At 38.3% G+C, this 144,179-nt stretch overlaps 2 protein-coding genes and 1 non-coding gene across 3 annotated transcripts; 2 read left to right on the forward strand and 1 right to left on the reverse strand.

Annotated features, from left to right (window-relative positions):
- Positions 1-4,482: 4,482 nt before the first annotated feature.
- Positions 4,483-42,373, reverse strand: GPALPP1 (GPALPP motifs containing 1). Its single transcript, XM_045839054.1, has 9 exons — positions 42,196-42,373; positions 39,871-40,003; positions 38,991-39,089; positions 36,047-36,155; positions 22,439-22,570; positions 21,742-21,906; positions 18,423-18,521; positions 8,507-8,725; positions 4,483-7,868 (listed from the first exon to the last, which is right to left on the reverse strand). The coding sequence occupies exons 1-8, from the start codon at positions 42,281-42,283 to the stop codon at positions 8,507-8,509; spliced, it is 1,044 nt and encodes a 347-aa protein (XP_045695010.1). The 5' UTR covers positions 42,284-42,373; the 3' UTR covers positions 4,483-7,868.
- A 98-nt stretch (positions 42,374-42,471) lies between these two features.
- On the forward strand, positions 42,472-92,541 carry NUFIP1 (nuclear FMR1 interacting protein 1). The gene is made up of 10 exons (XM_045839091.1): positions 42,472-42,911; positions 44,913-44,995; positions 46,087-46,185; positions 47,099-47,161; positions 47,793-47,869; positions 55,336-55,428; positions 66,961-67,154; positions 75,789-75,905; positions 90,493-90,725; positions 92,246-92,541. The coding sequence occupies exons 1-10, from the start codon at positions 42,500-42,502 to the stop codon at positions 92,360-92,362; spliced, it is 1,488 nt and encodes a 495-aa protein (XP_045695047.1). The 5' UTR covers positions 42,472-42,499; the 3' UTR covers positions 92,363-92,541.
- Positions 92,542-113,755: 21,214 nt separating this feature from the next.
- On the forward strand, positions 113,756-113,827 carry TRNAE-UUC. Its single transcript has one exon. It is a non-coding gene; the product is annotated as a tRNA-Glu (tRNA).
- The last annotated feature ends 30,352 nt before the right edge of the window (positions 113,828-144,179 follow it).

A 144,179-nucleotide genomic window follows, 5' to 3' on the forward strand; every position in this document is an offset into this window, starting at 1 on the left:
TGATGCGAAGTGGTGAATCTAATTTGGCTGCTGCTAGGGCTCACTGAAGCCAGCTGTTGCTTTAATAGGATTTAAGAGCCAAGATCAGCCATTCTTATGGAAAAGCAACTTAGGTGGGCCCATAAGCTGGGTGGGGCAGAGCCTCTGGGGATCTCCAAGGCAGGTCAGAGTTAGCCAGGTTGATGGAGTCTCAGATATGACACCAGTTTACTGGCTCTGTGGGGGGAGACTTTAGCAAAGGGACAATGGCTTCTGCTTGCCTTGATTTCAGACACCTCAGTTCATCCGTCTACCACTGGTGCCTTTCAAGTTGCAACCCTCGTGCTGGAACTCACAGGGAGTGTCTGAGTATGTGAGTCTGTGTGTGGGTTCTTTAAGAACTGCTTGGGGCTCCAGCAGTTTCTTCAACCAACTCAATCCCCTTTGGTTTTTGCAGCCAGCAGTTGTGGGGATTTATCACAGGGTACTAAAATCCTGGGCTGGGGGTTCGGTTGTGGGCCTGGAACTCCTCACTCCCAAGATATCCCTCCTAAAGTTTTATCCACATGGGTGTTGGACCAGTCCATTCTGCATTTGCACCTCTCCTACCATCCTGGATGGATATGGTTTTGTTACAGAACAGACCCGGGAGTGGTGGTGAACAAATATACTATTACCGAAGGAACCCCCCCCCCGCCCTTTTTCTCCAGGGGTCCTCCCCACCTACCAGGTTCATCTTGCCCGCTGCCAGGGAGACGTCCCTCAATGCCCGAGATTGGTGAAAAGGAATTATTTAAAAGTTATACAGACTTAAGAGTAATGACTTAATGTCTTCATTAAAATACTGAAGTCCTTTAAAATACCCACAGATGCACATAGTCCTTTCTTCTCCCTCTGCCCAGTCTGGGGTACCGTATCTCAGGAAAAGAAGTACAAGTCCATGATTCAGGTTCCCAGCACTATCAGCCGTGTTGCTGCTACGATCTCCAGTTAATACAAAACCATGTGGTACCTTTTTTGTGGCCCACCAGCAAGTCTTTTCACCCCTTTTCTTCCAGGCAGTCACTCCTGCTTCCTAAGCCACATGGTCCCCCCAGGCATGGCTGTTGCACCTGGATTTAAATTTCAGCGTCAGTCTTCCTCTGCAGCCCCATTTCCAACCCCTCCCATAATCAGTTATATGTGCCAGCATTCCCGTATTCTTCCAGGTTTACTGGGCTGCCATAGTAAGTCCAGGTGGGCATGGCCCTGTGGCGTGGAGCTAATCAGCTCCAAGATCTCACGCAGGCACTGTAACCAAGGGGAGTTGTCTCCCAGTTACATCTTGGGTGGAAGTCAGTTCCATCCCTCTGGCTCAAAGCGTGGCCACAGCTATTTAACATATCTATGAACCCAGTTAAAGGTCATAGATATGTTAAATGACCATGGCAGAGGTTAGCTGCAAAGCTGTTGCTATACAAAATGGTTCTCAATGGCCCTGCTCCATGTGTCCCATCCCCCAGCTCGGACTTGTGGGGGTGAGGACATCCTATATATGTATTTTTCTAATATTTCCCAGACACCCTGAGTTCTGGACCCCATTACAAATCCCTATTTGGGCCCCCCTCTTGGCTGCACCCTGTTACAGTTTCCTTAATTCTGTAATTGTCAGACTTCCATTCAACTTGATTTCATAGTTGTCAGACTTCCATTCACCTCGATGTTTCTGAGCGTTGGTTGTTCTATATTTTAGTTGTAATTTTGATGTGGTTGTGTGAAGAGCCAAGCTATGTCTGCTTACACTGACATTTTGACCTGGAGTTCATCACCACTGTGTTCTTAGAAACTAGCACACACCTGGCCATTTACTAAATGTTTGCTGAATGAACCACCAAACACATTATTTCCTTAAGAAATACTTATTATAGGGAAATGATCTAAACACTCAAGGATTCTCTTTCTTTGATCCAAAAGTTCAGATTCCTGTCATTTAATTCATAGCTTTTGTATTGCAAAGTATCCCTTTTTGTCACTTCATCAGTAGTCTCCCTAGTGGTTCAGTTTCTAGTTCTGACCCTATACAATAAAAAATTAGGATTTAAAATAGGGTTAACTCTCACCCCCCAAATTATAGAAAAATACGTGCTTTCTGAAAGAATTTGGGAAGTATGGGGGTGGGGGTAGAGAGAACAAATAAAACCAATTGAGTAAAATCCTACCAATTGTTGCATAACATGCAGAACCATGGACAATTTTTTAAAGTATATTTTATTGAGTATGCTATTACAGTTTTCCAAATTTCTCCCTCCCTTTATTCCCCTCTGCCCTGAACCCCCCAATCCTCCAGCATCTCCCCTCTTAGTTCATGTCCATGGGTTGTACATATAAGTTCTTTGGATTCTGTTTCCTATACTATTTTTGACCTCTCCCCATCTATTTTATGCCTACCAATTATGCTTCTTATTCCCTGTACCTTTCCCCCACTATTCCTCCCCTTAGTTTGTGTTTGCTTTTTAGGTTGTGTTTGCTTTTTGCTTGTCATGTTACTGTTCATAGTTTTGATCTTCTTTTTCTCAGATATCTAAGTCCCTTTAACATTTTGCATAATAAGAGCTTGGTGATGATGAACTCCTTTAACTTCACCTTATCTGGGAAGCATTTTATCTGCCCTTCCATTCTAAAGGAAAACTTTGCTGGTTAAGAGTAATCTTGGATGTTGGTCCTTGCCTTTCATGACTTGGAATACTTCTTTCTAGTCCATTCTTGCCTTTAAGGTCTCTTTTGAGAAATCAGCTGACAGTCTGATGGGAACTCTTTTGTAGGTAACTATCTCCTTTTCTCTTGCTTTTAAGATTCTCTCCTTATCTTTAATCTTGGGTAATGTAATTATGATGTTCCTTGGTGTGTTCTTCGGATCCAACTTCTTTGGGACTCTCTGGGTTTTCTGGAAGCCTATTTCCTTTGCCAGATTGGGGAAGTTTTCCTTCATTATTTGTTCAAGTAAGTTTTCAGTTTCTTGCTCTTGTTCTCCTTCTGGCACCCATATAATTTGGATATTGGAATGTTTCAAGTTGTCCTAGAGGTTCCTAAGCTTCTCTTTGCCATGACCAGTACGGGGAGGAGGTCCCTGGGGGTGGTGACAAGAGATTAAGACACAGTCTCAACAGTCTCAGACAGTTTAAGAAAAAGCATTGTCTCTCCTCTGATGGAGGAGGTCCTGACCCTGAACAGGATCTCCACATTTATTTTATAAGGGTTAAATAAAGCTCAAGGATGTTTTGCAGACTTGGGGAAAAACTGCAAGCATAATTGCTCCATTTCCAGGTTATCTAAATGATAAATATTTCTTCTACAAAAGTTACAGTTGCATTCAGCTGAAGCTTGTGGTTAACCAGCTCCTTCTTAACCCCTGCAGGTTGCTGCTGGCTCGACCTGCCTTGCAAATGCAAGCAGTCAAGTGTGGCCTTGCCAAGCACTCAACCTTAGCTTTGATGCCAGCCTTCACCGTCCTCCACATCTCATTTTTTTTGAATTCTGTTTCTTCATTCTGTTCCAGTTGGATGATTATTTCTTCCTTTTGTTAGAAATCATTGATTTGAGTCTGTTTCCTTCCTGTCACTGTTGGTTCCCTGAGTATTTTGATTTCACTTTGGGTATCTTTCATTTTGCGACCAAGCTCAATCAGTTCTGTGGGCATTTTGATTACCAGGGCTTTGACCCCTCCATCAGATAGGCTGGTTATCGCCTCATTGCTTAGCTCTCTTTCTGGATTTTTGCTGTTCTTTCATTTGGGCCATATTTCTTTGTCTTGGCACACCTGTTAAGTTGTAAGGGGGCAGGGCAACCCTCCTTGCTGTGCTGCAATGCTGCCTGTGGGGAAGGGGCCAGAGAGGGAACAATGCAGCTCGCCTGCTCAGCTCTAGCCCACTTTCCAACAAACCCTTGTGTGAGACTGGAAGTTTCTCCCACGGTGGCAGCCCCCGCCATAGTCCACAGTCAGCTCTGAGTCTCAGTTTCCTGTTAAGCTAGCCCCACCTGCGTGGTCCACTGCCTAGCCACGGGTCTCTCTGTCCACCCATCTTACTGGTCTGGTTGACTGTTTAATTCCTTTGTTGTTGGAGTTCTATGCAGTTTGATCTTCTGGCACTTCTGGTTGTTTACTGATTTTAGATTGGTTGTTATTCTCCTTTTGGTTGTGCAAGGAAGTGAAGGGTCTTTACCTACGCCTCCATCTTGGCCAGAACCAGAACCATGGAAATCTTGCTAAGAACCCAGTACAGCCCCTTTTGTGCCTTGGTGCTCTTAATAGCATTTGTCTATCTTCCATTTTTAAATAAACAGTTACACAGTTATATTGGGATAATGAAAACCTGACAAGTAAGTTGAGGTGAAAGATTTCACAATAGCCCACAGTGATCTGGTTGGACAGAGGAATCTTTACAGGATATTCTCTTTACCAATATTGCCTGTCTCAGATGAGCTAATAATATTAAGACAAATGAAACAAAAATAAAAGACCACAACTTACATATAGATGAAATTTTACTTATACATACAGGTGAAATTTTTCACCTCAGAAATTCTTCTTTTCTAAAAAGTCTTTTAATTTTAAACTTCAAAATGAAAAGACTGAAAAGGACAGTGTACAGCTGTTTAGTTTTTTATATACTATAGTCACAGTTAATTTTTTCAGCTGCAAAATACAATACATACCTCTCTTACGATAAGAAATGCACAACCTTTTTTAACTGCAGACTTCAATGATATGATGGCATCATAAATCAAAGAAAATAAGTTAATATTCTGAAACAGAAGACTTGGCTTTGATGTTACATAGGTACAATCTCTAACCACTTTTCTCCATGTTAATTTTTCCTCTTAGGCATCTAACTCAATAGAGAATTTTCCCCCCTGACATTATCATGAAAAAACTGAAAAGAGAAGTGATAAAGGCTACTGTAAAGAGTCTTAAAAACTATCTCCCATGACCCTACATATCTCAGTAATTATACATTATCCACTGTGTATAAGAAACAAAAAGTATGTTTTTGGATCAATAATTTATATATAACACTTTATCTGAAGCACATAAGCCTCAGTACCATGTAAATCTCAATCTCACTTATAAAACAAACTATTAATTCAAAAAACCATTAAATGTTCAAGTGATTAAATGTCAAGTGGTTCCTATGTCCAAGCAAGATTAAGTTGGTTCTCCCTCCCTGCTTGAGCCTGCAAAGACCATCCCCAAATACACATGGTCCTTCCGGGGTGGTAAGGTAATCAGTTCCTGGATCCCTGTCCCACAAAAACTGTGAAATGACAGATGTTTCTTGCTTTGAGTTCCTAAGCTTTGTAGCAACTTGTTACATTGTGGTACATAATTAATATAAAAAGTGTGCATCATTTTATATTCTCACTGACTATAAGATTAAAAATTTACTCAGGAAGATGTGCTTTTTTGTTTTTTGAGTAGGGCTTAATTTACAACATTTTGCCCAATATAAAAAGGATTTGATTTATCTGATAAACCATTCTTATGGATTTAGCCACCAACTCCCCCATTTATTTACCAGTAATATGGTTACTCTTTGAAGCCTCTACATTTATTTCAGATGACAATTTAGAGAACAAAATATATAACAGCGGGCACAATAAACTTAAATGTCTGTTACCTTTAACAGTAAAGAATGTAAAGTAGCTGCTTTACTTTTTAAACTTAGTGTTGCTCTTTGTCTTCATTATTTTTCTTAAATTCTTGCCCAAGGATGTGTTTACTGATTTTAGAGAGAGAGGGGGGTATTGGGGCAGGGGGAGGGAGATTGAGAATGAGAATGAACATCCAGCAGTTGGTTGCCTCCCGTGCATGCCCACTGGGGGATCAAACCTGCAACCTTTTGCTGTGGGATAGTGCTCCAATTAACCAAGACACCTGGCCAGGTCTTGTTTTTCATTTTTAAATTGCAGAAGTTCTATAAAATTTGGCTAAGGTGAAGTATATTAAAAAGTTCTTATTAGAAAATGTCAGCAATCTCAATTTTCTACCTGATTGATAGGAGACTTGATTTAATGAGGGCTTTTGCAGCCTGGAAGAGAAGAGGAGATGAAATGAATACCTTTCCATTCTATGCAACAGTTACTCTGCTCTTTTATTGCCATTGTTGTCATATTGGGTTTAGACTCTCCATGGGGGCAAAGGCACTCTGGTCTGTTCTTACATTTTATTAAAACTGTACTCAGGGTGGCATGAAAGAACATTAGATCCAAGGTGGCAATAAGGTTGTATGTAGCTCATGGAAAGAAGAGGCTTTTCCTACTTTTGCGAAGGTCATGGACACTCCATGTATGAGTGAAGAAATAGTTAAGTACGTAATATAGAAATATCCCTATCCCTTTAGAATAAAAACAAAGCAAAAATAAGTAACCACAGATGACATTTTTACTTTAAAAATACCAAAATTCCCAAAAATATATGTTAGGAATCTATAGAGGGATGAGGAAATAGAAAACATTTCTTCCTTTTATTGAGGAAAAAAATTATAATAAAATTAAATGGAAGCAATGGATACTCTTGCAACAAAGTTTTGTGTTTATACAATACTGCCGACTAAAAATGACACCTTTGGTCAAAAGGTAGCTCTGTTCAACTCTAACAAGAAGCCTTTACATGAATTTACTTAGGAGAATAATTCATCTTTTTAATAACAACACTCCTTGAGTAGGCTACTATTTACATAGATGTAATGGAAAATATCACTATACTGCTATGATTAAAAGAAGAATAATTTTTACTATTCTCTGAACAGTTTACTCAATTTTTCATAGAGCCTAAATAACTAGGAATCAGAATCTTTTCCCATTAAAACCTTGTGCTTTATCAAAACTAGAACACAGAACTAATAGAAGGGCTAAGATTAATCTGTAAGAAAATATAACTTTACAGAATTTGAATTTAGGCTTTAACCATTTAGAATTTTCTATTTAACATCTAAAGAGGCAGTACTTATTATAGCATTACAAACTTATAATGCTCCATTAGTGTGGTTATGATTACCGAGTTTCATTTTTTTCAAAAAAGGTTATTCATGACTGATATAAAAGATCTGTCCCCAATAAATTAGCTAAACTTTGTTAAATATAAATGGATAAAGTAAGATCATCTCAAAGCAGAGTTTAAAGACTTAGAAAGCTTTGGGTGAGGTCACAGAGCTGTGTCTTAGACTCCACACTGCTCGTGGGCACTGATGTGTCTTGTTCCTCAGATTGCCTCCCCTATAAATACTTATTAAAGTTGAAAAAAAATCAAATACTTTTTCCTTAGAACATGAAATAACAGAGATTCCTTTCTGACTTAAACACACCAGAAAACACAAACCACAAATAAAAAGCCCTGAGTGCCCAAATAAACAAACTGTTAATGAAACAGTCAAATTCTCCATATGTACTTTTTTCATGTAAATATGTATTCACTCCTTGCAGTTGAAAGGGAATAGCCAAACAATTTCAAATTCTTGGATTTACTCTAAGTACTGGACACACTTGCTCTAGGGTAGGTTAATAACATCCAACGAGGAGGTCCAGTCTTCAGATAGTCCTGACCAGATCTAAGAGGATACTTGGGACACATCACAAAAATTAGGGCATGGTCGGGGGAATCCTCAGAATAATTATTTGAAGAAAAGCCAATACTTTCTTGGAAGCCAAACACATAAAATTCTGTTCTACATAAGAAACACTGATATTATGTTATGCTTCCACATGATTTTAAGGATGCAGAGAACAAGATGAGTTTGTATGGTTTTTAAGACTAAAGTAATCTCTAATAGTAAGTAACTTACAAAAAAGTAATAACAGTGGACCAACAGATAAGAGTGTTCTTCAACTTTTCTTCATTGCACAGAGAAGTCCCCCTGAAGTAAGAATAAGAAAATTCAGTAAGTTGGAAAATATTTCCAATTTTAACTGTGTTTTCCCGTAAAGCCACATTTTAATATTGATGTAGGTTTCATATAATTGAAAAAAAATCTTAAAAAATTTTAAGAAGGAGCATTAGTTTTTATGTAATTCCTTCATCACTATTATGAACCCTTGCCAGTTCTGGCTATAAATGAATGATGTAATGGTTTTGAACCTAATCTTATTGAGAACCTTTAAAGGCAGTGAACTTTTTCTAATTGTGATCTTATTTAACATAAAAAGACTACTAGCAAACCTTTCTTCATCCTTTAATAAACCATGAATATTTACCCAATCTTTAAACCACACTTTCCATTTCTCATAAACTAAACTTTTATTTTAGCATTTTTAATAGCAATGCCCTGTTAGCTTATTATGAGAACAAGACTCCTTTTCTATAAACCACATTTTTAAGCCCACGAAGGCTGAATTTTCAAAAATCAGTTTTCTTATAAAAAAGATGTACAGGTTTATAATCTACTTTATTATAAAAAGAAATAGGTTTTGCACTTAACTATTTATAGACAAAGTTTATTTTTAGAGAAGTTCAAATTTATCAGTATAAAAATATACCTCACTGAAATATACTTACTTATAAAAACATACTGCCTTTGCCATGTGAAAATTTGGTATTTAGTTCTCTAGATTTTTTAATTAGGGCTTTTTTCTGAGCTTCATCAAACCGATTAACCTTAAGATCCTTATCACGGTCAAATGGTATTCTTTCTTGGGGCTTAGTTTTATCTTCAGCAGATTTATTCTTTATTTTTTTTTGATGAATGTCCATAAGAGATTCTGATCTTTTTGATTCCTGGGGAAAGCAGGAGAAAATAAAAATCTTAGTTTGTGTGGATTATTGACAGAATACGATAGTGAAACAAAACAGTTAAGTAGTAATGGTGAACATTAAGGAGGGCTATTTATAAACCCCAACAGGTTTTTCAAATTCCAAGACAGCATCTATGAAGAAAATATGTAGCAGAGGCTAATTCAACTCAATGAAAGCATCAAGTAATTGCATGCCACACACAGGAAAAGAGCAAGACAGAGAGGAGACAAATGTTTAAATAATCATAACGAAAAGCACTGTGTGATGTACCAAAATTAGAGTCCAAACCAAGAACCTGGGGGAAAAAGAAAGAGCAATTATATTCTCACTTGCCAGCCTGGTTAAAGCTTTATGGACGTTGTGGTCCGTGAAGCTTACACAAGTGACCAGGAAGGGAATGGCACTGCCAGGCTGAAGTAAAAACAAGGGGAAACCAGAAAAATAACAGCACGGAGGTGACACAGTTCAAGGCCTCTGCAGGACATGCTGGCATGTTCCCTACACAAGAGAACTTTTGTTCTGTTCAGTTTTGTGTTCTTTTTCTTACCTTTCTCATTTTCTTCCTTTTTTAGTTGGGGGAAGTGTTTACATTTTAACATCTATATAGTAAGATGAGCGTGAGCAAAGGCAATTGGTTTCATAACTTAAGAGATTCATTATGAATCTTTTAGTATTGAAGTAAAAGACAGAATGTCCCTGGATGAAAGCAGCAGGGAGTGGGATGCAGGACAAGATACAGGTAGTACTGACTAGCAGCCTTCAAACTGGGATATTTGTATCCCTGGGTTACACAGACTGGATGCCATGGTGTATGAAGGCATGGATAATTTTAAGGTTATCCACTCATGATTCTCAACTTCTTCATGTAGTCTTACTTAAAATAGACTTGCCCAATAATGCATCTTATGAGAATGGCTCCTGTTTTGTTACAGCCTCTTCCCATTTAACAAAGGTGAGGTCTTTCAGTGTCTTCTTACAGAACACCACCTGGGAGACCAAGTGTCCAGGGCATCAAACAAAAAACCCTGAAATACTAGTATAAGTGAACATCCTCTCATCAAGGAAGGACTTAGTGTCTTTTCTGTTTAAAACATATTTCTCTTAAAAGTGTAAGGTATTTTTAAAATGGGCGTTTCTGCTGTTGTTGGAATGTTCTGAGTTCAGGTATACTGAAGAGTGGGGCAATGGAAGAAAGGGTGATTTTTGCTTAATATAACCTCTTCCAGGCCCTGCCCGGTTAAAAAATATATTTGACAGCAAAGAGTCATCTGAAGACAGCTCAGTGAAAGCAAAGTAACAAGGCATTTGTAAGAAATGTTGAAGGTGGAAGCATCCTATTTCACATAGAAGACAAATAAATTCATGGTTTACCTACTTTAGAATTCAGAATAGTTACAGGAATGATGATTAACACATCTATTTGAATGGAAAAATGGAGTCAGGTTTTCTGACAGAAAGTTAAGTCTGCCTTGGCTGATTTGACAACCAGAACTGACTTTGTCAGGTTATGTGGTAGTCATTCCCTATAAATGAATGAGCACAATCTGAAACTATACGGTTTTAGCGGAAAGTACAAATGACGTTGTATAAGTAAACATTTAAGTTAGCATTGTTTCCATTTTCCCAATCCTCCATAAGTCATTTCATAAGTAAATCCTGATAAAGTTTTTAGAAAAAAATTGATTTGCAACTCAAGTACTTTCTGGTTCTTTATTTTAATAAAATACTAGGTCAAAATTCAAATCATGCTAAGGAAAAATAGGTTATCAATATATACAGCATGGAGAAGTAGCTAATAACTTAAGTTCCGAACTCAGGAAAATCTGGGTTTCAATGATGGTCCTGCTGTTTTCAACTCTGGTGACTTAGACATGTAATTTAAGCCCTCAATTTCTCATGTATGAAATGATAATAATAATTTTAAAATATTTTGGGTGAGGGAGGAGCTAAATAATCTAATGAATACAAAGGTTTTAACAGTGTTAGGCACATAAGAATCTCCCAATAAATGTTAGCAAGATTCACTGAGAATTTACTGTATTGTAATCCTCACCATATCTCTGTAAATTAAGAGTTATTATTCCCATTACCCAGATTTGGAAAGAGAGAAAGAGATAATAAACTAATAGGATCAAAGTGAAAAAGACTGAAGTGTATAGCTGACAATCAAGAGAGAGATCATTAATATTTAACAAGTTGCTATGAGGTTTAAGTAAATAACTCAGAAATTGTTTAAAGAACTGAATGATGTTGTAATTAACTGTTTTCCATCTCATCCACTTCTTTATTTCTACAAAGATTTTATTTATTTATTTATTTATTTATTTATTTATTTATTTATTAGAGGGGGGGAACAGAGAGAAAGGGAGGGACAGCAATTTCAATATGCAAGAGAAACATTGATCAGTCACCTCTTGCATGCCCTCAACCAGGGACTTGGCTGGCAACCCAGGCATATGCCCTGACCAGGAATTGAACCTAAGACTTTTTAGTTCACAGGCCAGTGCTCAATCTACCAACACACCAGGCCAGGGTGCCCTACATCTTTATGTAAAAATGGTATCTTAACTCTTAAATATAAAACTCACTTACCTACAAAAACAAACAATAGAACACATTTGATGCTGAAACCTGTCTTATTCTAGCATTAAGTAACACTCATCCACATATCAGGAACTAAGTAGAAAAAAAGTCTTTCATTAAGAGATTAAATGAGGACTTCTGATCAAAATGGAGCTGCAGGTACATAAACTTTGCCTCCTTGCTCAATCAAACGAAAGACAACAACAAATTTAAAAACAAACAACCAAGGAATTAAAGAAGAAACATTCATTCAGAATGGTAGCAACAGTGGAGATGGGCAGCTGGGGCAGAGAGGACACATGGCAAAGCTGTGGCTAGAGGACCACAAGGGCAAGACAGCAGTTGGCAGTACCACATTTGTGTGCAGATAAACTGGGAGGAACAACTGGGGATCGAGACAGACCACACAAACCAGGGTTCCAGCATGGGAAAATAAAGCCACAAAACCTCCAGCTGCGAAAATCCTCGGGGGTTAAGGCTGCAGGAGAAACTCCCAGCCTCACAGGAGAGTTCGTTGGAGAGACCCACAGGGTCCTAGAACATACATAAAACCATCCACACGAAATCAGCACCAATTTGCTTATGGGTAGCAGAGGAAGTGACTGAAAGCCAGCCAAGAGCCGAGCAAGTGGCACTGTTCCCTCTCTGAACTCCCCCTACAGATAGCACTACAACCCAGCAAAGTGGGTTGTCCCACCCTTGTGAATACCTAAGGCTCCACCTCTTACCAAGAAACAGATGCGCTGAGATGAAGAAATATGAACCAAACGACAGAACAGATCAAAACTCCAAAACAGAACTAAGTGATGATGAGATAGCCAAACTATCAGATGCAGAGTTGAAAACACTGGTAACCAGGATGCTCAGACATAATTGAATATGGCTGCAAAATAGAGAAAAAAGTGAAGGCTATGCAACATGAAATAAAGAATAATATACAGGGAAACAACAGTGAAGGGAAGGAAACCAGGACTCAAATCAAGGATTTGGAGCAGAAGGAAGAAATAAACATTTAATCAGAACAAAGTGAAGGAACAAGAATTCAAAAAAAAATACGAGGAGAGGCTTAGGAACCTCCAGGACAACATTTAACATTCCAATATCAGAATCATAGGGATGCCAGAAGGAGAAGAGGAAGAACAAGAAATTGAAAACTCACTTGAAAAAAATAATGAAAGAGAACTTCCCCAATCTGGCAAAGGAAATACACTTCCAGAAAGCCCAGAGAATCCCAAAGAAGTTGGACCCAAAGAAGAACACACCAAGGCACATCATAATTACATTACCCATGATTAAAGGTAAGGAGAGAATTTTAAAAGCAGCAAGAGGAAAGGAGACAATTACCACAAAGGAGTGCTCATAAAACTATCAGCTGACTTCTCAAAAGAAACTATACAGGTGAGAAGGGGCTGGAAAGAAGTATTCCAAGTCATGAAAGGCAAGGACCTACATCCAAGATTATCTATCCAGGAAAGCTATCATTTAGAATGGAAGAGCAAAGAAAGTGCTTCTCAGATAAGGTCAAGTTACAGGAGTTCATCATCACCAAGCCCTTATTATATGAAATGTTAAAGGGACTTATCTAAGAAAAAGAAGATCAAAACTATGAAGAGTAAAATGACAACCTAACCTATCAACAGCTTGATCACAGATATCAACAACCAAACCTAAAAGAACAAAACAAAAATGAAAACACACTAAGCAAACAACAAGAACAGGAACAGAATCACAGAAATGGAGATCACATGGAGGGTTATCAGTGTGGAGGGTGAGAGAGGAAAATGGGGGAAAAGTACAGGGAATGAGAAACATAAATGGTAGGTAAAGAATAGACAGGGGCAGGTTAAGAATAGTATGGGATATGGAGAAGGCCACGAAAGTATAAGTATGACCCGTAGTCATGAATTAAGAGGGGAATGCTGTTGGGCAGGGTGCAAGATGGAAGGGAATAAAGAGGAGGAAAAAATGGGACAACTGTAATAGCATACTCAATAAAATATACTTTAAAAAAGGAGATTAAGTGAAATGTACATTTTACTTTTTTACAATTCATAATTATTTACCAAAATTTGCCATGTTTCCATTGCTTTTTTAATTTTTAATTTTATTTTTTGATTTTAGGGAGAAAAGAAAGGAGAGAGAGGGAGGAAGACAGAGAGAAAAATATCAATTTGTTGTTCCACCTATTTATGCATTACTTGGTAGATTCTTATATGTGCCCTGACTGGGGATCAAACCCACAACCATGGCATATCAGGATGACGTTCTAACCAACCTAGCTACCAGGGCCTGTTTACATTGTTTTGATCACCTGAAATTATAATTTAATCCAGAAATTTTTTAAAAGCATAAACATTTTAAGACACAGAAATTCTTTTTAAAACTTTCAATTTCAATTTATGTGCATATTTTTGTTGCAGTAAAATGCAACTTATCAAATATAATGATGAAAAACTTTCAAGTATAATAGTAAATTCCATTAGGACAGAAATTATGTGGCAGGGCAGAAATAAAATTATGAACTCAAAGAGAAAAAAGGATGAAATAAAATTTCCAACTGTTAAGGAAGTACTTGTTTATTTTATATATTTTGTATTTTATATATTTTTCACAAATACTGATATATCCTGAATTGTGTTGGTATTTAGATTCCATTTAAAACATTTAATAGAGTCATATGAATACTATAAATTCTCTCTGATAAATATTGAAACTTATAATATAAAATTTAAGATGTCAAGTAAAAGGTTTCTTTTAGGAGATTCCAAAGCAGAAACACTTGAAGGTCACTGGTCTCCACTGCTGACTGGTTGAAGAGAAGATTCCTGAGTCTCACCATATATTTAGTGAATGATAATCATCAACTGTGGGTCTCAGCAACCTGTGCTTTTAAAAATCACCCAGGTTCTTATACAGGGTACCCATCAGTTGTGGAATCCCCTGTGTAGATTACTCTTTCTGGTAGTTTGGTATTAATAGAAAGAACTGGAATGACATCACAAAAGAGAAGTAGAATATGGTTAATTTTAGGATGGGGAATTATAATGTAATATAATTATATATGAATATATAAGTGCAAAAAACAATACTATAAAAACTTGATCTTTTCATACCATTTCTCCACATTTTCCTCTTTTCCCATTAATTAGAAAATAATTCACTAATGCAACTACAGTGATGAAGGTGTCTAGACAGTCTATCAAAAGTTGGAAGGTAGTGTCGCAGGTTCAATTCCCAGTCAGGGCACATGCCTGGGTTGCAGGCCAGGTCCCCAGCAACTGCACATTGATGTTTTTCTCTCTCTCTCTCTCCCTCCCTTCCCTCTCTAAAAATAAATAAAAATAAAATCTTTAAAAAAAAGTTGGAAGGGGAAGGCCTGAAGATATTAAAAAGCTGAAGAAAATAGACAACAAAGTTTGAAGGAGATGTGAGAAAAAATGAAGTTGTAGAGGCCCTACTTTATCTAGAGCCCCTACTGAGAAAAAGGATGAGCAAAACTGTACAAAAAGTAACAAAAAGTAAACAAAAATGGCAGGTTTCAATTTACTGATCCCCTGTACAGACAGGTCCTGACATAAAATGTTTCAATTTATGATTTTTTGACTTTACAAGTGATATGCATAATTATGTGAGATATTCAATACTATATTATAAAACAGGCTTCATGTTAGATGATTCTGCCCAACTGTAAGCACATATAAGTGTTCTGAACACACTTAAGGTAGGCTAGACTAAGCTGTGATGTTTGGTATGTTAGATGTTTGAAATGCATTTTTGACTTAATGATATTTTCAATTTATGATGGATTTATTAGGATGTAACCCCATTGTTAAGTCAAAGAGCATCTGTTATTAGTAAATTTAATAAATTAAACATGAATAAAGACAGGAGAAGCCCAGGCCAGTGTGGCTCAGTTGGTTGGAGCATCGTCCCCAAACCAAAAGGTTATGGATTTGGTCTCTTGTCAGAGCGTGTATGAGAGGCAACCAATTGATGTTTCTCTACTTCTCTCTCTAAAATCAGTAAGTATGTCCTTGGGTGAGGAGAAAAAAAGAAGGGATATACATCAAACCATTGGACTATTATAATCCATTCAAACAATTCAAGGTCTTGGATTTGTTGTATCAGCTGTTTCAGGTGCACTCTCGGGTTTAGCATACTTTGCATGCTGTGACACAAATGACCACACTAGTGCCAGAACTATAAAAAACAACAACAATAAAAACATCTAGAAGTAGTCAATTCGCTAAAACTCACATTGAAGGCCAATTCATGTAGAAATCAATTTGCGAAATGCCAATTTGATGATTTACCCAATTTATTCATCTAACAAAATAAAAATAAATATTATTTATTATTTATATAAGCTCATACTGAAATTTATTTTATAAGAAATTATAAAAAGCCAGAGCAATTTATGTTAATGGGACAGTTTCATAGTAACTTTTGAAAATTCAAGCTAAGATTCTAGTTTGGTTATTTTGTTTTCATGGTAGTATTTTATTTACTTCTAAAGATTTTATTTATTTAATTTTAAAGAGAGGAAGGGAGGGAGAAAGTAAGTGAGAGAAACAGTGTTGTATGAGAAACATCGATTGATTGCCTCTTGTACTGGGTCACAACCCAGGCATGTGCCCTGACTTGGAACCCAACGGGAGACCTTTCAGTTTGCGGAATGATGCTCAACTCACTGGGCCATACTGGTCAGAGCTTCATGTTAATATTTTAAATAGTGCTTGGCCCTGACCCTTGTGGCTCAGCTGGTTAAGCAACGTCCAACAAAGCAAAAAGTCACCAGTTAGATTCCTGGCCAGGGCTAGTGCCTGGATTATGGGTCCAGACCAGGTTGGGGCATGTACAAGAGGCAACTTAGCAATGTTTCTTACACATCAATGTTTCTCTCCCTATCTTTCTCCCTTCCATCTTCTCTCTAAATAAATTTTTCAAAAAGAATAGTGCTCAATTTATCAAAACTGAGAATTATATGATGATTTAGTCTTAAGACTATATTAATATTTTGAAAAATGTATCTTACAAGTAACCAAAATTTCAGTATGAGATTAAAATCCTAATTTTTAAATGCATTTTAAAGTCAATTGCATACGTCATTACATGTTCCCCTAAGTACTTCATCACTCATTTCATTAGCCAGAGTTCAGTATTTGTTTACAAATTTTTCTTTCAGGTAAATTTATATACAATAAAATGCACAAATCTTAATATTACATTTACTAAGTTTTAGAATTCAAATTATTATCAAGACTCGGAAAATTCTATCACCCTGGAAAGCTCTATATGCCCCTTCCTACTCAATTGTAATGTAATATAATTGTATATGCTCAATTCTCACATTCCCACTCCAATAACCACTACTGTGATGTTTTTCTACCATAGATTCATTTTGCTTATTGTAGTTTCTTACAAATGTAATCACAGAGTGTGGACTTGTATAGGAATTTTTGTATAAGACCTTTTCCACTTAGCATAATGACTTCAAGATTTATTCACGTTATCACATTTATTTGTAACCTGTTCCTTTTTATTGCCCAGTAGTATTTCATTGTATACAGTTTGGTTTTTCTTTCTCTTTGTTGGGCACCTGAGCTGTTCACAAATTTAATTACTGTAAATAAAGCATCCATGAATATTCTTATATAAGTCTTTTCTTGAGGCTATTACGAATAAAGCATGTTCAAGTCTTCCTGTGGACATATTTTCATTTCATGTTTTATATAAATGCCCAGGGATGGAGCTGCACAGTCATAGGGTGGGTATAGGTTTAGTTTTATAAAAGTGTTCTTTTGGAAAAAGCACAGCTTGTGAATTTTCAGCTATTCTTTTTCTCTAACATAACTCATTATGGCTATAAACTTTGCATCTAAGTACTACTTTATATTGCATCTCACATATCTTAATATGTTATATTTCTGTATCATTCAGGTTTAGGTATTTTCTAACATCCATTATCACGTCTTCTTTGATACAAAGTTTAAATTTTTCTGACTTCTTGTACAGACTTTTAAGTTATCTGAATTTTAACTTAAATTCTTTGTAGTCAGAGAATATGGCTTAAGTGATAGTGACACTTTTAATTTTGTTGAGATGTGACTTTTGAGCTTGTCAGTTTTCAGCTTCACTGTTTGTGATATTGGTCTGCATGTCCAAGAAATCATTTTCATTATATTTTTCACATTTATGGAACTTTTTATTAATTAATGTCTTGGGAACAGAAGGTAATTTTCCTGAACACAACACCTTTCAGGGGCCAATGGGCTCAGTGATTCACATTTATTCTTTGAACTGAAACACCATTTTTTAAAAATGGAATATTTAAAAAATTAAAAGAAAAATTTTAAAAATGGATTTTAGAAACAGAGAGGAAAGGAGAGAGAGAGAAACATCAATTTGTTGTTCTATTTATTGGTTGATTCCTGTATGTGTCATGACCAGGGATCAAACCTCAGCCTTGGCATATCCAGGTGATGCTCTAACCAACTGAGCTAGTGTGCCAGGACAGTTTTTCTTCTTCTTTTTTTTTTTTTTCTTCAACTAAGAGAATATAACAAAATAATGCTATGCCAAATGTGTACTGACTTCCTCACTTTATAAATTTAGATTGAACCATATTAAAACATTAAAAATGTTTTAAAAACATTTTTAAAATGTTTTAAAAACATTTAAAAACATTTAAAACATTAAAAATGTTTTAAAAACATTTTTCTCCCATACTTAAATCTTTACATCAAATATTCCAAATCTGCTTATAATTAAAAAAATGTATGTACTTAGGTTCTCTAGGAGTTAGTAGGGTTCTTACTTTCTGATCACATGCTATTGATCGCTAAAAGTTAAATTTCTGATATGTAACTTACATAAAAAATGAACTAAGACTATTATATGAGATCAGTTAAAAAACGCTACACAAAAGATTTTATATAAATACATACATGACAGAGTTCAATATTTTTCAGAACAGATATATAGAAAAAGACAGATAAAGAGAAGACATATAAAAGAGAAACAAGAAAAGGAAAAAATGAGGAGCATTAAAAGATAGAAAAACATAAAAGGTTATGTATTTTATTCCATGACTTACATTGTATGAGGATGCCTGCTCAGCCAATCTCTTTTCCCTTCCTGACAATATATGTTCTTCATCCTTCTTACTGAGTGACTTCCTTGCTTCTTGTGTCTCCTGAGGAACAAGCACAGATAACACATTACTGAACCATATAATTAAGGGACAATAAAAAGGAAAACTGTAATTTTTACTCAGATCAAGTAATTAGAGACTAAACTAATAAGCCAGGCTTGTTGAACCTCTTCCCACCACATGTTAATATACCTGATCAGAGGTCTGTTGATAATCTAAGATTTTCCTGGAAACAACAACAACAAAAAATAACAACTCTATCCAATGAAATAGAAGAATCACCAATTTTTTGATCTCAGGCATCAGTTTGACAAACTATAATAAAATGTTAAAGATAAAATAAGGCTTAAAAAGAAATCTTGCATTATATTTTCAAAACTTGGTAAGTTACTTTTTGAGGAAACAAATTAAGAAAAAACAAAAGGTGTACAGACAGGAAAACATAAAACTATATGCACAGATGACAAACTTTCTATGTAGAAAACCTCAACGAATCAACACAAACACTCTTGGAATAGTAAGCAGGTGCAACAAAGCTGCAGGACACAAGGCCAATATACAAAATATACCAGCAATGAACAACTGGAATTTGAAATTAAGATAAAAAACAACATTTCCCATAGAACACACACAAATTTACCTGAAGTACGTATGTATGTATGTAAATTTCCAACAAATTCTAGTTAGAAAAAAAATTCTGGAGAATATAGTCCCAACCAGAAATGAAGAAAATAAACATAAAAAACAACTGAAAACCATTGTTCTCAAAATGTATTTTTATACTGCTGCTATTTGCTTAAGAAAACTAATGAGAATCTTACATAATTTTTTTCTTTATAATGGACTAAAATGACATTGTATTTAATAAACTACATTAAAAACATAGGAATAATTTAATTCTTATTTTTCATAAAACATTTCCCAGAAAACCGATGCTTCTAATTGTAAATATTCAGAGAAAAATGATGTTATGGTAGATGGAGATAAAAACCTGACTATTGAAGAGTTAATTGATCCAGTCAAGACTGGGAGGTGAGAATATAACATATCTTATTCAATTATTTTATACATCACACTGCTATTTCTTTCTAAAGAACAATTTTACTTCTTTTAGGTAATGTTGCCTAAGTGAATGTGAGAACGTGAGTGATATGGGAGATGTATGCTGCACAATCAAATATAAAAAGGTTAGATGAACCTATTAAACATATTTTTTAAAAAAAGGAAACAACAATGATGTTACAAAAATAAAAAATCAGTCATCAACTTTTACACAGGATCAAAAATACCAGAAAATGAATAGCTCTGTGATAATATATATTATTTGGTACCACAAATACATATAAGTATGTATTATCTGATGTAATGCTGTACCACATAAAATTTAAGGAGATAGTAGTAATTCCTTCATGAGTCCTTTGTAAACACTGAACATTACATTAAGCTCTGAAAAGAATGACCAGATCTAAAGAATTCAGCCATAGGGCCTAAAATCACTCAGTTCAAATTGTACTGCCTAGTTTCTATTTGTTCCACTTTCCTGTGATATCTTTCTCTGAAGAAGACTCCCTGCATACAGAAGGACAGAAAAATGCATAAATAAATGTAGGCACAAATAAAAAGTCCCTGTGAGCAAGGGAATTAATTGTATTTTTGGAGACAATCTTAAAGGCTAAATTACAAAAATGCCAATAGTATATTATTTGTATAAGTGACCAGTTAAGGAAGATTAGGCCTTCTGACACTTGTCATTCAAAGGTGTGGCTCATGTTTACACATCTTTTGTTGCTTATTCTGCCCCCATGTGTTGGTTCACCTCACCTTTCTATTACAATTCCAGATTCCTTTAATCTTCAGGGCAATAGAGAACTTACAGCACCACCACATATGCAGGTTAGGATGCTAAAAATGAGGAGACTTCAACATACTATTCTCATTTTAACAATAACACTATTTCACAAGCAATTCTCCACTAAAATAAATGCTCCTTAAGGAGCTTTTTCTTCATTCTATACTGGCAATCAATAGAAAGCCCGTAACACAATTTATAGTTACAGAATTCTAGGTACTAATGAATAAGATAAACCAAGCGAGAGAAAGAATTGTGCAACTGTTTAAGTCAGAACTGATAAAGCTATAAATCTTAAGGCTCTAATTAGCAGAGTATTTAAAATCTGAATGGGATGTCCTAAGGGAATTAAAATCTTTGGATGGAATAAATTTAAGTAGTAGTGCTGGGGACAGTGGTTCAACTGCTAATGTACAACAGAGTGTTTTGAAATAAACAGAAAAATTCAAGAAAAGAAAATTTAAAAATAATAATGTATTTTATGCATACTTTTGGGGGCATATATTTTGTAAATTACTTACTGCATTAATGAAAGTGTTTATTTTTTATTGATGTATAACTAACATATTAGTTTCAGGTGTATAATGTAATGATTTGACATTTGTATATATTGCAAAATGACTGCCACAATAAATTTAGTTAATATCCATTGCTAAACAGTTACAAATTTTTTTCCCTTGCAACGAGAACTTTCAAGATCCAGTCTCCTAGCTACTTTAAAAAATGCAGTACTGTATTCTTAACTATAGCCATCATGCTGTACATTATATCCCCAGAACTTACTCATTTTATAACTGGAAATTGGTACCTTCTGACCACCTTCACCTATTTGTCCACCCCTGTACCTCAGGCTCAGATTTTTAAAAAAAATTTTGTCCTTTTTTTAGATTCCACATGTGAGATCATAGCATATTTAGTACTATTAGTGAAAGTGCTTTTGCTTATCTTGATAGTAGCATGAGTCATTATGCATCATTTAAGAATCTAGGTTAATCTGTGGCTTTGTTTTCTTTCAAGATATTTTAAAACATACCTTGTCATGGAGATAGTATAATGTTGTATAAGGACCAGTTTTGAAATTCCTAATTCCAAGAGCTTCGAGTTAGAAAAGTATACAACAGATTTATTATTCATTACCTACCAGCATTGTAACACCAGAAAAATTGACCTCACAGAGGTTAGTTTCTCCTATAAAATGAGATCAATAAACCCATGCCTCAGTGTTTTCTAGAGATTTAAATGATATAGTTTGTTGGGAAATAGTAAGCAACTGGTGTCACTTTTCTTCAAGGGGAAATCTGTATTTTTCCTTTTGGAATCATAATTTAAAAAGTAGTACCCTTAAATATTTTGCCTTATGTCTTTTCCAAATAGAGCCAACATGGACAGAAATACATGAACAAACACTTTCACCTTAGCCTTCCTTTCCCTGTCAGCTGGAGTATCTGTCCAGACTGATCGATCTTCAGATTTGTCATCTGTTCTTCTCTTAAAAGTTCTGGGCCCAAGACCAAAGTCTTTAAATTCTGGAGGAAGCTCAGTCATCCATAACTCCCTTGTAACTGGTTTAGCTGAAATCTTTAAGAGAAACAGAAAGTTAAAAAAAAAAACCCAAACCCCAGTAGCCTGGAAAGAGCGTATGTGTGCGTGTGTAAAATGCTGTATAAGTGACTATGTTTTTCAATTGAAGCTTTAAAGTTAAATAGCAGACTTTAAGACAAAGGATTTAATAGAATTAATGTTTTCATCATATACATTATAAATATTTTCATCTAATTTATTGTTCTTTTGACTTCTTTATAGTTGCCTTATAAAAATGTTTAAATAGGCAAATTTGCCAGTCTTTTCTTTTTACAGCTTCTGGGTTACCTAGCCACTAAGTTTCCTTCACACACACATATATATACATACATATACAGGGTGAGGCAAAAGTATATTTACAGTTGTTTGTATGGGGAAAAATACAATAATTAATAAATAATGATACAAGAATAAACCATGTTTCACATTGCTCCACTCTTGTATATGTATTATTTAATGTCTATTTTTAAAATTTAGATTTTTAATTTAGTTAGTTTATTTCTCAGAGTAGTGTATGTTAAAAACTTACGTCATCTCCTTTGGTCAGTTTTTCTTTCATTCTCTGGGCCCTTTTTTCAAACTCTGTCGTTACACTATAGTTAACGGGTCCTTTTGCAGGCATTGGTCCAACAATGTCTTCATCTTCACTGCTATCTATTTCCTTTGGAAATAAGACATTACCTTTAAACCAAGAGCAGAGCTATGGATTATAGAAAATAACTAAATTATTTAAAGTTTAAAGGAATCTGATTACCAAGAGACAATATAACAAAAACTAATTTGTTGCTGGCTAAGCACTGAGCAATAAGGGCACTTTCCATGCCTTCCTGAAATGCACAGTACAGGGGGGACAAACCCATGGAATGTGGATTGTCCAAACTCTCCTCCCATGGAAGTCCACAGCAGACCTCATTAAATTATTTTAGCTTTTTTCCTGATGGACAACAATGTGGCCTCATAATTCTCAAAATGATATTCTAGGTAACTATTATTGACAGGTCGGAGAGGAAACCATTTGCATTCCTGGTACAGAAAACACTCTTTGGGATAAGAGGCACATGACTGAGACACTACTGGCAGCTGTATCAGTGTTCGTGATGCAGTATCCCCCACTGAAATAGAGATGCTGTGCATTTCCAAATGCTAACCTGAATGAGTTAATTTGGTTCCCAAAGTACACTTATCCCAATACTGTATCATAGCTACAGTATTGTAGTTATTCATTTTTTTAATTCTTAGCAAATTATTTTAATAAAGGGTTTTCATGTAAGACTCTGGGTTAGATGCTTGCTATATACAATAGGGTTTCAAGCAGTCCTAGTCCTAAAACATACAATGTATTAAGATGAACAATAAAACATGCTTGTTCTCCAGCTCTGAAAGGCAGCAGCTTCGTATTTTTTTCAAACTACCATGACTAGGAGTTCATTTGTATTGTTTATAATTTTCCCACTAATCACTTGAAGGTAACTTTCTAGTTGTGCTTTCTTTTGTAAAAAATTATAGTGACTGCCACAGGTACAAGTGATTAGATAATTACATATTGTCCTGGGCCTTACTCTAAATCACATACTGTTAACTTCCGGCCAGGATGGAGGCATACATAGATACTTTGCCTCCTCACACAACCAAAAGAAGGACAACAAATTTAAAAACAAAAATAAACAGAACTGCCAGAAGATAGATATGTATGGAAGTCTGACAACCAAGGAGTTAAAGAAACACTCATCCAGACTGGTAGGAGGGATGGAGACCAGCAGCAAGCCGGGGTGGAGAAGATTTGCAGCAAGGTGGTGGCTGGTGGACCCACAGATAAACTGGGAGGAACAACTGGGGATTGAGACAGACCACACAAACCAGGTTGGACCAGGTTGCACACAAACCTTGGTTCTTTACTATAAAGAACTGTATGCCAAGAAAATTGAAAACATAGGTAAAATCCAAAACTGAATAAAGAAGAAGCAGAATGCTTCAACAGACCAATAAATAATAGCTATTGAAATCAAAGCAGTAATAAAAAAACTCCCAGCACACAAAAGCCCTGGACGGGATGGTTTGACAGAATTTTACAAAACATTTAAGGAAGAGCTAGCCCCTATCTTTAACAGACTATTCCAAAAAATCCAAGAAGAGGGAAGACTCCCAAACACTTTTCATGAAGACAGCATCATCCTAATCCTAAAACCAGATCAAGATACAATGAAGAAAGAAAACTACAGGCCAATATTGCTAATGAACAGATGCTGAAATCCTCAACAAAATATTGGCAAATCTCATCCAGCAATACATTAAAAATATTATATACCATGATGAAGTGGAGTTCATCTTAAGGATGCAAGGATGTTACAATATTCACAAATCAATAAACATAATACATCACATAAACAAAAGCAAAGACAAAAATCACATGATCATATCAATAGATATGGAAAAAGCATTTGATAAGGTACAACATCCATTTATGATAAAAACACTCAGCGAAGTGGGAATAGAGGGAGCATTCCTCAACATAATAAAGGCCACATATGAGAGACCTACAGCCAACATCATTCTCAATGGGCAAAACCCAAAAGCTTTCCCACTAAGATCAGAAACAAGACAAGGGTGTCCACTTTCACCATTTTAATTCAACATAGTGTTAGAAGTCCTAGCCACAGCACTCAGACAAGAAAAAGAAATAAAAGACATCCAAATCGGAAAGGAGGAAACAAAACTGTCATTGTGTGCAGATGACATGATAGTGTACACAGAAAATCCTAGAGACTCCCTCAAAGAACTACTCGACCTAATAAGTGATTTTGGCAAAACCGGGGGATGCAAAGTCAATATCCAGAAATCAAAGGGATGTATACATGTATACCAACAATGAAATATCAAAAACAGAAATCAGGGGAAAAAATCCCATTTGATATAGCAACAAGAAAAATAAAGTACCCAGGAATAAACCTAACAAAGGAAGTAAAAGACCTGTACTCAGAAAACTGCACAACACTGAAGAAAGAAATGAAGAAAGGCACAAACAAATGGAACTATGTACCATGTTCATGGACTAGAAGAATTAACATCATCAAAATGGCCATACTACCCGAAGCAATTGATACATTCAATGCAATACCTATTAAAGTACCAACGGCATATTTCACAGATACTGAACAAACATTTCAAAAATTTATATGGAAACATAAATGACCCTGAATAGCCACAGCAATTCTGAGAAAGAAGAGCAGAGTAGGAGCGATCACAATACCTGATATCCAACTGTATTACAATGCCACTGTAATCAAAACAGCCTGGTACTGGCATAAGAACAGACACATCGACCAATGGAACAGAACAGAGAGCCCAGAAATAAACCAAAGTCTCTATGGTCAACTAATATTTGACAAAGGGGGAAGAAGCATAAAATGGAATAAAAATAGCATCTTTGAAAAATGGTGTTGAGAGATCTGGACAGCTACATGCAAAAAAATGAAACTTGATCACCAGTTTACACCATACACAAAAATAAATTCAAGGTGGATAAAAGACTTAAATATAAGTTGTGGCACCATAAAAGTCCTAGAGGAAAATCTCAGATATTCCATGCAGCAGTATTTTCACCAAGATGTCCCCTAGAGCTAGGGACATAAAGGAAAGAATAAACAAATGGGACTTCATTAAATTAAAAAGCTTCTGCATGGCCAAAGAAAAGAGCAACAAAATGAAAAAGGAACCAAGTAAATGGGAAAACATAGTTGCCAATGATACCTCAGACAAGGGTTTGATCTCCAAAACGTATAAAGAACTGACACAACTCCACTCCAGGAAGACAAAAAACCCAATTAAAAAGTGGGCAGAAGATTTGAACTGACACTTCTCTGAGAAGGACATACAGAGGGCCCAAAGACATATTGAAAGATGCCCAGCATCACTAGCCATCAGAGAGATGCAAATGAAAACCACTATGAGATACCACATCACACTGGTCAGATTGGCCATCATAAATGAATCAAGAAACAAGTGTTGGAGAGGATTTGGAGAAAAGGGAACCCTAGTATACTGTTGGTGGGAATGCAGACTGGTGCAGCCACTATGGAAAACAGTATGGAATTTCCTCAGAAAACTAAAACTGGAATTGCCTTTTGACCTGGCAATTCCACTGCTGTGATTACACCCTAAGTACCCTGAGACCCTAATCCAAAAGAACCTTTGCACCCCAATGTTCATAGCAGCACAACTTACAATAGCCAAGTGCTAGAGGCAACCTAAGTGCCCATCAGTAAATGAATGAATCAAGAAACTACAGTATATTTACACAATGGAATACTATGCAGCAGAAAGAAAAAAGGAGCTCCTATACTTTGCAACAGTATGGATGGAACAGGATAGCATTATGCTAAGTGAAATAAGCCAGGGAGTGAAAGACAAATACCATATGATCTCACCTCTAAGTGGACCTAATCAACAAAACAAGCAAGCAAGCAAAATACAACCAGAGACATTGAAATTAAGAACTAACTGACAGTAACCACAGGAGAGATGGGAGGGGACAATGGGGGCAAAAGGGGAAAGGGTTTTCAGGAACATGTATAAAGGACACACAGAGAAAACCAAAGTGGGGTAGGATCTTGGGCAGGAAGTGGGGATGGCTGGGGTTAGGGGGAGTGGTAAGGGGAAAATGGAGACAACTGTACTTGAACTACAATAAAAAATATAAAGTAAATGTTAAAAAATACAAATAAGCAATGAAGAAATACAACTATGAGATTCAGAGTTCAAAACACTGGTAATCAGGATGCTCACAGAAATGCTTGAGTATGGTTGTAAAATAGAGGAAAAAGTGAAGGCTATGAAAAGTGAAATAAAGAAAAATACAGAGGGAACAGGGAAGGGAAGGAAACCAGGACTCAAAGCAATGATTTGGAGCAGAAGGAAGAAATAAGCATTCAACCAGAACAGAATGAAGAAACAAGAATTCAAAACAATGAGGAGAAGCTCAGAAACCTCCAGGACAACTTTAAATGTTCCAGCATTGGAATCATACCGGTACCAGAAAGAGAAGAAAAGAGCAAGAAATTGAACACTTACTTGAAAACATAATGAAGGAGAACTTCCCTAATCCAGCAAAGGAAATACACTTCCAAGAAGTTCGGGAAGCTCAGAGTCCCAAAGAATTTGGATCCAATGAGGAACACACCAAGGAACATCATAATTACATTAGTCAAGATTAAAGATAAGGCGAGAATCTTAAAAACAGCAAGAGAAAAGGAGGCAGTTACCTACAAAGGAGTTCCCACAAGACAATCAGCTGATTTCTCTAAAGAAACCTTACAGGCAAGAAGGGGCTGGAAAGTATTCACAGTCATGAAAGGCAAGGACCTACATTCAAGATTACTCTACCTAGCAAAGCTACCATTTAGAATGGAAGGGCAGAGAAAGTGCTTCCCAGATAAGGTCAAGTTCATGGAGTTCATCATCACCACGCCTTCTTACATGAAATGTTAAAGGGAGTTATCTAATAAAAAGAAGGTGAAAACTATGAAAAGTAAAATAACCATAAACTCACAAGTATCAACAACCAAATCTAAAAAAACAGAGACAAAAACAAACTAAGCAATCAACTAGAACAGAAACAGATTCACAGAAATAGAGATCACATGTAGGGTTATCAGCAGGGAGTGGAAGGAGGAGAATGGGGAAAAGGTACAGGTAATAAGAAGCATAAATGGTAGGTACAAAATAGAGGGAGAGGTTAAGAATAGTTTGGAAAATAGAGAAGCCAAAGAACTCATATGTATGACCCATAGACATGAACTAAGGTGGGGGAATGATGGTGGGAGAGGGGATACAGGGCAGAGGGTAATAAAGGGTAGAAGGAAATATGACAGCTATAATAGCGTAATCAATAAAACATATTAAAAAATTAAATCATATACTCTCTCTTAGTAACTATGGAGTGTGTATACCACACCTAATTTGATCCTCATAAGATAACTGCAAAACGGCATAATTATTTTCTTTTTTGAGGAAACCTAGGCTAACATTTCAAAAGGTAAACATCTTTCCAATGTTATAAAACTAGTATCTATGACTCAAATATACTAAGATCAAGGCCAGTTTTTTATATCATAGAACTTCTTTTTATTTTATTTATTTCAACTGATGATGATTTAAGTGTTTATAGCTTATCTCTGTAAGGGTAAGCTCTGTGATGTTGATGACATTTATTTCAAACAGATTACAACCACCCTATAAATATAATATTGATGACACAAATGAGCAGATATAAAAGATATAATGAACTTTTGAAAGTATGAGACACTGCACAGCAAAGGAAATCATCAACCAAAAAAAAAAAGAGAACTCACAGAATAGGAAAACATAATTACTGATACATCTGATAAGGGGTTAATATCCAAAATTCATAAAGTACTTACAAAACTCAACACCAAAAAAACACAGTCAATTAAAAAAATGGGCAAAGGACCTCAATAGACACTTTTCCAAAGAGGACATACTGATGGCCAATAGACATATGAAAAGGTGCTCAATGTCACTATCATCAGAGAAATGATAATAAAAACCACAATGGGATACCATCTCACACCTGTTACAATGACTATCACCAATAAATCAATATCCAAGTGCTGGTGAGGATGTGGGAAAGGGGGAATGCCTTTGCACTGTTGGTGGGAATGCAGACTGGTGCAGCTACTGTGAAAAGCAGTATGGGGATACCTCAAAAAGTTAAAAATGGATTGGTCTTTTGATCCAGCAATCCCAATTCTGGAAATATATCTGAAGGAACCCAAGATGCTAATTCGAAAGCACATAAGCACCCCTATGTTCATTGCAGCATTATTTACAATCACCAAGATATGGAAGCAGTCCAAGTGTCCATCAGTAGATGGGTGGGTAAAACAACTATGGGACATTTACACAATGTAATTCTAGTCAGCCATAAAAAAGGAAAGGTTTTTACCCTTTGTGACAGTATGGATAGACCTGGAGAACATTATGCTAAGTGAAATAAGTCAATCAGAGAAAGACAAATACCATATAATTTACTCATATGTGGAATCTAATGAACAAACTGAACTAACAAGCAAAACAGACTTATAGATGGAGAACAGATGACAGCTAGTGGGGGGTGGCCTGGGGAGGTTAGGGCGTGGAAGGATTAAACAGAAAGGAAAAAGGACTGATGGAAGTGGACAATAGTGGGGTGACTGCTGTGGGGAAAGGGTATAAGAGGACTAAATGGTAATGGAAAAAATATAATAAAGATTATATATTAAAGTAAAACTATAAAAGATATGACATTAATATAGTATTGAAGTTTAAGATGATGGGACAAGCTAATGGTATTTTTAATTCCACCTAACAAAATGTGGTTTTATAAAGGTAAATTTCAGCATGTTTTGGTAGGATAATGCCTGAAATTTTTAGAAATAACCACTTAGGATGTTGGAAGCCATAAACTAAATGGATGGAGGAGCAAACAGAAAATCAGGTTTAACACACTAAACTGAAAATGGGAAGCCAGAATTATAGACCCAAATCCAATCTAGGTATTAAATCATTTTGGTGTCCTGGATGAGTTAATTAAAAAAAAAAACAACACAAAAAACGTAAGTTATTTTATTTAGAAATAAAATAGAAATTCTGTACCCTAATGGTTTATAGTTTGGGCTGCAGAGTTAGACTGAGTTCATGGCCTCAATTTACTACTGTGTTAGCCCTGCGACCTCAGGCTTGTTATTTAACCTTTCTGGCATCGTTTTTGTCTTTCAGATGGGGATTATAACAGCTGCAATCAATAACTACTCTGTTGCTAAGAGAATACTAAATTTGTTCATCCTGTTTGGAGCCATGTTCTTCTCAGGAACCTGGGACCTTCTCTAACTCCTTAAGGAAAAATGTTAATAATTCTAGACCAAACACTTTGGTCTCATTTCTCTTGACCGTTTGGCCAAAGAAACATGAGGTCAGGTCTACGGGAAACCTTGGAAGGGACCATTTCTGTTCCATGTCTGAACATTACCACCTGCATGTGACTCTTAGAACTTTGGCAGGCTTGTTGATATAATGAAGGAGTCAGTCAGTCTAACAAACTGTGGATGACAGAGAAGATAGGAAAAAAACAGTGATCTCATTGAGCCGCTGAATTAACAAACCCTGGGATGACCCTTACCCCTAGATCTCTTATAATATATGAAACACATTTTCCTTATAGATTATATACCAACCAGGAAATTATATAAATAACCCATTTGCTAATTCTGTAGGTTAAGATAAAACTCCATTTTGAGTTAGATTTTCTGTTATTTGCAGCTAAAAGTATTCTAGTTGACACACTATTCCCCCAGGACTATTGTTTGAATTAAGTTTATGTAGTCATGCAAATATAATTAAGTCAGGCAAGTATGAGTTTATATTGTGCTTTGCAGTGTCTGGTTTGTGGCAAGCACTCAACAAATATTAACCATTAGCGTTATCATGTATGTCTTAATTTGGGGGTATACATTGTGAATAAGAGACTAAGAGAAGCCTCTCTTTGAAACAAAAAATGACAACAGAAAAAGAAGTGTCTTTTGAAAAAGGTTGAAAGAAAAATTACAAAGCAAAGAATTCAGAATCAAGAGTCCCTTAAACAGGTAGGCTACAATGTAACCTCTACACTACCTTCATCCCTCCCCTCTTGCTAAGAAAAGCTAGATAATGTGTAATAGATACCACCTAGGGAATTATATAAACTACCCATTTGTTGCTGTCAAGTGAGTTAGGACAAAGTTCTAGATGTAAATAAATTTGAATTATGCTACATCTTTTAAAGTTTTTATTTTGAAAGAATGCAGTGCTAAGACAAGTAAAACACCCATGTATCCTCACTCCAATTTCATCAGTTGCTAACATTTTACCACATTTATCTTTCTTTCCCCACCCTTTGCCCCTCTTTCTCTGAGGCAGAGAGTTGGATAGACACCCCCTAGCTTTGTGTGTTTGTGTGTGTGTGTGAATCATTTGCAAGCAGCACAGCCTGAAAAGGCCCTAGATTGAAGAAAACTTCCCTAAGGACAGTGGGTTATATTTCTCTAGTACCCTTGTTGTAGACAGAGCAGTGCTTTGAGGCTATAGGCTTTATTCAGTGGGCTCAATTCTCTTCTGCCTAAGTGAGCCTGAACCTGTAGCTCCTGTTCACATGCCCAATACCCCAGGGCTTATGGCTGGTACCTCTGAAACCACTGTGGCCCTGTGCTGTGTAACCTGTGTTTACTGCTCTGACTTTGAAGTCTCTCAATATTATTAACACCAATGGATTTCCCTTTCTTTCTTTTAAGCTTAACTGTGTATTAATTTTGTGGCTATCCGAAACGGCTGGAAGTCCTACCTCTGGTCATTTATTCCTGTATTTAACCACCTTGTTAGAAAGGATTCCTTATACTCAGCATCAATTGTTCAAAGTTACTCCTATGACATCAACAGTGGAGGTGGTAATCATAACACTAATTGTAATATTAACAACAGAGCTATTATAAATTGAATACCTACTGTTCTAAATTATCCTTAAAACAACTCTGTAAAATAACCACCTGAATGCTACTAGTAATGAAACTAAGCTCCACGAGGATTCAAAGCTTGTGTGGCTCTTGCCTACCTCTCTCCCTTTCTCTTACCCTTTTTTTTCATTCTCTCCACCCTAACCATCCTAGATTTTTTTAAACCCTAACTTTCTCCCTCTCCATACTTTTTTTGCCTTCAAATATGCTATCTGTACTTTCTAGAACAATCTTTCCTTTTTGCTGGGCTAGCTCCAATTCATTAATATTCACTTAAGACTTTTTTTCCTTTCTTCTTATTAGATTTCCCTGTCATGGTTCCACTATATTTTGTCTGACCTTTTTAATCATTCATATTAGATGGTATTTGTTTACTGTATATATTGTCCACTACACTGTAAGTGCAATGAGGGCAGGGACTGGGCCTCGCTTACTCATTCAGCAAATACTTTGAATGGCTACTGCAGATAAGACAAAACCTCTGTCCTCCATGGACTCACATTCTCATAGGGAGAGGTTAATAAATGGTATCTCCTGTAGTGATAAATGCTATGGAGAAAATTAAAGGAGAGAAGGGGACAGGAGTAAAGGGAAGATTAAGCCAGCAATTTCAAATTGGTTGGCCAGAAATGACATCTTTGAGGACTTCCAGCCAAGATGAAGGGGTAGGTAGATATGTTTTCCTTTCTTGCACAACCAAAAGAAGGACAACAACAAATTAAAAAAAAAACAAAAAGTAATCAGAACTGCCAGAAAATTGAATGTATGGAAGTCTGACAATCAAGGAGTCAAAGAAGAAACATTCATCCAGACTGGTAGGAGAGTAAAGTTGGAGAGCCAGGGTGGAGAGGATGTGCCGAAAGGCAGCTGACAAGGCAGGGCCAGGTGGCAGCTAGCAGATTGGGTGGTCCCACATTTGCATGTGGAGGAGCTGGGAGGAACAACTCGGGAATGAGACAGACTGCGCAACCCAGGGTTCCAGTAAAGAAACTACAGACTCAAAACCTCTGGCTGTAAAGACCTGAGCGGGTGGGTTTTGGAGAAACTCCCAGTCTCACAGGAAAGTTTGTTGGAGAGACCCATGGGGTCCTAGAACATACACAACACCCCCACCCCGAACCAGCACAAGAAAGGGCCCAATATGCTTATGGGTAGTCAGGTAAGTGACCGAAAGCAGGGCGAGCGCCAAGCAAGTGGCACTGTTCTCTCTCTGACCCCTTCCCCATATACAGTGCCACAACGCAGTAAGTGGGTTGCGCCATCCTGATAAATACCTAAGACTCTACCCCTTACAACGTAACAGGTGGGCTAAGACAAAGAAATATGGCCCAAATGAAGAAAACAAATCAAAACTCCAGAAAAAATACTAAGTGATGAGGCAATAGCTAACCTATCAAGTGTAGAGTTCAAAACACTGCTAATTGGGATGCTCACAGAAATGGTTGAGTAGATGCAAAATAGAAGAAAAGTGAAGGCTATGCAAAGTGAAATAAAGAAAAACATACCGGGATGTAGGGAACCGATCTGCCTAGCAATGGCAATTGTAGCTCAGCCCTACTGAAAAACCCAATAGGCATGTCGTGGCACGCAGGAGCCAAACCATGGATCGGTTCTCCTGTGGGTATTCAGGCCTGCATTATAACTAGGCTGCTTTGTGACTTCCTCTTGCTAAAACTCCTTCACCCTGAGTTCAGGCAGCAAATGCTTACTGCAGATCTTTAAAGTAACTTCCTGAAGTCTAATTCTCTCAAGGACTGAAATGTAACCAGACCTATTACTCTTATCATTGCCTTGCATTTGCAACATTGTTTCATTGTTAATATATAAGAAATAATCAGTAACATCCCTTCCATTGCTATCTGTAAAAAGTAATTACCTAAAGCAAACTTAAGTATAATGGATGAAAGCCTTCTTCGATGTATGCTATTAGAAAGCCAATAAAAGTCTGTGAAGGCAAGGGTCAGGGTGCTCTCCTCATGAGAGAGTAGCCGTGCTGTCCCTGTTTCTCTATACAGGACTTGGTAGTCCATGTGAATTTGTCTTGTATCTCATCCATAACACCATGGACAATGCGGGCCAGTGTCCGCATCACAGGGAAGCAACAGTGATGGGAAAGAAATTGGGACTCAGACAACAATTTGTAGCAGAAGGAAGAAATAAACATTCAACCAGAACAGAATGGAGAAACAAGAATTCAAAACAATGAGGAGAGGCTTAGGAATCTCCGAGGTAACTTTAATATTCTGACATCTGAATCATAAGATCGCCAGAAGGAGTACAGAAAGAGCAAGAAATTGAAAACTTATTTGAAAAAATAGTGAAGGAAAACTTCTCTCACCAGACAAAGGAAATAGACTTCCAGGAAGTCCAGGAAGCCCAGAGAGTCCCAAAGAAGTTGGACCCAAGGAGGAACACACCAAGACACATGATAATGAAATCACTCAAGATTAAAGATGATGAATGAATCTTTTTGTCTGTATGTGAAAAGCTGCTTTAATTTGATGAACTAATTCTAAGGATTTTCAGAATGATCATGGTGAGTATAGAAGGTCATTTAATTAAAATGGTAACTGGGGCTTCCACTGGCTTAACTGAAGAGAAGAAAATGGTAAGGAGAGAATCTTAAAAACAGCAAGAGAAAAGGAGACAATTACCTACAAAGAAGTTCCCATAAGACTATCTGCTGATTTCTCAAAAGAAATCTTACAGGCAAGAAGGGTCTGGAAAGAAGTATTCCAAGTCATGAAAGGCAAGGATCTACATCCAAGATTACTCTATCCAGCAAAGCTTTCATTTAGAATGGAAGGGCAGATAAAGTGCTTCCCAGGTAAAGTCAAGTTCAAGGAATTCATCATCACTAAGCCCTTATTACATGAAATTTTAAAGGGACTTATCTAAGAAAAAGAAGATGAAAACTGATGAGTAAAATGACAAGCTTATAACTATCAAAAACTGAATCTGAAAACAAACACAAACTAAGCAAACAACTAGAATAGGAACAGAATCACAGAAATAAGAGATCACATGGAGGGTTATCAGCGGGGTGGGGGAAAAGATACAGGGAATAAGGAGTGTAATTGGTAGGTACAAAATAGACAGGGGGAGGTTAAGAATAGTATGGGAAATGGAGAAGCCAAAAGAACTTATATATACAACCCATGGACATCACCTAAGGTGGGGAGAATGCTGGATGGAGGGGTATACAGGGAGGAGGAGAATGAAGAAGAAAAAATGGGACAACTGTAATAGCATAATCAATGAAATATTTCATAATCAATGAAATATTCTGTGTAGATTTAATATACCAATGAAATTGGTATATTAAAAAAGACCTCTTTGAGGTGATATTCCAGCAAAAAATGGAAGGTCTTGGAGGCAAGACACAGAGGTATCTAGGGAAGACCATTTTGGAGAGACTCAGCAGGTATAAAGGCTCAGGGGTAGAAGCCTGCCCGTTGTATTAATGGAGGCCAGATTTTAGAGGGCCCTGTAAGGACTTTGGCTTTACACAGGTAGGAGGAGCAATTTATCTGTGACATGATCTGACTTTGTTTCACCCAGGCCAGTCTAGCGGCTGCACTGAGAAGAGGTAGCAGAGGAACAAGGGCTAAAACATGAAAGCCAATAAAACAGGTGAAATGTTATGTTGACTTGGACCAGGGTGGTAAAAGAAGTGGCTGGATTCTGGATATCTCTTGAAGGTAGGAATAAAAGAATTTGTTGACAGATTCATTCTGTGACTATGTGCCTAACACACTATAGGAGCTCTATAATATTGCTGAAAGAATGAATAAATGATTCTGAAGTTTCTGATCTTAACCACTGCATTATATTTCCTTTATTAACAACCTCAGTGTAAGTGTTGAATTCCATGCAGAACAACAAAATAAACAGGTGATTTAAAGGCTTCAGAGCTGGGGCTTCATAAGTATAAACTCTGCAATCTTGAGTATGTTACCCAATGTTTCTGGTTTTTTAGCATCTGTAAAATGTAATATCTATTTCATAAGGCAATGGACAAGATAAAAATATCTGTGTTTGAGTAAAATGCATTACAAATTATAAAGTACTGCACAAATCCCAACTATTGTTGAAGACCTGGCTTCTAACAAGAAAACAATCTTCACACTTGACTCCAAAATCATTTTACCTATCTTTTCATAAATTATTTATCCACCAGTGCCTTTGTTATATACATGTACCAGAGCTAGGTAGGAGAGAGTTAATTTCAAGGTAAAGATAATTATTTTAAAATTCCTCAGATTTCTCTGTTCTGGGTCAAATCATATTGATTCCTTAAACTTTTCATCATGTTCTATTGTCTAGCACTTTGAAGCTTCCTTTCAAAGGTAAGAAGCATCAGTAGATAATACACTTCTAACATTACATGTTATTTTTCTAATAGAACCTCAGGTCTATAATATTAGCTTTTGATTACATCTACCTATGTTATGATACTAAATTAATCTGAATATGACTGTCTTATATTACATGAGTCATGACTATAGTCAATAATGTAGTCAATAATGACTGTAGTCATTATTATGTAAAGTCTTGAGTTTGTTACATCTTATCCTTTAATCAAAAATTTTCCAAACCTCAGAGTTGAGACATGATGATACTTGTGGTCGTGGATCATCTCTGCCTTTGCCACTTTTCTGTGTAGATTTAATAAAACCAGGTGGTAATGCAGGACCTATTAGAGGCCTGAAAAATAAAATGCACCTTTTCATTTTCCCTGATTTTAAAAAACAGTTTTCAGAATAAAATTCACAATAATAATAAAAGCCAGATAGTACAAAATGTTGGAGATAAGAATTTTATTTAACATATTATTTTTATTCTATAGCCTAATATTTTCCCACTTAATATGAAAAATCTAATTTTTGGATTTTTACTTTCTTTTTGTTAGCTAATGATTACACACTAATCCAGTAATTCTCAACCTTTATGTCAATGGTGCATATCTACTTCCTACAAGAACTATGTTAAGTAAAGATGGTAATTAAAAAATAAGTTGTTATTATGGACTAACGCCTGTAAAGATGTTTTTCTATTTTGTGCCTTAGTTTTCAGTTTTGATATTCATTGTCCACTGCTACCTTAGGGGCATTATAATTATAGTCAGAACTACTTAAGTATAAAGTGAATTTGAAGGACACCTACAGCACATACATATGACAGATGTCAGCAATGTATGGTTACATGTGCCAATAAGGTATGAAAATCTAAGCTTTGTCCTCACTGATAATCCAAAAATGATGTGGAGGTGTATAAGAATGAAAACAGTCAATTTGAGAAAAAGGAAAAGGTGCTGTGCACTTCAACTACTCCATCTTTCTGTTTCCATAAAATAACCCTGCCTGGTGTTAAGTCACTCGATTTTCTAGGTGAGCAAAATCATGCTCAAGGATAACAAAAACTAGTAAGTGGAAGAGCTGGAGTTTGAATTCTAGTCTACTTGATGAAGAGTTCATTTTCTTTCAAGCTCCCCTATTCACATTCTGAGGGAACTGTCATCAGTCCAGAAGGGAGAGTGCCTAAATTCTGGATCTTAAAAAAAAAGAAAGCCTTATTTTGTAGAGAGAAAAAATAAGGGAAAAAAGTATTTTCAACACTCTTTCATACTTTTAAGTTTCTTTATTCTTTCTTTCATACCAGTGTTTTTCCCAGAGATGTCACTGTTCCAGTATTACTAACCAAGATGGTACTGAAGTCCTAAGCTAAATTTCCCAGATTGCACTGTATTCATTTTAGTCTTATAGACAGGCTTCTGGCAGAGGAAAACAGTTCTTAAAATCAGGTCTGAGTTCTGATCCTAGCCATTTCATAACCTGTTGTCTTGATTCATAAAACTTCTTTGAACAAAAACAATTTTGTAAATAAAAGACAGGGAAGTTTGGCACTGTCAGAAAAAATCAAATTAGCTATCATAAGATAGAAGAAAGTACTACATGGGTTTTTTTCTGAGTACAATTTTTAGCAGATCTACAAATGAAATTATAGCTCAAGCCTTGCCTGGTGTAGCTCAGTGACTTGAGTACAGGCCTGTGAACCAAAGAGTCACTGGTTTGATTCCCAGTCAGGGTACATGCCTGGGTTGCAAGCTAGGTCCCCAGGAGGGGGCATGCCAGAGGCAACCACACATTGATATTTCTCTCCCTCTTTTTCTCCCTCCCTTCCTCTGTCTCTGGAAGTAAATGAATAAAATCTTAAAAAAAAAAGAAAAAGAAAAAAATTACAGCTCAATTCTCTGGCCTCAGGGTATTAGTGAAGATAAAAGTACTGGTACATGACATTTTAAAATATATTAAGGGAATCTAATCATGACATGTTATGGCTGTATAAAAGGTTTCTCCCTATATTATATGCAACCACCTATTTATTTCACATATATTTTATTATTGCCAATACATAATTCTCAAAAAAGAAACTGTTATACATTTAATAATTTATTTTCTTGAAAGAAATATTATATCCTCAGCAAATTTTTTACAAAGGGCCAGAGGGGAAAATTTAGGCATTGAGGGCTACATTTAGGTCTTATTGCATATGTATTTTTGATTTTCTAATGACTCTTTAAAGATCATTCTTAGCTTAGGGGCCATGCAAAAACACACAGTAGATTGTCTATCCTTGTTACCTCCATAAATTTGGAGCTGACAAATATGATGATAAACTGAATATAAAATGTGTAACAGTCTTTTTTCTTTTTACTTTTTCTTACATATTGCTATATAATGTTATGAATTATAAACAATTTGATGTGCAATTTCATATTCAGCATTTAAAAATTTTACAAGTCCAAGAAAATAGGAACCAATATTTAGTATATGCTTACTCTGTGCCAGGCACCATACACATACATGTGTATGTGTGTGTGTATATATATGTATAAATATGAAATTAAAAAGTCTGAATTAAAAGTCAAATACCAGGATTCGAGGTCTCAGGTCTATCACTTACCATGTGTGTAACCTTATCTGTTTACAAAAAGGGAAAAGGATAATGTTCCACCCAGCCTACCATAAAACACTTTTGTGAGTATCAAATAGGAGATTTGGAAGTTTTATAAACTATGGAAGTGTCATAAACATATATAATTATTTTTTATTATAATTATTTTTCTTTTTAAAATTAATTTTTAAAGATTTTTATCTATTTATTTTTAGAGAAAGAAGAAGGGAAGGAGAAAAAGAGGGAGAGAAACATCAATGTGTACTTGCCTCTCATGTGCCCCCTACTGGGGACTTGGCCAGCAACCCAGGCCGGTGCCCTGGCTGGGAATTGAACCCTCCACCCTTTGGTTACAGGTCCACACTTAATCCACTGAGCTACATCAGCCAAGGCTATAATTATTTTTCTTAAAGTGAAGTGATTATTTAAAAGTTTATTTAAATAATTATTGTTATTATATGAATTCCAATGTCATATAAACATATAAGTAAAAAAACAATTTCAGACAACTTTTGGATGAATTAATAGACTCTTTCTAAGTTGAAATACTTAGAAAAGACTGGCCTGAAATATTACACATTATACCTTGGAGGAGAATCATCCTGCTTTTTAAATCCAGGAGGAAGGGCTGGTCCAAAAAATCCTTCATCATCATCATCGTCACCTTGATTTCTCTCCCGTTTTCTGGAAACACAGTAGTATAACTTTATACACATAACATATTTTCCATAGAAATTTCAATTTTTTACTTCAATGAATTGTATAAATACTGAAACAATAAATTAACCTTACTAATTAAGAAAAAACAAACATCACAATAAGTCTCTCACTAATCTTTTCCTGGAATTTATTTTTCACCTAAAATAGAGATTGGTTACTTTTTTTTAGAGCGGTAATATATCAATTTTCTTCATTTTTTGTGATGGTAAAGATTCCACCCAATGAAGTTTCAAATAGTAAACTGCTTGCCAGATGTTTTTGAGCCAAGAAGTTTATGACTTTGGCTTTTAATCTCATTTAAGGAAGGATTTTATGTTGCTATTTCTATCTCATAATCTTTAAAATGCATGAAAAAACCCCTGCTACTCAATAGTAAACAAAAATTTGACATCTTATTAACATGTGCTTGTATGAGTAAGGCTAGATTAGAAGGAAATTTAACTTAAAACAAACAGTGCATATGTAATTTTAAAAAAATATACTCTATGGTTTATTTAGAATATTTAGTCACTTCAATAAAACCTTAAGGAAAAATTTTATAAGAATTTATCAAAACTCTAGCTATTTCCACACCTATGTTCTACTAGAATAAACTACTTTGTAATAAGTATAGTTTATAAGGAAATGTCACATGGAAAGATTTCTTCCTGAGTTGCATAAATGCAGATGTGATATCCCCCTTTCTAGAGATCTGTTCCAGCCCGTGTATACTAGATTTGAAGCCTGGATTAAGGAAGTGACTGACCTTGCAGGTGGACCGGTGTCATCTTCTTCAGATTCTTGATTCCCTCCTTCATACAAAGAACTACTGTCCTCATCACTGCCTGATGATTCTGAACTACTGCTTTTATAATTAGGAGGTAGAGCTGGTCCTGCAACTAAAGATTTCTCGTGTATGTCAAAACTGGCCACAATCACTACAACAAACCCCTAGTTGACATTTTATACTTTCTTTTTTGAATTCACAGCACTGACTGGCTATCATTTATTATGGACTTTAATCTCATTTACTCCTATTTGTGTATAGTGGTTCTGTCTTTCCAACTCCAGGAAGGCAGAAATCATGTCTTATACAATATAACTATGAGAATCACAAAAACTTTAATACCCAAACTCATTCAACCATGGTGGAATGGAACTTTCCTTGCTAAAGTAAAAGCCTGACTTTTTAATGGTTATAACAAAGGAGATCTGGAAGGAAACCTCTAGGTCAGTGATTTTGAGCTGGTTTGCCTCAAGAATTTTTAAAACATGCAATTCCTGACTAGTTAGGGGCACTGACCTCTTTTCCCTTAGACTCTCATATTTTTAAAGAATGACAACAGCCAACACAACAATAGCCATCCAGTGTGAATGAATCAAAATTAAATCTTTTTTTGTTAGACCGGCAAAAAATATATTTTTTGGTGTGCTGAAGAATTTTAGTAATTAGTTTATGTGTGCCATGAGATGGAAAAGGCTGAAAACCGCTGCTCTAGGTGGAAACATCGTCTCCAGGTAATCAAAGAACTAATGTTAGACTAAGAAATGGGAGAGTTACTCTTTTAGCTTTATTCTTTTCCAACTCTGGTGTCAGTCCCAGCCTGCAAATTAGAACAAACATTAAAGGAGATAGATAATGCATGGAGGAGTCTGAGAAGAATTTATGAACACCATAGTGCAATGGTGGAGACAGGCAAGCCAACGAATTATTCAAAAACACTGTATTAAATACATAATGTAATTAAGTAGGAAAAAAACCCTATGGGTAAAGAGGAAGGTATGACAATGTTTGAGGGAGTTTGGGAAAGGCTTCACTGAGGTGAGATTTAAGTTGGGTTCTCAGGGATGGGGTAGCGGTCTGTCAGGTATGTTAGGAAGTACAGAGTGAAGCCAGAAGAAGCTTCTCTAAGGAACTGCCAGAAATTCTAATTGGTTTGAGCTCTGGGCTGTGTGTGTCAGGTGCAATGACAGAACTAAAAGCTAGGGAGGCAGGTCAGGCTAGAGAGCAAAGCGTCTTCTCCAAGAGCCTGGCACTGTATATCAAAAGGCACAGAGCACCAGCTTCATTCTACAGAGGGCTTCCCCATTTAACTAGCTGTGTGATCTGGGCAATAGCCTGGGCCTCCGTGTCCCCAGTTGTAACAAGGAAATATGAACAAAAAAGGAGCTATATACTAACGCTCAGTGAAACGCTCAGTGACCAAAAGTAACCACACAGGTCTGATCACAATTTCCTAATGGTGAGTAGTTAAGGGCCTAGCAAAGGTCAATGTTTACCTTAAGTGAGCCCTGTCCATCATTCTTAGGCATCTAGGATAACATACTTTTGAAATGTTAGAGTAACTTTCTAGACCTGTCAAAGAATTGCAGGCACCAGAGCACAGGACCACCGGAGACTACAGAACCCCTCATTGTTATCTGGTTCCTCCAATACTATGTTTTTGTACTGTAAATGTTAATTAACAATACTGTTAACAACTCAGTGATATAAGATAAATATGTTTCTTCACTTTGCTTTTTATTCAGTCCTAGAGATTTCCCCACTTTGCTTCCCATCTCCCACCCTTAATCTACCACCAGTTGATTTCAGGTACCTTCCTTACGTTTTCACCTTTGATTATAAATACATACAAGGAACTGCAAACCTGCCATTCTCCAGAACATTTTCTCAATCCATTGAGAACTTGCTTCAGGGCACGTTCAGAAATATTTGGCTCAAATAAACTCTAAAACTTGTCTATAGGTTTGGACGTTTTTTCTAGACAGCAAGAATTAACTCTACCTTACACAGTTGCTAGGAAAATTAAATGACTGAGTGTGTATGGACAGTTGAGCACAGCGTCCAGCCCATTTAATGCTAAATGGGAACACATCTTCATTGTAATAATTATCAAGCCAAAACTCGTTTCGGAGGTCTCCATGGCCTCCTCCCCTGCTGCTAAGGCCTGGGAAGGAAAGTTAGCTTGGGTTGCCCGCGGCCACACCCCACTTCCCAGCCTTCCAGGCCTTAAACTTCTATTCAGAGAGTAAGGCCGGGACAGGGAAGGGGCACGAGGGCATGGCGGGCAGGGGACGCACCGCGGCTTACCCGGGCTGGGGTCCCGCTCCTTGTCCTCTGCTGTTCCAAGGGCCTTGAAGCCCGGCGGCAGAGCCGGCCCGATCAGATCCCTCGCCATGCACAGTGGCGGATATTGGTAACGAATGCAAGTGTGTCCACACAAACCTAACCCCAAAACAGCCCGCGACCCGTCGCAAAGGCTGGAAGTTTTTCCGGCGCTGACCAATGACATTTCAGCCTGTGGTTGGCTGATCCTTGGGAATTCGCGATAACGGAAGTGACGAGTAAGGCAGGCTCCCCAGTCGAGCACCGGGTCCTGGACCTGGCCGGCAGCATGGCTGAGTCGGCTGGTGGATTTGTAGCTCCCGCTGGGTGGTTTTCAGCTCCCGAGCTGATCCCTACGCTGGGGCCTCTGAGCGACACAGCCCCTCTGCCACCCAATTGGATGCTCTGGGCCTTGTTGCCGCCGCCTCCACCCCCTTCGTGGTCGCCTCCCGCAGGAGGGTCACAGCCTTGCTCGGAGGTGCCACCCCCGGTGGAGACCCCGGTGGTCACCGACACGTCTCCTGGCTTCAACACCCAGATCCTTCCCGGAGCTCAGTCCCTCTTCGACACCCAGTCCCGCCTTGATTCGCAGCCTCAGGTCGACGGCCAACATTCCTGGAATTTCCAGGCTTCGACATCATGGCCCTGGAGACAGTCTCTTGGTAGTTTCCCTTGGCATCAGAAAGCCCACGACACTCCGGGTAGGCTGTTACTCTTCTCCCTACCACGCCCCCATTTACTCTTCTTTTCCCCTTTCCTCTCCAGTTTTTCTTTTTTTCCTCTCCACTGAGGATTTTGCGCTGCACTCTTGGAGTCTGGTCATTAATGTCTCACAAATTGAGAAGAATGTGTTTCTCCCTTTCATCCAATTTAGCAGTTATTTATTGAATTCAACTATGTGTCAGGACTGGGAACATCGTAGTGAACAAAGCATACGAAAATTCTTATCTTTATGGAGCTTAACATCTAATGCAAGAGGACAGAATGAAACTGTAGTAGAAGACAGTGAGTGGTATGGAGGAAGATAAAGAAGAGTGATATGTAGTGCACTTTTAAATGTCAGTGTGAGTTATAAGGAAGGTAACATTTGGCCCAAGACTTCAGGGAGGTGAGGAATCAGGTCTGGGGATACGTGTGGGGTAATAAAGATACAGGCAGAAGAAATGGCAACCGCGAAAGCTTTGAGGCAGGAGCTATAGATCAGAATGGAAGCCAGCATGGTTAAAGAGGACTGAGCCTCGAGTAGAATTGTAGAAAATTGGGGAAGAGGGTAGACCGTTGTTGAGGGCCTTGTAGTTTGATGGGACTTGGGTTTTTATACTGTAGGGGAGTGACATGATTTGATGTATGTTTTTAAAGGATTAATGTGGCTACCAATGGGAAGTGAATGAAAGGGAAGTTACTGCAGTTTTCTAGGTGAGATATAGTGGGGAGTTGGACCAGGGTGGAGCTCAGGAGGTGATGAGAAGTAGTTGGTTTCTAGATATATTTTGAAGGTAGGGTAGGGCCCAAACAACTTCCTGAAGGATCAGATATAGGGTGTGAGGTAAAGAGGAGATGAGTTTAATTTAAAGTGCTTTGCCAAACAAATGGAAGGATGTGGATGGAGCAGATTTGGAAAGAAGACCAGGAGTTGAGTTTGATATATGTGCGTCAAACTCAATCAATAGAAATGTTGAATGGGCTGTTAGCTATGTTGTACTTCAGGGGACATTTGTGGCTGGGTGTTATCAGCATGTAGATCGTACTTTAAAGTCATGAGATTGTTCACCAGTCTCTTGCATAAGATTCAGTTTAGATTAAATTGAATCTAAGTCAATGTGTGCCAATTAAGCCAATTAAGTCAATTAAGCCAAATGCTGAGGATATGAACATTCCTGAGGCAATACTAAGTCAGGTGAGATGGGTTCATAAATGTAAATAACAATACAGTGTGACTGGTAATGGCGGCATGTAAAAAGTGCCTTCAGAGTTTCGAGGAGTTGGGAACAGCTTTTGGATTAGTGTCCTGAGAATTGTTTAGGAAGAGATATTTTTTAGGCACAGGCAAAGAGGTGTCCCTACAAGATGAGTTGTGAAGATTGCCGTATTCTACTGTGACTGAAGCAGAGTATGTGGAAGGTATGGGGAAAGTGAAAAAATAAGCTGGGATCTCATTGACGCACTCTAGGAAGCCATCTGCAGATTTTGAGCAGGGCTGTGACAGTTGGAGGATTGTTTTTGTGGTGTCAGGGTACAGAGTCTGTTGAAAGAAAGGACTTTAGAAACTGTAAAACAGTTGGGAGGGCTTCACAGTAGATCAGGGTTTCAGAGTTGGATCATGGCAATAAAAAAGGAAAAGGATTTGAGAGAAAATGTGTTTTACAAGGTTGTTTTCCTGGTTGTTTCCAACATAATAAAATTGATGTTGAAAGAGCTATATTAAGGGTTTTACTGTTTATTGATAAATGTCTAATATTTGAAACAACTACAGGAAATTTTATCAGATTAGCTTGTTCATTGCTTCGATGCCTAAAGCATCTATGGACATTTAATCTCACCACTATGTATTAATTTGAAAAATATTTATTTGGTAGACTACTCTTAATCTTTTATAATTGTTCAAGCAGTTTTTACTCAAGTATTTGTGACATGCTATAGCAAATAAAAATTTACACAATTGTTTAGTTGTAAACATTTATGGATCTCTTTTTGTTTTTCAGTTAATCATTCTTATTTTCCACAAAAATATGATGCAAAGCTTACTGACTTCAACTTCCCTCCCTGTAGAAAACATAAAAAAAAGGTATTTTCGAAGATGTTCTTGAATGTAGCACTTTGGTCCCAATGTTATTCTTTCCTATATTATGCTTCTATAATAACTCTCTCAGTGTTTTGCATTCATTATTGACACAGTGGAGCCTGACTATAATAGGATCTTCAGGGAATCTTAGCTGTAAGTGAAAATTTCAGTGGAATCTTTTTGAGAAATAAATGAAATCATAGAAAAAAGAAACAATTCATTTCAATACAGTATCAGGAGTGAGTATTACTGAAAATTATAATTACAGATAAATGAAGATGTTTTTAAACCTCAATGAAGTGAAAAATAACGTATAAATTATATATATATATTACTAGACGATTAGGAGAGGGGGGAAATAAAGGTCTTTTGTAATTTTTTAAGGAGGAACAACTCGATTATATTCAGAAGTGAAATCTTAAAATGAGCTTATTTTATCTGATGTAGTTTACAATCTGGTCTTTCACCTTTTAAAGTATGTAAATAATGTCATTAGTTGAGAATAAATTGAGTAAGTTTCTTTATTTTGGCATGAAAATATGTACCTAATATTAACAAAATATTGTGAAACTGTACTATATTTATAATATCTCAACATTAAATATTTTCTATGGAGTTTATCATGTCTAAGCATAATATAACATTGGGAGTAAAAAAATAACTGATCTTTATCTAAATAATTCTTTATCCCCTTCTGTAGTTTTTTATATATTTATATTTACATATATACACACATATATGGATTTTTTGAAAGATGGAATGCTGTTTTTACCCTGAATGTTTATTTTTAGATTGTCTTGATACATCTTCTTTATTTAGATCACCACTTTGCAAGCTATTCACTGTTTATGTTAGCTCTACTCAGATTTAAAAATTTTTGTTGTGCCTGGCTTTTCCTAATATATTTGCTTAAATTAAAAGAAAAAAGAAGAGAGAGAATTGTCTCTTCATTAGTAATGTCTTCAGGAGTTTCCCCCACATATAAGGGTTATGTGAAAAATCAAAGTATGTATTGCTAGAAAGATACTTATGTTTTTATTATTGATTAAAGATTTTTCACCAAAAGCCTAACACCTCTTTATTTTTATTTGTAGAAAAGAAAAGAACCGGTTTTTCACTGTTTTTGTGATACCTGTGATCGTGGTTTTAAAAATCAAGAAAAGTATGATAAACATATGTCTGAACATACAAAAGTAGGTTTTTTTGGTTATGCTGTGATTTATATAGGAAAATGGATATAGTTGGTAGAAATTCTGAGCTGCTTCTCCTTAAAAGTTATGTTTGATGACCTGATAAATTGGGACCCTGGAATTTACAGTTTGAGGGTGGGGAGCCAACTGCTTCAGGAAGAGGTAAGATGGCAGCAAAGAAGGATGGTCTCACAGCTGTTAGTGTATGTGGGCCTCCTCTGCTTCATAACAGGGCTGGTTCCCCCTCCATTTGCTCTGTGCATCTTTGTAAGCTCTTTTCTCTGTAAGGCTCCCCTTGAGTATATAACTACATCATGTAATTTGCCATGGCCCATCACTTTCTAAGGGTGGTCTGGACCTTATTAAGTACTTAAAAATTTTTTTAACCAGCCCTGGCCCGGTGGCTCAGTTGGTTGGAGCATCATCCTGTTATACCGAAGTTGCAAGTTTAATCCCCAGTGAGGGCACTGCAGGAATCAACCAATGAAAGCATGAATAAATGGAACAATGAATTAGTATTTCCATCTCTCTACCTTCCTCTCTCTCTAAAATCAATTAAAAATAATTTCTAGCCAGAATATTTGAGAAATAAAGTTATAAAAGAAAGTTCTTAGTTTGAAAAAGGTTTTCTTTCAGCTTATATTTATAGAAATGCCCCTCACTTTCAGGAATAAAAATCATTTTAAAACACTGAAAGTAAATAATGTGTATTACTGTACTGTATACTTTGAAAATGCCATTTTTTTAAAAATTCAACTCTGTTTGGAGTGACTTTTACTGTTGACATAACTATGCAGTGATAACACCACATAGATGGGGTAACTGTGATATGACTACAGTATGTCTGTATATGTAGTAATAGGGTGTACTTAATATGGAAAAACATTGAATAGTCTTTTTTTGTTAACTCTTACAGTGTCCTGAAGTTGATTGCTCTTTTAGTGCACATGAGAAGATTGTCCAATTCCATTGGAAAAATGTAAGTTCCTGTGGGTTTTTTTCCATACACACTTTTTCTTTCATTGATTTGTTATCTTCAACAGCTCTTCACTTACATAGCCTAACAATAACATTCATGCAGTGCTTTGTACTTTGAACGGCATTCTTATGTCTATTATTCAATTTTATCCTCACAAACCACTGTGTAAAGTAGATAGATATTGGCCCTGTTGAACAGATAAAATAGTGATTTGCCCAGGGCCTCAGAACTGATTCTTGCATTTGAAATTTCTTTTATTCAAAATTCTATGTTATTTTTCTATACCATGCTGCTTCAAATTCATTTGTGTATTCATTATTTCTTTAGCTACCTCCCTCAATTTTGGTTGTTAGGCCATCAGTTTGGGTATTTAACGTCAGTTGAAAAGTGGGTGATATATTTACTTTGTAACCAAAATTATATTACTCCCTTTTCTCTTATTAATAGCTCTAATTTAAATATATAGGAAATTATTCTTTATTCTTCAAAGGAAAAATCATAGGATGGGTAAAACCTGTTTACTCAGTTTTAAACTTTTGGCTATAGAGTCTCCATTATCCCCGATAATGCTTGAGATTTAGCCAAAAGCATAAATATGCTTCCTGATGTTGAGCAGGCTTTTTCCCCCTAGATGCATGCTCCAGGTATGAAGAAGATCAAATTAGACACTCCAGAGGAGATTGCGAGATGGAGAGAAGAAAGGAGAAAGTAAGTAAAGGATCTAGAACCAGTGAAGTAACTGTCTTTTACTGTGGCAAGGCTGAGTATGTCAAAATAATGACATTACTCAAGCTGCTGCTTCTAGAAAATCATACCTTCTCTGTCTTTGAAATTCTGCTCACTGCTTTAGCCCAGCTGAAATCCTACCACCCTGGGGATAGTTTCATCTGCCTTCAGGACTATCTTGCCCTTCTTTGAATACAGTATCTGGTATCTGCTCTGCCTCTTTAACCCTCATTATAATCCTATTGATGAACTTTGCATATGTAACTTTTTTTTAAAAATTACTTTATTGTTCAATTACAGTTGTCTGCATTTCCCCCCAACATTCCCCCCCACCCCAGCCAATCCCACCTCCCTCTCTTGCATATGTAACTATTTAAAAAAAACTATAGGTTTTACAAATGTAAGAACCATCTTTTATATGGCTCTTTATATCCCATGGAGCCATAGATATAAGGGATCTTATAAATGTTGATATATATAAATAGACCTTGGATATATTTTTATTATGTGTGTAATTCTGTTTTGGTACATACAGGTAAGTGGTTGGAGAAATCCTGCTGAGACTCATTTTTAATTCATGTTTTAAACTAAACTTTTTTTTTTTTAAAGAAATGGGGCAGAAACGTGTTTTTCTGATTAATAATTACGGTTGTAGATTAGTAATATAACTAATACTAATTAAATTGCTGTGGTTTTGAACATTAAATTCTGACTACATTGGACAATCACCGAGACAAACCACATAGATTGTATTCGAATGCAACACTTTCTAAAGTAGCTTTCCCCATAGGAATATGAACTATGCCCCCTTGTGGTGGTGTACAACTAATTGGTGCTTTAATGGGAAAAAATTGACTGGCTAGAGAAACTTAAGAAACTTATAGATGCAAACAAACTTAGGATGTAGCATGTGTTTATATAAAGTCCCTGGTAGAAGACTGGTTGATTTTCTAATGTTAGTGAGAAATTTCAGCAACCTTCACATTTATGTTAATGTACATTATGATATCTTTGAATAACTTCTTGTCAATAGTTTAGCTTGAAAATTAGAGGTAAACATTCAGTGTTTGAAAAGGAAAAGATTTTACTATATATGGCCAAGATCACCAAAAGCAGATAGGAATAGACTTTTAATACTCTTTCTCTGAGTAGGATAAATATATGTAATGTATTTGATATGTAATGTATATGTATATGTAATGTAATGTATTTGATATGTAATGTATATGTAATGTAATGTATATGTATATGTAATGTAAGTTGTATATGAGACCATAAACAACTGAAGCATTACCTTGAATCATGTAAGGATAATAATGTCTAGTCAAGGGGTACTTGCAGTCTTTGGAAGGCAGGCCATCAGTTTGTTTTGAAGAGCTTCTCGTAAGAGATGTAGTGCCTGCCCCATCCTCTCCACTTATTTTAAGATACACATCAGTGAAATTCATCCCTTTTAATGCATAGTTCTAACAAATGTATATAGTTGTGTAATCACCACATTGAAGATATAGATTAGTATACTATCATGCCCCAAAATCCCCTCATGCCCTTTGTGGTCAGCTTCTCCCCCAACCTCAGTCCCTGGCTGCCACTGATCTGTTTTCTGTTGTTATTTGTACTTTTGCAGAACATCATATGAACGAAATCATACAGTCTATAGCTTTTGAGTTTGACTTTTTCACTTAGCACAGTGGATTTGAGATTCATTTTTGTTGTTGCATGCAGTAGTAGTTCATTCCTTTCTATTGCTCTTTTTCTGTCCCATGTGGATGTCTCATATATGACTATGCCACAGTGTGTTCATCCATTTCCCAGTTGAGGGACATTTGGGATGTTTCCAGTGTTTGATGATTACAAATAAAGATATCATAAACATCAGTTTACAGGTTTTTGTTTAGACTACAGCATGGGTTTTTATTTGACTTGGGTAAATACCTAGGAGTGGTATTGGTTGGTCAAATGATAAGCATATGTTTAATAAGAAACTGCCACAGCTTTTAGGAGACGAGTTTTAAAATCAAGAAATGCCTAGTTGGACATGACTAGGATGCAGTGGTGCTTGCACCCATTAAGACTGTGCTCCAGTAAATGGAATAGCAACCTTACTATACTGTGGCTTATCATAAAGAGGGTTATTTTTCCAAAGTAGAAAAAGTCCAGAGCTACTCTTCTTGCTCATTATCACCATCAGGCACAGGCTACCTCTGTCTCTCTCTCATTTTTCCTTGGTCTGTGGTTTCATTTTCGTGTCCAGCAGAAGATTCCTACATATCCAAAAATTAAGCCTACATTCTAGGCAGGAAGAAGAGAAAAAGGCATAAGGCACACATAGCCAAAATTGCCCCTTTTCATTGGGAAAACAATAGCTTTGTGTTCCAGGAGACTTCCATGTAGCTCTCATTGAAGTAGGTTGCTAGGCCACCTTTAGTGACAGCAGAGTTGATAAAATATCCCCAGACAAAATTGGTAAGGAAAAGGGAAAACAGGAAGTGGCATTTACCTCAGAGCTTGGTGGGAAAGTTTAAAACTCCAAGTGATACTTGGATGCAGCACTATTCTGAATGAAGGATAGGCAAGCAAGTGTTTAGTATGCTTACTGGTGATTCTTTTTGTGTGAGATAGGTGGGGTCAGAGGGGAAAGAGAGTCTTGTTGTAGTTTCTAGAATGTAGGCCAAAGGTATGACTATGACAGTGTGTTTAATAACTTGGAAGAAGACTGGGCAGATTCTGTGGACTGAATAAATGAGGTTACCGGTTTGTGAAATTATGAAATGCTTAAAGAGAATGAGGAAATTGGGTAAGGTTGACAATTTTGAATGAAGTTTATTTGTACCTATGATATTACCTTGTTGGCATAGTGTACTGGAATTATCTTCTGGTGCTTGCTGACTTCATCCGAAGTTCTTCCATATCTTGTTTTTCCAGTTCTTGCTCTAACATATTTGTACATTATTTCTATAAGTATACTTTATTAATAAAAAGTATGAGAAACATTTCTTTTGGAACTTTTGATAGCTACCTCAAAAATACACTAACATTCTCTCCATTAACAGTGTTTTTAAAAACCTATCATGAAAATACATTTACTTTCTAAATTTCTGTTACCCTAAATTTTTTTTTAAGCCTTACCCTGAGGACATGCTTATTGATTTTAGAGAGAGAGATGTAGGGAGGGAGAGAGAAAGGTAGAGAAACATCTATCATTTGCCTCTAATACATGACCCTACTGGAGATCAAACTAGTAATCTAGGCATGGGCCCTGACCAGGAACTGAACCATAGACCTTTTGGTTTATGGGATGATGCTCCAACCCACTAATCTACCTGGCTAGGGCTGTTACCCTCAATTAAAAAAAATATATATTATTTTAGTTCTGGCTGCTATGGCTCAGTGGATTGAGAACTGGCCTGCAAACTGAAAGGTCACAGGTTCGATTCCCAGTCAGGGTACATGCCTGGGTTGCAGGCCAGATCCCCAGTTGGAGGTGTGCAAGAGGCAACTGCACACTGCTGTTTCTCTCCCTTTCTTTCTCCCTCCCTTACCCTTTCTTTAAAATAAAATATTTTAAAAAGTATTATTTGAACTCCTAAAAAAGTAGATTTCACATCAATATGGCAGAATAATCCTTATGTCTTGAATTTTATCTTTCTTGCAAGAACTATGTTCTTTCTGAGGAAGCCACTATATTTTTTGACATGCAGGAAAGATAAAGACCTTGCAATTGCTAGGTTAGAAAAATCTTGAAAAAGATTTTTCATGGTGTAAGAATTTTAGAGCTGAAAGAAAATGCTAAAGATTTGCTTGGTGTATTACCCCTTTAAAGAAAGTATATCTGCCTTTATTCCTTCATTTTTATTTATTTATTTTTTTCAGATTAGCCAAACTCAGAGGTGCCCATTGTATTTAATTTAAAACTTTAAGGCTTTCCACTAATACTATGGGGAAAAAATCCACCCCCCAAAAAAGCAATTCTTAATTCTTGATTTGTGAGGTAGAAATGTTGATATGATTGGGGAAAACGAGTGATCAGAGGTTTGTTTCCAAAACCTCTCATTTAGGAACAGAGACATGTTTTACAGCAGATGGCAGTCCACTAGGTGGAGTACTTTTGTGATATTTACTTCAGTAGTTGCTGTGGCTCTGAGGAAATCCTTTGAAATTGTGTTCTCAGGTCTTTCAGAATTCCAACAAAGGGGCCTGCTCCTAAAGAATGCTATATCTTTTTGAAGTTCAGAAATACTTTGAAATAAAATACAGTGGTAGGGCTTGTATTGAAGTAGTTGTGGTCCAGTGACAGTAAAGAGGGATTGTTCTATAGAGAACTTAATTAGGAGAGAAGTCACTAAGTGGGTGGTGATTTGGAGATAAGGAAAGAGTTAGAGAGTATAATGTAACCAAAAGAGTATGTGGTAAGATCATGGCTGGCACAGTTTTGCTTATTTATTGACTCTAGTGCTTAAGCAAGGAGAAGGTAAGGAGGTAAGATGAAATGAAATAGGAAAAAGAGAGAAAGAAAAAGGGCTTATAGTTTCAGGGTCAGTTCCTCTTGGAGTATTGGGGAAAGATGGAAATACAGGAAGCAAAGTGATTTTAGAAGATAAAAATAGAGAAACCAACTGTGAAAATATCACTTATCCTAGTCTTTATAACTTCATAATATCCATTGTCTAACAGGAGCTACTAGGCTAAGTTATCTGTATGAAATTGTGCAATGTAAGACAATTTGTGATTTTTTTCAATAGTCTTTGAATTGGTTATTTCAGTTGTACTTTAGAAACCTGACCTGTGACCTTTATCAAAGCTCCAGGGTTTTCTTTGTTCTTGTATCTCAGTAATACGCTGCAGGAGGGGCTTTCGGATTGTTGTATGTGTGTGTATCTGGTATCCCTGTTTTGGGATCATTTGCCTCCTGATACCCTTGTTTTCCTTAATTTTTAGTCTCTAGGTTTTGTGTAAGTAAGTATGGTATAATTTTGGGGCCAAGATTTTATTAATTTAAGCATTGAAAAATAGACTTTTGTGGCTTTTAAAGGGATATTGAAAGATCCTTTACCTGTAGGAAAGTGATACTTTAATTTTCCAGAAAGAGAAAGCTGTTTTAAAAGGCTTCCACCAAAGGAGTTTCCACAGTGTTCTTGATGTCTTACATAAGGAATTCTTTTTATGTTTCACCTACAATTTACTTGCTATAACAGACATTTATGTTCTTTTTTATTGAGAAGCACTTAAGTAGCATCTCAGTAAGTAGCATCTAGTGTACGTGGTACACTAGAGTACCGAATCTTACTGTTTAGAACATTGCCTAACATGTTAAGGGTCTGCAGTAATCAGGAGAAAAATGTTGAAGAGACCTAAGTATATGAATAAGTGAATTTCAGAGGTGTGAATGTTGTTGAGTAGCTGTGAGTTACATGCCTAGACACTGGGGCCTGTGAACATCATCACCTTTTTTCCTCATCATTTCTGCTTTTGCATAGCCTGTCTTCTGATTGAGAACAGCTGGCTGCCATCCCCTCTGTGAGGTCATTTATTGTCACATCTCTTCCTCTTTTAAAGGCTGTGATAGTTCCAGTTCTTTTCGTCTTTCTTCAGGGGTTTTGTTTTTCATCCTGCTAATCATCTTTGAGTCTCTTCTGAATCCCTTCCAAGTTTTATTTTTCCTCAACCCTTCTTTTCAATTTAGTAATATGAAACTGGACACAGTGCCCTGAGAATTTCTGACCACTTTTGAGTATCGTGAGAGGAGACTTCACACTTGAACATGTGCCAGAGTCCATTTCACATAACCTTAGATTATGTTTGCATTCCAAAAGTATAGTCTTATAGTACTGACCATCACGTTTTTAAAAAATATTTTTTCAGAGAGAGGGGAAAGGAGGAAGAATGAGAGAGAGAGAGAGGAACATTGATGTGAGAAAGAAACATTGATTGGTTGGCTCTTGTACGCTCCCTGCCCAGGGACTGAACCCTCAACCTAGGCACATGCCCTGACTGGGAATTGACCTGGTGACCTTTTCTTTGTTGGACAACACCCAACTGAGGCATGCTGGCCAGGGCTGGCTGTCAGATTTTTATCTCTTTATGACCTTGATCTTTTCCTGTTATGTTTATTTATAGTTTGTGTATTCATCATGTTTTATTCATGGACTTTATTTTTCTTGGCTGAAAAAATTGCTTTGCACTATGCTTACTGAAATTTATTGCCTTTTTTTCTGATTACTTCACCAGTTATTATAATTTCCATTCTTATCTTCCGGCGTGACCAACCAATAAGCTTCATATTGTGTGTACTATTCAAATCAGTGATGCAGGTGTTAAAAAAAAAAAAGATGGAGGTAGAAACAATGGCAGAACGAGATTTGTTGGTGTTTCTTGATATTTACTCTGATGAGCAGCCCAGCTGAGTGGTAGAGATCTGTCTGTTTTCCCCTCCTTCTGTGCTGTTCATACTTCTGAGATCTCTTCCCCTTACCACCAGAGTTTGGTTTCTGCATGTCTACTCAACTCTGCCAAGGAGCAAAGAAAGTTCTTTCAGAGCATTTTATTTTGCATACTGCCTTCGGATTTAATCTTAATCACTGCCTTGTATGTATGTCTCCTTGTCCCCATCTCCACTGAATTAGATACAAACTTTCTGGCCTTCTGCCCAAGGCATATTTTGGTCTTAGCCTCCCTTTGTAGTCTGATTGCCTATAACTATGTGTCATACAGAATGAACCACTTGTCATTCCTTGGATCTGTTGCACTTTCGGAGGCCTTGGTTTGTCTGCACTGTTTGTGCTGCTTAGAACACTCAAAAGCTTTTCTTTCTGATTTATGTCTATTAACACCAATTAAGACCAATTTTTTACGTGTTCCTTTTTTTCTGGATTTCTCCAGCTTGATATGATCTTTCCTCCCACCCTCCAGTTTTTATATTCTTTGGGCTAATTGACTATATTTTGCCCTTCGTTTAAGCTGTTTGTGTACTTTTCTTATCCTTTCTGGTAGACTATCTTTTTTGTAAACAGTCTGTTCCTCATCTTGATAGCTTTGGGTATACCACTATGTATTTGCATAAGTAATTGCATAGATTTACATTTTTCTTACAGTATTTACAGGTATGTATATACCAAATAGATTAATTAGATCAGTTTAAGCACATTGTATGATATATTCCATTAAATTCTAGTGTAAAGCTCCTTACCTACTGACACACTGGTAGCAAAGTTTGTGGACTTGCAGCTGGTCTACACTTTGAGTAGCATTTTTCTGGTCTATTTTTTCCCCTTAAAAAGATTCTAGAAGGGATTAAAGATTCATATAAATTTTATATGAAGGGTTATATAAATTATGATTTATGGTATTTGCCATTAAACAGAAGCTGCTAAATGCAGCAGTTGCTTGATTGTGTAATTAAAGTTGTATTCTAAAAGCCCTTTAAAAATTTTTTTGACTTTGTTTTGTAGAAACTACCCAACGCTGACCAATATTGAAAGGAAGAAAAAGTTAAAACTTGAAAAGGAAAAGAGAGGTGCAGTATTAACAACAACACAGTATGGGTAAGTTCCTTAAAATTGCTTACATTTTCAATACTTACTTTAAACAAGTATACTTATAAATAATAAAGAGAGCATACACCAAAATCCTAAAGTCTCTATACTTCCAATTCTAAAATCTTTGCTTTTGTAACTCTTTTACTTAAACATTTTAAAATAATTAATGCCCTATATTTGTATTGTTTTCAAAAAGATTTATAATTAATAAGTCTTTTCTGTTTTTGTCTCCCAGCTGAATTGTTCTCCTTCCCAAAGACAATCCATTTCATCCTTCCAGAAATATTCTACATATATACAGCATGTAGATAATAATCTTTTTTTTTCTTTTTTTGATACTATTCTACACCTTGGTTTTTTAGCCACATAACATACTTAGATGTTGTTTCTTATTAATACATAACGGGTCTCCTCAATCTCTAAGGATATGTTGGAAGCTTAAGGATAACCCATGGGACATCCTTTTTTTTTTTGTAACTTTTGACAGACATTTAAATTCTTACCAAACTTTTACTAATAAAAAATTGCCAGTATTGCCCCATACATACATTTTACACATGTGCAGGAATTTCTGAGAATGGATGCCTAGAAGTGGATTTGCCGAGTCAAAAGATAATTTGTCTTATTGATAACTGACAAATATCTATCATAGAAGCAGTTCTAGTTTACTCTTCCACTAGCAATATATGAGATACCCTGTTTTCACTATTACTCACCTCCATAGAGTTTTTTTCAGTTTATATTTTTCTTGAAATACATTTTAATCTAAGTAAAATATACAAAGCTCCAAAGTACTTGATGCATTTATGCACATACATACACCTACACACCCATGCAAACTCCACACAGATTATTTATACAGTCATGTGCTACTTAACTATGAGTGACACTCCAAGAAGTGTGTTAGGCAATTTTATCATTGTACAAAATTATACAGTATACTTATGCAAAGTAGGATGATATAGCCTACTACACACCTAGGCTGTATGGTGTAGCTTATTGCTCCTAGGCTACAAACCTGTACAGCATGTCACTGTACTGAATACTGTAGGCAGTTGTTAACACAATGATAAGTACTTTACCTGTAAACATTAGAAAGGTAACAGTAACAAAGATAAAAAAAAGAGATACCCCTATATAGGGTACTTACTGTGAACAGACCTTGCTAGACTGAAAGTTGCTCTGTGTAAGTCCATGAGTGAGTGATGAGGGAATGAAAGCCTAGGACATTACTGTACACTCCTGTATACTTTATAAATTTATAAAAGAACATGAGATTAAATCAAGCACATGAGAAAACGATACCATCGAGATGCAGTAAACACAATGTGTGAGGTGGCTATTAGTGTAACACAGCATACTGTTTTACAGCAAACTTTTTTTGAAAGTAGTATGTTCTAAAAATAATAATAAAAAGTATATTATAATAAATACATAAACCAGTATCATTGTTTTTACCATTATCAAATATTATGTACTATATATAACTGTATGTGTATATAATTTTATGTCACTGGCAGCATAGTAGGTTTGTTAACACCAACATTACCACAAACATGTGAGTAATGAATTGTGCTATGAGTTAGCATTTCTCAGCTCTAATCTCATGGGACGCATGTCATATATGCAGTCTGTCATCAACTAAAATAGCATTATGCAGTGCATGACTGTACAGCAAGTGTTTACCTCACAAAGTTCTCTTACACCATCCCTAGTTCAGTGCCTTCCCTCGAAGGTAATCTCATACCTGATTTCTGTCATAGATTTGTTTTACCTGTTCTTGGAATGTTATCTAAGTGGAATCATACATTATATATTCTTTGGTGTGTGATTTTCGATAGCTCAAAATTATTTTGTGAGATTCATTTATATTGCATGTAGCTATAAGTTGTTCATTCTTACAGCTGTATAAAACTCAACTGTGAGACTATATATCTTCTCACTGTTGGACATTTGGGCTGTTTTCCAGTTTGGGCTGTTTTGAATAAAGCTGCTATGAACATTCTAGTACATGTTTTTACATATAAGTACTCATTTTCATTACACACACATGCACATACATATATAGAACATCCATGTATTTAGCTGTAATAGATTTTTCCAAAATGGTCGTATCTGTTTTTTGTTTTTTTTTTTAAATTATTTTATTGTTGTTCAGTGGTTGCATCAATTTACATACCTACTGACTCTGCATCTAATCATTCTGTGTCCAGGTCAGTCCTTGGTATTATTACACCTTTTCCTTTTGTATTACTATTTGCTTATAACTAATGATGTCAGACATCTTATATGCTTGCTTATTGGCCATTTTCATATGCTTTTGTGATATACTAGTTAAAGTCTTTGGCCAATTTTTTAAAATTATATTTTATTATGCTATTACAGTTGCCCCAATTGTTACGCTTTGCACTGCTCCACCCAGCATCTTTCATTCCCTGAGGCAATCCCCACACTATTGTTCACATCCATGAGTCACGTGTGTAAGTTCTTTGGCTACTCCATTTCCAGTACTGTAGTTTACATCCCCTTGGCTATTCTGTAAGTACCTATTTGTGCTTATTAATCCCCTCACCTCTTCAACCATTTTTCTAAAACCACCTCACCTCTGGCAACCATCAAAACCCTCTCTTTTCTTCTTCTGGCACCCCTATGAGATGAATGTTGGAATGCTTGAAGTTATTTCAGAGGCTGCTTACACTATCTTTGTTTTTTTTTTTTAGATTCTTTTTTGTTGTTGTTGTTCTGATTGGTTGTTTTTTTCTTTCTTAAGTTCCAAATCATTGATTTGATTCTTGGCTTCATCTACTCTACTGTTGATTCCCTGTAAATTGTTCTTTATTTCCATTAGTATATCCTTCATTTCTGACTGGATGTTTTTTATACTGTTGAGGTCCTCACTAAGTTCCTTGAGCATCCTTATAGTTTTTAACTCTGCATCTGATATCTCCATTTCATTTAGTTCTTTTTCTGGAGTTTTGATGTGTTCTTTCATTTGGGCCATGTTTCCTTGTTGCCTCATTTTGACAGCCTCCCTGTGTTTGTTTCTATGTATTAGGTAGAGCTGCTTTGACTGTGTCTTGGTAGTGTGGCCTAATGTGGTAGGTGTCCTGTAGGTTCCAGTGGCACGACCTCCCCTATCACCCAGGCTAGGTCCTTGAGGTGTGCCCTTCATGTGTGCTGAGTACAACCTCCTCTTGTAGTTGAGCCTTGATTGCTGTTGACAGGTCTTTGGGAGGGATTCACCCAGGCTAATCATCTGCAAGGACTGACTGTGACCACTGACCACATACCTCAGCCCTCTGTGGAGGATCAGCTGTGCAGGGGCAGGGTGGCTGTGTTCTGATGTGTCTGTAGCTCTCTACTGGGTGCACAGGCTCTGTAGTTTCCTGGGTGGTGCAGGCCAAGGTCAGCCCCGACCTGTGTTTTGCCCAGAACCACCCTGCCTGGGCTATAAAGCAATCTGAGTTGGCTGCTACTTTTGCCAGGCTTGAAGGTTCCCATGTGAAGCCAAGCTGTGAATCTATGCTGGCTGCTGTTAGTGCTGGACTGGGGCCATTTAGCAAGAGGTGCAGGGACTGGGAGCTTACTGAGGCTGGCTGTTCTCTGTTTGAGAGGATTTAGGGAGTTGTGAAGCATGAGCCAAGACCAGCCATTCACATGGAAAAGTAGATTAACAGCTTGGGTGGACCTATAAATTGGGTGGGATGGAGCCTCAGGGAATTTCCGGGGTGGAGTAAACAGTGTTATACAGGTTGATAGAGTCTCAGATGTGGCACTCACCTGCTTGCTCTTTGAGGGGAGGGTTCAGAAAAAGGACAGTGGTCTCTGCCCACCTTTCTGTGTGGGAGAAAGCTGCCCCCAGCCCTTGCCTTGATGCCAGACACTTCAGTTCTTCCCTGTATGCCACTGGTGCTGGAGCTCAGAAGTAGTGAGTCTGAGTAAGTCCTTGTGTGGGTTTTTTAAGAGGAACTGCTTGGGACTCCAATAGTTTTCTTCCACCAATTCAGTCCTCACTGGATTTTGCAGGCAGAAGTTATGAGGACTTATCTTCCTGGCACTGAACCATGTACTGGCGGGTCTGGTGTGGGTTTGGGACTCCTTCGCTCCTGAGATATCCCTTCTGAATTTTTGTGTGCCACACGTGGAAGTGGGACCAGCTTGATCCATGTCTCCACCCCTCCTACAAATTAGGATGGATGTGGTTTTGTTACTGAACAGCAGTTGGGATCCTGCTGCCCACATCCACCCTCTAAGGCAGGGGTATCAAACTCATTTTCACCAGGGGCCCCCTCAGCCTAGCGATTGCCTTCAAAGGCCCAAATATAATTTTAGGACTGAGGCGGCCACTGGCTTGCAGTGACCTCAAATGCTGCAGATGCTCATCAAAATATGAGAAAACATACACACAGACAACCTAGTCCTGTGGAGAAATAAGGACGAAATGGCCACTCTCTCTAGTGGAGAGTGTCCCGTTTTCCCGCCCGAGTAGGCTTTTATTAAGAATACAGATACAGTTTGTGGATTACAGTCTGGTAGGGAAAATAAAACAAGTAGGTAGCTTTCCTGCTGGGATTCTGGGCTGAGATTTTGGGGTTTTATCAATTAAAAAGACTACAGGACCTAAAAGGCTAGTTTCATTTCCTTACTGTGCCTTCATATTTTAATTAAAGAACATCCTCCAGCAAGGAGATCTCACGGGGTCTTTCATATTTTATGTCTCAGGTCTGATTACCCTGGGGGTCTGCCGACTCTGGTCTAGACTGCACTGCCCCTGTTATTTCCTCAGGCCTGAGTCGGGCAGAGGAGACAAAGGCAGCCGGGAGACTTGGATTTCTCAAGGACTCAAGCTTTGACAAAGCCAAGGGGGCAGGGGTCGATGTTGATCACCTCTTCATTTCCGCAGCCCCGAGTCTCTTCCATTAGGGCACTCCCACGTGACCGAGTCTGTCGTAGATTCATTCTCTTTCTTAGAGAATTGTTACCCGTCATTGACTGCCTGCTGATCCTGCAAAGGGAGCCAGGCATTAGAACAGGAGCGTTCATGCCAGGGAAATAAGTTTTGTCTCCTTAGTGTCTCCTGGTTTGGAGGTCTCTTACTCAGCCTTAGCCACAGGGAGTTACAGCTTCCTGAGACCAGGCAGGGCAGACCCCAACATAGGACTCTATAAATGTAACTGCTCCTTAACAGTTAAGCCAGAGCTCAGCTCTGCCACCGTGTAGAACAAGGTGCCTGGCTGGATTTGGCCCTTGGGCCTTGTGTTTGCCACCTGTGCTCTAGGCAGAATTTCAGAGGCAAAGGTTTGGTGATAAAGGAAGGGATTCATTATTCAAAAGCAGTCACTTAAGCCTATCAAATCAGAGCTTTAATCGATTAAACATATCAATTAAAACTAAACTCTAACACCTGGGTTCCCTGTCATTCTCCCTGTTACCTTATTTTTATAGAGTTAGTTTACAAACTAAAACAAAATAATATACAAAAGGTGCACAATTTTAGAAGAATGGCCGGCTTCTGCCTCAGAGTCTGTTCCCTCTAGAACACCCAAAGAATAAACCTGACACCCTCTGCCAGGCCCACCTGATTCCTAGGCTGTTCCAGAGTTCCTTCCCATCCAAAATACTGTCTGTAGGTAAATGCAGGCAGCTGCAGCATGATCATCCAGGCAGCCTCAAGGAAGAAGAGCCCAAGAGCCAGAGAGCTAGCCCTCTTTTATTTCACATCTTCTAGCACATAATTCTGTGTGCTCTGGAGGCATTCAGCTTCTCAGTCAATCCCTCCTAGACTGTTTTCCATTGCCTCCTTTTACAGCCCCTCCCAGTGATCTGATCAGTTCTCTCTATCAGTTTCTTTAATCTGTAGTTGTCAGGCTTCCATTCAACTCAATTTGTGAGGGTACTCATTGATGGTTGTTCTGTATTATAGTTGTAATTTTGATGTGGTCATGTGAGGAGGTGAACAGTGTTTATTTTTACCTTTGCTGACATCTTGACCCTAAATCTTACAATCTATTTTGATTCTAAATTGGATTGCTTTTCTTGATTTATAGGAGTTATTTACTTAGATACAATCCATTTTTGAGTAGAGTATATGTATTGCAGATATAGTTTCATAGTTTGTGACGTGCAATTACTCTCTTAATGGGTGTCCTTTTTAAAAAAATAATATTGTAGTCAATTGCTCAGACCTCTGGGGATAGCTGAGTTACTTGACGAAGCTCAGTCGCAGCTGGGGGTTGGTTAGCTGATGGCTATTCCAGTGTGGCTGATGGCTGGGGTGCCTATGTAGGTACCATTAGCTTTACTGTTTAATTCTTTAAAACATTTATAGAATAAATACTAATCTTACAAAATTCTCCCAGCAAATAGGAAATGAGGGAACACTTTGCAGCTTGTTTTAAGATGTTGAAACCAGGAAATCCAGTGTTCTTTCTGCCTGTCACCTACCAGACCCAATAAGCAGAGACAGAGATTCAATCTATTTGGGCACTTTATTCAGATAGCTGGTGATCTGAGAAGACAGTGAGTATGTACCCTAACAGACCATCTTACATTTCCTTTCAAGCCAGCCTTTTTATAAGTGGGCAAAGGTATACAGGTAGAGGGTCTGGAATTCAAGGGGGAAAAGTATAGGTAAAGGATTTATAATTCAGGAAAGAGGTTAATCAGATAAAAGCTACAGTTGGGCAAATTCCCTAAAATCCTTATATCAGCTGACCAGTCATTTTCTGTATCTGTGTCCTGTGCCCTGGGCAACGGACTGTCTCTCCCTGGAACACAGTGGCTTGGATACCACCTTGATTGCTTATGGTCTTTTCCGGAGCACAAAGGTCAATCACTTGTGGTCCCTTGGAGTCAGGGTGGGCCATACCTGCAGTTCCTGAAATAATAGCTTTTTAGATGCATTAATTACTAGGCTTATTAACTATTACCTTAAACTAAAAATTTCCAACTCTTGAGTGCCCCATCAAGGCCAGTATAATCTCGTACCAAAACCTGACATTACGATAAGGGAAAATCACAAGTAAATGTCTCTTAAGCAGGAGCACAAAATTCCTGAGCAAATCAATCTGGCTTGAAAAAAAGGATCTACATTATTGCCAAATGGGATATTTCAGGATTAAGACTAGGTTTGGTGTTTGAAAATCAAATGTTATTTACCACATTAACAGATTGAGGGAGTAAAATAATATGATAAACTTAATAAATAAGAAAATTTTTTTGATATAATCTAACCTCCATTCATAAAAAAGAACTCTCAACAAACTAGGGAAAAAAGATAATTTCCTTAGTCTAATAAAGGAGGTCTAAAAACAACCTATAGCCAGATTATACTTAATAGTGAATCATTTCTTAATATGCTTGTCATATACTTAAATATTGATCATTTCTCCCAAGAGTTTGGAAACAAGACAAGGGTATCCACTATTACTACTTATATTCAACATTATATTAGAGGTTCTAGGCAGTGTAATAAAGTAAAAAAAAAAAATCCAAAATTTGCAAAGAAAGAAGTAAAACTGTCAGTTTTTAGAGTTGACATGATTGTATGTGTAAAAATCCAAACAAATCTCCCATTAGAGTTAATAAGTGACTTTAGTAACAGTGCCAGAATACATATAATATCAATATTTTAAAAATCAGTTGTAGTTCTGTGTATTAGCAACATAAATTAGAAAATTAAATTTTAAAAGACACTATCTACAGTATCATCAAAATATATACCTAGGATATATCTAACAAAAGACATGCAAGACCTCTATACTCAGCACTTTAAAACATTGCTCAGAAAAACAAAAGGCCTAAATAAATGGAGGAATATATAATATTCATGAACTGGAAGACTCAGTATGATTATATCCATTCTCAAATTGCTCATAATCAAAATCTTAGCAAGTTGGATTGGGGCAGGGGTAGGGGGGATGTTGGAGGAGGGTAGTACTGATAGACTTTCAAGTTTATCTGAAAATGCAGAGGTTCTAAAATAGCTAAGGAAATTAGAGTGAAGAAGATATTGTAGTATTGGCTAATGCCAGATCTACCGATGAACAGTCACCTACTGTGGCAAAGGTGCAGTATGGTGCAGTGGGGAAAAGATAGTGTTTTTAACCTTTTCCTTTTAAATTTTTGAAGTATTATTTCTTTATAGAGAATATAAAATTTGGTCTTATTTTTTTATACTGGTAATCCAGACGGAAAAGTCTTTATCTTTTAACTAGGGTTTAGTTTATTTATATTTAATGTAATTACTAATATAGTCAGGTTCTGGTCTACCATTGTTCTATTTTCTTAAATTTGTCCTATTCTTTGTTTCCTTTCTTGCCGCCTTTTGGATTAAGTGAATAATTTTTAATATTATGTGTTTCTCTGTACTAGCTTTTTAGATATAATTATTCTTAATCTCTCTACTTCCAGTGCATCTTTCCACCCTGGCTGCCTGTCTCCACCCCTCCTACCAGTCTGGATGAATGTTTCTTCTTTAACTCTTTGGTTGTTGGACTTCCATAAAGTTGGATTTTCTGGCAGTTCTAATTATTTTTTGTTATTAAATTTGTTGCTGTCCTACTTGTGGTTGTGCGAGGAGGCAAAGTATATCTACCTATGCCTCCATCTTGGCCAGAAGTCTTTTGTTTGTTTGTTTGTTTTTGTTTTAATCCTCACCCCAGGACATGCTTATTGATTTTAGAGAGGGGAAGGGAGGGCAAAAGACAGGGAGGGAAATACTGATGTGAAAGAGAAACATCAATCAGTAGCCTTTTGCACACACCCTGACTAGTACTGGAACTGCAACCCAGGCATGTGCCCTGATCAGGAATCAAACTCACAATCTTTCAATTTGCAGTATGACTCTCAACCAACTGAGCCCCACTGGCCAGGGCTAAAACTTTTTTTTAAATGGTTTTTTTTTCCTACACAGAGTTTACATTAGAATATGTTCATATAAGTATTTGTTTTCCTTCTAAGGGGTGTAACTGTAGTGTGGTTGAGAGGGCACTTGATTTGAGGTAGCCGTGAAATTCTGCTCAGGTTGTAAGTTCATCCTCTTATAAAGAGAATAGTACCTCTCTTATCAACTTCAAAGAGCTGTCATGAAGCTCAAACAAGGCAGCATATTTGTAAATGCTTCAGAAACTTGAAGCCTCCTTAAAGTGAATAGACAAAAGTTAACATACTTTATAAAGCCTGAGAAACCCTTTTATGTTATGTACAGCAGGAATGAAAGTAAGTGGCCGGTTAAATTCACCTGCTGTTGATTGTATAACATAGCCCAATTTCAGAAGTGTCAAAATATGGGAGGGAGTGGTCATCTTGGAATTGATAAAATAAGCCCATTGTGATGTGTTATCCTTATAAAGTTATTCCATAGAGTTCTCTATCTTTGGAAACCATTGAATTTATTTTATTCTGGTCTTTTTTTAATGAACTGGCTACAAGTGATTGATTGACAGCTGTATTTCTTTAGATTTGAGAGACATTTTCAATATTTTTAGAAATGTTACTTCTGGCCAAGATGGAGGCATAGATAGACACACTGTGCCTCCTTGCACAACCAAAAGAAGGACAACAACAAATTTAAAAACAAAAACAACCAGAACTGACAAAATCAAACTGTATGGAAGTCTGACAACCAAGGAGTTAAAGAAGAAACATTCATCCAGACGGATAGGAGGGGTGGAGATGGGCAGCTAGGTGGAGAGGACTTGAGGCAAGGCAGGCAAGGCAGCGGCTGGCAGACCCAGCAAGGCAGTGGCTTGCTGACTGGGTGGTCCCACATTCTCATGCAGATAAATTGGGAAGAACAACTGGGGAGCGAGACAAAATGCGCAACCCAGAGTTCCAGTGTGGGGAAATAAAGCCTCAAACCTCTGATTGAAAACAGTGGTGGGGGTTGAGGAGGCAGTGGGAGAAACTCCCAGCCTCACAGGAGAGTTCATTGGAGAGACCCACAGGATCCTAAAACGTACACAAACCTGCCCACCTGGGAATCGGCAACAGAAGGGCACAGTTTGCTTGTATGTAGTGGAGAAGTGACTGAAAACCGGCAGAGAGTGGAACAAGCAGCATTGTTCCCTCTTGGACCCCTCCCCCACATACAGCATCACAATTCAGCGATGTGGATCACCCTGCTAAGGCTCTGCCACTCACTACATAACAGGTGTGCTGAAACCAAAATAAAAAAAAAAGAATGGCCCAAATGAAAAAACAGATCAGACTACCAGAAAAAATACAACTAAGTGACCAAGAGATAGCCAACCTATCAAATTCACAGTTCAAAACACTGGTAATCAGGATGCTCACAGAATTGGTTGAATATGGTCACAGATTAGATGAAAAAATGAAGGCTATGTTAAGTGAAATAAAGGATAATGTACAGGGAACCAACAGTGACAGGAAGGAAACCAGGACTCAAGTCAATAGTATGGACTAGAAGGAAGAAGGAAAGATTGAACCAGAACAGAATGAAGAAATTCAAAAAAATGAGGAGAGGAAACTCCAGGACAACTTTAAATGTTCCAGTGTCCAAATCATAGGGGTGCCAGAAGGAGAAGAGGAAGAGAAAGAAATGGAAAACTTATTTGAACAAATAATGAAGGAGAACTTTCCTAATCTGGCAAGGGGAATAGACTTCTAGGAAGTCCAGGAAGCTCAGAGAGTCCCAAAGCAGTTGGACCGAAGGAAGCACACACCAAGGCACATGGTAATTATATTACCTGAGATTACAGATAAGGAGAGAATCTTAAAAGCAGCAAGAGAAAAGGAGACAGTTACCTACAAAGGAGTTTCCATGAGACTGTCAGGTGATTTCTCAAAAGAGACCTTGAAGGCAAGAAGGGGCTGGAAAGAAGTATTCCAAGTCCTGAAAGGCAAGGATTTACATCCAAGATGACTCTATCCAGCAAAGGTTTCATTTAGAATGGAAGGGCAGATAAAGTGCTTCTCAGATAAGGTCAAGTTCAAGGAGTTCCTCATCACCAAGCCCTTATTATATGAAATGTTTAAGGGACTTATCTAAGAAAAAGAAGATAAAAAGTATGAACAGTAAAATGACAGCAAACCCACAGTTATCAACAACTGAACCAAAAACAAAAACAAACTAAGCAAACAACTAGAATAGGAACAAAATCACAGAAATGGAGATCACATTGAGGGTTATCAGTGGGGGCGTGGAAAGGGGAAAGAGGGGAAAAGGTACAGAGAGTGAGTAGCATAGATGGTAGGTAGAAAATAGATAGGGGGAGGTTAAGAGTAGTAAAGGAAATGTAGAAGCCAAAAAACTTAATATGTATGACCCATGGACTTAAATTGAAGGGGGAATGTGGGTGGGAAGGGGTGTGCAGGGTGGAGGGGAATAAAGAGGGGGGGGATGGGATAACTGTAATAGCATAATCAATAAAATATATTTAAAAAATAGTAGGAGGAATAAATATAATTCACATCTGTGGGGGACTTTCTGTGTTCAAGGCCCTGGATTTAAAAAAAAGGAAAGAAAGAAATAAATGTCATTATCTTTTATATTAAGAATTGCTTTGTTTTCTCCAGTAAGATGAGGGGAATGTCCAGACATTCACAGATGGCAAAAATCAGAAGCCCTGGCAGACATCACAAATGGAAAAATGACCAACCTGGACAGAGAGCAGCCATTCGATCAGGCCACCACTTGTATGACTCGAAGCCTGAAGGTCCTCCTGAATTAAATGCAGACCCTCTGAGTGTTTTGGTAAATACTGATTCTGGTAAGTTAAGCAGGGAAACTGTGTTTATAAGTATAGAAAATGAGGTCATTTTGTGGAGAGTTTAATGGCAAATATGTAAAAATGTAGAATTTTGTGTTTTTTTTTAATAGGAATCCCTTGTCAAAAACCTTATTTCAGGACATCTTTTCTGAACCTTGTGGGTGGGTGTATGGGGTAGGCAGAATGTGGAAGGAAGATAATATATGTTGGATAATTTCCGTAGTATGATTTAATCTTGGGATTTAAAGTGTATTGATGCTGTAGATTCAAATTTGCCCAGTTATGTGAATTTTGTCTTTCCTGTAAACTAGTAATCCCAATGGAAGCTGGTATTATTTATGCTAGTGAGCATGAACACAGTCTCTTTGGGTAAACAGTATTAATTCATTGTATTTGAGTAATATTGTTCTTCCTCAGGGCATATAATATATTTATGTGTTTATTGAATTTCCTTTAGAACCTATGGGGCAAGTTTACTCTTGCTTATAAGTTAAAAGATTGAGAGGACCAAAATGCTACTATCTTGAAGATATTCAGCTTCTGAGACCCAATTTCCCCTTCTGAAAAATGAAAATGTATATGTAAATATTTCCACCACCTTTTCTTCCAGTAGCACTGAGGCACTTTATCCAAATTGCATGTGTGTTCTATTTTGCAAAGGAGTAGTATTAGTGAGTGGACTGAGCTTATATTGTAGGTTTGTTAGCCAGCTTTGTTCAGCCTGGAAGATAGTGGCTTCACATGGAAAATTATTGAATTTATAGCTGGCAAGAAACAAGGAGATAAGTAATGCACTGACTAAACTTGATTGGAAAACAACCTTGGCATAAGAGAATGTTTGACCAGAAATAAGATTGCATTTAACACCAACTACCTCTTATTAAATAAGGTGTTTACTGTACTCTAAAAGCTTTATATATGTGTTAACTTGTTTCCTCATAACAAACCTTTTACATATGAACTGCTGCTACTTCATTTTAGAATTGAAGAACACAAGGTAAGTGATTTACCTTAGTCACACTGTCAGTTAGTGGCAAAGCCGAGTTTGAACTTAGGAGTCTGACTCCACTAGTACACCACCACACCTCCTCTAAATGTGAAGTCTGAATTTGTCTAAAAAATATATTGCATGAGCCTAGGATAGTTGAGGTATGGGAGAGAGTTTAGAAAAGGCATCTTCTTACCCTTGCTGATAGCAGGGGAAAAGGCTGATGACATTTTGGACATTGCTGAGTTTACTCTTTGGGCACTGGTTTTTTTGTTTTTTGTTTTTTTCCCTCAAAAAATGTTACAGCCTACACTTTTTCACATTTATAATGTGTAACCTTGATGATAAAATGCCAGTTGTACGTCAAAATAAACTTGCATGTCATTAAAATACTTGAAACACAAATATGAAGACTACCATTATAATCATTAAATTACTAATTTGAAAATTATGTAATTATTCACTTTATGCATTTCTCTAAATGAACATTTGAAGAACTCTATAACATTGAGTATTCTTTTTTTGTTTTGTTTTGTTAGCTTTAGTAGGTGGGTAATTCTGTGTTCTCATTTTTAAAGAAGTATTTCAGTATGTGTTAATATGGTGAAATACCAATGAAAAAGATTAGTATATATCTTGCTTTTAAGTCTGTAGCTAGATCTTTAAGAGACACTTCAGTTATGGACAACAGAAGTAAATACCTTTTATTCTCATTTTGTGGAAAAGATTCCATTTAAATTCATGTCATCTTTACCTCAGATTTCTTCTAGATTTTTACATTTTTCAAATCAATGTTTAGACTGTTGGTTCCTCAACTTTTCATTTCAGGTAGAGCTACAGAAAACCACATCTACCATTTTTTTCACATGCCTTAAATACTTAGTATCCTTAGCATCTCCACTGTCCAACATATCAGCCTTACACTTGTTTGGAGGCAGCTCCATTTACCTTGGGCCAGAGCCAGTCAGATCTCAGGGTGTGCTTGTTACTCAGGTTGCAGGACTCAGGGCAGCATGGTGATACAGTCCTGTTCCTGCTCTCACATGGCAGTTAACACTCTTTAGCACTAAGCTTGCCTTCAACATGGAGATCTCCCAATTTCTTACATATTTTGCCTTTTTTTTTTGGCTCAGAATCTTAATCCAGACATTAGCATTCACATTTTCAATAAGACAGCGGTTCTCAATCTTTATAAACTTCATCATGCTTAGAAAAATTTTTACCTGAGCCCTCCTTTTTGTGACCCTTGGTAGTATGTTAACTCTCACTAATTATGAAGGCACGTCAAATGTGGGGTTGACATTGTTTCAAAGGAAGAGCATGTCATTTGTAGCCTACCAGCTGATCAATTTTGAGTGTGGCCTATTTGCACTAGATTTCCTTTTAATCTTTTTGGTATTTCATTTGTTAGAACCACATTTATTTTGTTGCTGTTCTTTAAATATGATCCACCATGTTTAATGGCTTTCCTGGCCCATGGTTTTAATAAATTTTAACTGAGCTAGAAAGAAAGAAACTGGTCAGTAATGTGTCCTTGAGCATCACAGACTAAAGTGTCTCATCAATAAAATGAAAAAGATCCAGTTTGTTAGTCATTCATTATAATACAGGTATTATCATAGAACACTAGGACAGACATCCATCTGCATACTGACACATAGGCTAAATAGGCTTCTGTTGTTTAAAAAGTAGATGTTAAAGTAAGAAAACAAGTTAACCTAGCATATCAGCTGTCATGAATGCCCATTGTTAAACATCTGTTTTTGAGAGTTGGAAACCATAAAACAAAGCTCCCATTTTTTAAGGGTGAGTTTTTTCAATAGATAGCATTTTCTTAGGAGTCTTAATCTGTAAATGTTCTTGAGGCTAGAGCATGTAACTGTGTTTGTTCCTTAAGGGCAGTAGGAAGTAGTAGAAGGGGGGAGAGGAGAGACAAGTTAAGACATAAGCTGTAGAAAGAAGCCAGAGGCGAAGCTTTTACAATCAGTGTTTAGAGTTGGGTAAAACATTTGAGAGGCACTTTTTCCCCCAGTTTTATTTCAGTAGGGATTTACTGAGGTCCTACGTTTTGCTTGCCCAGCACTGTAATTCAGAGAATTTCTCCTGCTGCCTTCAGGAAACTCATTGTCTAGTGCAGGGGTGTCAGACTCATTTTCATCAGGGGTCACATGAGCCTGGTGATTGCCTTCAAAGGGCCAAATGTAACTTTAGGACTGTATAAATGTAACTACTCCTTAACAGTTAAGTGAGAGCTTAGCACTGCCACTGGGTGGAAACAAGGTGCCGGGCTGGATAAAACAGGGTGGAGGGTTGGATTCGGCCCTTGGGTCTTGTGTTTGCCACCTGTGGTTTAATGATAAGTTTTAGATTATTGTGATATTTTTTAGATTGGTGGGAACGATATATATGAAAGAGGTGAGATTTACCATAAAAAAGGTGTCACTGGTGTTTTAACAGATAAATTATTTGAGCTGTTTTATAATCATTGTAGAGTTTGATTTTATCATTTCATTGCTTCTGTTTTTATACTGATATTCTTAGTTTAGAGAAATGTTTTGGCTGTCTTTATTAAAAAGTGAGTGAAGTGTGTTGAGTATGATTCAGTCAGCCAGCACAGTGCCTTCAGCACAGTCTTTCCGGGACAACTGCTAAAAATGTCTGTATTAGAACTGCAAGGTAGATCTGTGGAGCTTTGCAAAGACGTTTTCTTTTGAAATGAAAAGTCACTGTGGAAGACATTTTGATCAAGTTAAAAGGGCAGCACTTTTCAAAGTGCTGTTACATGTGGTGGTTCATTTGTGTGAACTCCTAACTCTTACCCTTGGGGAAGCAGTCAAGTATAGTGAGCTTTGTGACACTCCTAATAATGACAAGCACCCAGATTGTGGTTTTACCATTCTGCGATTAAAGAGACTGGAACTTTTTGGAGAAATGACTGGTTTGGGGCAGGGAGAATACAAAGTGAGCCTAGAAGATCTAATATAGTTCCAGAAAGTAAAAAAGTGCTCAAATCAGCAGGAGATGGGCATGTCAGAAGGATATAGGGACCAACTGGACTAGGCTCCCAAATGGCTAAAGTTGGAGCAATTTGAGCCATAAAATAAAAAAATAATAGATTATAACCCAAAGAATAAAATAAATATTCCTAAGTGCATACTAATATAAATAAATATGGGGGATGAGGGGCAAATCTTTTTATAGAAGAATTTCAATTAATAATTGTTAAGAGGTTGGGGAGAAACGGGAAGTCACCATTAGAACACCACAGTAATAATTGTTTCAGGCAAGAACCATTGATGAACGGTAAAATTGGTGGCAACACTTTAAAGTAAAATAGGGTATACTGTGGTGGTTTTAGCATATCTCCAAAATTCATTAATATTCCTTACTCTAAGAGGTAGTCTTAATTCCCATCCCCTTGAATGTTGGCTGGTCTTAGTGACTCATTTCAAGAAATAGAATAATAAACAGAAAAATAATAACTTGACAGTATGGAAACCAGACAGATCACCAAGTGGTCAAGGTTAATATCACCAGTAATGCCAAGTTGGTATCACGGACCCCCTGATATGACATGATGAGAGAGTACTACCTAAAATCTATAGTCTTAGCATTATCATCAGAAAACACCAGACAGACCCACACTGAGGGATATTCTACAAAAACTGCTCAGTAGTCTTTAAACTGTTAAGTCCATGAAAGCAAGGACATACTGGGAAATTGTCATAGATTGGTGAAGACACAGATAAGGAGTTGTGAGGACAGAATACAATGTGATATGGAGGATTGGATTCTGGAATAGAAAAAGGACATTAATGGAAAAACTAGTGAAATTACAGTACAGTCGGTAATTTAAGTAATAGTATTATACCAGTGTAATTTGTTAGCTATGGTAAATGTACTGTGGTTGTGTAAGATATTAACATTAGGGGAAAGTAAGTGAAGGGTGTGTGAAAATTCTCTACTATTTTTGTAACGTGCAAATTTGATGTTGTTTCAAAATATTAAAAAAGAGGGAAGGGGAGGAGTTATATAGGTCCATTAAAGCCTTGTCCTCCACTTTTTGAATTGAATTGTGAGATAACATTTTCCTCCAGGGTTTGTTTCTTTATTTTTCTTTTTCTATTATTTCCTGATTGAAATGCAGAAAATGAGGAAAAATGGAAAAGCATAAAATAAAAAACAACTTACTTTCTTAACTTACAGAAGTAGTCACTGCTCACATTTTGTTGTATATCCTTCCAGAAATATTTTTCTTATTAACATGTATTTTATTTTGTTAAGTAAAAATGGAATCATGTTCATAAAATGAAAAAAGAAAAAAGAATGAGCTTTGAATCCAGACAGAACTAGGGTTCCACTGTAGCCCTACCTCTTCCTAGCTCTGTCATCTGTACAAGTTACTCTTTTAGAACTTGCCTTTATTCATGCAACAGTTTGTTCTTCGGTATTTGTTGAGCACTTTTCTAGGCTCTAAGGATATAATACTGAACAAAGCCAAAGTCCTCCTCTTCTGTAGCTTATGGTCTTGCTGGGGGTGGATGTAGTAAATATATGGGTTGGTATAAGTGACATGAAGATGAGTAAAGCTAAGTGAAAGGATAGAGAATGATGGTTAAAGAAAAGAGTGTGCTATTTTATAAAGTTAATGAAGGCATTTCTCATAAGGTGATATTAAGAAATCTAAATAAAGTTAAGAGCTGATACCTTCAGGGATAGCTTTCAAGCAGAGAAAGGAACAAGTGCAAACGCCCCGTGGTGAGAGCATGCTTCATGTGCTCAGGAACAGTCAGATTGGAGTGGAGTGGGCAGGAAAGAAAGTGGTAGTATTTTAGTGGAGACAAGTGAAAGACCAGATCAAGTAGTGTGTTGTAGGCCAGGAAATGACTTGAGACTTTACTCTGATGTTGAGCAGAAAGGTGATGTGATCTCGTTTATGTGTTTAGGTAGAGAATAGATTGTAGGGAGCAGTGGGCAGGGTCATGAGAGGGATACCTTTTAGGAGGCTGTTACAGTTGTCCAGGCAAGAAATGTTGACTTGGACTGGGGTTGTAATAGTGGAAATAATGAGAACGGTGTGATTCTGGAGATATTTTCAAAATAGAGCTGACATTTGTTGATACTTTGGATATAGTATGTAACAGACAGAGAAGAGTCAAGGATGATTGCTAGATTTTGATACACTGAGAAGTAAGAGTTGTTATTGAGGTGGAGACTTCTGGAAGTCATGTTAGGAGTAAAAGTCAAATGCTTGTTTTTGGACCTGTTAACTTTTGAGACCTGTGTGATCTCTAGGTAGTGATATGGAACAGGCACTTAGATTATTCTGGAATTTAGGGGGAAACTTAAGGCTGGAGATATAAATTTATGATTAACCAGCATGTAGATAGTATTTAAGATTTTAGATAAAATGAAATCATAAGAGGAAGCGGAAGATTCACTGAAGATTGAAACCAGGGACACTTGAAAAAATTGGAAGTTGGTCAATGAGGAGAATTCAGTAGGGAGTTTGGGAAAGGAGAGCCAAGTGATGGGGGTCTGGAAGCCACATGAAGAATATGTTTTTAAAAGTAACATATGATTACTGTCAAATGTTGTCTTTGAGTGAAATAAGATGAGAGCCAAGAAATGACCTCTAGACTTGGCAGCACAGAGGAAGCAGGTTAACTTGGCAGGAAAAGCTTCACTGGCGTGGCAGGCCTGAAAGACAGATTGGAGTAGATGCTCCAATGGGACACACAGCTAAGGAATTTCAGGCCCAGATGATTTCCTGGTGATTATATCAAATAGTTGTTTGGAATTATGCTGTAAAGGGGAACAGAGAAATGGAACTATAGCTGGAAGAAGACATTTAATAGCATTATTATTGACCAAAGAGACATTTTGATAGGATGGCTTCATTGTAAGAAAGAGAACAGATATAGGAGATCTAGCTCACAAGTTATGAATTGGGATTTGCAGTTAGATGGGTAAGACTTAAATTTGACTCAACTGTTGTATAGTTTTGTAACCTGAAGGGATGGTTACTCAGATTCTCTGAATTTGGTTTCATCACCTATAATTAATACTGAGATTGGTACCTCATAAGGATGAAATGTACTCATGCTTGTACTTTTTTGGTATCTCTCTTTGGGTCTTAGACGGGAATAGGGTTTGGCCTATTGTTATTCAAACAAGGGGATGAAGAGTCTCCATACTAATACCGATGTGGATTTCTGTTTATTCCACTAATTTCTGTTTATATTAGTATAGATAATCTATACTAATTATCTATCTATCTATCTATGCTACATATTTTCCTTTCCCTTTATTAATCCAGGAGAATAGGGGATAAGTTAGCTTAAAATTGACAAGGAGCAGTTTTTGGATGGTGTGCTGACAGTGTGGATGGGTGGAGGAAGGAGGATTTAACTTCAACCACTGGAAGGTGGCAGTTATTCACAGAAAAGTGCACTCCCATTTCATATTGGCATGTTTTGGTTCCCCCTAAACTTAACCGGCAAACATTAAATACTGTCTTGAAACATTTCATATTGGTTGTGGCTTGAGTTAGTTCATTACATAAACAGGTTACTATTGTCTTCATTTCTTCCGTCATGCTTTATTTTTATTGGTTGTTTTGAATAGAATTAATACATTTTTAGAGCTGCCAAAAACAAATGCTTGTTGGGCTGTGATCAAACACTTTATCTTTGGCAGGCTCTTGAGGACTTGCTCAATTCTCGTGCTTGTCTTATTTACTTAAGTTCTTAGAGGTTTCAAATAATAAACAACTTTTAGCTGATTAATTTCAGCAAAACTCTGATTAAGACTTTATCTATAGAATGGCATAAATATTATTTCTGTCTTTAAAACCAGTCTTAAAAACAACAAAAGTGAGTATTTTTATATTTTATTCCTAAATCTAATTTTCAGACTCAATTATCCTAACCTGGTGAAGTTAAATAAATTCTGGCCTTTCTGGTACCTTAATAAAATTAATTAATAACATAAATAAGATAAATAAATTAGTAGTAAAGATTGTGTGGGTGGGCCAGGATGGGAGTAAGAGATAGAAAATTATACTTGAACAATAATTAAAATTTAAAAAAAGTAAAGATTGTATAATTAAATTAATCTAAAGAAGGCCCAGATTTCATACCCTGTGAAGTATGGTGAGTAACAGAGCTGTGTATAGCTTCCATTTCCCCTGTGTCTTCTCTTTGGAGCAGAAAGCTTCTCTGACCATGAAGATTTCTTTTTTTTTTTTTTAAGATTTTTTTTTATTCACTTTTTTTTTTTAGAGAGGGAAGGGAGGGAGAGAGAGAGAGACAGACAGACAGACAGACATCAATGTGCCGTGGCTGGGGGTTATGGCCTGCAACCCAAGCATGTACCCTGGCTGGGAATCGAACCTGCGACATTTGGTTCGCAGCCCGCGCTCAATCCACTGAGCTACGCCAGCCGGGGCCCAAAGAAGATTTCAACCAAAAGGAAATTTTTCATGTGTGCTGGGTTTTGTTCTTTGAGAAGATTTAGGATATGATCAGAAATTACTTTGTTTCCACTAACACACTGGGGAGTGAGGGTCTATCAACTTTCTTTTTATGATGGTAGATGTTTTTGGTATACTGTTTTACTCTTAGTTATTTTCCTTTCTATTTCAGAGTCTGATAAAGAAGAGAAACCACAAAGTACTGTTATACCCAAGGAAGTGACACCAGCCCTGTGCTCACTAATGAACAGTTATGGCAGTCTCTCAGGGTCAGAGAGTGAGCCAGAAGGTAAGTCACAGCATCAATTGTTGCATGTGGGTTTGTTTTGTTTTGTTACTTTTGCCTGTGATACATGTTGTGCATCAGGAGCATCCATTCATGTCTATGAATTTGAGGAAAGATGTGTCATGCACATTCTTTATTTGATATTGAAATTCCTATTTCATTTGATTCAGAAGTAAAGTTAACATGGGATAAAAGAAAGAAATGGGAAAATGTATTGCTATTCTGGGAGTAAAGGGCAAACATAATACAGTGAAGGACTAGGAAGAGAGACTATTGACTAATGGAATTGAAGAAAATTCTAAAAGATATAGCAGAGAAAGGTAATTTCTTCTCCGTACTCTCCAAGTGTAGCACCTTTGGTAGGTGAAAAGAGATCCTTTATGAGAGAGAATGATGGACTTTCTTCAATATATGTAGGGCATTGCTATTCATAGAGCAGATTTACATAAATTATCTTTTTGGAGAACATAGCAACCCTATACTTGGCAGTTGCATCAGTATGTATGTTTTAAAGGTTGGAAGAAATGGAATCCTTTCAGGAGTCTTTCTGAGATATCAGCGATGTTCAGGAGACATGCCTTACCCTTAAAGAGGATGGTGAGCCAGCTTAATCACTAGCATCGCTTGTAGGGCCACTTTAGAAGAGCTGTGAGTAGGCCATTGATCTGTTGTAGTGTTGCAGTTCTTAACCCAATGTTCATATCAATAATCCAGCATGTGCTTAGTGAATAAGCCTGTGTCCTGCTGTTCTGGAAACTGGACTCTGTATGGTAATTTTATTTAGGGTTTACCAACTATGAGAGAATGCATGTATATGTATCTCAGGACAAGATAAATAATCACAATAGGAGCTCTACTGAAGGTAAGAATATAGGGTCTAACAGTGAATATGTAGAATGAAGGGAAGATTTTAATGTAATTGGATAAAGATGGCAGCATTTTTAATGTTGGCTAGGCTAGAGATAATCAATGTTTGTATAGTTGGGAGATGTTAACAGGATTTTTCTATTTCTTTTTAAAATGGGCGCTGGCTTACTATGGTAGCTAGTTAAAAGCTACCTGAATTTTGAAATATAAACTACTTTGGCTTTATCAGATGGTTGCTGCCTCTTTTTAGTAAAACAGTATTTTTTTTCTTTACTCTTATTTCCAGTACACTGATATGAAGATGGAGTTATTCTTTAAACACATATTATATTTCATGCTTATCACTTGTATTTATGACAGGTGATAGCAAAGAAAGTTGTTACCAAATTACTGAATCCAGTAAAAACAAGCTATGTGAATGCTTTCTTCTCTTTCTCTTAAGATAAACATTTAATACTTTTATACTCATATTTTCATTTTAGGCTGCCACCATTTTTTAATTAGAAGGAAGAAAAGAAACTGCAAGAGATCTTTGAGGTTCCACCCCTTCATTTCATAGAACCTTAAGCTTAGAATAAGTGTGTGCCCTGGCTGATGTGGCTCAGTGGATTTAACATGGGCCTGAGAACCAAAGGTTTGATTCCTAGGTTAGGGCACATGCCTAGGTTGCAGGCCAGGTCCCCAGTAGGGGGTGTGCAAGAGGCAACCACACATTGATGTTTCCCTCTCTCTTTCTCCCTCCTTTCCCCTCTGTCTAAAAATAAGTAAAATCTTTAAAATAAATAAATTTTTAAAAAAGAATAAATGTGCAAAGCAAGTATGTGGCTGAGCTGATATAAAACCTAGTTTGACTTTAAAAGTCTGAAGAAGCCAGCTATAATATGTTGCCTTCCATTATAGCCTTTCTCTGTGTGGCATTTGATGTCGTCCTGCACAGGAATGCATAGCTTCTTCTTGCCAAAATTAAATTTATTGGCGTGACATTGGTTAATAATATCATATAGATTTCAAGCATACATTTCCATGATACATGATCTGTATATTGCATTGGGTGTCTACTACCCAAAGTTAAATCATCTTCCATTACTATATATTTGACCCCCTTTACCACCCCATTCCCTTCCCTCTGGTAACCACCATACTGTTGTTTGTCTTTGCGTTTCAGTTTTATATCCCACATCAGTGAAATCAGACGGTTCTTAGTTTTGTCTGACTTATTTCGTTTAGCATAATATTCTCAAGGTCCATCCATGTGGTCACAATTGGCAGTATTTCATCTTTTCTTATGGCTGAGTAGTATTCCACTGTATATATGTACCACATTTTCTTTATCCAAACCTCTAATGAAGGACACTGGTTGTCTCTATTTCTTTTGATAATAGTTATACTAACAGTTGTGAGGTGGTATCTCATTGTAGTTTTAATCTTCTTTTCCCTAATAGCTAGTGAAGTTGAGCATCTTTTCATGTATGTGTTGGCCATTTGTATGTCTTCTTGGAAGAAGTGTCTGTTCAGGTCCTCTGCCCATTTTTTAACTGGATTGTTTGTTTGGTGTTGAGTTGTATAAATTCTCTCTATATTTTGGTTATTAATCCCTTGTTGGAGTTCTTGTTTGCAAAAAATATCTCCCATTAAATTGTTTGCTTTTGTGTTTTGTTGTCAGTTTCTTTTGCTGTGCAGAAGCTTTTTGGTTTGTTATAGTCCCATTCATTCATTTTTGCCTTTATTCCCCTTGCCTTTGGGGTCAAACTTATAAAATTTTCTCTGCAACCCAAGTCCATAAGTTTAGTACCTATGTAATTTATTGCTTTAGAGCTTATATTTAGGTCTTTGATCCATTTTGAATTAATTTTTGTACATGAGGACAAACTGTAATCTAGTTTCATTATTTTGCATGTTGGTTTTCAATTTTCCCAGCATTATCTATCATAAAGGCGTTCTTTTTCCATTGTGTGCTTTTGGCTCCTTTGTCAAAAATTATTTGTCCATATACATGTGGTTTATTTCTGGGCTCAATTCTGCTGCATTGGTCTGTGTGTGTATCTCTTCTCTCTTCCCCCTCATATCATGCTGTTTTGATTATCGTAGCTCTGTAGTATAACTTGAAAATGAGGAAGTGAATTCAAATTATATTGGCTTCATTTCTTCTTAATCTGGATTGCTTTGGCTATTTGGGGCTGTTTGTGGTTCCATAGAAATCTGATTTTTTGTTCTTCTTTATTTGAAAAGTGACATTGGTGATTTGGAGGGGATTGCATTAAATCTGTATATTGCTTCAGGTAATATGGCCATTTTAACTATGTTGATTTTTCTATTTCATGAACACAGAATATATTTCCTTTTCATTGTGTCTTTTTCCATCTCTTTTAATAATGCTTTGAAGTTTTCAGTATAGTGGTCCTTAATATCCTTTGCTAAGTTTGTTCCTAGGCGTTTTATTCTTTTGGTTGCAATTGGAATTGTTTTTTCTTTTAGTTTCTTTTTCTGAAATTTTATTGTTAGTAAACAGAAAAGCAGTGGGTTTTGTACATTGGTTTTGTACCCTTAACTTTACTGTATTTATTGTTCCTAATAGTTTTTTGGTGGAGTCTTTAGGATTTTCTATATACAGAATCATGTCATCTGCAAAACAGTGATATTTTTCTTTCTTCATTCCCAATTTGGATGCCTTTTATATCTTTCTTTTGCCTTATTGCTCTGGCTAATACTTCCAGTACTATGTTGAATAAGAGAGGTGAAAGTGAGTATCCTAGTCTTAGAGGAAAAGCTTTCAGTTTTTCAGTATTAAGTATGATATTGGCTGAGGGTTTGTCATATATGGCCTTTATTACGTTGAGGTACATTCCTTCTATATCCATTTCATTGAGTGTTTTAATCATCCGTGGATGTTGTATCTTATCAACTGCTTTTTCTGCATCTATTGATAAGATACGATTTTTATCCTTTGTTTTTTCCTTTTTTAATTATATTTTATTGATTATACTATTAAAATTGTGCCAAGTTTTCCCCCTTTTGCCACCCTCCATTAAGCACCCGACATTCCCTCAGGCAACCCACACCATTGTTCATGTCCATGGGTCATGCGTTTTTAAGTTCTTTGGCTACTCCATTTCCTATACTGTATTTTACATCCCCATGGCTATTAGGTAACTACCTATTTGTTCTTAATCCGCTCACCCCTTCATTCTCCCCAACCGCCTCCCATCTGGCCACCATCAAAACAATCTCAATATCCACAATTCTGTCTCAGTTCTTGTTTGCTTAGTTTATTTTTAGATTCAGTTGTTGATAGGTGTATGTTTGTTGCCATTTTATTGTTCATAGTTTTCATCTTCTTTTTAAATAAGTTCCTTTAACATTTCATAAAATAATGGTTTGGTGATTCTGAACTCCTTTAGTATTTTCTTGTCTGGGAGGCTCTTTACCTGCCCTTGGATTCTAAATGATAACTTTGCTGGATAGAATCATCTTGGCTGTAGGTCCCTGGTTATTATGATTTTGAGTATGTCTTGCCAATCCCTTCTAGCTTGCAAAGTTTCTTTTGGAGAAATCAGATGCCAATCTTAGAAGAACTCACCTGTAGGTAATTAACTGCTTTTCTCTTGCTGCCTTTAAAGTTCTCTCTTATCTTTAACCTTTGGCATTTTAATTATGTTGCGTCTTGGAGTAGGCCTCTTTGCATCCATCTTGTTTGGGACTCTATGTGCTTCCTGGACTTGCATGTCTATTTCCTTCATCAAATTAAGGAAGTTTTCTTTCATAATTTTTTCAAATAGATTTCCAGTTCCTTGTTCTTTCTTTTCTCCTTCTGGCACCCCTATGATGCAAATGTTGGAATGCTTAAAATTGTCCCAGAGGCTTCTTACACTATCCTCATAATTCTGGATTCTTTTTTCTTGCTTTTCTGTTGGTTGTTTTTTGTTTCTTTATGTTCCGTATCATTGCTTTGATTCTGAGCTTCATCCATTTTACTCTTGATTCCCTGTAAATTGTTCTTTATTTCTATTAGCATATCCTTTATTTCTGCCTGAGTCTTTTTTTATGTTGTTGAGGTACTTTGAGCATCCTTATAACCAGTGTTTTGAATTCTTCATCTGATGGATTGCTCATCTCCTTTTTGTTTAGTTCTTTTTTCTGGAGTTTTGATCTGTTCTTTCAATTGGGCCATGTTTCTTTGTCTTCTTATTTTGGCAGCTTCCCTGTGTTTGTTTCTATGTATTAGGTAGAGCTGCTTTGACTCCATGTCTTGGTAGTGTGGCCTATATAGTAGCTATCCTGTAGTGTAGGATACAGTGAAACAGCCTCCCCTATCACTCAAGCTGGGAACTTAAGTTGCGCCCTCTGTGTGGGCTGAGTACACCCTCCTCTTGCAGGTGAGCCTTGATTGCTCTTGGCAAGTCAGTGGGAGGGATTTAACCAGGCCAGTCAGCTTTAAGGACTGGCTGTGACTACTGATCACTAACCCCTGCCCTCTGTGGAGGATCAGCTCTGCAGGGGCAGGGTGGTCATGTTCCAGTGTGGTCTGTACCTGTTGACTGGGTGCACAGGCTCTGGGGTTTCCCAGGTGGTGTAGGCTAGGGTCAACCACCACTTGTATTCTGCCCAGGGCCATCCAGCATGAGCTACAAAGCAGTCTGTAGATGGCTGCTACTTGTGCTGGGCTTGGAGGTTCCCATGTGAAGCCAAACTGGTCCAAAGCTGGGGGCTGCTGGTGCCAGCCCATGGGGCTGGGACCTCACTGAGGCTGGCTTTTGCTTGAGAAAATTTAGGAAGACGTGAAGCCGAGACTACCCATTCATATGAAAAGGCCCCTTTTAACAGCTTGGGTGGGCTGTAAGTTGGGTGGTGCAGAACCTTAGGGATTCACCAGGATAAAGCAAATCGTGTGAGCCAGGTTGATGGAGTCTCAGATATGTCCCCTTCTGTCAGCTCTGTGGCTCTCTGAGGGAGGGCTCAGAAAAAGAACAATGGCCTCTGCCTGCCTTTCTGTCTGGGAGAAGGCTGTTCCCCAGCTCTTGCCCTGATGCCAAACACTTCAGCTCCTCCTTTTATGCCACTGGTACCTTTCAAACTGCTACCCCGGTGCTGGATCTCAGAGGGAGTGAATCTAAGTCTGGGTGCAGGGCCTTTATGAGGAGCCACTTGGGAATCCAGTGGTTCCTTCACCAACTCAAACCCTGCTGGTTTTTATAGCCAGAAGTTATGGGGGTTTATCTTCTTGGTACTAGATCCCTGAGCTAAGGGGTCTGTTGGGTTGAGACCCCTCACTCCTAAGATATCCCTACCAAGTTTTTATTCACCACACATGGGTGTGAGACCAGCCCGTCCCAGGTCTCCACATCTCTGCATCTCCTACCATTGTGGATGGATGTGGTTTCTTTAGTTCTGTAGTTGTTGGCCTTCTATTCAACTCAATTTCTGATGGCTCTGAGTGATGATTTTTCTGTAGTTGAGTTGCAGTTTTGATGTGGTTGTGTTAGGAGGCAAACTGTGTTTACCTCTGCTACTATCTTGACCGTTAGTCTTCCCTTTGTTTTGTTAATGTGGTGTATTATATTGATTGATTTGCTTATTTTGGACCACCCTTGTGCCCCTGGAATGAACTCCACTTGATTGTGATGTATTATTTTTTTTCATTACTGTTGTACTTGATTTGCTAGTATTTTGTTTCAGATTTTTGTATTTATCAGAACTATCAGTCTGTAGAGGTGTGTTGTGTGTGTGTGTGTGTGTGTGTGTGTGTGTGTGTTATCCTTGCCAGATTTTGATATCAGGGTTACTGGCCTTATGAAATGTTTTAGAAGGTATTACCACTTCTTTAATTTTTTGGAATGGTTTAAGAAGAATAGGTATTAAATCTTTAAATGTTTGGTAGAATTCACTAGTGAAACCATCTAGTCCTGCAATTTTATTTTTGGGGAGGTTTCAATGTCCTTCCATGTTGCGCGTGGGTCACCGGCTAGCAGTGACCACGGCACACTGTGGATGGCTCGACAATACGCGAGAAAAAACACACATGCACAGAGAAAAACCAGTTTCTGTGGGGAAGTAGGGACAGAATGGCCACCCCCCCTAGTGGGGAGCGCGCCGATCCACCGTCCATACCTGCTTTTATTAGGCTCATTTTGCATAATAACTCAGGTAACGTACAATACTCATTAGGGGAAGTAAGGAATATATAAAACAAAGAACTCTGCCGGTCTATTGAGTTGGGGGGTCAAAGAGCTGTAAGGCTGAGGAACAAACTAGCTTCCTCCTAAGACCCTCCTCATTCAACTGAGAGCGTTCTTAAACAAAGAAGGTTTCACAGTAATTTACATGTTCTTTCTTAGGCCTGATCACCCCGGGAAATCCGCACTTCCCAGTACCGAGCTGTACTTCCCCGTCATTGTTTCAGGCTTAGGTGGAGCGCGGGAACTAAGGCCACCGAGAGATAAGGAGATTTTCTTCTGGGACGCTGAGAACTCAGACTTTGTCAAAGCTGAGGAGTGAGGGTCCATCACCCCCTTTTGCTGCAGCCCCCCAAGTCCTTCTTTTGGGGGGCCTCCCAAAGTGATCGTGCCTGGCTTGGGTTGTTCCCCCCGTGGGGAATCTTACCCGTCTTTGGCTAACCGACCAAGCTTTTTGGGGGGTTCAGTTATGAACAAAGCAGCAGAAACAGCATTCCTGCCAGGAAGATAAGCTTTTGTCTCCTTGCCGGCTCACGGTTCCAAGGGCGTTCCCTTAGCCTAGCCTAGGCGGGGGTTTCAGTTTTCTGATACCAGTCAGGGCGGTTCCCAACACTTTCAAAAGATGGCTGTTTCAATGTCCTCACTGTTGATCTGTTTAGATTTTCCAGTTCTTCATGATTCAGTCTGGGAAGGTTATATATTTTCAGGAACTTATCCATTTCTTCTAGGTTATTAAATTTTGTGGCATATAGTCTTTCATAGAGTTCTAGTATGATACTTTGTATCAACCTGCAATGTCTGTGGTGCTTTCCTTTCTGGCTTTGTTTATGTAGTCTTCTCTCTTTTTTTTAGTCAGTCTCTCCAGGGGTTTGTCAGTTTTATTAATCTTCTTTTTTTTTTTCCCAAAGATTTTATTTATTTATTTTTAGAGAAGGAAGGGAGGGAGATAGAGAGAGAGAAACATCAATGTGTGGTTGCTGGGGGTTATAGCTTGCGACCCAGGCATGTGCCCTGCCTAGGAATTGAACCTGCGACACTTTGGTTCGCAGCCCGCACTCAATCCACTGAGCTATGCCAGCCAGGGCTTAGTTTTATTAATCTTCTGAAAGAACTAGCTCTTTGTTGCATTTTTTTGTGTAGTCTTTTTGTTCTCTATTTCATTCTGTTTTATTCTAATTGTTTTTAGAGATTTTATTCATTTATATTTAGAGAGAGGGGAAGGGAGGGAGAAAGAGGAGAGAAACATCAGTGTAGGAGAGAAATATCAACTGGTTATTTCTCGCACACCCCCACCTGGGGACCTGGCCTGCAACCCAGGCATGTGCCCTGACTCGAAACCAAATAGGCAACATTTTGGTTTTCGAAATGATGCCCATCCCACTGAGCCACACCAGTCAGGGCTGTTCTAATTTTTATTATTTCTTCTGCTAACTTTGGATTGCTTTTATTCTTCTGTTTCTAGTTCTTTAAGATGTAATGTTAACCCTGACTCATGTGGCTTAGTTGGTTGAATGCCCTTCTGCAAACCAATGGGTCACCAGTTCAATTCCTGGTCAGGGCACATGCCTGTGTTTCAGGTTCAGTCCCCAGTTGGGGTGTGTGTAGGAGGCAACCAATCAGTGTTTCTCTTTCACACTGATGTTTCTCTCCCTCCCTTCCTTCCTTCCCTCTCTCTAAAAAATAAATAAACCTTTTTAAAAAATGTAATGTTAGGTTGTTTATCTAGGATTTCTGTTGCTTCTTGATATAGACCTACAGTAGTAATAAACTTCCCTCTTATTACTGCTTTTGCTGCAGCCCAGAAGTTTTGATACATTGTATCATCATTCTCATTCATCTCTATAGATCTTTTGACATCACCTTTTATTTTTCCTTTTGACCCAGTTTTTTTTATTAGTGTATTGTCTCATCACCACATATTTGTGAATTTCTTTACTTCCTTTTTGGAGTTGATTTCTAATTTCAAGGCACTGTGGTCAGAGAATATGCTTGAATTTGTTAAGCCTTTTTTTGTGACCCAGCATATATGGTCTAGCCTTGAGAATGTTCCGTATACCCTGGAAAGAACGTATAAGCTGATGTTTAGGGATGAAAGGCTCCTAAGTGTCAGTTAGGTCCATTTGGTCTACTATTTCATTTAAGGCTGATACATTTCTTTTTTAAGATTTTATTTATTTATTTATTTATTTATTTATTTATTTATTTATTTATAGAGAAAGGGGAAGGGAGGGAGAAAGAGAGGGAGAAAAACATTGCTAGCCATCTCTCCTACATACCCTACTGGGGACCGAACCTATAACCGAGGCATGTGCCCTGACCAGGAATTGAATTGGTGATCTTTTTGCCTTGCAGGGTGATGCCCAATCAAGTGAGCCACACCAGTCAGGGTTTAAGGCTGATATTTCTTTATTGATTTTCTGTTTGGATGATCTGCCTACAGCTGTCAATGAAGTATTTAGGTCCCCAACTGTGGTTGTGTTCTTGTCTTTTCTCCCTTTAATTCTGTTAGTAGTTGCTTTATATACTTTGGTGCCCCCAGATTAGGTGCATATTTATTGAGAAGTGCTAATGTCTTCTTAATGAAGTGTCTCTTTATCATTACAGAATGTCATTCTTTGTCTCTTGTTATCTTTGTTGTCTTAAAATCTACTTTGTAAGATATAAAAGTATGGCTGTAGGTCACTAGAAAATTTGTAGCTTTCAATATTAATTCTGGGCTATGAAATAGGGTATTGACACATAGGGACTTTGGAATAAATAAATGAAGGAAATAAAGTGGGCCTTCTCTGAATCATTAAACAGCATTTAAAAGGCTGCTATTTAGTTATATTTTAAATGGAGAGGAGCCGTCTAACTCTCACAGATGTTAACAATTGTATCTTTACAGTTAAGATCTATCTTAATTTAGGGATTAACACAAAAGTGTATAGTGGATCTTAAACATCAGTAGTGATTTTCTGGAAAGAGTTTTAAACAAGGAAAGGGTCCCTCAAAGAAAGAAGTAAAAGAAGAGACTATGCCTAGCTCTGGGGCTGTCACAAACATTAAGATACATAGGGGTGGGCAAAGGTAGGTTTGCAGTTGTGAGTATGCAAACAGAGTTTATTCTGGTATTACTACTTTATTACTTACTGTATTATTTTCCATACAACTGTAAACCTCCTTTGGTCCCACCCTGCACAAAGCAAAGCAAATATCAAAGAGTAGCATTTTCTTTTTTAAATGTATTTTATTGATTATGCTATTCCAGTTGTCCCATTTGTTCTCCCTCTTATTCCTCTCTGCCCTGCACCCCACCCTCCACCATCATTCCCCTTCCCACCTAGTTCATGTCCATGGATCATACATATAAGTTCTTTGGCTCCTCCATTTTCCATACTATTCCTAACCTCCCCCTGTCTACTTTGTACCTACATTTGTGCTGCTTATTCCATGTACATTTTCCTCCATTATCCCTCCCCTCCTTCCCACTGATAACACTCCATGTGATCTCCATTTCTATGGTTCTGGTATGTCCTGGTGGTTTGCTTAGTTTGTTTTTGTTTTTCTTTTTTAGGTTCAGTTGTTGATAGTTGTGAGTTTGTTGTCATTTTACTGTTTATATTTTTCTTCATCTTCTTTTTCTTCGATAAGTCCCTTTAACATTTCATATAATAAGGGCTTGGTGATGATGAACTCCTTGAGCTTGACCTTATCTGGGAAGCACTTTTCTGCCCTTCCATGTAAATGATAGCTTTGCTGGATAGAGTAATCTTGGATGTAGGTCCTTGCCTTTCATTACTGAATACTTCTTTCCAGCCCCTTCTTGTCTGCAAGATTTCTTTTGAGAAATCAGCTAACAGTCTTGGGGGAACTCCTTTGTAAGTAACTCTCCTTTTCTCTGGCTGCTTTTAATATTTTCTCCTTATCTTTAACCTTGGATAATGTAATTATGATGTGCCTTGGTGTGTTCCTCCTTGGGTACAACTTCTGTGGGACTCTCTGAGCTTCCTGGACTCCCTGAAGGTCTATTTCCTTTGCCAGATTGGGGAAGTTCTCCTTCATTATTTTTTCAGATAAGTGTTCAATTTCTTGCTCTTCTCCTCCTCCTTCTGGCACCCCTATGAATTGAATGTTGGAACCTTTGAAGTAGTCCCACAGGTTCCTAAGCCTTTCCTCATATTTTTGATTTCTTGTTTTTTCATTGTGTTCTAGTTGAATGTTTATTTCTTCCTTCTGGTGCAAACTGTTGATTTGGGTCCCACTTTCCTTCTCTTTGATGTTGCTTCCCTGTATATTTTTCTTTACTTTGTACAACTTTCACTTTTTCCTCTATTTTGTGACTGAACTCAACCGTTTCTGTGAGCATCCTGATTATCAGTTTGTATTCTGCATCTGATAGGTTGTCTGTCTCCTCATTGCTTAGCTCTTTTTCTGGAGTTTTGATGTGTTCTTTCATTTGGGCCATATTTCTTTGTCTCAGCACACCTGTTATATTGTAATGGGTGGAAGCTTGGGTATTTACCATAGCAGGGCAGCTCTCTTTGCTCCATTGTGGCGCTATATGTGGGGGAGGGGTGAGAGAGGGAACAGTGCTGCTTGTTTGGCTCTCACCTTACTTTCCATCAATTGCCTCACTTCCCACACTTCCCACAGATGGATTGTGCCCTTTCAGGTGCTGATTCCCAGGTGGGTGGGTTTATGTACATTGTAGGATCTTGTGGGCTTTTCCAGCAGACTCTCCTGTAGGCTGGGAGTTTCTTCCACCTTCGCAACCCTCACAGCCACCACAGCATTTTACAGCCAGAGGTTTTCAGTCTTTCTTTTCCTGCACTGAAACCCTGGGTTTTCTGGTCTGTCTCACTCTCTAATTGTTCCTCACAGCTTATCCACATGCAAATGTGGGACCACCTGGTCCAACAGCCCCTACCTCTACCACCTGGTCCATCGCCTTCCCATGCATGCATCCTCTCTGCCTTGCTCTGCCCCCCCTACTGGTCTGGATGGATGTTTTTTCTTCACCTCTTTGGTTGTTAGACTTCCATGCAGTTCAGTTTTCTGGCAGTTTTGATTGTTTTTTGCTTTTAGATTGGTTGCTATACTTCTTTTGGTTGTAAGAGGAAGTGAAGCATTTCTATGTACGCCTCCATCTTGGCTGGAACTCTCTTCACATTTTCTATTTTTTCTTGAGTCATTATTTTTAAAGATTTTATTTATTTTGGAGAGGGGATGGGAGGGAGAAAGAGAGGGAGAGAAACATCAACGTGTGGTTGCCTCTAGTGTGCCCCCTACTGGGGATGTGGCCCACAACCCAGGCATGTGCCCCAGACTGGGAATCAAACTGGCAATCTTCTGATTCACAGGCTGGCACTCAGTCCACTGAGCCACACCAGCCAGGCCTTGAGTCATTTTTTGTGAATGGTGTCTTTCAAAAGAATTTTTTTTTTGTTTTATCTAAGTTGCCTATTTTATTGGCATAAAGTTATTTATAATATTTTCTTACAGCATCTGTAGGATAGTGATGTTCCTTCTTTGATTCATCATTATTAATTGGTATGTTTTTAATCTTGATCAGTCTTGCTAAGTATTAATTTCATTAATCTTTTGAAGGAAATAACTTCTGGCTTTGTTGATTTTTCTCTATTGTGTATTTCTAATTCATTGATTTTCAGTCTTTGCTATTTCTTACCTTCTCACTGTCTACCTCATTATAGTGGAAGCTTATATCATTAAGTTTAGATTTTTCTTCATTTCTAATATGAATACTCAAAGCTATAAATTTGCTTTCATGCATTGCTTTAGCTATATTGCTAAATATAAATTTGACACATTATGGTTTTATCATTATTTCAAAATATCTTTCTAATTTCTCTTGTGATTTGTTCTTTAATTTGTGAGCTATTTATAAGTATGCTGTTTAGTTTCCATATATTTGGAGGTTTTCTAGGTAGGTTTCTGTTAATGATTTTACTTTAACTCTGTTATGTTCAGAGAACATCCTCTATATGCTTTCAGTTTTTTCTGTTTAATTGAGACTTGTTTTATAGCCCAATACAAGGTGAATGTTTGCGTGAATTTGATGACGCAAACATCCTTTGTCAGTTTGAGTTGATTGTTAGTTGCACTCAGGTCTTCTATATTCCTGTTCATTTTTTTTAAGATTTTATTTATTATTTTTAGAGAGGGAAGAGAGGGAGATAAAGAGAGAGAGAAACATCAATGTGCGGTTGCTGGGGGTCATGGCCTGCAACCCAGGCATGTACCCTGACTGGGAATTGAACCTGCGACACTTAGGTTCGCAGCCTGCCCTCAGTCCACTGAGCTACGCCAGCCAGGGCTATTCCTGTTCATTTTCTAATTGTTTTTCAATCACTGAGAGTACAGTGTTCAAGTCTCCAACCTTAATAATAGACTTCTCCTTCAGTTTTGTGAGATTTTGTTGCATATGTATATATTTTTTAATCCTCATTCGAGGATATATCCATTGATTCCAGCAAGGGAAGTGGGGAAGAGAGAGGGAGAGATAAGTGAGAGGAACAGTAATCTGTTCCCTCCCCTAAGCAGCTTGACTAGGGGCTAATTCAGCATGTGACCTGACTGGGAATCGAGCTGCATGACCATTCTGTTTCTGGAAAGATGCTCCAACCAACTGAGCCACACAGGCCGAGGTGCTGCATGTATATTGATACTCTGTTATTAGCTGTTACTGTTCTATATTCTTGAGAAATTGATTTCTGTATCATTATGAACTGTCCCCCTTTATCCCTGGTAATAGTCCCTGTTCTGAACTCTTCTTTGTTATAGCCATTGGCACTGATATAGCCATCCAATTTTCTTATGATTGGTGTATGCTTAGTATCTTCTTCCATCCTTTACTTTTAACCTGTGACTTGATATGGGCAGTCTTTGCTTTGCACTCTTCCTTGGTAACAAGATTTAATCTCAGTTCAAATTGTGTAAAGCAAGGACTACCTATCATTTGAAGGTTGGTTTTCTTTTTCTTTTTTTTTTTTTGTAGACATCATGTACTTGTTACTCTTTTCCCCCAAATCTCATCTCAACTAGGGTGTTTAAACTATTTATATATAATTATTGATAGTAGTTTGTTTCTTTTTGTCTTATTTGTTTTTGTCCTATTTTCCTTTTACTGCCTTTGGATTAATTCTGTTTTTTTAGGGCAATGCAAATACTGATTTATGAGTTATACCTGTTTAAAAAATTATAAGCAAGAAAAAATGTCTTTTGTGTGTTCGTACATGTTGACTGTTTCTGACATTCTTCATTCTTCATTTGTGTAGATCCAAGTTTCCCTCTGGTATTATATCCTTCATAGGGATCACTCACTTTCTGTAGCTCTTTGTGGTAATCTCCTCAAGACTTGGCATAATAATTCACAGTTTTAAAAAATACTGTAATACATTGTAAATGCCTAGTTTTCATTAATAAGCCAGTATTATGGCTGGGGGAAATTATTATGGGGTTGTTTTTTGTTGTTGTTGTTGTTGTTATTTTTTTAGAAGGGTAACCTGTTTTTTTGTTTTCAATTTTTGTATGTGTTTCTTATACATATGTAGAAGCTCCCATTAAAACTGAAGCAGATGTTCTGATGGAAGACCAGATTCTGCACAGCGATTCTCCTAAAAGACAAAGTCAAGATGTTAAAGCAACTTTTGGAAATTTCTCAGAAGCCAAATATAAGAGTCAAAAGAAAAGTTTCAAAAAGACAAATCCTAACAGGAAAAAAGATTATCACAACCATCATCCGTTATTTGAACCAAGAACACATCATCCATATCTCCTGGAAATGGTAAATGATTTTTTTCTTTACATTCTAATAATTTGTGTTCTTTTCACATCGTGGAGATAGAGCCACTGAGCTTGTGTGTGTGTATGTGTGTGTATTTTAAGGTAACAACAGACAAAAAGGTCTTTGGAAAGTCATCTGTGTATCTTAATTCTAAGGCTGCATTTGGCCTCTAGTTTATGTTCAGTAAATACAGAATTACAATTTTCAAAACCACTTAACATAAAAGAATCTTGGTTTAACAGATTTGTTACAAAGTATGTATTTAGGTATAACGACACCTAAAGTTTTCATTGAAAGCACAGCAAAATACAATTGGCAGACCCAAAGGAGAAAAGGGTTTTTGTGTGTTTGTTTTGTGCATTATTGGCTTTATTCTCAGTGTGGCATGCTAAAAAAATTTGTTATCTTTAAATTATAAAAAGGAAGCAATGCATCTTTTGATTCTAAGTAATGGACATGAAGCTATTCAAAAATCCAAGGCTTTCATGTCTACCAGTGATAGAAATAAAAACATTCCAGATTTTTTACTAGGGTTGTAAAACTACTGATGTTCTATGAAAAGTCTGGTTTTGCCTTGTCAGGTACGTGCTTGTGCTGTAACTAAAGTGTTTATGGCTACACTGTATGAGAGTTACATGTAGACACAGTTGCTTCTGATTAAAGTCGATCTGAAATGTGCTTTTCTACTTTGTAAATTTCAATGCTTTATAAAATACATTGCATTTTAAAAATATTTACCTTATATAAGGGCAAATTAAATCATCTTTCCATTAAAAGTTCTTATATGATGTTTCCAGACTACATTAATAACATAGAAAATAAATTGAGGTCAGTTTATCTTTTCGACAAATGACAAACGATGGCCTAACAGGTGTGGCTCAGTTGGGCATGGTCTCACAAACCAAGAGGTCTCCAGTTTGACTCCTAGTCAGGGCATATGCCTGGGCTGTGGGCCAGATTTCTGGTTGTGGGGCGTGTGAGAGGCAACCAATCGATGTTTCCCTCTCTCCCTCCCTTCCCCTCTCTCTAAAAAATAAATAAAGATCTTTTTAAAGAAAGTATTGCACATGTGACTCCTTGGTTATGTACTTATTCTAAGTACTAGGGATTTTTAGCTTTTTTTTTTTTATTACAAGCACAATAATAGGAAGTTATAAAAGTCCAGGAATATTGAGATTTTTAACTGCTAGTTTCATTACTGTCATTACTGTATCTACTTATCAGTTTCTATACTGTTTATAGATTTGGGTTTGGTAGGGTCCTCTTTGACATGATTTTTAGATTAAAGAATGGCAGACTTTTCATTCTATTTTTCTTGTCCCTTGTTAGGTACTCCTAGAGAGGACTCCAAGTGTTAAAAGGAAATACTCTTGCATATTTTTTAGCAAAATAATTAGTAAATATATTTATATCTTTATTGTTCTGTGTTTTCATATGAGGAAGGTATACATAATATTTTAGATTGTATTTGTTGGATATATTTTATTTACTACCTAATCTTTGTATTTATTGTTTTTTAGCTTTTAGCTCCAGACATTCGACATGAAAGAAATGTGATTTTGCAGTGTGTTCGGTACATCATCAGAAAAGACTTTTTTGGACTTAATGATAATTCTACAGAAACTGAAGAGGTGTAGGTGTGTAATGTTCAGCACTCATAACTGAAGCAAGTAAAATAGTGCCATCCTTGAGTTAGTGGAGGAAAACTTATTTTTAAACTGGATTAGTAATTAAATTGTAAGCTTCATATGATATTATGTTGGATTTTTCAAGCCTTTCTTTTGAATCTGCAAATAAATACATAACCGATTTTTAAGACTGTATCTCTATTATTGGGATTGAACATAATATTTACTGGCAGAATTCTTCTTTTTGTTTGTATGCGTTTGTATATATTGCTGTCATGTAAGGAAATTGGCTCTTGAACCAGTTACGAATTGAAGATACTGGTTTAGTAGTAAAGAAAAAAGCTTTGAAAATGTTTAATTCAGCTGAGCAAAGCTATAGATTAGAGAGAGATACAGTTATTTTGTTTTTAATGCAGGAAAGGAAGAATCATTCTTCAGGAAATATTTTAAAAGTAAGCCAGTTTAAATGAATATAATTAGAAGGTATTGAAATGTATATTTTCTTTATTTTGAAGAACATTTTGAAATTCACCTATTGCTACTGCCTTAGTAGCTCAGATATTGAACATTTGAAATATTAATAGTGATACAGCCTCTGTGTGTGCTTAGATACAATTAAAATGCTTGTTTTTGGTATGGTTCAGAATTGGACTTTTTTTATTTCCTTGTGAAAAAGTACATGAAATATAGTACTTGATGAGGTTCAGCTGATTTCTCATAGCAGAAACAGTTTGTAAAATAGTTACCTTAGTTCTAGGCTTAGTTAAAATTCATCTTATGATGATAATAATTGAATCCTTTTTAAATGTTTTAAATAAAAGCTGCTGAGACCTTTTTTGTCTTTTATAATACAGAGACTTTAATTTTATGTTCTAGTCACCTGTGCTTGCTAGAGGTGGAGCCCCACCCTTTTGACATACAGCTAAAAGGGGCTAGGTTTTTAAAAATTAGCCTGTGTTTGTAGTTGAAAAGTTAATTTTATCTGACATTGTGATTATCAAAGTCCATGGATATCTTGCCTGCAAGAAGAGAGACAAGAAAGCTGATCACAGCTCTCAGCCCTCTTGTTGCTTTTCTACGTCTGTAAGATCCTACCTATTCTGAACCTTGGAACACCTGTTGTGTAGCACTGCATTATAGACCTGAGGTGAAAATTCATGTTTAGGTCAGCGTTTCCCAACCTTGTAACCACATATAGGCCTTTTTATTATGTTTCACTCTGTTTCTTCAGTGAGACTCATATTCTGGAAAATGATGTATTTACATTTGGTGTATTAATTCATTTCCTGTAATGCTGTTGAGTGCTTACTCATGTGCTACCATTGTGCATAGATTATAAAGATATAAAAATTAATAAGGCCTTGCCTGACCTCAGAAATTAAGTTTAACTTTATATTATTCAAAGATGTGATCCTAGCTCAATTCATGTCATCAGGATGAAGTAACCAGTATTATAAATTGATATTCTAAAATACGACTTACCAGTAGTAGTCTGCAATTTATCACTGGCTAGCATGCAAATTGAGGAGGCCTCATCTTCATAAATGGATTCAGACTCCTAGGCCACTTTAAGGGACCACCGTATCTCCAGAGATACTGACAGTCATCACTGTAAGATGCATTGTGCAAAATTCTATTTTCAGCATTTTTGTTTTCTAATAAATGAAGGACTAGTTTGGCTGTCTGACAGTCTTTAGCTGGGGTAATAGTTGTTATTTATTTCTAGTAGATAATTTCAGATTCAGTTGCCTTTATATTTAACTCATAATTTACTTAAATAGGTTTAAAATTTCCAAGCAGATAGAATATAACTTGTGTGGTATTTACTGTATGGAATATATACTCAATATTTGTAAATATTCTGTGAGTTTTTTGTAGTCACGTATTCTTGACTACAAAGTTTTTTGGATTTAGCTTAATTATTCAAACCTTCCACATTCTTATCTAAGTGCCCACTTAGTAAGTTGATTTCTGAGATATGGAAGCATATGTAACTGTTGGTGACTTGTGTGTTTTATAACTGAAATGTTCTTTTTTTGTCCTCAATACATTCTGCGTTGACTTTTATTTTCCCATATTAATGTAGTGAAAACAGCTTCTGGGAGTTCAATTTTAGAGTCTGGGGAATTTAATCCATTCATATTCATTGAAATTGTTGAATTGTTTGGACTATTTCTGCAATCTTGTTTTGTGTTTTCTCCATATTGTGCTTGTTTTTAGCTAGCATTTGATTGGTATGATTGGTGTTTTTATTCTTTTTTTTTCCTTAGTGCTTTGGAACTGGTTAAACTTACTGCTATTCCTATAGTGGTCATCCTTTTTCTCTGTTTAGTCTCCCAGTTAAGTCATCAGCCTTAACATCCTTTCACTTTCCCACCTGGGCCTCTTCTTCTTCTTGGGTACTCTTGTGGGATTTGTTTCAGATTATTTGCTATTATCTTGATTTGTGTGTTCTAATGTTGTGGGTACAGTTACCATTTCCTTCTCACCTCTTTTTCTTTCATCCCACAGTTAGTTTTTTGGTTTACTGCAGCATATCTTTAAGTAAATGTTTACTCCTTTAAAATTTTTTTTTTAGTTTAGGGTCTTAGGTTCAAAATAATTTCCCCTCAGATTTTGAATTGTAACATGATTGTTTGCTAGCATCGAGTATTTCTGATTAAAAGTCAGACACTAATCTGATTTTTTTTGTTTATTGGTAAAAAAAACTTTTTTTTTCTTACGAAAAACTTTTAGGACTTTTTTGTGCTTGGAGTCCTAAAGTTTCATCAGTATGTGCCTAGGTATGTGGGTATGTGGAACATTTGTCATTTGTTCTACTGACCCCATAGTTTTTTACTCTGAAGAATCTACCATTCTTGGATTCAGGGCAGTTTTAAAATGATTTTTAAAATTATTTTCTTACCATTTTATCTACTTTGTTTTTCTGACACTTTATCAAGTGAATATGGGACCTCCTGACTTGATCCTCTGTCAGTTCACTTTATTTTTTGTCTTTTGTCTTGATCTTTTTTCTCTGTTGTGAAAGATTTCTTTGTCTCCCAGATCATTAATCCCTCTCAGGTGTGTCCATAATGATGTTATTCAGCTTTTAAGTTTAGTAATTTGCTTTTAAATAGTTGAGATTGCTGTCTTGTTCTAATTTATTATGCATTTCTGAGGATACTGATCAGAATTTTCACATTCTTTTCTAGTCCTTGAATTACTTGTTTTTTTCCCACTGATTGTGAGTCTTCTGTTTGTTCAATTTACTAAATACCTGTAGTGTTATTTGTTGTTCTTAAAAGATCACTCTTACATGTGAAAGAGATTCACTTGATTGATGTATTGGTAGTTGATGTGGATTTTCCCACATTTGTATGAGCCTTGCTTTCTCCAAAAGACATTTACTTTGAGAAAAGAAAGCTTGTTCACATAAACCTTTTATAATACACAGATGGGCAGTGGGCAGAAGAGCTAGGTGCTTGTCCCATCCTCACTCCATCCTCTTTGCCAAAGCGCTGTATTCTGAGGGTGGAGCCCTTCTTCCCTGGGCAGAACTGCCTCCTACTGCCACCAACCACGTGGTTTGGGGAGTGAGCAAGGTTAGGACTGACTGTCGCAACTGGAGGCCTCCAGCTTTCCATGGCTGCTGACTCTGAGCTTGGAGTATCCCTACAACTGGTTTTACCTCTCTGATTGTTGTCTCTGGGGCTGGTTTGAGCTAAGGCTTTCCTCTATTGTTTCTTTTCTTTCTTTTTTGTTTTTTTTGAGGCATATTTATTTTATTCTATTGAATTTAACATGCATAATAAAAATATACAAATTGTAAGTCTGTAGCTTGAAGAGAAGGAATAGTGCCCAGAGCAAGAAACAAAATAGTAGAATCCTGAAACCTCCTTGACATTACTCCCCCATAAATACCACCTTACTTCTAACACCATACATTATTTGTCTGTATTTGAAACTTATATAAACAGAAACATATGATGTATACTTTTATATTTGTGAGGTTCATTCTTGTTGCATAGTTATAATTCACTCATTGCTGTATAATACTCTATTTTCAAATATACTTCAATTTATTTATTGATTCTACTGTTGGTGGACAGTTGGGCACAATTTTGATCCTTTACTGGGTAGAGTCAGCCCAGAAATCTGGCTTCTGGGCTTCATAGGAATATTTCTTTTGTTTTATTTTGTTTTGTTTTTTTAACTGTTGCAGTACAGTTTTCTATCTTTTACTCCCATCCCAACCCACCCACCCAACCCTCCCCTGCTCCCTCCCATTTCCACTCGCCCCTAGTTTTTGTCCGTGTGTCCTTTATACCTGTTCCTGTAAACCCTTCCCCTTTTCCCCTGAAATTCCCCTGAAATTCCCTCTTATCTCCCCTCAACACTGTCAGTCTGTTCTCTATTTTATTGTCTTTGGTTATATTTTGCTTCTTTATTTTGCTGTTTAGGTTCCTATTAAAGGGGAGATCATATGGTATTTGTCTTTCACCGCCTGGCGTATTTCGCTTATCATAATGCTTTCCAGTTGCATCCATCCTGTTACAAAGGGTAGGAGCTCCTTCTTTCTTTCTGCTGCATAGAACCTATGCACCCCAATGTTCATAGCAACACAATTTACAATAGCCAAGTATTGGAAGTAACCTAGATGCCCATCAGTAAATGAGTGGATCAAAAAACTATGGTACATTTACACAATGGAATTCCTCTGTTGTTTCTTGTAAGATCGCATGACCCTACCTCCAAAGGAGGTTCGGATGTGGCCTGAGAATTTGCCTTTCTAATGAGTTTCCAGGTAATATTCATGCGGTATATCTGAGGGACCACATTTTGAGAACCACTTTGAGGAACTTAAGAGGAGTTTGTCAGAACCACTGATATCATAATATCACCCTTAATTTTGTATTCCTTCAATGTTGTACTTCTTCAGGTCTTTTAAAATATATCATTTCAAGGAATTTGGAGCAGAGGTCAGAAGTAGTCTGGACTCATAACATTCCTTAGTTTTTAAAGTAAGATTCTTTAATTTTTTTTCTGACTTTTTAAAAAGCATTTTATTTTGGAAAATTTCAAACATATGCCAAAGTTTAGAGAGTAATGAAATAACACTCCCTAGTGTAATGTAATAACTCTGAGCATCATACAGCTTCAATAATTTATCAATTTGTGGCCAGTCTTGTTTTCATATATTACCCATTGCTCTTCACTCTCCCCCACCCACCTGAGGTTATTTTGAAGCAAATATCCAGTCATTATTTTATCCCTATATGTTCCAATACTTATCTCTAGAAAGTAAGGACTCTTTTTTTAAAAAAAAAAACAACTATCCAATAAGACACAGTTTCTACAACTTTTTAAGATAACGTAATAGTAAGATCATTCTGCGTATTCCATCTGTGCCTTGTTTTGTGTATCAAAATTACCATATTGCAAAATTACATTTTGGACATCTTTAAAAGATCAACCCATTTATTGTATTTACTATAGTTATAATTTTTCCCATTAAAAGTAAACATTTAAGCCTTGATTGGTGTGACGCAGTTGGCTGGATGTTATCCTGCAAATCAAAATGTTGCGGTTCAATTCCTGCTCAGGGCACATGCCTGGGTTGTGGGCCAGGTCCCCAGGTTTGGGGGTCCAGGAGAGGCAGCCAATCGGTGTTTCCCTCGCATATTGATGTATCTTTTTCTTTCTGTCTTTCTCCCTCACTCTCTTTTTAAAAATAAATATATAAATAAAATTTTTTTAAGATAGACATTTGAATTATGAAATGGACAATGTATTTTAATTTAAATGTGAAGATGGTGCTGATAAGTGCTGTGGAGCTTGCTGCTGCTGCTGCTAGGTGTTTAGAGCATTCTCAGGGGAGGGGAGAGAGCCCTGTTGATGGAGCAGGGCCCAGCAGTTTCTCTAGTGATGGTTTTTAACCTTCACAGCCCACACTCTGAGTTAGCATTTGGAATTTGCTTTATTCATGTCCTTTGTCCAGTAACTATTTGTCCAGACTAAAGCTGATTGAATGGTTGCTTGGAGGGGTTGAGCCATTTCAACTGTGGTGGAAACAGAAGCGTCAGAGGGCAGAGTTGCTCCAGAACAGTCTCCTATTGGCATGGCCAACTGGAAGCTTCTTAGGAGTGGCATTGGGAACAAATGATTATTTCTTCCTCAAAACTAGGAGAAAGTAAGTTGAATACATGGTGTAATAAAGAAGACATATTCAGCATGTACACAGAAGACCCCAAATTAAAGTTCTGTTCATTGTAGTTGTTACCACAGTTTGTGCCCTGCAGTGCAGCACATACTCTGAGACACCAGTTGTGGCTGCTTGGAACACCTTCTGGGTCTTCTCATAATGAGAATGACAGATGTCTTCTATCGATCGTCTGCACCCAGGAGGCTTAAAGAAGTCTGCACACCCAGTAAAAACTGTGTCATCACTTCAGGATCTTTCTAAGGTTCTATGAAGTTTCCATATTCCTGTTTCTGGAAGTCTTCATTTCTTGTTACTAGGAGTGATGTCACCATTTCCAGGGCCAAGGATTTGCAGTTTTGTGTCTATATATTTTTCTGATTATTTATATGCTTTTATTTAATTTGTAAATCTAAACTATAGGCTTTATTTGGATTTCACCTGTTTTTTTTACGAATGTCATTTTTGATGATTCATGAAATCCAGGATACCACATTGCATTTAGTCACTGCGTCTCATAAATACCTTGTTTTTAGTTTTTTATTTTTAGTGACAAAAGTAATGTATGCTTATTGTAAAAATTTCAAATAATCCAGTAGTATGTAAAATAAAAATATGAGGTTTGTTTTGTTCTCTTCCTTTCTCATCATATTCTCCAAAGACCCACTGCTAACAGTTTTGCATGTATTTCCAGATTTTTTAAGTGCATATATTTACAAGTATCTAAACATGTTCATATGAATTTTTAAAGTATATTTTATTGATTATGCTATTACAGTAGTCCCATTACCCCCCTCATTCCCCTCCACCCTGCACACCCTCTCCCACCCACATTCCCCCTGCTTTAGTTCATGTCCATGTGTCATAAGTTCTTCAGCTTCTACATTTCCCATACTATTCTTACCCTACCCGTCTATTTTCTACCTACCATCTATGCTACTCATTCTCCGTACCTTTTCCCCCACTCTCTCCTCCTCGAACTCCCCTGTTGCTACCCCTCCATGTGATCTCCATTTCTGTGGTTCTGTTCCTGTTCTAGTTGTTTGCTTAGTTTGTTTTTGTTTTAGGTGTGGTTGTTAGTAATTGTGAGCTTGCTGTCATTTTACTATACATGTTTTTTATCTTCTTTTTCTTAGATAAGTCCCTTTAACATTTCATAAAATAAGGGCTTGGTGATGAGGAACTCCTTGAACTTGACCTTATCTGAGAAGCACTTTATCTGCCCTTCCGTTCTAAATGAAAGCTTTGCTGGATAGAACAATCTGGGATGTAGGTCCTTGCCTTTCATGACTTGGAATACTTCTCTCCAGCCCCTTGCCTGTAAGGTCTCTTTGGAGAAATTAGCTGACAGTCTGATGGGAACTCCTTTGTAGGTTACTGTTTTCTTATCTCTTGCTGCTTCTAGAATTCTCTCCTTCATTTTTACTTTGGCTAATGTAATGATGATGTGCCTTAATGTGTTCCTCTAATGTGGGTCCAACTTCTTTTGGACTCTCTGAGCTTCCTGCACTTCCTGAAAATCTATTTCCTTTGCCAAAATGGGGAAGTTCTCCTTTATTATTTGTTCAAATAACTTTTCCACTTGTTGCTCTTCCTCTTCTCCTTCTGGTACCCCTATAATTTGGATGTTGGAATGTTTAAAGATGCCCTGGAGGTTCCTAAGCTTCTCCTCATTTTTTTGAATTCTTGTTTCTTCATTCTTTTCTGATTGTGTGCTTTTTTCTTCCTTCTGGTCCACTCCATTGATGTGAGGCCCAGCTCTGTTTCCATCACTATTGGTTCCCTGTGCATTTTTCTTCATTTCACTTATTGTAGCCTTCATTTTTTTCATCTAATTTGCAACAAAGATCAACCAATTCTGTGAGCATCCTGATCAGCAGTGTTTTGAACTGTGCATCTGATAGGTTGACTATCGGTCACTTAAAAGGATCGGTTCTGGGGCTTTCATTTCTTCTGTTAGAGCCATTTTTTTTTTGGTCTGGTTGCACCTGTTATGTGGTGAGGGGCAGAGTCTTAGGTGTTCACCAGGGTAGGGCACCCCAGTTGCTGGGTTGTGACACCGTATGTGGGGGAGGGGTCCGAGAGGGAACAATGGTGCTTGCTCCACTTTCTGTGGACTTCAGTCCCTTCCACCACTTCCCCCAAGCAAACTGGACCTTTCTGGTGCTGATTCCCATGTGGGTGAGCGTGTGCACCCCATGAGTTTTTCCAACAACCTGTCCTGTGAGGCTGGGAGTCTCTCCCTGTGCCTCAACCCCCACAGGTGTTTTCAATCAGTGCCCCCAAGGCTCTATATCCCAGCGTTGAGATCCTGGGTTGCACCCAGTGCCTTGCTTCACAGTCACCGCCTCGCTGGGTCTGCTGGTTGCCACCCCTCAGTTGGGGTGTGCCAGCTGTCACTTGCATGCTCAGGGTCTGCCCGCTGTGGTCTTACGCGCCTGGTCCCAACGCTGTTTGTGCCATGCAACCCCTCCCTGCCCGGCTGCCCGACTCCGCCCCTCCTACTGGTCTGGATGAATGAGTCTATTTTAACTCCTTGGTTGTCTGACTTCCATACAGTTCAGTTTTCTGTCTGTTCTGGTTGTTACTCTGTTTCTAAATTGTTGTTGTCCCTATCTTGGTTGTGTGAGGAGGCACAGTATGTCTACCTGTGCCTCCATCTTGACCGGAAGTCTGAATTTTGTTTTTAAATAGAAAAATCAGATATTGGCCCTGGCTGGCGTAGCTCAGTGGATTGAGCACGGGCTGCGAACCAAAGTATCGCAGGTTCAATTCCCAGCCAGGGCACATGCCTGGTTGCAGGCCACGGCCCCCAGCAACCACACATTGATGTTTCTCTCTCTCCATCTCCCTCCCTCCGCTCTCTAAAAATAAATAAATAAATCTTTTTAAAAAATCAGATATTGCTTTGCAAATTTTTCACTTGACAATATGTCATGAATATTTGTGCATATATATGTGTATGCATGCATATCCATATACACATGCTTTCACTTTTTAAATCATTCCCCTATGGGGAAATTTGTTTCCAGTTTTTCTCTAATATTCATGACACTACAGTGAACACTACTAAATTTAAAATGATATGCACACTGTGCATTCTGTGTATGTGTGCACCTATAGGTATTTCTGTAGGAAAGTCAGGTTCAGAGGTCAAAGGGCCTTTAAAAGGCTATATCAAATTACATTCTTATTAAATGTGTGTGTGTGTGTGTGTTTTTAATGTATTGAGACTTGAACGTGGATTACTGCTTGCCATTTCAATGTCACAGTAAAGCAGTGGCTCTCAAAGTGTGGTCCAGGGACCTCTGTGGTATCCCAGACCCTTTCATAGGATCTGTGAAACTAAAACTATTTTTGTAATTTCAAGACATTGTTTGCCTTTTTCACTTTTCTTTCTTTTATGAATGTATGGTGGAGTTTTCCAGAGGCCATATGATGTGTGATGCTGCATTACTATGACAGCTATTGGGAAGTGTGCTTGGCTATTGTGTTTTCTGGAATTTTCCAAGGTGGTAGGGTATGTATATCATCATGATGTACATAATGAGTTTTTACAGATGAACTCAGGTTTTTCTCAGTACTTTGGCTGTACTCTTCTTACAAGCTGCCTTTGGTTATTCCTGCTGTAGACTATGTAACCTCTCTGTCATCAGTAAATTATTTTGAAATCCCAATGGTTTATAAAACTTTAAGATGATGCCACTAAGCTCACTACTTTTTTGTATTAGAAAATAAAAGTTTAAAAATTTTATTTATGTTGCTATGTAAATGGGTTTATTATTACAGTGGACCAGTAAATATTTGCAGATGGGCTGCCTAAATCCCAAGATATGGAAAAAGATGGAAAAATTCTTGAAAATCCTGTTGTTTGAAGATGAACCTAGGATGATAATCTATTCTTTTAGCTCTGGAAGTATTTCCTGTTTTTTTGTTTTAAACATAATATTGTCTTAATTCCTCCCATATTTATGTGTATATCTATTTAAAACAATGCCGAATCATTATGCTAGGAAATTTATTTCCTTGTAAAACCAGTAAAAAATTTCTGAATTATATGCATATTTGTATTATAAGACTGGGTACTTTTTGATATTTTGAAATGGGGATGTTTTCAAGAGCAGGTATTTAGAATGCAACTAAAATAACAAAGTTTGAATTTGATAAGCACTAGATCTCACAGTTTTATGATGGATGTGATTATATGGAGACAAGGAGACATCTACAAAAAATAATCAGTGAAAGAAAATATTTTAAAATTGAAGCCCCTAGAAGACAGAAGATGCCAATCAAATTATGTACTGATTCTGGCTCATAGAGCCTTACTTAATCTTGAATACCTGGTAAAAGAAAAATAGCATTTGATAATTAATTGCTCACTGCAACAGACACTGTAGACACTGTTGATACTTGGACTTTGATGTGTACCAGTGCCTCCCAAACCAGGCTGATCATCTGAATAAAGTTTCCTACCCTGAGATTCCGATTTTTGTAGAAACAGTGGTGTGGCAAAAGAATATTTTAACAAGTTCCACCAGTGGTTAAGGTGGTCAAATGGTTTGGAAACTGCTGATGTTGGCCATTGTGTGAGCAAGTGGAAACCTTTGTGCTTGTTAAAACATGGACTACCAGGCCCCACCTCCCAGGTTTCTCACTCATAAGTCTTGTGTGGGGCCTGAGAATTTATTTACAGATCATTCCCAGGAGATGCTGCTGCTGGTTCAGGGACCACACTGGGTACTGCTGACATAGATCATCCCCAAGACTCCACAGGCCCAGACTGGCACACTTAACAAAGAAACAACAAACTGAATTCCTTGACAAGGTCTTCAGTTTCTGTGGCTCAAGCCTTTGTACTTTTTTTCATGCTCTAGCCATGAAGCTCCAGCCATGGGTCCTTGCCATGCTTCCTGCCAAGAGGCCTTGGTGTTCTCTATGTCTGGAAAACTCTTGCCTTTCCCTAATGTCTTGTTATTGCTTGCTTAAACTGGGATCTCTGTTCAATCATCACTTTCCTGGAAAGCCTTTTCTGACCTCCCTAACTATATTAAGCCCTCCTTTTTTGCACACTCATCACCATGTACCTGCATTCTCAGTCAACATTGTCACAGTTACAGTTTTATATTTACTTGTGTGATAATTTAATTTGTCCCACTCCCCTAGACTGTAAACTCTGGGATTTACAGTGTAAAAATACTAAGCATTTTGTGTTTTCTATCATGTTCCAGCTATAAGCACTGTGCCTGGCACAGAGTTGAATGAATGGCAGTGGGTGGGATCACATTATACACACAGAGTGGGAAAGGCAGGATAGACATTCCCAAATTGAATTTATATATCAGTCAAGAACCCAATGGAAACCACACATGTATTTTAACATGGAAGTTAATATAAAGGGTTGTTAGCCAGGAATTAGGGAAAAGAAGAGGCAGAGGATACTGAAGTGTCACAGAAATTAGAATTACTGGCAACAGTAATCACTCCATGGGGGAACAAAGGTAAGAGGCTGGGAGTTTTTGAAATTTAGGAGCTGCAGAGCTGGCACTCCAACCTCTGGGCCAAAGAAGATCCTGTCTGGCTGGTCCTGGTTCCTCAAGCACTGAATGGTGAGACTGGAGCTGGCATTCAGATTTCTGATGAGGAGATGCTGGCCACTTAGCGCTGGTGTCTCTGAGCAGGGAGGGGAGGTGGTGATCAGTCTGTTTCTGGAAGTGGTGGAAGCAATTGTTGCTGCTGTAATGAAATGTGTGGTCATAATTATTGACACTCGGGAACAGAAAGCAAACAGCCTCCCATTCTCCTAGTGCCCTCTATTGGCAGAGCTGGCGAAAGGAAGATGCTGAGAATAAAAATAACCAGTTTGGGATTTTTAGAAGGCTGACTAGAGGTTAGAAAGTGGGAGGAGGGAATAATTTATTACCTGGGGGCAGCTAGACAGTTGCCTGAGGAGTCTAGAATATTAACTTGAACTTAGTATCTTTATTTAGGTCAGAGAAAGGAGTAGCCATGGCAGCTTGGAAATCATGCACATGGGCTTAGGCAGGGAAAAACAGTTTATATGATCCAGGGAGATAGACCCATTGGCAACATTATTAGATTGCACACAATTAATGGGCTTCTCATAGAGCTTGTGAAAATTCCTGTCTGTCGTGCACCCTGATAATGACTGGTATCTTTTAAGAGAACACCACAGATTGTATCTCACCTGCCATTTGTGGCTCACATGACTTGCCTATATATGAGCTGATTTGTAAACTGTAAAGCATGATACAAATGAGAAGTAGTATTTATTGTTTGTATCCTTTCTGGTCCTTCGCTGAGTTCCAGGGAGGTGATGGGTGTCTGTACCCAAGGGAGGATTTCAGAGGAGAGAAAGATAACAGAGCAAGAGGTCAGAACTTACAAAACTTATAAAATTAACAGGGAAGTTTTAAACTTTTAAGATTTGATGTTTACAGATAATGGCCCTCCTGACCATTCCTTTTGAAGCCAGAATTTGCACCCAGATAAATTGGACAAATATCTCAATAGAGAGCACCAGTCCATGTATTGTCGCTGTTTTAAAATTGTGGCGACTGACTTTGACCATATAAGTATTTGAAAGTTTTATAATGGACTTTTTTTTTTTCAAAACTGGAAATTTGGCAAAAGCTCCTGCCACATCAGACTTTCACAGTGGATAATGAGGTCTGAGGTGTTCCAGGCATCAGTTGGAATCTAGGTGAGGGCCATTGTCATACAGAACTCTTATATCAGCCTTTATTATACTTTCATGGTTTATTTTGTACTTCTGATTGTGAGGGTTTAAGGCCTGTTTCATTTAATTTTTGCCATGTGGCTTTTAGTTTAATAGTTACAAGTGAATGTTTAATTAAATTAGTGTATGGATAAGATATGCATATGTAATAATTTTATTACTGGTCAAACAAAATTGGGAAACTTTTTCGTACAGTGGGTATATCCACTTTCGAAATGTTTTTACTGTGTTTCTAAATTTAAAAAGAAAGGGCCTGAGTAGAGAAAGACACTACCCGAGGTTAAAGGGGTTAGCTGAAACCCTTCTGACTACTTGGCTGGAATTACTCTCCACTTTCCTAAGGTGTAGTTGGAGTCATCGGTCATCAGAAACATTTACTGAACACCTCTCTGTGTGTGGCACTGTTGCAGCCCCAGACAGTCTTGAAATGGACACAGTCACTGCTCTTTATGTTAATGCCAAATGATAAGTACGTGTACTTGTAAATAAATAAATGACACGTAAACCCGCAGAAAGAGCCCTGGTGGGTGCTGCTCAGTTGGTCAGGGGTCATTTCTGTAAAGCTAAAGGTTGCTGGTTCCATTCCTGGTCAGGGCAGCTGCCTGGGTTGTGGATTCAGTCCCTGGTTGGGGTTATGTTTAAGAGACAACCAATTGTGTTTCTCTCCTCTCTCTCCCTTCCCCTCTCTCCAAAAATAAATAAATAAGATCTTTAAAAAAACTGCAGAAAGAGGGAACAGGGGGAGGCCTGTCAACAGAGACACAGAGGTGTTTCCAAAGTGATTTTGAATGCAAAGGAGAGCTCTTGTTCGAGATAAGGTAGGAGGAAGAACACGGCAAAGAGTGGTGAGGGCCAGTCTGGGAAGCAGAAAGTAGGAGAAAGGAGAAGCTAGACTGGATGTGATGGCCTGAAGACGGGAGACTGCCGTCTTGGTGATGAGACACTGAATATACTAACAGGCAATGGCAGTGGCCAGACCATACATAAACACAGAACTCAAAACCTGCAGCAGCCTGCCTAGGGAACCCAAACATGATCTACAATAAACTACCCAGGAAGTCAGCTTGTTGAAAGCCAGCCGGCTTGTAGGAAGTCAGCTATCTCTAGTGACAGTCCAGGAAGCTAAACAATACCTTCGGTAACGATCAGCCTTAAATGGCCAGGACTTGATTAAGAGCTGACAATTTCCCTATTCTGTCCCAATTTCCAACTTAAGACCAACCAGAGAAAGACAAGTATGCATCCTTGACTAATCACATATGACACCCTGTTTCTAGTTAGCCCACCTACAGCTTCCCTGTGCCAACAGACTCCAATCAGGGCACACCTGAAGATTTCCCCTTTTCCACCAGAAAGCATTCACATTCCTCTTCCTGCATTTGAGTCTCTGCCAAAACACGAGATATGGTGGCTGACTCCCTTGCTCTAGCGTGTTCTGAATGAATAGCTTTTGCTTTTCTTCTTTGGTTGGTCTTCTTCATTTATTTCCACAGGGATACTGCTGCTGCCAGTTCTGATTCCTCTGCTGCATAGCTTCCCCCTTGCATTTCTATTTCTACTTTAATAAGCATTGTTTGTTCTTTGCTCAGCACTTTGCCCAGAGACATACCAGAGGAAAAGATTAATAACAATGCTGATGGGTGTCTGTCTGATTTTGAGGGTCACTAGGAAATGCTGTTGAGTGTTTCCTTTTAGGTAGAGTGGAAAGAACATAGACTTCAATAGACCTGGCAATGAGGGAGAGTACTGTTTTGATGTAGTCTGAATAGCTTTTTAATATTAAGGGGTTATTGTTAAGAGTATATTCAGCTCCTCTTGGATCAGTAATCAGTGGTTGACTTACCTTGTATTCAATATTGTATCTTAGTCTTCCTTATAAAATTTTTCTTATCCTGAGAGTGACTCCAGAGAAAGATACTATTATTGTTTGAGAGTGTCGAATGGTTTTGGATAATTAATCAGAGGGAGTGGTTGTCATGTAGAGCCTTTGTTCTGAGTAAGATGGCCACTGGAGGGTTTTGAAGAGAGGAGTGACAGTATCCGATTTGTTTTAAAAGAATTCCTCCAGCGGCAGTGCTGGGAATAGGCTGTGGGAATGGAGGCTTGTAGGCAGTAGCAGGGGTGAGATGATTTCAGTAATCCAGGTAAGAGGTGATGGTGACTTGGACAAGAGGAATAAGGAGAAGTGATCATGTTCTGGATATGTGTCCATGATAGCATCAATAGGATTTCCTCAGTTATTGGTTTAGAATGAGAGAGAGAACAAACTCACAGTTGATTCCAGAAGTTGTGGCTAAAGCAACTAGGAGAATAGAGTTGCTATTAAGGGAAATTGGAAAGACTCCAGAAAGATCTGGTTTGGGGGGTTGAGGGTGATGGACTCTTAAAAGCTTAGTTTTAAACATGTCAAGTTTGAGATGCTCATTAGTCATCCACGTGCAGATGTCAAGTAGGATGTAGCTATAGAAGGGCAAAATGTCTTATGCCTTATGAATCTTCATGCCTGGTTGTTGATTTCATCAATCAATCAATCAACTAACCAGTAAACAACAATAAAGACCTTTCTGAGTAGAGGTTTGGGTGGGGGGAGTTATGAAATTTCTAACCCTAGACTAGGTTGAGAGAGGAAAAACATTTATGAATTTTTGGACAATCATGAAGAAGGTAATATTTTTCAAAATTGGTCAGTGATGAAGATAAAGGGACCAGAGGTGTCTTCTCTTTGCCAGTGTCGGCATCTATGAAGTCTTAGGTCATAAAATGTTTTTCATTGGTTTAAGAAGAGTCTGTAACATCTTCACTCTCTCCAGAGAACACCATCAGGCCTCAGAATGTATGTTGTCATTGTTGCTAAAGGCATTATCATTATTTGTCAAAATAGTTCCCTATTTTATGCAATATGTGTAACAGTAAAGACAGCTTGATATTAATGAGTTCCAGACAGACAAAATGCCAGGGTTTAAATGCTGCTTCTATTATCAATAAATTGTAAGACTTTAGCAAATTACTTAACTTTCCTGTGTTTCAGTTTTCTGATCTGTAAAATAGGAATAATATTAGTACCTATCTCATTAGGTCATTGTGAGAATTAAATTGTTAATATATTGAAGTATTCAGAATTTTCTGGCACACAATTCATCTTTTATGTGATAGATATTATTTTCATATTGAGCACTGCCAAATATATACTGGATGCCATGATCAACAATATATTTGACATAATACCTGAAACACTATGAATCTATTGATGGCTGTGGATCTCTTGGTGAAAACTGAGACAGATAATCTCACAGGAAAAGAAATAGAATGAATTTACAGCTCACTGAACTCAGAACTGCTGGTGGGAAGTCTAAAAATGAGCCAAAAAAAGTTTTAACATCCTTTGTAGGTCCAACCTGACCCATCTAGCACTTCAGTGGCAAAGTGAGCTAATTGAGGGTTGCAGAGAGTCATAATTTCTTTTTTATTTTTCATTGCTTTTAGCGAGAGAAGGGAGAGAGAGAGAAACATCAATGCAAGAGAGAAGCATTGATTGGTTGACTCTTGCACTCCCCAGACCAGGGATTGAACCCTCAACCTAGGTATGTGCCCTGACTGGGAATCAAACCAGACAAATTTTCCATTATAATACAATGCTCCAACCAACTGAGTCACACCAACTAGGGCATCAGAAGGCCATAATAATTTCAATATTTCAGTAACTGTCATGTGAAACAGGAAACTACAATGGTGGGCATATTGTCTAGATGCCAGGCCTTGGAGTATCTGGACTTACACAACTCTTAGAGTGTGCTCCAGAAAAAATGAGAAAAGCTTGTCTCTGCTCCAGGGCTTAACCTGGTAGGGCAAACAGATGGGGATGAATATGAAGATGGTCTGCCAAACTCTTACTATCTTCAGCTATCAGAGCAGATGAAAGGAAGGTATGGAGGGAAAAAAGAATGTCTGTGAGGTGGGGCAGAGTATTAGGAGATAATGTGTTTTCTTATGCTATATTATACTTGCTCAGATATTAAAATTATGACTCACTGAGACTCTCAGTTAGTTGCTTTGCCATTCCGGTGTCAAGTGGTAACAAAGTCTATTCCTCTGGGATGGATGGATGGATGGATGGATTGATTGATTACTGAACAGATGAGTCAAGTAAGCAACCACTCAAACATTTACTGAGTTCTGCTGATGTGTCAGGAAAGATACCACGCTCTGGAGATATTTTTACCTGGCTGAGGAATATTTTTTCTTATTATGTGTTGATTTAAGGGAAAAAGTAACTTTTATAAGAGGGTCCCCCCCAAAACAAAGATATTTTAGGAGATTGATTCATACAGTAAGTGATTATGTGTCCCAAGTCCTGTGCTAGAAGTTGGGATGCAACAAAACAAGATCCAGACTCTGCCATCAGGAGTTTATAGGAGAGGGAAGCTGAGAAATTCATCTAGCCCAGTGATAGATGGGCTGGCCCACAGAACCTAACCCAGTTTTGGGAGTTTGAGAGCATTTTCCCTGAGTCATAGGAGTTGCTAGATTTGGGGAAGAGGTGAAGGGCAGAATTATATAATGTAAACAAGCCCTGAGGAAGCTCTGTCGTCCCAGTGGCCTCCTGAGCTCAGCTCCAATTTTAGAAATTGAATCTAGTGTTAGGCCATGAAGAACTCACACCAATGGGGCAGATGCTGTTACCCAAAAGAGCTTTGAGGTTAACTTTGTGCCATGGGCTGGGTCTGTGCTGACCAGGGCTCTGCTTGGGAGAGTGGAATTTAATTGGTGCTTATTTTTGATGCCCTTACGAAGGTGATTCCTGAGACCCCTGAAATGGAAACCATCTAACTCCTAAACGAGTGGCAGGCAAGGACCTGAATCACACCCACCACTTCAGCTAATGTAGATGCCAGGCAAGTACAATATGTTTGGTGCTTTTCTCCAGTGTCAAAAGCTGGATGAAATGGGAGAGCTGCCTGGTAAGAGTCAGCCTTAGACTCATGGGAAAGGAATAACTGTTCCTTGTGTCAACAAGGAGGCTTTCTTTGTGTGTGCAGAACTAAAGAAATGCAGCTCACTGACCTGGCTAAACTTCAAAAATTTGTGAGGATTTTTTTCTTACCTCCCAGGAACATTTTGTTCATGCTGGTGGTTAAAAGGGGTCAGCTTTCACACAGAAGTACAGCAGGAAGTATTTATGTTAGATAAAAGGAAGGACTATTTGGCAGAATGATTGAGTGCAGAACTGGATTTCCAGGGGGATTATGGAATCTAACTTTTATTTATGGACTTTCTTATTAAATAAGTTATAAGGGTGACAAGGCATAAGGCTCCATCACATTTTTAAAAGGCCTATGCTTTGGGATTCAGAGGAAATGGGAGTGACCTGTGACCAGGAGGACCATAGGTGGCTTCATGGGGCTGAGCTGGCCTTGGCATTGGGATCAGATGTGGAAAGAAGGGTAGGGCAGGCAGTACAGAAAGAGGTGGAGTAAAGGCATCAGAGCAGGAGAGCACGAGGGACAAGTGGCACAAAGCAAGTGGGATGAGCTGGGATGTGGTTTCTGAAAAGGGGGGATAATATTAGCAGGCTTTGTGAGGGCTGGATTATGGAAAGTCTAGAAAGCTTGGCCAGGGAGTTTAGATTTCACTCAACAGGCAACCAGAGTCTTTTTTTTTTTTTTTTCTTCTTCAGGTTTTTGAGCAGGAAAGAGAAATGATAGAAATGGTGCTTCAGGGATGTGGTCTTTTAGAGATTGAAGGGAACTTACTGTCATGTAGTTCATTGTTTCTCAAACTCTAGTGGCATCAGAAAAACCTGGGGGCTGGGGAAGAAAATGCTTGTTAAAATTCAGACTCCCAAGCCTTGCTCCCACAAGTTCTCATTTGTAGAATCTGAGAATAAACTAAGAGAATCTGCAGTTAAACAAAGTCATTGTTGATTCTGGTACCACTGGCCTGAGACCCACACAGGGAGAACACTGCTAGCCCCTTGGGAGGCACTGTCTGACAGGCCGAAGCAGAGAAGCCTCTGATGAACCCACAGGGAAAAAGAGTCAACCTTAGAATACATTCAGGCCCAGAAAGCAGGAAGCTGACTTTTGATAGTACCAGTCCACTGGGAACTTTTGGTTCCCCTTTCCCTACACTCCAATCTTGGAGGGACTTGAGCCTCAACAGGAGAAAATGAGAAGAAAAGAAATGAGAAATAGATCATCCCCTCTTTCCTGGACAGCACACCTGACTGTGTCATGCTGGTAAATATTTAACCAGCACATCACTATTTTTTAAACAGCACACTAACTCTCCAATGTAAAAAGCCCTATCTTGTAGCATTTGCATATTTCTGTGGTGCAAATACTGCCAGCGTGGCCACCTCAGGCTACCAATGTGGTGTGACTGAACAGAGTTGGGAAGAGAAGGCCACAACTCTGAGCCAGTGGGAACCCCATTTTTCTCACCATTGCTGTAGCCTGAAATCATGACCAAGTTGGGGTGGTGGAGAATAGAATAAAGATTGAGCTGCTGAAGAGTATATTGTCCTTGACTGTGCTTTATTATTTAAAGTGACCATAGAGCTTTCTGTTATTGTTTTCATTCAGTAGCAAGGGAAAAAGTGAACAAATTTCAGTTCGGTGATAATGAGACAAAAGAAAAGTTTCATTTTGGCAATGTCTTAAGGATGGCGCCTGTCTAATGTATGGGTTACATTGGCAACTTTTATTTTTAAAACTGTTAAGATACTTTAAAAAAAGAACTACTGCCCTGGCTGGTGTGGCTCAGTGGGTTGGGTGCCTGCCTGCAAACTAAAAAGTTGTGGGTTTGATTCCCAACCAGAGCATATTCTTGGGTTGTAGGCCAGGTCCCCACTTGGTGATTGACATGTTTCTTGGACATCAAGGTTTCTTTCCCTCTTTGCCCTCCCTTCCCCTCTCTCTAAAAATAAATAAGTAAAATCTTAAAAAAAAATTATTGTTAAGCAGAAATACAAAACTGAAAGGTACACCTGAATCTCAGCTCCCAGTGAAGGAAGGGTATTCTGTAGTTGCTGAGGTTTGTTTTGGAGAGTTTTCTTTAGAGTTCCAAAATAAATGTCCCACGGCTGTCTCAGTGATTACAAAACAAACAAATAAAACTGTTCAAAGATGCTAAGATAGCAGAGGAAGAACCACCAAAGATGTGGATAAGACTGGTATACTGGCATATCTCACAGGTATACTGTGAGAATTAAATGAGCAAACATTCGAATGTGTCTAATACACACAGTAGGTTTATAATCAGTAGAATCTAGTTTTTCTTCAGAGCTTAATTGTTTCAATGATGTGGATCATGTTCACTCCCGGTTAGGGAGCTTCCCCCTGTAAATAAATGCAATAGAATGAATGAAAGAGTTTCTCTTTCGAATCTCTTCTCCCTTCTCTTGCTGTTACTTGTCACAATTGAAGCCTTAGGGAGCCTCAGTTAGGGAGAAAGCGAGGAATCAGAACCAGAATCAGATTTTAAATGGGCTCCCAAGTGCCTGTCGCTACTAAAAACAACTTCTGTGAAGCTTAAGCCACAACGGGGACACCAGAACCACAGCTCTCCCACGCTGGTTGTCCCGAATAATGAATGTACTCTTTGTATGCACTTTCCTAATCCCAACAGTAGATTGCTACCGCATAAACTGCTCCCAAAGAAATGCTGCTTCAAATCGAGAACGGGTAGGGAAATCAGAAGGACTTATCAATCATGACTGCTCGCAGTGAGGGACTTCATTGCTTATTTTCAGTGACATAAATCCTGCCTCTTGTCCTTGAGTCAACAGAACCTGCAACGCTCCTGGCTTCCGGGTAACCCTCGTCCCTGTTTTTGAAAAGATAAACTTTAAGGGGATGGAATGGGGCCTGTGTCCAGTCCCGAGCTTTTTGGATACCGTGGAAATTTGTGGCAAAAATGGTCTAGGGGGCACCAGTCCGTGTGTCTCACGAAGTGCGGGCACACGTGGGGTTTGCTCCGCGTGGGGCTGGACACAGGTCCGGGAAGCAGTGTGCTCGGGGCTGCTGCCGGCTGCTGGAACAAGCGGGTCTGCAGGCGGTTGGGGGTAAGAGCACCAACTCCGTTTTGGTCTCGCGATGGCAGTTTTAGGACTTCACACAGCTCTCGTTTTATTAATGAGTCTAAAATCCAAACAGCAGTCGTTTTGTACTCGGAAGGATTTCTTGTGAGGAATTCTGAATAATGACTCATCCAAGGTAGAGTTGACGCTGGTGTATATTTGGAGTTTAGAAGACTGGACGCGATTACAACTGACACGATTGTATAAAGACATTCAAGTGTCCTCTGCAAAGAGCGAAAGGATACAATACGGCCCTGAGAGGTTAAGCCAGCTGGGCTTCCCGCAGGCACAGGAACAAGTCTGGAGACAGAAAACAGATTAAATAAAGCAGGCGGAAGCAGTTGCGAGAAATTCAATTTGCCTAAGCATGCCCTCGTTCTTGTCGTCTCCCACATGGTCTAGCGGTTAGGATTCCTGGTTTTCACCCAGGCGGCCCGGGTTCGACTCCCGGTGTGGGAAGGTGAGGTAGTGTTTTTTTACCCCCTCTTCTCTACTTCCTGAAATGAAACCAACAATTTAGAGTTTCCTGTCAAGGAAATGAATGACTGGTCCTTCTACAAAACACTCTAACCCCATTTCAGAGCAGCCTCACGGTGTGAGGGGTGGGGGGTGGGGGGTGGGGCGTGGGGCGGGGGGCTGTCGAGGCTGAAGGGACCTGAGGGGAATCAGGGCCTACCTGGAGCAAGCCTGAAGGTAACGCACACGAAAAGGTAATAATAACTCTAAACAGTGTGAACACAATCTTTGAAATAAGGACTTAAATCTGAGGTGAAAAAAAGCGGGGAGACAACCAAGCTGTTGTTAAAATTTATGTTCCAGTGGTTTTCCTGCCATATTTTTTCCTTGTATGGTAGATATGGAACAAATGATCCAAAGTACTCTTCTTTGAAAAAAAAGATGCATTTTGGGCTATTGTAGAGCTTTTCAAGCAGCCCGAAGCCATTCCTTTGAAAAGAAGATTAAGATTTACAGGAAAAAAAACCCCCTGAAAAACAAAAAAACATATAGTTTAGGGAAGAGTAGTTCATTGTACAATCCATGTGTTTGTGATTCAAAGAACTGACTAAACCAGTTATGGGGGGGGGGGAGAAAAATTACATTATTACGAGTATTGAAGAGTGGCAAAAATAAACTTTTCTTCTCACACCCTAATGTATTTATTTGATACATTCTGTTTAACATACTTCAAGAATTTGTGATATACACAACTAGAATTAGAAATCTTAGTATTGATGTGACAAGTCAAACTATTACCCAAATAAGTGTAGCTTCTGCTATAATTGTTTATGTTGCATACCTCTCAAAACAGTTGCTGTTAGGAAAAACCTCAAGGTGTTTGGAAGCCACACCTCTGCCCTACTGGTGTTGAACTCTTTGAAGGCTCCCAAGTTTATTCCTAGACTGCCATTAACACCCAGAGATGACTGTGAGAAAGACTGAGTGACATATAACTTTGGAATTTTCTCTATTTTTAAATCCTTTGGGGTTTTAGGGAACACAAAAACAAATGTCATCCTTCACGAGACAAATATTAGGCTAAATTTATGCTCATTCCTAATAAAGAGCCTGGAGGAGAAATTGATCATCAGCTGGCAAATTAACCCAATCAAGTAGGACAGAATTGATAGGAAAATAAAAAGCCCAATAATAATAATAATAGGTAATATTTATTGAGCATGTACAATAAACCAGGCTAAAAGCTTTACACATTCTTCAATTTCATCTTTATTTTGTTATTGAGTAGTATTATTATGTCTTTATTAACCAGGGGCCTAATAGGAAACTGTTGACACATTCTTTTGTTTGTTTGTTTGTTTAAATTATATTTTACTGATTATGCTATTATAGTTGTCCGAATTGTTACCCTTTGCCCCCCTCTATCCTGCACCCTGTATTCCCTCAGGAATTCCCCACACCATTGTTCATGTCCATGGGTTATGCATAGGTTTTTTTTGGCTACTCCATTTCCTATACTGTACTTTACATCCCCATGCCTATTCTGTGACTACGTATTAGTATTTCTTAATCCCATCACCTCTTCACCATACCCTCATACCTCTGTACCCCCTTCCCATCAGGCAACCATCAAAACACTCTCTGTATTCATGATTCTGATTCCGTTCTTGTTTGCTTAATTTGTTTTTAAGATTCAGTTGTTGATAGATATGTATTTATTGCCATTTTATTGTTCATAGTTTTGATCTTCTTTTTCTTAAATCCCTTTAACATTTTGTATAATAATAATTTGGTGATGATAAACTCCTTTAGTTTTTCTCTTTTCTGGGAAGCTATTTATCTGCCCTTTGATACTAAATGAATCTTTGCTGGGTAGAGCAATCTTGGCTGTAGGTCCTTGCTTTTCATGACTTGAAATATTTCTTGCCATTCTCTTCTAGCCTGCGGAGTTTCTCTTAAGAAATCATGAAAGTCTTATGGGAACTCCCCTGTAGGTATCTAACTTCTTTTCTCTTGCTGCTTTGAAGATTCCCTCTTTATCTTGAACCTTTGGCATTTTAATTAAGATATGTCTTAGAGTGGGCCTCTTTGTATCCATATTGTTTGGGACTCTCTGTGCTTCCTGGACTTGCATGTCTATTTCCTTCACCAAATTAGGGAAGTTTTCTTTCATTATTTTTTCAAATAGTTTCCAATTTCTTACTCTTTCTCTTCTTCTTGTGGCACCCCTATGATGTAAGTGTTGGACCACTTGAAGTTGTCATAGATGCTGCTTCTATTATCCTCATTTTTTTGGATTCTTCTTTTTCTTGTTGTTTTGATTGGTTGTTTTTGCTTCCTTATGTTCACATCATTGATTTGATTCTTGGCTTCATCCACTCTACTGTTGTTTCCCTATAGATTGTTCTTTATTTCCATTAGTGTATCCTTCATTTCTGACTGGATCTTTTTTATACTCTTGAGGTCCTCACTAAGTTCCTTGAGCATCTTCATAGTTTTGAACTCTTCATCTGATGGATTGCTCATCTCTATTTTGTTTAGTTCTTTTTCTGGAGTTTTGATGTGTTCTTTCATTTGGGTCATGTTTCTGTGTCTGCTCTTTTGGCAGCCTCCCTGTGTTTGTTTCTATGTATTAGCCACTATGACTTCCTGTCTTGGTAGCATGGCCTAATGTAGTAGGTATCTTGTAGTGTCCAGTGGAACAGCCTCCCCTATCAACCAAGCTGGGTACTATAAGTGTGCCTTTTCTGTGGGCTGAGTATACCCTCCTTTTGTTGTTGAGAAGTGATTGTATTGGAAGGTCAATGGGAGGGATTTATCCCATCTAGTCAGCTACAAGGACTGTCTATGACCACTAACCACTAACCTCCACCCTTGGTGGAGGATTAGCTGTGCAGGGGCAGGGTGATGGTACTCCGATATGGTCTGTAGCTGTCCACTAGGTAGTGCAGGCTATGGTCAGCCCCTACCTGTGTTTTGCCCAGGGCCACCCTGCCTGAACTATAAGGCAATCTGAGATGGCTGCTACTTGTGCTGGGCTTGGAGATTCCCAGGAGAAGCCAAGCTGTGAATCTAGGCTGGTTGCTGCTAGTGCCAGGCCTGTGGCCACTTAGCAAGAGATGTAGGGGCTGGGGGCTCAATGAAGCTGGCTGTTGCTTATTTGAGAGGATTTAAGAAGTTGTGAAGCATGAGCCAAGACTAGCCATTGGGTAGGCCAGTAAGTTGGGTGGCCAGAGTCTCAAGGGATCTCCAAGGCAGGGCAAACAGTGTTAGCCAGGTTGATGGGGTCTCAGATATGGCACCAGCCTGGTGGCTCTGTGGCTCTGTGGTGAGAGGGTTCAGAAAAGGGACAATGGCCTCTGCCTGCCCTTCTGTCCCCCATCCCTCACCTTTATACCAGAGACTTCAGTTTCTCCCTGTGTGGCAGTGGTACCTTTTAACTTGATACCCCCATTCTGGATCTCAGAGAGAATGAGTCTGAGAAAGCCTATGTGTGGGTTCTTTAAGAGGAACTGCTTGGGACTCCAGAAATTTCTTCTATAGACTCAGTCCATGCTGGTTTTTAAAGCCAAAGTTATGAGGACTTATCTTCCTGGCACTGGAACCCTGGACTGGGGGGCCTGGTGTGGGACAGAAACTCCTCACTCCAGAGATATTGCCTCTGAATTTTTATCCACCACACATGGATGTGGGACCAGACCATTCTGCATTTCTGTCACCTGCATCACTTTGAACATGTGGTTACTTTAATTCCGTAGTTGTCAGACTTCTCTATTCAACTCAATTTCTGACAGTTCTGAATGATGGTTATTCTATATTTTAGTTGTAATTTTGATATGGTTAGGTAGAGGTGAGCCTTGTATATTTATGCTGCCATCTTGACCAGAAGTTCTCTTGTTTTTTTAAAAAAGAAATTGTTTATTTTTACAGAGAAGGGAAGGGAAGGAGAAAGAGAGGGAGAGAAACATCAATGTGTGGTTGCCTCTCATGCACTCCCTACTGGAGACCTGACCTGCAACCCAAGCCCTGACTGGGAATTGAGCTGGCGACCCTTTCATTCACAGGCCAACACTCAATCCACTGAACCACACCATCCAGGGCTGATGTCACATTCTTAGCAGAGAGTTTAATAAAGGGAGTATTTAGGATTTGTTTAGTGTTTAGGGAAGCAGTGATAATGCAGTCCTCAGGGTTCATGGGCACAATGGGGAGAAAGGGTAACTTATGGAGAAGGCTGCTACTGGGAAACTTTGTTTTTTATTGTTGTTTGTTTTAAAACTTGCTCTTGCTTTCTTATCATAGGTGAGTTTCATTCACATGAAGGCTCTCAAATCTTTTTTTAAATATATTTTATTGATTATGCTATTATAGTTGTCCAACTTTATCCCCTCCACTCCCCTCCACTCTTCACACCCCCTCCCACCCACATTCCCCCCCTTTGGTTCATGTCCATTTGGCATACTTATAGGTTCTTTAGCTTCTACATTTCCCATACTATTCTTACCCTCGCCTGCCTATTTTCTACCTACCATGTATACTACTTATTCTCTGTACCTTTTTCCCCCTCTCTCCTCCTCCCTCTCCCCTGTTGCCAACCCTCCATGTGACCTCCAGTTCTGTGATTCTGTTCCTGTTCTAGTTGTTTGCTCAGTTTGCTTTTGCTTTTGTTTTAGGTGTGGTTGTTAATAATTGTGAGCTTGCTGTCATTTTACTATACATGTTTTTTTATCTTCTTTTTCTTAGATAAGTCCCTTTAACATTTCATAAAATAAGGGCTTGGTGATGAGGAACTCCTTGAACTTGACCTTATCTGAGAAGCACTTTATCTGTCCTTCCGTTCTAAATGAAAGCTTTGCTGGATAGAGTAATTTTGGATGTAGGTCCTTGCCTTTCATGACTTGGAATACTTCTTTCCAGCCCCTTCTTGCCTGTAAGGTCTCTTTTGAAAAATCAGCTGACAGTCTAATGGGTACTCCACTGTAGGTAACTGCCTCCTTATCTCTTGCTGCTTCTAGGATTCTTTCCTTAATTTTTATCTCGGGTAATGTAATGATGATGTGCCTTGGTGTGTCCCTTCTTGGATCCAACTACTTTGGGACTGTCTGAGTTTCCTGCACTTCCCAAAAGTCTATTTCCTTTGCCAGTTTGGGGAAGTTCTCCTTTATTATTTTTTCAAATAACTTTTCCACTTGTTGCCCTTCCTCTTCTCCTTCTGGTACCCCTATAATTTGGATGTTGGAATGTTTAAAGATGTGCTGGAGGTTCCTAAGCCTCTCCTCATTTCTTTGAATTCTTGTTTCTTCATTCTTTTCTGGTTGTATGTTTCTTTCTTCCTTCTGGTCCACTCCATTGATGTGAGGCCCAGCTTTGTTTCTATCACTATTGGTTCCCTCTGCATTTTCCTTTATTTCACTTAGTGTAGCCTTCATTTTTTCATCTAATTTGTGACCAAATTCAATGAATCCTGTGAGCATCCTGATTACCAGTGTTTTGAACTGTGCATCTGATAGGTTGGCTATCTCTTTATCACTTAGTTGTATTTTTTCTGGAGCTTTGATCTGTTCTTCCATTTGGGCCACTTTATTTTTTGTCTTGACGTGCCTGTTATGTAGTGAGGGGTGGAGTCTTAGGTGTTTCCCCTGGGCAGAGCAATCCAGTTTCGGGGTTGTGACACTGTATTTGGGGGAGGGGTCCAAGAGGGAACAATGGCACTTGCTCTGTTCTCTGAGGGATTTCAGTTACTTCCCCCACTTCCCCTGCACAAATTGGGCCCTTCTGGTATTGATTCCTGTGTGGGTGGGCTTCTGTACATCCTCGGACCCTGTGGGTCTCTCCAACAAACTCTCCTGTGAGGCTGGGACTCTCTCCCAGCACCTCAACACCCACAGGTGTTTTCAATCGGTGTTTTTGAGGCTTTATTTTCCAGTGCTGGGGCCCTGGGTTGTGGGGTCTGTCTTGCTCCCCAGTTTTGCCTGGTTTATCTGTGCATGAATATGGGATTGCACAATCTACCAGCTGCCTTGTGGGCCATGCCCCTCCACAATCCACCTCCTTGCTGGGCCTGCCTACTGCCGCCTTGCTCACCTGGGGTCTGCCATCTGCCCTACTGCAACCCCTCTTTGCCTGGCCACCCAACTCTGCCCCTCCTACCGGTCTGGATGAATGTGTCTTCTTTAACTCCTTGGTTGTTGGACTCCCATACAGTTCAGTTTTCTGTCAGTTCTGGTTGTTTTTTGTTTCTAAATTGTTGTTGTTCTTATTTTGGGTGTGCAAGGAGGCGCAGTGTGTCTACCTACACCTCCATTTTGGCTGGAAGTCTGCTCTCAAGTCTATTAATTCTATTAATCATTCATTTTCATAAAATAGATTTTTGGATTCATGGATTTGACAAAAAAGCTTTTTTTGGGTACCTGTGATACTTAAGATACTCAGAACATAGTAGATATTTCTAAAGATACATACTTAATAAAAACTTTAAACTTTGTACAGAGATAGTTGCTTGAGTTATATTTGGTATTTTTATAGCCTTGCATTTTTGTAAAACATTTTGCCATAATTTTTGTTAATTGTCCTCATAAGCAGTCTTTAGATCCATGGACTATTTGAACTTCAAAGGCCCCTAACAGTTATTTAATTAGCCCCTTATGAAGTATTGGATCTTGGATTTTATTCCTCTGATTCCCTGGCACTGGACTTTAGATTATATCCACCAAAAAAAATAAATAAATAAATAAAAAGGAATTGCTGCACGGTGTCCTGGCCAGATAACACTCCCTCCAAATCCTGGTTTCAGGGAAAGGGATTGGGTAAACAGAAGATAAATTTTAATAATTCAATTTTATCTTCCTTTTGTTTATTGTTCACAGGATAGCTACATAAACACAGAACAATTTTTTTGAGGTTTTGAGTTTTTTATTTCATCATATAAACACTTCTAGAAAGTGATAATCTTAATTTATTTGGAATTTTTTGAAATAGCCATATGTTCTGTTTCCATTTCTGTATATGGTCATAAACTCTGAGGGAGTCTGTATGAAGATTACCTTATGCCCATCCACATATGTACTTATAATTATATATATTTGTATGTATGTTTCCTCAGATATATACTTCATGTAAAAAATACTCTAAATAATTGCAACCTTAAAACTTCATGTTAATACAGGAGAAGGAGGGCAAATATGAGTTTTATCTCACTCATATTGTAAAGCTGAAGAACTTGAAAAAACACTGAATACTTGGAAAATCACTGGACCAAATAATAAAAAAATCAATTTGTAAACACCTAGAAGACCACAGAGTACTGGGTAATCATCCCACATAACTTCGTTGAAAACAAAGCTTATCAGATGAATCTAATTTCCTTTTGTCACAGGTGCACAGGCATGGTGGAGGGAGTAGTCAAGATAATCTATCCTGATTTAAGAAACCTTAGGGTTTTCTACTTTGTTGTGCACTCATGAAGAAAACATAGGTAAGGCTATTGCCCTCTGGCAGCAACACATTTAAACCAAAGTCCAGGGTTCAGCTTCATTCAGGTAGACAACTTTCATCCAGTCTATGCAAAAATGACTTCATCCTCCTTTCCAAGTCTCTTTTGCCTGGATTTCTTATATTTTAAGAATTATCAGGTTCTTTTTGCACAAATTACTTCATCTCCCTGTGTTTCAGTTTCCTCAACTCTAAAGTGGAGGTAATAATAGAATGTACCTCATAGGGTGGTGAAGATTACAGGAGATAATGCCTATAAAATGTCTGACCCATTTTGGGGCCAATGGACACTGGTTGCCAATGGACACCACCATCATCATCATTATCATGTTTAGTTTCTCTTTTTCCTCTACTCCTAATAATAGCCTTAAGTCTGATAATTTCTACCTCTTCTGCATCACCCACTTATGTTCTTATCTATTTCCCCTGCCACTGTGCTGGGTCAGACTGTTTTGAGCCTTGGACTATTGCTATAGGCACCAAACTGATTTCTCTGTCCCCCACCTCACCCATCTTTTCCATGTCACATTCTGCTCCTTCTCAGAGCTTGGAGTGGAGCATGCTGTCCTTCTGCACCTAAACCTTCAGGACTTTGGCCTGACATGCACTTCAAATCTATCTTTGCAGCCATATCCCTACCTCTTTCCTCCATGAACCCCAGAGTCCAGTTAATTTCTCACTGTGTCCTGTACCTGGCCTTTTCTCAGTTTTTTCTGTCTCCACTGAAATGCTCCTCTTATGCCCTTTCTCTAAGTATCTGCATCTTAGTTCCATGCTTAAAGCTTAATTCAGTTGGTTACAGCATTGTCCAGATACACCATGATTGCAGTTTGATCCCTGGTCAGGGCACATAGAGGAACAAACCAATGAATGTATAAATAAGTTGAACAACAAAGTGATGTTTCTCTCTCTCTCTCTCTCTCTTTCCCCCTCTATCCTTCTCTTGCTCTCTGTCAACTCAGTCAATAAAAAAATTAAAGCTTAATTCAAATGTCACATCTTTCATGTAGCTTGTAGAAAAGAACTCCCCTGCCAATGGGAACCTGTTCTGATTCTCCTTACCATCCTATCAACTTTTCTGATACAAACTCCTCTCTAACTTCAGGTCTTAGCTGAGATGTTATTTCCTTGGAAAGTCTCTCCTGCCTCACTAACAGTGGGTGGGATGCTTTGCTCTAACATTTCCCTCTCATTGAATATAGCACATTGCCGTGACCCCACTAGATTGTACACTCCATTGCACACAGTAAATACTTAAAAAAACATGCGTTGAGAAAACATATGAGCCAGACAAGGACTGTACTGTCCCAAGGAACACCTTAGTTCTAAGTTATAGAAAACCACTGGAACTAGTTGAGGCCCAAGAGAGAGTCATTGGCTTATATAACCACACCGTGGGGAGTGGAGTCGCTGGTCTCAGGGATAGCCAGAACCAGCGTTCCCTCTCTCTGCGTGCCAGATTTATTCTCACCTATTATGGACCAGCTGCTTCCACATGGCAGGGAATCTGGACACTACCAGCTCTGGGCTCATTCCTCACAGCTTCCCCAACTGAAAGGGAAGGTTTTTCTTTTAGTTTCTGTTGGAAAGTGCTGGGGAGGAATGCTGCCTCACCTGGGTCCTGTACTCTCTTATGATTGAAGCATGTAGGGTGTTATGACTAGCAGTCCTCGTTAGAATCACATGATGGAGAGGAAGGAAGAATAGGGATTAAAACTGAGCCAGAGAAATTAAACAGTGGTGATGTTTGTACAACTTTGTGAATATACTAAAACCCCCTGAATTGTAACAGGTTAAATTTTATGATATGTGAATTATATCTCAATTTTTTTTCATGAAAGAAAAGATGAAAAAATTAAGCCAGAGATAAAGTATTGATCTCTGGCAAAATAAACATTTTTATATTCCTTTTATTTGAGCTATTCATTTATTCAACAAACATTTGTAGTGTGCCTACTATGTGCCAGCACTAATCTAGATTTACATTTTAGTTGGGGAATCACACACGCACACAAACACATAAATAAGGTAAGAAGTTTGAATTTCATTCTGAATGTGATGAAAAACCTCTGGAGATTTAAGCAAGGAGAATTCCACCCTCAGGAGGAGACTTTGTGGATTGAAGGGGCTTTGAGAGTCTGGTTTGGTCTTGAGCTTGTCAGTACCAACCACACTTTTGTAGGAAGATGAGAATATTTTAACAGATCTCTTGAAATGGCTTCCATAACTGCATTTTCAGAATTTGGAAATCTAGGTTAGTCCATATTATACTTTACTTTCAGCCCATTTGCCCAGTTAGCAAAATTGCAAAGTTTGAAAGCACAATCCCAAAGAACTGCCCTTTATTCTAACACCAACTGCAAGCTGGAAGGGCAGGGGGAATGTGTGTTCCCCAAACCACCCTCAGGTTGGATGATGTGTTAGGAGGACCCACAGAACTCACTGACCGAATACAGATTAAAATCAGCCAGAGGAAGAGATGCATGAAAAAGAGTCTGGGAGGGTTCCCATGACCAAACTTCTATTGTCCTTTCTCCCTGTGGACTCAGATTACGTTACCCTCCCAGTAGTGATGCGTGACAATATGCATGGAATATTGCCAACCAGAGAAGCTCATCTAAGTTTTTATTAGGGCTTCATTATATAGGCATGATTCAATGATTGATTGCCCATGTTGGTGAACTCAGTTTCTAGGCTGAGTAATAAGTGATTCAGAGACCCCATCCAAAGTTACATGGTTGGTCTTTCTGGCTGGGCCAGCTCTCACCCTCAAAGTATTAGGTGTGGCCAGACTCTACCCTAAAGAAAAGATATGTTTCAGATATGACACAGGTTACTTCCCAGAAGCCAAGGGCAAAACCAGATCTCTCTTTGGGAAGGTCATACTCTTGACTGCAGGCCATTTTTTCCCTAGTTTTCTTCTCAATGGAGATGGAAGAGACAGGATTGGTTATTGCCACAAGCTGTTTGCCAAAACATAGGGAAGTGTTCAGGGCAGTGGCTCATGCTGGCTCTGGCCTCTCTGCCACGTTTTTCTCCAGACTTTCTAAGAGGGAGTTCCAAATAGGGGTGAGGAGGGGCTGTGGGGGAACAGCAGTTTCTCTCTGAAGCCCACACTCTTTGTTTGGCTGGCTGCCTCCCATCACCACCCTCTAATCTTAAAACAGAAACAGTGGGCCCCTGAGGGTATGTCTAATGCTGGGGATTTCTGCCTTGTCAGTACAGCAGGTTAGTTTGAGGGATGTTACCTGCATTAGCTGTTTCCACTGGAAGCTCAAAAGCAATGTTATGGAATGGCAGACACATGCCTGTTTCTGGACTAAATACCTGTCAGGATTTAGTCCAGATCTTGCAGCATTTGACAGTGGATCTGGGGAGTTTACCTTATTATCAGAGACCTCCACCCCGACCCACTGGGTTTTAGTTCCATTGGTCCAACACCTGCAGCAGTCTGGCTGTATCACCTTTTACCTTGACTCTCACTGTGTATACACTTAGGAAGTCCATTTGCCAAAAGCAATGACTCCCACCACTTATTTCGTGCCCCTATGTGTCTCCCAGTCCAGTGCCTTTTTCTATTCTAAGCTCTAATACAGAAATTGGTGGTGGTGGTGAGGTCATGTAGAGGAAGGCAGGAGATTTTATAAGCATAAAATGTGTTCACTGAGTTAAGGTGGGAACAGAGAAGCTGACAGGTATCAGTAGCTGGAGTAATTTTCCATAACCTGTGCTCATTAATGTCCTGATTCAAAGGAGGCAGAGAGAATGATGCACTAGGGGAAGTGAAGGAGGAATAATCAGAATTTGGTAATAGCTCCAGTGGTGGGGTATTAAGGGGAGGGATGCCTTATTGACAACCCCAAGGTGATAAGCATCTGCAGAGGGACAGATAAATGGGGCAGAGAGAATGAGATTAGTCTCCACTGACAAAATATGAGGCACTGCTGGGACATCTAAATGTAGCAACCTAAGAGCACAGGAAATCCAGGCTGGAACACCTGTGAAAGGAGACACCTATGAGGGCAATTGTCGTTTTCAAACAGGCTTAGGGGTTTTCTACTGAACAGTACCTGGCTGTTTCAAGCAGTGAGTGAGGAAAAAAAAGTAGAGCAGTAAGGGTGTGATGGGAAGGTGAGAGAAATTCTGTACTGTACGTGGCCTGTGGTGACAGAAGCAAGCTTTTGTATGTAAAGCTCTAGGCCTGAGTGACAGACATCTCAAGAATACCAACTGTGCACTGACAGTTCCAAGGGCTCCAGTCTCATTGAGGTTATCATAGATTTTATATTATTGTAATTTTCTGACAGATGGCAGCAAAGTGTCTTGAGGAAGGTGTAACTTTTTACAACTTGTGCAAAGGTACGATATACAAGTATATAAGTTAGCAGAGGCTCTGGGGTACGTGTTAGACTATTTTTAAATAAGTCTTGGTTAATGAAGCCTGTAAATTTTCCAGTCCCTTGTGATCTTGCTACATGATGTGAAGAATCAGTCAAAGACCCTGAGTTACTAATTATTTTGTAAATTGGGCATTTTAATGTTGGAACCTAATTTCTTGCATATGCTTTGTGTGTGACTGTGAGACACACTGGAAAGGGGAGTTGGTACAAATTTCAGGAAAAACCATTTAGTATACATTATATATCACAGCTATATATACATGTGTTTCTTACTTTCATATAGTAATTTTACTTTTAGAAATCTACATCAAGGATAGAGTCAGAGAAGGGCCAGGATAGAGATTTATGGACAAGGATGTTTTTCTTTACAGCATCATCTATCATTAAAAGTACCTGAAATGGGCCCTGGCTGGTAGTTCAGTGGATTGAGCATGGGCTGCGAACTAAAGGGTTGCCGGTTTGATTCTCAGTTAGGGCACATGCCTGGGTTGCAGGCCAGGTCCCCAGTGAGGGGTGCATGAGACACAACCACACATTGATAACTCTCTTTCTCCTTCTCTTACCCTCTCTCTAAAAGTAAATGAATAAAATCTTTTAAAAAAATCCTTGTGTATATGAACTTACTTTTAAAAAATATTTGAAATGGAAAAAAGATCCTGCAATAGTAGGATGAATGAACAAATGGTATATCCATATGTTGGAATACTATATTAGCAGTATTATATATAGGTAAAGTTGTGTAATAACACAGAAAAAAACAGTATCCCACACTCAATAGTTTGTGTCCAACTTTGTATTACATATTAATTTGTTTATAAGAAGAAACACACATACATAAAAACAGGAAGGAAATACACCAGGAAGCTAATGGTGGCTGTACCTGGATGGTAGAATTACAATTGATTTTTTTCCTTATACTTATTTCAATTTTCTAAATTTTTAAAAAATGAATATATAATTGTTTTCATATTAGCAACTTATTTCCTTGAAATAAATTCACATAACTTGGGAGTCTGTGTTGAGTACCTGAAAGGTATGCTCTCAGCTACCTGCCCCCCCGCACCCTCCCCCAGCATAAGGATATTTCAGAACTGTCCAGCCTTCTGTGAGCCTTTCTTTGCCACTCTCACCTTTTAGACTAGGGTTTCTGGGCTGGGTTTCTAGGGTTTCTGCAGTGGACAGGAGGGAGCAATGAAGAGACAAGGCTTCAGGCGCACTGTATCAGCCCTGGTTCTCTCACCCAGGGTGTTGTGGGTAGTCTATCTTCTCATCTAAAAACAAAACCTAAATACCTTGGGCCTTGCACAGGAAATGCCATTTTAGCTACATGTGGGGAACAAAACAAAAACTAAGAGCTTTTTTCTAGTGTTTAAAGACTTTTTAAGTTCACAGCCTAGCTCCTATTAGGGTTTAGCCATCTGGTACCTTTTCTCAGAGTGCTGCCTTGCCTTACTGCTCTTTTACCAATGAAAATCAGTGTTTTTGCTTTTTTTAAAAAATATACCTGGCTGATGTAGCTCAGTGGATTGAGCGCGGGCTGCAAACCAAAGTGTCGCAGGTTCGATTCCCAGCCAGGGTACATGCCTGGGTTGCAGGCCATAACACCCAGCAACCACACATTGATGTTTCTCTCTCTCTCTCTCTCTCTCCCTCCCCTCTCTAAAAATAAATAAATAAATAAAATCTTTAAAAAAATATTTTCATGTGGAGTTTTGATCCACTATTCTTTAGCTGGGTGTAAAAGGCCTTGGGAAGATTTGTTAAAATGATTTTCTGTATCAAGAATCACAATAATTTGAGTTTTATTTGAGAATTAGCAGAAACAACTAGTATTTTCACAAGCTGGAAAGAGGCCAATGTCAGATATGACAAATAAAATAATAAAAATAGAAAATAAAATTTATTTCATGTTAGGCTCAGTAATTGATATTTAGAGTGAGCACTTAACCTTTTGAACACGATCTTCTAAGGACATGATATAAATGTATCTATACACATACACATATATCATAGAAAATCACTCCACTGCAAAGAAAGAGCCCCCAAGAGTTCATAAATTTCCAGTTTACTACTCAATTACTCTTTTCAGATTGTGTCCCCCAAAGAGCTCTCAGGGAAGGGGGTGACATAGCAAATAAGACTATAGTTCTTCTTTCAGTAAATGAAAAAATTTAAATGTTTTACAACTTTTGGTGAGGCTATAATTGTTTCAGAAACAAAAGTTAAAAGAAGTTAAGTGAGAATGAAAAACATAAGGAACATAAGGACTGTGTAGATTGAATGTACTGACTACAACAGTTTGTCACCATCATGGCATAAAGGTAAAGTTGGATGCTGGCCAGTGGAGGGTAATTGGCTGGGGCAGGGGAGTAGAAAGGGTGCAGAGAGACTAGAAGAGAAAACCTGGGGTTCTACTGTTCCACCTCCAGACAGAAGAAGCAACTGTTGTATTTCCTCGAATATTTTTAGGGAGGTGGAGTAGGGGGAAAGGGCACTACTAGTTTGTTGTGGCTTTTTGTTGTTGTTCAGTTTTAAATGACTAGATATAAATGCGTGTTCCTGGTGTTGCAGTTGGATTCCACTGCAGACACCCAAAAAGTTCTCTGTCTTTTCCTCACCACTGACTTCTTGCTTGTTCCACCCAGTGTTGAATTGGGTCAAACAAGTTCAACAATTCTTGGGAATATTCTTTTTATTTTTATTGAATTCATTGGGGTTAAATTGGTTAACAAAATTATATAGGTGTCAGGTGTACAATTCAATAATATATCATTTGTATATTATATTGTGTGTTCACCACTCCAAGTCATGTCTCCTTCCCATCACCATATATCACTCCTGTACCCTCTTCTACCTCCCCCTACCCCCTTTCCAAACAGTAATGACCATACCATTGTCTACAATTTTTTTTTGCTTAACCCTTTTACCTTTTCACCCAGTCCCCTGATGCCCCCCCTCTGTCAGCTATGAGACTCTTTATATTTTGTTTGTTAGTTTATGTTGTTCATTAAATTCCACATATAAATGAAATTATATGGTGTTTTTCTTTCTCTGACTGGCTTACTTCACTTAGCATCATGCTCTCCAGGTCCATCCATGCTGTGGCAAACATAAGATTTTCTTTTCTTTTATGGCTAAGTAGTATTCCATTGTGAAAATGTACAACTGCTTTTTTATCTAGTCATCTACTGATGGGCACTTGGGCTGCTTCCAAATCATCACTATTGTAAATAATGCTACAATGAACATAGGGGTGCAAAAGGGGGGACCCCAAAATAGCAATTTATTTATAAAAAATTATGTACTTATTCTTACATGTTTAAACTTTAGTCTCCTTTAAAGTACTCATTGTTCGATGCACTACACCCATTGAGATGTTTTTTCTGCCGCTTCAAACAGTTTTTGAACTCATTGATTTTGATGCGTTTTTTGTTTCACTTCTTCGACATCAGCAAAATGTTTCCATTTGAGGACTTTTTTCTTTTAATCTGGGGAAACAACAAAAAGTTGCTCAGGGCAAGATCAGGTGCACGGGGAGTGTGGGGCACAGGAACCATGCCATTTTAAGTCAAAAACTGATGAACACGCAGTGCAGTGTGGGCAGGTGTGCTTGTAAAGCATCCATCATGAAATGGGCAAATAGTTGAAAGAGTCTTCAAAAAAAATTCACTTAAGCTGAATCAGTACACCAACACCAGCTGGTGTACTGATACATTTGGTTCCTTTAACACTGACCTAGTGGGGGAAGCCTGTACTACCAGGGGCCTGCTCTCTAGAAGATGATTCCAGTTTTCTTTCAAATTAGTGATTTGGCTTTCTTCTGATACATTCCCAGAAGTGGAATTGCTGGATCACAGTGCAACTCTATTTTTAATTTTTTTAGGTCACTACATACTGCTTTCCACAGGTGCGGCACCAATTTGTATTCCTAACTAACAGTGCACGAAGGCTCCCTTTCACCACATCTTCGCCAACAACTTGTTGCTTCTTGATTTATTAGTGATAGCCATTCTGACAGGTGTGAGGTGATGCATTTCTCTGATAATTAGTGATGTTGAGCCTCTTTTCATATTTCTATTGGCCATCTGTGTGTCCTCTTTGAAGAAGTGTCTGTTTGGGTCCTTTGCCCTTTTTTTAAAAACTACATTTTATTGATTATGCTATTACAGTTGCCCCATTCCCCCCTTCATTCCCCTCCACCCTGAACACCCTCTCCAACCCACATTCCTTCACTCCCCCCTTTACTTCATGTCCATGTGTCATAAGTTCTTTAGCTTCTACATTTCCCATACTATTCTTACCCTCCCCCTGTCTATTTTCTACCTACCGTCTATGCTACTTATTCTCTGTACCTTTTCCCCCTCTCTCTTCCTCCCACTCTTCTGTTGCTAACCCTCTACGTGATCCCCATTTCTGTGGTTCTGTTTGTGTTCTAGTTGTTTGCTTAGATTCTTTTTGTTTTTGTTTTAGGTGTGGTTGTTAATAATTGTGAGTTTGCTGTCATTTTACTATACATGTTTTTTATCTTCTTTTTCTTAGATAAATCCCTTTAACATTTCATAAAATAAGGGCTTGGTGATGAGGAACTCCTTGAACTTGACCTTATCTGAGAAGCACTTTATCTGTCCTTCCATTCTAAATGAAAGCTTTGCTGGATAGAGCAATCTGGGATGTAGGTCCTTGCCTTTCATGACTTGGAATACTTCTTTCCAGCCTCTTCTTGCCTGTAAGGTCTCTTTTGAGAAATCAGCTGACAGTCTGATGGGAACTCCTTTGTAGGTTACTGTCTCCTTATCTCTTGCTGTTTCTAGGATTCTCTCTTTTATTTTTACCTCGGCTAATGTAATGATGTTGTGCCTTGGTATGTTCCTCCTTGGGTCCAACTTCTTTTGGACTCTCTGAGCTTCCTGCGCTTCCCAAAAGTCTATTTCCTTTGCCAGAATGAGGAAGTTCTCCTTTTATTATTTGTTCAAATAACTTTTCCACTTGTTGCCCTTCCTCTTCTCTTTCTGGTACCCCTATAATTTGGATGTTGGAACGTTTAAAGATGCCCTGGAGGTTCCTAAGCCTCTCCTCATTTCTTTGAATTCTTATTTCTTCATTCTTTTCTGGTTGTATGTTTCTTTCTTCCTTCTGGTCCACTCCATTGATGTGAGGCCCAGCTTTGTTTCTATCACTATTGGTTCCCTGTGCATTTTTCTTCATTTCACTTATTGTAGCCTTCATTTTTTCATCTAATTTGCAACCAAAATCAACCAGTTCTGTGAGCATCCTGATCACCAGTGCTTTTAACTATGCATCTGATAGGTTGGCTATCTCTCAGTCACTTAAAAGTACTGATTGTGGGGCTTTCAATTCTGTTTGAGCCATCTTATTTATTTATTTATTTATTTATTTATTTATTTATTTATTTATTTATTTATTTTCTTTAACAGGTGTGCCAGGTCACACCTGTTACATATGAGGGGCAGAGCCTTAGGTATTCACTAGGGTGGGGAACCCCAGTTGCTGGGTTGTGACACTGTATGTGGGGGTGGGGTCTGAGAGGGAACAATGGCACTTGCTTCACTCTCCATGGGACCTCAGTCCCTTCCGCCACTTCCTCCAAGCAAACTGGGCCCCTTTGGTGCCAATTCCAATGTGGGTGGGCTTGTGCACCCCATGGGTCTTCCCAATGATCTGTTTAATGAAGCTGGGAGTCCCTCCCTGTGCCTCATTCCCTATAGGTGTTTTCAATCAGTGCCCCAAGGCTCTATTTTCCAGCGCTGAGATCCTGGGTTGCACCCAGTGCCTTGCTTTACTATTGCTGCCTCCTTGGGTCTGCTGGTTGCCACCCCTTGGCAGGGGTCTGCCAGCTGCCACTTGCATGCTCAGGGTCCACCCACTGCGGTCTTGTGAGCCATGGATGCCTTACGTGCTGGGTCCCAAGGCTCTCTGCTCTCTGTGCTGCGACCTGTGCCCGCTGCCCAACTCCGCCCCTCCTACCTGTCTGAATGAACATGTCTATTTTAACTCCTTGGGTGTCTGACTTCCATATAGTTCACTTTTCTGTCAGTTCTGGTTGTTATTCTATTTCCAAATTGTTGTTGTCCCTACCTTGGTTGTGCGAGGAGGCACAGTGTATCTGCCTATGCCTCCATCTTGGCCAGAAGTTCCCATTTTTAAATTGGATTGCTTGTTTCTTTGCTTTTTAGTGTTGAGTTGTATACGTTCTTTATAAATTTTGGATATAACCCCCTCTCAGATGTATCAGGGAATATGTTTTCCCATTCAGTGGACTGTCTTTTCATTTTGTTGATGGTTTCCTTTGCTGTGCAAAAACTATTAGTTTGATGTGGTCCCATTTGTTTATTTTTTTCTTTTGTTTCCCTTGCTTGAGGAGATACATCATAAAAATATTGCTATGAGAAATGTCCACAACTTTACTGCCTATGTTTTCTTCTAGGATTTTTGTGGCTTCAAGTGTAACATTTAAGTCTTTAATCCATTTTGAGTTTATTCTTGTGTGTGGTGTAAGAAGGTTGTCTAGTTTCACTTTTTTGCATATAACTGCAGTTTTTCCCACACCATTTATTGAATAGACTATCTCTATCCCATTGTATCTTCTTGTTTTCTTTGTCAGCTATTACTTGACCATAGAGATATTGATCTATTTCTGGGCTTTCTACTCTGTTTCATTGACCTATGTGTCTGTTTTTATGCCATTACGATGCTGTTTTGATTATTATGGCCTTGTAATATAGTCTGATATCTGGTAGTGTGATTTCTCCAATTTTTTTTTCTTATTCAAAATTGCTTTGGTTCCATATAAATTGTGGGGATATTTGTTTTAGTTCTGTGAAAAATGCCATTGGTATCTTGATAGGAATTCCACTGAATCTGTAGATTGCTTTGGGTGGTATGGATATTTTAAATGGTGTTAATTCTTCCTATCCATGAACAGAGTATATGCTTTTACTTGTTTGTATCTTCTTCAGTTTCTTTCTTCAGTGTCTTATAATTTTATGAATATAGGCCTTTTACATCCTTGGTTAAGTTTATTCCAAGGTATTTTGTTTTTTGATGCAGTTGTAAGTGGGATTGTTTCTTAACTTCATTAATAAATCAGAAAACAACAAGTGTTGTTGAGGATGTGGAGAAAGGGGGACCCTTTTGCACTGTTGGTGGGAATGCAGATTGTTGTAGCCCCTGTGAAAAGCAGTATGGAATTACCTCAAAAAATTAAAAATAGAACTGCCTTATGACTCAACAATTCCATTTCTGGGAATTTATCTGAAGAAACCTGAAACACTAATGCAAAAGAATACTCACATATGCACACCTATGTTCACTGCAGCATATTTACAATAGTCAAGATATGGAAGCAGCCCAAGTGTCCATTAATGGGTGAGTGGATAAAACAGCAAAGCTATGGTACATTTACACAATGGAATACTATTTGGCTGTAAAAAAATGAGGAAATTTTATCCTTTGCAACAGCATGGATGGATCCAGAGAACATTATACTAAGTGAAATAAGCCAGTCAAAGAAAGGCAAACACAGTATGATTTCACTTACATGTGGAATCTAATGGACAAACTGAACTAACAGACAAAATAGAGACAGGCTTATAGGTAGAAAGCAGGATGACAGCTAAAGGAGGGGAGGTAAGGGAGGGGAGGGATTGAGGAGAGAAGTAAGAGGACTCATGGACATGGACAACAGTGTGGTGATTGTGGGGGTGAGGGTGATATGGGGGGCTAAATGGTAATGGAAACATGCAATAAAATATTTTTTAAAAGAAATTAAAGACAAGTGGAACACATCTCATGTTCATTGGTTGGAATACTAAATATTAAGTTGTTAATATTACCCAAAGTAATCTACAAAGTCAATGCAATTCCAATGACAACTTTTACAGAAATAGGAAAATGCATTCTAAAATTCATATGGCATTTCAAGGGACCCTGAATAGCCAAAACAATCTTGAAAAAGAAGTACAAAGCTGAAGGACTCACACTTGTGATTTCAAATCTTACTATAAAGCTACAGTAATTAAAACAGTGTTACTAGAATAAAGACTGATATATAAGCAAATGGAAGAGAATAGAGAGCTCAGAAAAAGCCCTCACATATATGACTAAATGATTTTTGACAAGGGTGCTAAGACCATTCAATAGGGAAAGGACTGTCTTCAACAAAGGGAAAGAATGAAGTTTGACTTTTATCTAACATCATATGTAAAATTAAGGTCAAAATGGATCAAAGATTTAAATGTAAGGACTAAAATTATAAAACTCCTGGATGAAAACATAGGGCAAAATCTTCTTGACATTGGATTTGTCAAGTGATTTCTTGGGTATGACACCAAGGGAACAGGCAACAAAAGTAAAAATAGACAAATTGGACTTAATGAAAATTTAAAAATTTTATGCATCAAAAGACAATATCAATAGAGTAAAAAGGCAACCCACAGAGTGGGAGAAAATATTTGAAAATCATATATCTGATAAGGGATTAATATCCAGAATATACAGAGAACTCCTAAAACATAATAATAAAATACCAAACAACCAGATTCAAAAATGGGCAAAAGACTTGGATAGACATTTCTCAAAAAAAGACATATGAATGGCAAATAAATACATGAAAAGATGAGCAACATCATTGATAATCAGGGAAATACAAATTAAAACCACAATGAGATACGACACCATACTCATTAGTATGGCTACTATAAAAAAAAACAACAAGTGTGCCTAGGATGCAGAGAAATTGGAACCCTTGTGCACCATCATTGGTGAGAATGTAAAGTGCTACAGCCACTGCAGAAAACAGTATGACAGTTCCTGGAAAAAAATAAAAATAGAATGACCTTAAAAAAAAGGATGCAATTGTAAATGGGATTGTTTATAAGCTTCCCTTTCTGACAGCTCATCACTGGTGTATAGAAATGCAACTGATTTCTGGATATTTATTTTGTATTTTGCTGCTTTACTGAATTCATTTATCATTTCTAGGAGTTCTTGGTAGAATTTTTAGGGTTTTCTAAATACAGTATCATGTAATTTGCAAATAATGACAGTTTTACTTCTTCCTTTCCAATTTGGATGCCTTTTATGTCTTCTTGTCTGATTGCTGGGGTTAAAACTTGCAGTACTAAGTTGAATAAGAATAATAAAAGTAGACAATCCTGTCTTGTTTCCAATCTTAAGGGAAACACTTTTTTTTTAATCCTCATCCAAGGATATGTTTATTGATTTGAGAGAGACAGGGAAGGATGGAAGGAGGGAGACAGAGAGAGAGAGAAACATTGATGTGAGATAGAAACAGTGATAGGTTGCCTCCTGTACACACCCCTATCTGGGATCAAACTCACAACCTAGGTATGTGCTTTAACCTGGGCTAGAACCAGCAACATTTGGGTGTACAAGATGATGCTGTAACTAACCAAGCCCACCCAGACAGGACTTGAGGGAAATACTTTTCTTTTTTGCCCATTCAGTATGATGTTGGCTGTAGGTTTGTCATATATGTCCTTTATTATGGTGAGGTATGTTCCATCTACTCCCACTTTGCTTACCAACAAATGGTGAGCAATAAATGGGTGCTGGATTTTATCATATGTGTTTCTGTATCTATTGGTATATCATGTGATTTTGCCCTTCATTTTGTGTGTGTGGTGTTTCATGTTTATTGATTTGCAGGTACTTTACCAACCTTGCATCTCCAGAATAAATCCCACTTGATCATGATGTATGATCTTTTTGATGCATTGCAAAATATTCCATTTGCTAATAATTTGTTGAGAATTTTAGCATCTATATTCATCAGGGATATTCTTGGGAATATTCTGAGGAACCAAGTGTGCAGTCAATGTAAGATTTTTTTTTTAAGTTTGTGTCACAGGTTTGTTCTCCAACTTTTGTTTGGGCCACAAGCCACTGGCCAGTAAAATGATCTCAATAACCAGATACTGAGCAGAAGGCATTGCACATGGGACAATGTTACTTTACTGGTCACTTTCCTGGATGTTGAAGCTTGATGCAACCCTCTCTGGCTAGATTTCCAAACAGCAGAAATTTTTAAACAACCAGCAGGTCTGGTCAGAGAACCTTGGCTACTTTAGTTACTGGAAAAAACTCCCAGAAACTTGGTTTTTCTTATTGAAGTAGTAAAGAATTATAGATCAGAAAGTCTACTAGCATGTAATCAAAGTTTATTAGTGCTAAGTTCTAATGAGAGAGCAAAAGCAAGGGTGGCAAGAGCAAGGATGTCAAGAGTAGGATGGCCAGAGCCCGGGTGACCAGAGGCACCCTAGCCAGAGGCCAGCTGGCCCGCAACCCTTCATGTGGCAAAAAAGGGCCAGGAGAGCCAAGAGGGCAAGTCCTTTGTTCTGAGGACTTACAGGGTTGGTGGGATGAGGGTGAAGAAATTACATATTGATCAAGGGGTCAAGGTGGTGCCAGCTTCCCCTGGGGAAACATGACTATACAAATGTAGGTATGTGTGGGGGTCTGTTAGCCTGAATCCTTATCTTGCTCCAGACTCTATTTGTTCATTTTGCATACGTGATGGGAGGCAGGCAATCAACCAAGGTTGTTTTATGGGCTTCACTGTGGACCTTCTCTTTTTCCAGGCCTTGGGATGAATACAGTCTCAAGGTTTTCTTTTTCCCAGCTACTGGAGATAATACACACAGACTTTCAAAGGCCCCTCCTTCCTGCACTATCATAATTTTGCTTGTTGTTCAGAATGCCTGGCAGTTTTATTGAACCAGGCTCAAGACTACTGGGTCAATGGGTGAGACATCTCTTCCTTTGCTTTTAGCCTCCTGTATTAAGTTCTTTGTTAGATAGCAATGGTGAGGGCCTGCCTTTATTTCCCCTCTAGCCACTCATTCCTAGCTGCTACATAACATTTTCCCCTCAAATAATAGGAACCCAAATCTTTGGGGATTTTGGGCTCAGCTATGCTGGGTCAGTGGGTGAGGCATGTGTCCATCTTCCTCCCTGCCTTGGTTTGTTGGTCTAACCTGCCTAACACTTTTACAAGTTTTTTTTTTAGCACAAAGCTGGCTCCATGCAGTAAGTGGTTGCCCAGCACACAGTTCTGAATGGACTCCTTTGCAAATTCTTTTCACTTTGCCTCATAAGCTGAGCTCATTTGCCTTTTCTGGCAAGGGCACTATGGAAAATTCTCTGCACACAGAGAGCTGGCTCCATTTCCTAGCAATTCCACGAAGTTCTCTCTGTGATGGTAAAATTGGAGCAGCCTAAACATCTCCAAGCACTGGCATCTAAAACAAAGAGCACTGTGGGCACTGATGGCAAGAAATAGAGTCCACTTTTCAGCATGGAGCTTTTAAAATTTAGAATCAATCTGATATTAAAGGTTTGGTCACAGTTACTGCTTCACCTGGGGCCTGCTGGGACATTAGTGGGTCCCTGAATATTTCTAATTTCTTGGTAGAGCTATTCCAGACTATAACTTTTGTTTATTTTGTCATCTGTAATCATATATAAGCATTTACTGATTTTATAGAGAAATAAAACTGAGAGAGAGTCAAATAGCCCTGGGGTGTGGCTTCAGCTTGGACACACAACTTGGGATTGATTCTGCCAATGTGTAGTCTTGGGAGGAATTCTGTATTTTCTTCAAATCCCAGTTTTTCATCTAAAAAAAAAGGAAAATGCAATGCCTACATGTTAAGGTCAATGTGAGAGTGACTGAATGAACTAACATGTAAGGTGCCCAATAGGCACTTAAGGTTCTTACCTTTCCCTCTTTCTCCTCCTCCTGCTCTGAATCCTTTTCTCCTGTCGCTAGAGCTATAATTTTGTAACTAGTTTAACCACTGAAATTTAAAAATTCAAATAAATTTGTATGTAGAAGCCAGACATAGAAAACAGATAAACCCAAACTGCTAGAGAGGAAGTGCGTGGTTTGTTCCTTCATTTGCTCTTTGGTAGATGGAAGCTTCCTGCAACTTAAGCCTATTGGATGGCCTTGCTCATTTGCTGGGAGACCCTGGGGAATACGGCATACCCACACATTGACTGGATTGCTGGCCCCTGTGCTCTCCCCACTTTCTACTGCTTCCCTGTCCCCTCCCAGATCCAGGCAACTGAAATCTTCCCATGGAGGACTCTGGTGGGCTTGGGGTTTAAATGAAAGCACTTTTGGCCAGAGCTCTTTCCACTCTGGTGTTTCCTCTGATGAACTCAGTTTCTGGAGGGATGGCAGGATGAGCTAGCTGCTTGTGAGCTCTTGATTGTTCTTGTTCAGCAGTTTGATGAGAACTCTGTGAGTTCTTGTTTTGTACCCATGGGTCAGAAATTGGGGAGGAGCTTGGTGTGTGCAAAACTTTACTCAGGTTTGTGTGCTTACTAGATTTTAATTGGCACATGGGAAAGACTGATGGAATAAAGCATCCTGGTGTAAGCAGGGGTCAAAGTGTAAATCACAAAATGGCTCTGCGAGGGCCTGCTCTTGCTGTGTGTGCCTTTCCCTCTGGAGGTGGCCTCAGCCTGAGGCTGTTCCTGTGGGATGGCCTCAGATGGTATGCAGCTAGATGGGAAGACTCCCCATGGCCACAAGGTCTTCAGCAGGTGCACCCCACCCTGCCCCACCCCACATGACTTGGCCTATCCCTTTGTTTGGGGACAGGCCCAAAGTGCTTTTATTTATTTAAGGCCCACCAGAGCCCTTTCCTTGCCTCCTTTTCATGATATCCTTTCCTGAAGGATCTTCCAAAGCCTTGGAAGAAGTGGTACCTCCCTTCCTCCTGGGGAAGAGGAATACTCAGTATGGGAAGAGGGCTTCTCTCCATTTCTGTGATTATAGATTGCTGGGTCTGGGTGATGAGGACAGCCTGGACTCCTGTCTTGAGCTGGGAATTGGAATGTACAGTAGTGCTTTCAACATCTGAGTCATCAGTAAACAGAGCTATTATACTCTGTGTCTGATGTGTTCTCTCTTCTGTTGGGTGGCCTGTGGTTACCATGGATATGGCTTTGTCTTTGGAGGCCCATAACCAAGGAGGATTTAAGTAAATCCTCATGGGTCAATATTTCCATAAAATGAAACAGAGAGAGAGAGAGAGAGAGAGAGAGAGAGGGAGAGAGGGAGAGAGGGAGAGAGAGAGAGTTGGGGAGAATAGGACACATTTTCTTAAATAATTTCACTCCAAGAAACTCTTAAACAGGTCTGAAATCATCACCAAAACAACAACAAAAAATCTTAGGCTTTAATTGCTAGAACTTAAAGGGCACACATTTTTAAAAGTACTCAGAAAGATGAGGTCTAATAATGGCTCTGATTGCAGAGGGGGAAATTATGGTATTTCTTGGTTATATTATGGACAGTATAATATAAAGTTACTTTTTTTTGCCAGTCCTTATTTTTCTAAATGTGTCATATTCCAGCATATATGTGAACCTGTGTTTCAAGCAAATAGTAGTTGTTTCTACCTGACACAGGGGATTTGGTGACATTTGACATTAATGACTGTGGAAGATGGGTAGATTGATTTAAGCAGGCTAAAAAAAGAAAGAAGAAAGACTCAGTCTTGCATAGTGTGTTGTTGCCTCTCACACTCCCTCTACTGGGGACCTGGCCCACAGCCCAGTCATGTTTCCTGACAGGGAATGACCCTTTGGTTTGCAGGCTGGTGCTCAATCCACTGAGCCACACTGGCCAGGCCTCAGTCTTGCATAGTAACCACAGGGCTCTGGCATTTTGGTTTGAAAATACATGCATATCCTCCTAGGATTCCTCATAAGTTACTCTGGAGAAAGTATGGTTGCCTGGTAAAACAGAGGTCAGAGGCTGAGGGCTGGGATGCAGTCACAGCCACTCCCTGCTGTGGTTCTTTGCTTAAGGGCTGCATCCTTTTTAATGAGATACCTTTTTGTATGTTTCTTTGTGCATTTCCAGGAATCACACTGCTTCTGCCAGGGAAGCAAGATGAGGACCCCGGCCAAGGTGCCCACAGTGTGGAAGGAGCTGCTTCCATTGCATTGTGCACACTGGCATCTCCAGGCTGCTCCTGCCTCTTCTGGTAACAACCCAGGGTTTTGTCCTCCATCCCATTTGCTTCCCTGTTCCTTGTCATTGGCAGCAAGACACTTCCAGTGAAGAAGTAGCGTCTGTGCTGCAATTACCCAGTGACCTCTTTCACTGAAGTGGGAAAAAAGTGATGTAAATTTCCTTTCTGTGTGCTCATTTTCATCTATTTGTACTTACTCTTTGGATTAATCCACAGCCCTCCTTGCTCACCTTTCTCAGGAGTTCTCCCCAGTCCCAGCCTATGATGTCACCTGGCAACTGTGGGAACTTCCTGAGAGGAGGCTTATGACACTTTTACAAAGCCCTCTGCAATTGTTGGGAACAGACAGGGCAATAGCACTGCTGGTCTGTTGCCACTAGGGTCAGTGGAGGCCTGCCTGAATGAAGAAGAGAAGCTTGTGCTTCATTTGCCACTGGAGGGTGTTGGGAGAAATGGCCTGCCTCACAGACCAGGTGTGAGTTTCTTTCCAGCTTGCCCCCATCCTGCTATGAACTGCCTGGGGGGCTGAGGTGGTGCTCTGTGCTAGAGCACCAATGAACAGAGACCCAGATTCTTGGTTTGATGAGGGGGGTAAGGAGAGTCTGGGAGGCCTCAGAAAGCTTTGGGGTATGAGGAGGAGTCCTTAGATAAACAGCCACTAAGTTCTTTGAGTTACCATATCAGATCCCCCAGGGACTTCTGACCCTCATGGCTTCCATAGTGCTCCAGGGCTACTACCAAATAGGATAGATTTTACGGAGAAGCTAAGGGCTATACTAATCCTTACTTGACATTAAACTGAGAGACATAATTTGGATCTGGATTAAAAACAGTTTTCTGATTTTCCAAGTTGGTAAATGGAATAGGTTGCTGTCTGGAGTTTGGATTTGAGGATGACTCCGAAAGGACCTCAGAAGATTTCAAAGCTTTAAATGCCATTTGTACCAAGTCTCAAGGAAAAGGGAGAGAGAGGCAGTTAAAGAAACCTACATGATTCCGAGGGAAAGCTGTTATAGCCTGATTTTTAATGAACAAAACAAAAAATAGAAGGAGGGGCACTAATGAAGAGTATCACAAAAGAATAGCAGGAATCTGTATATTAGTGTCAGGAAAAACTGAAGTCCAGAATATGCAAAGACCTGTGAAATAGCAGCTGACACAAGAATAATGCTTCACAGTTTACAAAGCATTTTTATGTAAATGATCATATGAATCCTCACAGTAATCCTGGAGGAGAGGGGAGGAGTTATTATCCTCAGATTGTGTGGGGACTTCTCAGAGGCAAAGTTGGGATTTGAGCCTAGATCATTTCAGGCCCAATGCCGGCTCTTTTTACATCACTTTCTGTTACATTCCTCAGAAGTATATTTAAAGAAAGATGGGGCATGGCCATGCTTAGGGAGACAGTGTACCGCAGGCAGGTGAGAAAAAGAAAAACTAGTTGCTGCTATATTTTCTTCAATACATCATGAAGCAAAGCAATCTCTAAATTTCTCAGGATGAATGAGTCCTTCAAGAAAAGTTGAGTTCTCCCAGATCAGGCCTGGACATTGAAATGTCTTTTTCCAAAGGGACCCTATTTCTCCTCCATGGCACTCTAGAAATTACTTGCTCATTATCTATATTCCTCACTACACTTAGCTGTTTTTTTTTCTTTATCCTCCCCCATTTTCATTGCTTTTAGAGAGAGAAGAAGGGAGAGAAACTTCGATGCAAGAGAACCATGGATTGGTTGTCTCCCCTACGTGCCAGGACTGGGGGGTCACATGCATCAGTGCCTGGACTAGGGATCGAACTCACAACCTAGGAATGTGTTCCGACTAGGAATTGAGCCCACAACCTTTAGGTTATGGGAAGACACTCCAACTGAGCCACATTGGCCAGGACTAGACTTAGCTTCTTGAAGGCAGGGAACATGGCCGTCCTGTCCATCACAATATCCCCACTCACTGTGCAGACAATGAATAAATAACTAAACATAGACCATTTTATCTGACAGTGGTAATTTCTGTGAAATTATGGAGAATGGGAGGTATGCCACAGAGGCAGAATTATGATGATTTACAAAAAAAGAGGAAAGGTAGATTCTAAAATCTATTTACTAGTTAGCTGACATGAATCTTTAAGGTATTTATGTTCATTTTGAAGATAAAACTGAGGCCCCAAACATATAAAGTAAATCTCATGAGCTTATCTCAGTTACCGCAGATACTTGATCAAAACTTTTGTCTTGGGTTACTCAAGACGGAGATGGGGCCATTTGGGCTGCGTTGTCGTAAATGCAGTAAAAAGGGGTTTAAAAGCAAGAATCGCCTTTTTTAGACTCTAGTCCCTGCTTTTAGGATGCATTGTTTCATTAACTATTCAGACTTAGTATTGTTAGGTAGGATAGGTAGTAAACTAAGGCAGGGAGGAGGAGGGAGACATGTCTCACCTGTTTACTCGGCAGTCCTGAGCCTGGTCTGATAAGATTGCTGGGTGTTCTGAATATCACAAGCAGGGATAGCGCAGGAGGAGGGGAGCCCTTGAGACTCGGTGCTGGGAAAGGGAGTCTCTGTACCAATTTCACTAAGACTAAGAGCCTTTACTAGGTGAGAAAGAAAGACTTTGTAGCTGTACATTATTTCTAAGGTTTAGAAGGGGAAGGAAGGGGAACCTAAAAGTTGACTAAGGTATATGGCCCCTGAACCCCAATAATCAGCACACTCAGATTAGCTGAGTGCCCACTTGTAGCCTTGGCTCAAATGTATAGAATAAATTTATTAACAAAATTACTAAGCTTTATTTCCTCTGTACATGGGGCATTCAGGCTAGGTGCATACCTGCTTGCAACTTTGTGTTCGTATGTGTTTCATAAATAAACTTGCTATCTCATTTTCATTATATGTATTATCTCTCACTTGAATTCATCTCTTGCAAGTAAGGCAAGAACTGAGGAACAAGCTTCAGGTGGATGCTGACTCAGGTCTCCCTGGTAACAGTACACCAAGTTTTACTTTCTGCCCGTACTAGCAGATAACATATTTTAGAGAAATTTGAAGAGTATATATTTAACACTGAAATTTAGCAATGCTGTTAATTGTTAATACTTGTTATCATCATCATAATTACCACACATACAAGTGTAAGCACTGGCAGAATATTCTCTAAAGGACATTGAGAGAATGAGAAACTGGGCATGACTGAATTTCAGATTCAGATTTTCAGAGTTTTCTTAAGCTCTCCTCTTCTTGGGAAGGACAATAGTAAAAGGTGGGATTTTCCTTTCCTCTTTTCCTGACCTTCAGGCCCACCTTTGCAACTTCATGTGAGAACTTTTAAGGGGCTGGAAGGAGCTTGAGCTGACACCATCTCATGTCCTCCTTCTCATTCAGTTCACTGCAGCCACACAGGTCTTCCCTTTGCCCCTCGGCATACACAGGTGTTCCCACCCCGGGCACTGGCACCTGCTCTTCCCTCTTCTGGGACTCTTCTCCAGATCATTACCCCCATGACTGGGGTGGCATCAGTGAACCCTCAGCTCAATCAGAATCTCCTGGGATAGGCCTGCCAGACCCATTCCCTGCTGTATTTTCTCCATACCACTTTCATCATGATATGAAATTGTTTAATTTCTCTTCTGCCTGTTCTTCGTCTCCTTTTTTTTTTCTCCATTTCTTTTTCCATGTCTGTTCCCCCCTAGGAAGCTCCATGAGGCAGGGACCTTATCTGTCTTGCTCAAGTATACATCCTCAGTGCCTAGGATGGTACCTGAGGAGGTGCTCCACATCTACCTGTTACAAAAATAAATTGACTTGCCCCACCTTCCTTGGCTGCATCTATTTAGAACATTTAGGGACACTATGATCATCTATTTTCAACCAATGGTGAATGATAGAAGGTAAATGGAGATCATTTGAAAGCACTCTGATATCAGAACAGAGTATTAATGTGTAAGGGGTCTCTGATAATCCAAAAAAACCCCACAGTGACAGGCTCATATCACAAGTTCTGGAGGCATCTTTAAAGCTAAAGGAACTGTGCTTTTATCTTGGTGTAGTAAATGAAACCTCGGGGAAAGCTGAGAAAAAAGAATGGGCAAGTGCCATCTGAAAATGTAAAAAGACTTGCTGGCAGGAGATAATCTGACTCAGGGTCTCTCAAAATATCCTTTATTCAAATCATGTTGTGCCACCTGCTCAGTACCCATGGGCAAGATCAAAGTTAAGGAGCTAAGAGAAGTCCAAGGATAGACAGTAACAGAGAAGCTGGGATGGCAGAGAAGACCAAGGAAAACATGCCCCATGAGGTACTGGCTCAATTCTAGCATTTCTGTCAACTTTATTGAGCAAAGTGGACACCTCAGTTTGGCAAAATGGTGATGGTACTGCTGAATTTCTTAGTGGGGAAGGCCGAAAAGGGTGAGGCTATCAGGTCATCTTTTGGAACAAGACC

Source organism: Phyllostomus hastatus, unplaced genomic scaffold (assembly GCF_019186645.2).
Source record: "Phyllostomus hastatus isolate PE091 unplaced genomic scaffold, TTU_PhHast_1.1 phas_contig_29, whole genome shotgun sequence".
In the NCBI taxonomy this organism is placed as follows: Eukaryota; Metazoa; Chordata; class Mammalia; order Chiroptera; family Phyllostomidae; genus Phyllostomus; species Phyllostomus hastatus.

Coding starts and splice junctions, on each gene's coding strand:
- GPALPP1 (XM_045839054.1), bottom strand. CDS start 42,283: ATGGCGAGGGATCTGATCGGGCCGGCTCTGCCGCCGGGCTTCAAGGCC. Junction 40,004..42,195: donor GGAGCGGGACCCCAGCCCGG/GTAAGCCGCGGT, acceptor AGAAATCTTTAG/TTGCAGGACCAGCTCTACCT. Junction 21,907..22,438: donor AACTGACCAAAGGAGATGAC/GTAAGTTTTTAA, acceptor TTTCTCTTAAAG/ATTTCAGCTAAACCAGTTAC.
- NUFIP1 (XM_045839091.1), top strand. CDS start 42,500: ATGGCTGAGTCGGCTGGTGGATTTGTAGCTCCCGCTGGGTGGTTTTCA. Junction 42,912..44,912: donor GAAAGCCCACGACACTCCGG/GTAGGCTGTTAC, acceptor TTTGTTTTTCAG/TTAATCATTCTTATTTTCCA. Junction 44,996..46,086: donor GTAGAAAACATAAAAAAAAG/GTATTTTCGAAG, acceptor TTTTATTTGTAG/AAAAGAAAAGAACCGGTTTT.